This window comes from Pelophylax lessonae (genome assembly GCF_965119305.1).
Source record: "Pelophylax lessonae genome assembly, chromosome: 9".
Lineage (NCBI taxonomy): Eukaryota > Metazoa > Chordata > Amphibia > Anura > Ranidae > Pelophylax > Pelophylax lessonae.
The window spans coordinates 214,497,201-214,620,551 of record NC_138776.1 but is presented as its reverse complement, the minus strand read 5'-3'; the positions used below and the strand labels follow the sequence as shown (position 1 = coordinate 214,620,551).

Below are 123,351 nucleotides of genomic sequence, written 5' to 3'. Positions count from 1 at the left end.
GCAGAGTAATTCTTCCACAAAAGAAGCAAAATTTAAATATGTTTTTATACTCTTTATTCCTTTATATAGGACAATGGCCCTGATTCATAAGGATTTAATAGTACTTGAGGTGTGCTAAATTGTTTTTTTAATCAGTATTAATAAATCAAGCAATATTACCTGACTTGTCAATTCACATGACGTAAGTGCCAATGCAGCTTCATAAGGCTCTGTATTTCTATTCTTACTAATATTAAAGCCCATCTTCAACCAAAATATTTTTTTTAGTTTTGGCAAAAGTGTGGAACGGTTTAGAATCTTTGTCAAAGTTTAAGTGCTGTCTGTGTCTGAATTTGGGGAATTTTTTCACTTCTTGTGGCAAATTTTTATTACTTTTTGCTGCAAAATCTTTTCAGTTTGTGTCCACTGTCCAGATGTTGGGTGTCAGAGAGAAGAAAAAGTGAGGGGAAATTCAATCAATGGGCATATTTTCTAGTACAAAAACTGTTTCAAGGGGTTATCTCTTTTAAGCAGAACTTTACACACTTTCACTCCAGGGATGCAGAGCCCATGAGCTTCCTGCCAGCCACTAGCCACTAAGGCTGGTCTTCTTCAGGTTTTTGATCTTCAGTCATTTTGATTGGATGGGCTGAGATGACCAAACTTCCTGTTTGGTAAAATGTTGTCCCCAGGACAGAGAGTGAAGGGAAATATCTCTAACGAAGCCAGGGCTTCCAACCTTTCCAAATTCTGTATAAAAACACAAAAATAAATGTTTTGGGTAAACAGAAACTTTAAATAGGAACTGAAGTCCCCTTTTTGTGTGGATGTACCCCCTCAGGCACTGCCATTATGGCCCATGTGCAAATGTGTCGAAAGCCTTTGCCACGTGTCAGAGGCGTAACTAGAACCTTCAGGGCCCCGATGCAAGAAACCATGAAGGGCCCCCCAGACCCCTGGCCGGGGCCCTTCCCTTCAAGCCCGGGGCTCTTCCCACTAATCCTGGGGCTCTTTACTCTCATTGCATGGCCTTTTATTATGGTCCCGCATCAGGATCCTTTCACAAGTTCTGCAGTGGGCCCCCTTCCTGCAATCTTGGGGCCTCCCCACAGTGGTGAAATGCCAGGGCCCGGTCGCAAGTGTGACCTTTGAGATCCTAGAGGTTCACCCACTGTTTTGCTACCGGGCCCCCTGGAGCATGGGGCCCGGTAGCGATTGCAACCCCTGCAACCCCTGTAGTTACGCCCCTGCCACGTGTGCAAATATGGTGAAGTTTTGGGGCTTCCATAATAGCCTTTTTTTTTAAAAAAAAAAAAGCCCAACAATCTTTTAAATAAAAATAAATGTATATCAAATTGTGAGAGAGGGAGGAGGAGGAGGCAGGGCAATATAAGAGTTAGTTTAGGGTCAAGGCCTGCTATAACATAATTTGTAATAGTATCTGCAATTGATCCATTACTCATACAGCAATTAAACTATAAAATTGATATTATTACTGTCATATACTGTATTATGTATAAAATAAATATAATGAAATGCTTGTTGCATATTGATCCATTACTTAGATCAAGCTATGCTGAGCAAACAAAGTGAGAAAATCAAAATTTTCTCTTTTATTTTAGATATCGGGAACTAGTTTAAAATATAGGCTATTGAGAAAGAGGAATTTGATAAAGATTTTGACCTTTAGTCATGGTAGCAACTTCACGTCCACAAAATACAGTCCAATACTGCTGCTCTTTATTTTAATTAGTCATACTTAGATTCCAACAATCATTAGCTTTTCATTAGCTTAAGTCTTTTTACATTGTCCTTGAGAAATGTTTGCATGTGGTTGAATTGCACTTAAATTTTACCTTGTAATCTACAAAAAGGCTGACTTAGTGCTTGTAGCCACCTGGATAAAGACACATTATTTATTATACATACCGGTGCTATGCATCACTTCCTACTTACATGTATCTCTGACTGTATACTACTCTGTGTGTGTTGTTTGTTTTACCTAAAACCTATTAAGTTTGCTGTTTATTCAGACTAGTATATTTTTCTATAACACCTTAGAGTAAAATAAAATGATTCTATATCCCAACTGAAGAGATTCAGAGTGGTCACACAATGTGACTGAACTGTCCAAGAATAAAATGCTAATTTTTAAGAATGGGCTTTGGTCCTTCAGTATATGACTTAATAAAATGATACCTGCAATTTTAAGAACTTTGTGTGCTTATTCTCCTAATAAAACAGTATTAAACCCTTGGCACTTTTTTGGTCTAAACTATTGAGCACAAAAAATAAACATCCCTAGTAAACTATTTGTTAAAATTCTTACCCCAGCATTTGAAGTTTACAAATTTCAATGCTGTAGACTCCCTGAACATTTGGCCTTCACAGGAAAGAGTTAATAGTGGAGAGCAACAGTTTGGAGAAGGGTGCAAAGGAAGGGAGTAACAGGGGAGTGCACTGCCCTCCTAGGCTACATGGCTGTATGCTTCTATTGAGGCAACCATTTAGGAAGACACAACTCTAGTCCCTGCAAACTTCGCTCCATAGGACTCTGCAACAGAAAGGAGCCACCTGAAACAGCAAACTGGGGCACCAGCTTATACTGAAGCATAGGAAAGAATTCAAAGATGAAAAAGTGTTAATAAAGAGTAGCATTTACTGTGTGTGTGTGTGTATATATATATATATATATATATATATATATATTGTGAGGGATTAGCTCGGTGGCGGGTATGGATGACCCCTTGGGGGGGGGGGGGGGGGGGGTTTGTTACACAGGTAGATAGCCGAGAAGTGGTTGCAAACAACAGTTTGGTTTATTCTTGCAATTAACTTCACACAAGTGCAAGCGTCAAAAACATCCAAAATAAAAATAAAACACAAAATAAATCCTTGCCACTGTGGGCGGCTACCTTCTCACATACAGGAACCTACCTACAGAGTCTGTCTCCAACCTACTGTTGGGCAGACTTTGCTGATCCTACAGCAGACACTCAATAGTCCATGTTTTTCTCTTCACACAACCAATGTCCATTGAACATGTCCCTTTTCTCTTCACATAGAACACATTCCTTTGTTTGTCTCTTCACATAGCAACCATTCCTTTGCTTGTCTCTTCACATAGCAACCATTCCTTTGCTTGTCTCTTCACATAGCAAACAGTTCATTTATTTCTTTCCACATAGAAACAATCCAAGACCTCACCTTGAGTAGTCTTCACACTTTTTACCCTCCTCAGCGCACATCACTTCAGCAGTCCTTCTCCCATGCCCACACAGCATCGGGAGGCACACATCTGACTGTCCTCCTCTCCCCAGCTCACACAGCGTCAGGAGGCAGCAATCCTTAGACTTCCTTTGGACAAATTATAGAGGCCTTAACTTCCTCATTCCGAACAGCTGAAGGCCTTTCAACTTCCTTAAGCCATCCTGACTACCTTTTCAGCCGACACCCTATAGTAATTGGTGAATTTTCTAAACTAGGTGGAAATGTCTCTCCTGTCTGTGACTACATCCACATATTTTCCTGACTTCCTGTCACAATATATATATGCAACTTTACAACAAACAGGTAGAGGAAGACATTACAGTTGAGAACCCGATGTCTAAGACGAGAGGCCACAGCAACTAAGAAACCATATCAAACACACTGCCCTGTAGTAGTTTACATTCTTCTTATGGAGTTATGTGGAACTGTTATGCACACTCAGGAAACAGCATGGCTTTTTGGCATGAGGTCAAGAAGGTGGGAGAACTATTAAACTTAGGGTAAACTCTGGCCTTAATTTCTTGGGTCTAGAATGATGCTCACACAGATTAAGGATGCAAATACAAATATTTTAAAGGTACGGGTACACAGCTATGATCATTTGAGATTGTATTTTAGCATCCTTGCACTATCCAAATTGTAGCTGGTTCTCTTTAAATAAATGTGCCAATCTTGACTTTAGAATCCCAAATAATGTGCTATGTTTGGGTTTTTCTTGATTCTAATGGAGTATATCTAATTCCTAAAATAAGATTCTAATTACAAATAGGGGGTGAGAGAGGGGATAAGGTGGGTAGTACAAAGATGGAAGAGGGGGTCTACTCTATGCTATCACACCATGATTCTCCCTTACACTCACACACATACACCAGTTCCTCTATTCAGCCTTGAAGCACTCCCATTAGGCAGGTCCCAGGAAATTGCATCCATGCTTGTGGAATTACTGAGGATTTATCCAACAGGACATGTAAAGCTGGGCATTGTTCTTTACACAGCCAAGATCTCCAAATGTGCTAAAAACAGGCTGAACTAGGACTCCCAGTCAGCTGGCTCCACCAACCGATGCATCTTCACCAATACCCCTGGTGGGCAAACTGTCCAGTGGGCTAATGTTTGTCAGACATTCATCTGTTATTCAGAATCATTGCTAGCGGACCCCTTAGTTGGTTGCCCTAATACAATGCCTTTATTTGTTTTCCAAGAGGTGCATTTGAATATATATTAAAGTTGCATAGATACTAATTTCATCAGTTCCAACAAATACATGCAAGCCAACACAGACTTCAATTAAAAATCAAACAATCAATTTTATGAAAATTCCATGATCAAAAAGATAAAGGATATCCAACATATTGCGCTATTTGTGTCCTAAAAGTACCTGTAGAAAAATGACCAAATTTATAAAAAAAATATATAAAAAGCAAAACCTTTCCAATGAGAATATAAGGGACCACTGAACCCGTATCCTACTGCAATAATGCTTGTACAGTGCTCTGTTTCACATGAAGACCAATACCAGGAGCCAGCTCCCACTTACGCAGAGACTGACACAGGTATGTGAGAAAAGAGGTGTTTCTGAATGCTGGCTACAGCCTTTATCAAGTTGGAAGATTAGGCTGTTGAGATATCATAACAAAAAGTGTGCACAGCCTATTGCATTTGGGTGTGCACCTCAAAGTTTAAACCCACATGCAGGTGTGCATGTGTATATAGAGGATGGTGTCAGCAGAACAGTGGACTTTGTCAGTAGGGCAGAGGACAGTGTAGAAAATTGTGAAGGGAACCAGTAGGCAAAGGGTTATAGAACCAACATCCCCATAAATAAAGAAGATGAAAAGAAACAACTCTAGAACTTTAAAGGTGCTTTGGAGTGTTAAAGTATATCCATACATATGACAAAAAAAGTTTATACAATACAAAAATGTATTGATTCAACAATAAAAACACATCAATACATAAAAAAGAGTTTTTACATCAAGAAGTAAATATTGCATAAACTTCCATCTGCGCTTTATGCTGACCGGTTTCGCTGGGGTGTGGCTTCTTCAGAGACAGCGCCAGAGTCGTTGCTACTAATACCCAAGTCAAAATCAATATACAAAATACATAATACATAAGAGAGAAAACATACTATAAAATGATTATGCCTGTGTCCAAAAGTAATGTGCACCAAAAGAGGGACAATTCATGCCTGCGGCATGACGCCAAAACTGTAAATTGAGGTTGTATGAGCCTAAATCAAGGAGCCAAGAACATGCGTCGGGGGGTTCAACTCCCACTACCTAATGGTCACCTGCAGAGAGGGGGGTAGAAGGAATTGGAATACCAAAAAATACGAATCTATATTAACAGTTAAATAGTTAAAAGAAATAAAGTAAGTGGGGAGAAAACTCCTCCAATATATATATGTATAATTGACAAAACTGGTTAAAGGGTTTACTTACACAATCTGTATATGCTGTTTAAAAAACGGTAACACTCAAAAGAGATGGTTTTTGCAACTGGTCTACAGTGGATTGCTCAAAGAAAAGAGTATGAAACGTTTGCATAGAGCAGAAAGCCAAAATATAGTGGATATAGTCTGTAAAGAATCGCAGTGTGACCACCCTCCAAAAGGTCATGGAGGCCATCTATAAACAGGCTTGATGTCAGCTGGACAACCTAAGGGGATACAACCATATAAATCCCTATTAGGGCACATTGCCTTCAAAAAGAGAAAAAAAGATGGAAAAACATAAATCCCACAAAGTCTGCTTATCATAAAGATAGCATTCATTCTATAGCCTGAGTATCTACCTTTGCACTGAAAGACCAAGTCCTGGAGGGGATGCAGTATACAAGTTTCCCTCCACATTATGCTCCCTTAAATACCCCCCTCCATCCGGCTGACATAGGAAAGTACAGACCGGATGCGGACATCATGGCCCGGAAGCGGAAATGACGTTGTCAGGTAACCAAGATGCAGCTCAGGCACTCCGCAATACATCTCACTACTGCCAAACCACACACATACAGGCGTGCCAGCATAGAAAGTGATGTTAAAAAATATCGCAGAATGCCCAGGCCAAAGTCAGGTCCCAAACTAGAAGTCACACCGCCCCCAGTGGAGCGGCGCCAAGGTACACCATGAACTAGTCATGGGAACCCGGACGCCTCGGGCATCTGTACAGGGACCCAAAAAGTGGCACTTAAAGGGAAAACCACTGCAAACAAATGGTCCGCTCACCTGCTCAGGCTCAAATGGAAAAAGGGGATGCCTGTGGGCATGAACTATAAACTTATAAGGAAGGGACTGACATTAACTCTGCACATTAGAGGGACAAGGTAACCTGATATAGTACACTTGACATAAACATCAACAAATTCAGAGAAAATATTATTGAAGATATCCAATGGACATAAATATTAACAATATTTAGCCACCAAGGCCAAGAACAATATAATCGGTACAGCATTAAAATCTTGATATACAAACTATAATGAATTTAAGAAAAAGAAAAAAACAAAAAGAAAAACACAAAAAAGAGGGTTAAAAATTGGTGCACCAGGCGCACCGCTGGAACATCCTATGGCAGCATAGTCCCTAGCACAAAGCCATTCAAGCATAGTGCTAGAGAATCCCATAAGGGGCACAACCCCTTACAAAAGGGGATTACTTAAATTATTAAAGAAAAGGTTTATAACTTATACCCTCATTGAGTCCTGGGTATCTTGTGGCACCTAACGAGTAAATCCATCTGGTTTCAATCTGTAACAATATTTTGTCAATATCTCCACTCCTTTCATGAGCTGGTACATGTTCCAATGCAAAAAAGCCAAACAACCTCAAGTCGAATTGATGATACAAACCAACATGCCGACTGATTGGTGTTTCCATTTTTTTACTTTTAATGAGTGAGACATGATCCCTTATTCTTTTAAAAAAGGGGCGTTCGTCTTGCCTATATAAAAGGCACCACATTTGCACTTAAAGATATAGACAACACCCACCGTTTTTTGTGTCTGGGCTTCCATGTCGAGGTGTTTGGGAGTGCAATTTCCTTGACCCTAATAATAAAGGAACAGTAATTGCAACTTCCACAAGGAAATGAGCTCACTAGTCCTGATTTATCAGGAATTTTGGTAGAGTGATGACTCTTCAACAAGCTATCCTTAAGTGACTTTGAACGTTTGTATGTTATCTCTGGATATGGTTTAATATACTTGTTGATCTTACAGTCAGATGTTAACAGATACCAATATTTCTGATAAATAGCCTTCATCTTATTGTGTTGTCTATTGTAAGTAGTTATTATCCTGGTCGTTTTTGATTCATTACCTTTTTTAGGTTTGTAAATAAGTGAGGCTTTATCCTGTATTTTCACTCGATTATAGGCTTTTTTTAGGCTAGTTCTAGTGTAGCCTCTGTCCAGAAGGCAATCACGCAGGGCATTGGCCTCTCTATAGAAGTCTGCATCCATTGTGCAGTTTTTTCTAAGCCTTAAAAATTGACTATAAGGGATGCTACGAATGAGGGGTGATGGATGTGAACTGGTTGCATGTAACACCGTATTACCGGCTGATGGTTTTCTATACAATGTAGAGCACAATTGCCCTGTATCATCAATAAAGATTTCAACATCTAAGAAGGCTGATGAGAGCCATAGGTAAACTTGAGGTTGTATGTGTTACTGTTTAAACTAATCAAAAAGGTATCAAGGTCCTGCCTGGATCCTGCCCAAATCATAAATACATCATCAATGTAACGATTCCAAGACATTATATTATCCAAAAGGTCCATATGTCCATCATCAGCAAAGAGATCCCGCTCCCACCCCCCCAGGTACAGGTTCATGTCGGAGGGAGCACATTTGGCTCCCATAGCGACCCCCTGTACCTGGAGGTAGTGGGACCGTTTGTACATGAATACATTGTGAGTGAGCACAAATTCCAAAGTCCTAGAGTTGTTTCTTTTCATCTGTCAGTAGAGTAGTGGGCAGTGTCAGTGGGGCAGTGTTTCCTGTTAGTAGGGCAGTGAACAGTGTCAGTAGTTTTTAATTTTTATTATTTTTTTAATTATGTTTTATAATATTATCTTTAATATTATTTTACAGTTTTTTTTTAGGAGCCCCGTTGGGGGGCTTTGGTGAAATATCATGGAACTAAACAGACTCCTGATATCTCATTTTTGAGACAGAGAAAAAGGGACTAAGGACAGAAATGATTCAGTCCCTTTCTATGCAGCCTCACAGGCACTGGAAAGTGAATTAATGGGAAGTGCTGGGTTCCTGTTCGTTCCCCGTTTTGATACTGATCACTCACTATATTCATTCAAAAAAGGAAGGATCTAGTAAATTACATATTTACCAGACCCCTTACCCTGCTTTCCATCCTGCAACATCCCCCGCAGCAGCTGGTGGGAGAGGAGAGGGGGAAGCCTGCAGTGCTGAGGTAGGGGACACGGGTAAGGAGCGATGCAGCAGGGGGAATGTGTACCACACAGGGTTATTAGGGTGTTCCCAGGCACACCTGGCACACTCTGTGTGTATGCCTATGAAATAAAGGGAATACAAACTTCATCTTGTCAGGAGGAGCATTACCTCTAGACCTTGGTGATCGTTATAAAACTGAAATGTTTATGAAAGGATAAAAAGAGCCAATGCATTTTGGGGATCTGCTCCCTTTCTTCAGAGCAAGTAAGATATCAGTCAATAGTAACAAACCACATATTATATTATGCACATTCTTTAGTGACGTCAGCTACTCAGACACGCTACTTTTTGTGTACTATTGTCACTATTGTGACTAAAGTCACTAAGGCTTGACTCTTTTCAAACAGTTTGATACATGTAAGGTCCCTCACCGCATGTGCATACACCAGCGTCCAGTCATCCTGGCATATAGCCAGAATATAAACCTAGCCATTCATGCACTTAACGTCACTGCCTGTCCCAAAGATGCAGCAGAAAGTTAGAGGAAATCTCCTTAAAGTGGTTGTAAAGTCACATGTTTAAATTACTTGTATCCTCTCTGTTTAAGGAAGATATATTGTACGGTGTTTTTTTTTTAAAATTGTAATGCTAGATACCTTCTTTGCCCAGCACTGCTGTGTGGTCACGTGTCCTCCCTCCACTCTTCTTCCCAATCTAAGGGAATATGGTAGGAGAGGCTGAGATTCCCATCTGATATACGCAAGCTAGCAGAGGGAGGACACATGACCCACACAGCAGACCTGGGCAAAGAAGGTATTTAGCTTTATAATTTAGAAAAACTCACAAAATGTACTTTACATGTTAATTCAACAGAGGGGATACAAATAATTAATATATGTTACTTTATAGCCACAAGGGAATAGATGCAGGAGGGGAGGAGCAGAGAGGAGAGGAGATCTGCTCAGAGCACACGCTACAGAAATGACAGGCAGGGAGAGAGGGGAACAGGGGGAGATGCAGAGATACTGAGGAGAGAGCAGGATGATGGAAGCATGTAATCTGACCACGCTATCATGAATCAGCAGCCATGATATGCATGGTCAGATTACAGAGGGGAACACGGGAATAGGCAGGAACAACCAGGTATTGTACAACATGTAGAAAAAGGTGTTGAATGACTGTATCAACCAGGAGGGTTGTGGCCCCTACGAGGAGCCTACAGTCAGAGAACCCCCAAAAAATGGGACTTTGAAGGCAGTGATTTGTCTGGCAGAAAACAGATAATCAAAACCAATACAGTTAAAAGAATACAAATTTTATTACATATCAAATTGATCAAACATTAAGTCATAGATGCAGGAAAGGCATCAGCTAATAAAATGGTGTACATAAATTACACATAATAATACTCTGAAGCGAGAGATACAATGACAGGGTCACCAGGGTCCACACCCGCTCCCTGGTGACCCTGTCATTGTATCTCTCGCTTCAGAGTATTATTATGTGTAATTTATGTACACCATTTTATTAGCTGATGCCTTTCCTGCATCTATGACTTAATGTTTGATCAATTTGATATGTAATAAAATTTGTATTCTTTTAACTGTATTGGTTTTGATTATCTGTTTTCTGCCAGACAAATCACTGCCTTCAAAGTCACATTTTTTGGGGGTTCTCTGACTGTAGGCTCCTCGTAGGGGCCACAACCCTCCTGGTTGATACAGTCATTCAACACCTTTTTCTATTAGTATTGCATTAGGGATGTGGCAGTGATTATTGGCTGAAGGTGAACCAGTGTCGGTCTTTCAAATTATTCTATGCCTATTGTACAACATGTATTGGGACAAATGGCACTGCAAAAGCACTGTGTTGTACTGTATATCGTGTTTTAAAGGACAAGGACAATTTTTTTCCTTTTTTTTGGGTTTCAACCACTTTATGCTAGCAGAATTCCCATCTTAGGTTGGGTATACATGTATCGAAATCCAGAATCGTCCAAATCTCAGTATGTGTGTAACCCTGTCTGTTTAACAGACGCTGCTCTTCTTTTGAATGGTACTGCTGGAAAGCTAGCATTCGATCAGCAGCTGCAGTCAATGGCTGCAGCGCTTATCTGTGTATTCTGATGGGGGGAGGGCCCGCTGTCAGAATACAACACAGCAGGGGAGATTTCTGTGTAGATGTGGGAATCTGTCAGTTTTATTTTCATTCAACCTGCTGGTTAAACAAAAAAAACAACCCTGTGTGTATACCCAACTTTAGACAGATGTCCCCAGGACAGGTATCCCCGCTGGAGTTTATCTACTCATCTTTTGTTCTGGGGAAAAATTTTAGATTTACTCTCACCGTCTTTCTCCCTGTCCCTGACAATGGTCGCCAGTACAAATGGAGGTGTCTGATGGGGGCAAAGACTGCAATAAAAGTTCCAAAATGTTACATTTCTCCTCACCTTATTTTTGTTTTTGTTGAGAAAATTGACCAGCTATCTGGTGAAATACTTGTTTACTGCTTGTTAGAAGAATGTATTGCTTATTTTATTAGTCCGTAGTTTTAGGACACAATCTTTGTTGAAAAAGAGTGTTTTCTTATGTTGAAAACAATGGTTCCTTATTGGCAAACATATGCTTTCATAGGCACACCCCAGCAGCCATGCACACTTAAGGTGTATTTCCACTTTTGCGGGAAACTTAGGATAACGCCTACTTTATGTTTGTTACATTTTCTAATTCACATAGCATTACTTTGAAATAAATATTTCATATTGCATTTTATCTTTTTAGATAATCAGAAGGACCAATAGAATAATTTGTAGCCAGGATTGCCTCAACCGACTAATTTGCTGTTTCCCTGGTGCCAGGTTTTGGCATGTGGTGGACCGGGATGAAAAATGACTGGCAGGAGCTGGGCACCACCCAGCTGTCTTTGTCCATGTTGAAACCAATGACAGAATATATGGAAGGTGGGGGTTCCTTAAGAATTTGAAGAACTAGGCTGCAAGTTGAAGGGCAACTATGTAGAAAATGAGGTTTAAAATTGATAAATGTAGTTATGCACTTGGGTCTAAGAATATGCATGCATCATACATACTAGGAAAACAGCTGGGGGAGTCAATAGTGGAGAAGGATCTGGGTGTTTTGGTAGATCATAGGCTTAATAATAGCATGAAATGGCAAGCTACAGTTTCCAAAGTGAGCAAAATCCTTTCTTGTATTGAGAGAGGCATGGACTACAGACAGAGAGAAACATATTTTTGCCCCTGTACTAATCAATAGTAAAACCTCATCTGGAATATGCAGTTCAGTTTTGGACACCAGTTCATAAAAGGATATCGGGGAACTGGAGAAAGTGCATAGAGGGGCAACCAAACTGATAAGAAGCATGGAGGAGCTCACCTATGAGGAACTATTAGCTGAATTTATATTTTCTTGATAAGAGGAGATTAGGGGGGATATGATCAACATGTAAAAATACATAAGTGGTCCATATAGTGAACTTGGTGTTGAGTTATTCACTTTGAGGTCATCACGGAGGACAAAGGGGCACTCTTTATCTCATTGTTCTAAGAAAGGCCTGGATTCTTTCCTAGATCCATATAACTGGATACTAATATTCATAGGTAAAGTTGATCCAGAAAACATTGGATTGCCTCTTTGGGGATCAGTAAATAATTTTTCCCCTGCTGGAACAAATCGGACCATGCTTTATTCTTTTTTTTTTTTTTGCCTTCCTTTGGATCAACTGTGGGTATAGGATTGTATAATTTTTTAAAAAAATTTTTTTCCTTCTATTTTTTGAACTGGATGGATTTGTGTCTTTACCAGACTAATTATGTAACAATGTAAGATGCTCTGTTCTGGATCCTCCAGCAAGGAAAAAATCCCAGGTAGCTCTCTTTGTTTTTGAGGGGGTTTGGCAGCGGTGTTTGCCATAAATATTCATGTCTGTACTGTGCAAACAGATCTTCATCATCAATTGTAACTAGATTTCAACACTGTCTACCCTAACAAGGGGTTAAAAGCTGGGCTTCAGGCATTGTATGTTAATGAGAACAGACCTGGGTCAGGCTCACTCTAACAGTATTCAAAAAAAACTTGCAGTCAGCCAACACTGTGTTCTAAGAAACATCTAAAATCAACATTGACTATTTTTAATCCTTATGCTGCTAGCATTAGTAATTAGATAGGAAAGGGTATCCTGTCTTAGAGAATCTACATTCACTCCTCCACTCTATCTATGGAGGAGCAGCCTAGTCATCATTGGACAGCAGTATTGTTAAAGCGGAGTTCCGGCCTATTTTCCAACTTTAGTGATTCCTGGAGTGCTCGTTATGCTGATCAACAATTGGGCATTTTTGATTTTTTTCGGGGGTCCCTTACCTTATTTTCAGGGCATTTCGATTGTACTTCCTCCTTCTCCCCCCTCTGTGGCCACGGCCACCGACATCACTTCCGCCTTTGCATTGCATCCTGGGAGCTGTTTGTCATCACTCCCAGGAGGCTGGAATCAGGAAGAACTCCCAGAACACTCCCTGGAATAAGGAAGAAGGAAACAGCAGATTACACTGCGGCTTCAGATGCCCACATCCAAGATGGCCTCGCTCAGACAGCGTTTTTAAAAGTAAGATTTTGACTAAAACTCAATACTATACACCTTGTAAGTATAAGAATAGCGGTTCTGTAAAGGGCGATGGATTAGTAGTACAGGGGTATTTTTAGTTAAAAAAGGTATTTGAGGCCGAAACTCCGCTTTAACTTGTGGTATTAGAGTTAGATAAAATAGCAGATTCCGTCCGTTCACATTTGTGCGATGCGGGAACGCTGCGAATATGCAGCGTGATCCCGCATTGCACCCGCACCCCTGGCAGTTCACACTGCCATATGCGATACGCAGAGGGCGTCAATTAAAAGTTTACGACACCCCAGTTGCGACCGGATATCGCAGTGCGATCTGCAAGTTCCCACAGAATCAGATGGATCGCACTAGTGTGAACCACTATGCGATCCGATTCTGCTGCAGATAAAAAAAAAGGGTCAGGTGCGCATTTAGTGCGGATGCGGTGCGAATTCAGCCATACAAAGTGTATGGCTGAAATTTGCACCGCACATGAGATTGCATGTAATTTAGGAGCAGTGCGCTCCGAATTACATGCGATCTCCGTGATCGCACTAATGTGAACCGGGGCTCAGATGGACTTAACATAAGAGCCCAACAAATTAAAGCCTATCTTCAGCCATTTTTACACAGTTACAGAAACGTTTTATTTTTTAAAACCTTTAGGATAAAGATGTTTACCTAAATGAATGCTTGAGGTGATTGTAGCTGTATTAGCACACTAAAACACAACACCTTAATGAATTAAAGCTGAATATTGTAAGCACATGTGTATGGTAAATGGTTTGTCTCAACCCTCCAACTGAACTTTGCTGGACAGCTTGGTCTGTTAAAGGAGTTTGCCATTGTTTGATCTGCTCAGGATTCCTAGGCTGTTTTGACTTGCTTCCCCCTGCCTCTGGAAGAAGCTTCAAATGATCAACTGAATATTTATAATGTGCTGGCCAATCCCTGAAATGGAGCATCCAGAAAGTGGCTGGGGAGGTGATAAATGAGCAGAAGTCCTGAGCAAAGGGTTCTTTCCTTGTTAGGCTTCATGTACACATAGCCTACTTTGACTGCTGGCCACAGGAAAATGCAAAACTCTGCAAAATATTGCTGCAATTTTACAGCGCTTTTACCGCGTTTTGCAGCCGGCGGTTAAAATGTTCCCATCCTGAACGTGATTCTTCCGAGTTCAGGAGAGGGCAGTTTAGAGAGGTTGAAGCTCCCATAACTGCAGCATTTCCTAAACTCATTAACACATAGGCTTTTATGGAGTTGAGTTTAGGAGCTTTGCCAAAAAAATGCCAAAAGCTCCCAAACTCAAGTTTAGGATCTTTAGTGTACATAAAGCCTTAGGAAGAATTCCAGTACTCTTCAGGCAGCGGTCCCTAGGAGAAGGATCACTAAGACAAAAAACATTGTTTGGGCCTCAGCATTTGCTGTGCTAAGGAGCCAAGGAGAACAGCTAAAAAGGAGATACCTGCTGAAGGACACTGTTTCAGAGCCCAGGTCTGGAAGAGATCTTTGTCATCTCCTTTTTTGAGGATCCACCTGAGGAGGCTGGATGGCAGACAGCTCTTAGGACACTGCGAGTAAGGTTCTATTTGGAGACTGACCATTGTATAGAGGAGAGAGAGAGAGATAACCAGTTGCTGGTGACTGTCCTGTGATCAACAGCTAAGAGGCCTTAGATATTCTGGCATCCCCAGCTATCTCCAGAGGCACTAAGGTTGAAAGCCTTGAGAGAAACTAGGTAATTTGTTATCACTGCTGATCAATTGGAGTATCCCGTGACCCTAAACCCCTCTCCTGTTATATTTCTTGAGCAAATAATCCTGAAAAGGCTTTAACCAGAACTTGGTGTGGTTACACGTGGTCTGCGGTTGTAATGACGTTTGGATGTACTGCCCAATTTTCTAAAATGCCTTTGGAGACGGCTTATGGTAGAGACATGAACATTCAATTCATGGGCAACGGCTCTGGTGGACATTTCTTCAGTCAGCATGCCAATTGCACGCTGTTCCAAAACTTGCGACATCTGTGGCATTGTATAAAAAATAGGGAAGGGGGATAAGAGAGACTTGAGACTCCCCAGTTGAAGAGGTACTCAATGGGACAGGGGAGTGGGAATTGGGGAATTTGTTCTGGATTTAGGATACCAAGGTATATTAGTTACAAATCAACATCAAATATAAGTAAAATAGTTTTTATTCCATAAAAAAGTTAGTCACATAGACATAACATTATGCACAAGACAAACAAATAAAGTCAATATACGGACAGATTAACTGAGATGCATTTGACATAGTTGAAACTGTGGAGTGTAGTTGGCATATTTCCACAGTAGATTCTCTACATGTTTCGCGGACTATGCCGCTTCTTCAGGAGAAACAATGAAGGATAAAAACCGATTCTATAAAAATAGAACAAGCATTGAATGAGTCATAATGAAGACAACAAAAATGATGATTATTGAGACAGTGGGTGTATAGATACCCATGATACAGTGGGGAGTGTAGACTTTACCTGCAGTCACCATGGGGCGGAAATGACCAATGGGGGCGGCAGGATCACAAACAATGTCTCACCGGCGGACATGGGAGACCTTAACATGTGTATGAAAAAATATACAAAAAATGGATAAGTATAATAAAACTCTGAGTGGGGGGGGCCCGGGAAGGAGACAATGTACAAGGGAAAGGAAGGGGAGGGGAGGGGGAGGGGAGGACAACAGGAAGTGGAGGGGAAGAGACCAACAAACAAAGGGTGAGAGAGATAGGGAGGGAAGTACATAAACCACTCATGTTAAAAAGAGATAATCACCTTTCAAAAACATTCATGTAGATATAACCATGCGGAGAGAGTGTGAGGATGCAGCATCAAAAAGTATCATAAGAATTGGTTGCAAATTCACTGGTGGTCTAGTCAGGAGAGTAACCGAGGAGAAGGAAGAGAAGGGGGGACACCCCTTGGAAAAAACCAGGCCGGGGATGAACCCTGTATCTGCTCTAGACCAAGGCACTCTTTATATCCATATTCCATCGGTGTATAGTAATAATAAGCCAGAAAAATCATACAAGGAAAGGAAAAAATCCTAAGAAAGGAAGATATGACCGCAGTGTAAATAAAAAGTCCAACCAAGATAGGAATAAATATGATATAGACTAGGTCTATTGACTGTTACCTGGAATGCTGCCTCAAAAGCCTCCTCTCCGCATGGTGCATAAGAAGCCGACGCCGCCATCAGGCCGTGCGGGCTTCTTATGTGTCTCCGAGCGTGTATGACGTCACCACGCCGTGAGCAGCGTCAGACGTCACACGCCCAGTCCCTCCAAGGTGTGCGTGAGCGTGCGCAAACACACCCCGCCGGACATCCGGCGAAACCAGCGGAGGACCGCTGGCAAGGAGATACACATATCCGCCGGAAAGACCGGACCCCGCCACTAATCCCCAAAGTCCCGCCTCCAGGTGTCAGCAGAGAATATGGAAAAGCAAAAAACAATTTATTAGCATATATAAGCCCACATTAAACAAAGTCAAAGAGGTAAACACATAATAGCTACAGAAATAGCCTACATGTATACTTAGATTCTTCCCAATACCGAGATAACGATATTGGGCATTGTACCTCAATACATATTGCATACAGATGTATAAATAGACCCATTGAATCGGTCCGATTAGGACCTATTTTAGACATCCATCCGGAGAGGGGAGAGGAAGGGATAAGGGTGGGAGAGGAATGGGAAGGGAAACAAGGGGAGAAGGGAAAGAAAGAGGGGAAGGAAAAGGGGCAAAGGTGAAGGGGGTGGAGGAAGGACTGGGGAAGGGGAATAAGAAGGGAACATGGAACAGTAGGAGGACCATAAAGATCCCCAGGGAAGAGGGAAAGGGGGGGACCACATGGGGACCACATGTGCGCCGTCATATGCAAATCTCTACCTGGGGGGTTGGGAGAGGTATATTTTTTCTAATGAGAACTTTGCAGAGTACTTACCGTTTGTGCCTTTTTGGTACAGATATATTGACGATCTGCTCCTGGCCTGGACAGGTCCCATAGAGATACTCCACTCGTTTCTGGAAGACCTCAATAGAAATGACTGGAATCTACGCTTTACATATACTTACCATGAGTCCCAGATTACTTTTCTGGATCTCACCATTTTGAAATCTGAGGATGGTACTATATTTACGGATGGATGGATTATCTCGGCAAAGGAGAAGTGCTCACTAACACAGATTTAGACAGATATGTGAAGAATATTTGGGAGAAATAGGCCTTTTGTGTACATAGAAAAAGTCTTAGATCTTTGAGTTCAGCTCATGAAAAATGGGGGCAAAAATAAAAGTGTTGCGTTTTATAATTTTGTTCAGTGTAATTTTTCATTTTATTTCATTGGCCATACATGCTTCGATAAATAGAGACCATACACACCGCTCCAGGTAGAAATGCCTTCAAAAATCCTCACAGTAACAGCACAGGTGCAGGGTGCAGGCTCAATGTGCAAGCCATATAGAACAAAACGTATATCTGGATAGCCACACTCCAATGCAAATATTTATTGAAAAGAGGATAAAAATACCACAGCATACAGAGGTACGGATCAAAGACAGCTGACGCGTTTCCCACTACTAACAGTGCTTAATCATATCTATGATTAGCATTGAAGTGTGGCTGTCAAGATGTCAAGACATACTTTTTGTTCTATATGCTTTGACAAATGATTTTTTTATGATCTATAGTGGACAAACCTTTTTATCTATATGCCACACACAGAAAAGTGGATTTCGACCAACAGTTAAGATGCTATGATAACTTTTGATCGCACGTTACTGATTACACCTCTGTTTCCACCATGCAATCTAATAACCTGTTTGATTGAAATACGATCCTATTTATGATCAAAGAGATAAGTTACGATCAGTGAGTCATAATCTATTAGAAGGGAAGTTGTGGCGATTTGATTGTTTGTGGGTTCAGTTGTTTTGATCGCATAGCACATTGATTGGATAATAAAATTTAAGTGTGTTTGGCCACCATACTATAAAAAGCTAAAAAACACATAATAGGAAGGTGAGCACTGTATGTTAAGAAATTTTAATGGATGGTCACTTGACTTTGGCCATACTCTGTATATATGTACACACAATATTTATAAGGGTCACATCAGAACAAAGTGCTCCTGGAAATGAGTATGCTGCCACATCTTTTCTACATTGCACCTTGGCATAATTTTACAGGATCCAGGGTAAAGGCAGGGACAGTGCAGACCTCTAGTGTAGCAAAAACTCCTTGGTTTTAATGAAAGCAATATTAACATACTAACAAAAGTAATGGTAAAAACATGTGTAGTCAAAGGGGAGCAAGCGCAGTACATCACACAACAGTCCCGTGGAGGAAGGATGGATGAGCAGCCACAGCATCCACACCACCGTGTAGCCAGCTGACAGGTGAAGACCTGCACAGGCTGCCTGGCGGCTCCGCTCTCTGTTGGCTTCCTCACTCCCTATTACACCACTTGGTGGAATGTGTGGGGTCGCAGGATGCATTTTGAAGACTCCTCTTCTCCTAAGTGAGGAAGCCAAGCAGGAGCAGAGGCGCCAGGCAGCCTGTACAGCTCTTCACCTGTCAGCCGGCTACACAGCGGTGCGGATGCTGTGGCTGCTCATCCATCCACCCTTCACAGGGGTTTTGTGTAGCATAGTGGGTTTGCTCCCCTTTGACTGGACATGATTTTATCATTACTTTTGTGAGTATTTTTATATTGTTTTCAATAAAACAAAGTCATTTTTTACTACATTAGAGGCAGGGCCGTCTTTTCCAATGGGCATGCCCGGCGGTTGCCCGGGGGCCCCACTTGCCAAGGGGCCCCACACACATGGTGGCAATTACTGTCAACAGGCCTGAGGCCAGAATCCAGATTACCTGGTGGTCTAGGTGGTCTAGGGCCCCCCCGTTGTCCGCCGGGACTCGCCGCCCCCCCCCCCCCGTTGTTGTCAGCCGGTGGCTCGAGTCTGCACTGCACACTGGTTGCTAAGGCCAGGCCGATTGGCATCTAGCAACCAGTGACGTTGGCAGAGCAGAGCCATGATGCACAGCGGAGTAGGATCCTCCTCGTCGGCTCGTCCTCCTCTACGCGCCTAGAAGACTGGCTTCGCCTCCTCCCAACTTCTCTTATCATGTGCAGCCGTTGTGAAAGGTAAGGCAGCCAGCCCAGCTGCCAGGCTGCTTGATTTTCTTTTTTTTTTTCACACTCTCTCTCTCTTCATCGACACAAGAGACAACTACTACCTGGAGGATATACCTTACTATATATTGGTCCCTGTAATATGTATATAGTAAGGTATATACTCCAGGTAGTTGTACTCTCTTGTAGTATATATTGGTCCCTGTAATATGTATATAGTAAGGCATATACTCCAGGTAGTTGTACTCTCTTGTAGTATATAGTGTTCCCTGTAATATGTATATAGTAAGGCATATACTCCAGGTAGTTGTACTCTCTTGTAGTATATATTGGTCCCTGTAATATGTATATAGTAAGGTATATACTCCAGGTAGTTGTACTCTCTTGTAGTATATATTGGTCCCTGTAATATGTATATAGTAAGGTATATACTCCAGGTAGTTGTACTCTCTTGTAGTATATAGTGTTCCCTGTAATATGTATATAGTAAGATATATACTCCAGGTAGTTGTACTCTCTTGTAGTATATATTGGTCCCTGTAATATGTATATAGTAAGGTATATACTCCAGGTAGTTGTACTCTCTTGTAGTATATATTGGTCCCTGTAATATGTATATAGTAAAATATATACTCCAGGTAGTTGTACTCTCTTGTAGTATATATTGGTCCCTGTAATATGTATATAGTAAATAATATGACAGCTTAAATGCCCAACGAAAACCAAATAAAGGTATAAGCTATCCCAAGCGCTTCAAATGAGGACCACTCACCAATAAATAAATTGGCTATGCAGCTACTTAACTAAAACATATGGAGAAAGATATATAATAGATAGATACTCAGCAATATCCCTATATATATATAGTAGCGCAAACTTGTCAAGAAGCAAGTACCAAAAAAATACTGTGCCCACTGCACAAAAGTCCGAAATGCAATAGATGTCACATAGGCAGCAGGAAAAAGTTCAGAAATGACTCAAACAGTCCATAATCCTTCACTCTATCTCCTGGGATGATAATGTACAAAGACGTGTTTCTCAAAAGGATCAACACCACCACCGTGCTCCAAGGGGGGAGGAGAATTGCCCACTCACCAGATGCTGTGGCCCAACCCACTTTCGTGTTTGAGCATTCAGGCTTATAATGATGGTCACTGGTCCAGAGTATCCACAACAGGAATCGCACCAGCGCAGTCAAAAAAAGCTCAGCAGCATATGGGGAGGAGAGAACATAATCCCAATAGCGTGATACCGTTTGAAAGGGTTTTATTAAATAAAATAAAACATAAGGTAACACACTCACATGTCTTGTATGTCATCCAACGCAAAAAAACAGTCACGAATAGGGGAGGGATGCCCTTCGGGAGATGATGTCCAGGCTCCACGCCGTGGACGCCGCGCCTTCTGGGTAATCCGAACTCCTCTTACACAGCCTGGTTACATCGCCTGGTCACGCCCCGACGCGTTTCGTGATTTCCACTTCTTCCCCGGGAGCGTGACCACGGCGGCTTGGCGGTAACCTTAAATACCCATGCCCATCAACCCACAGGGCGGGGCCAGGGTTGACATCATCGGCCATTGGTGGTTGCTCAGGTGTGTCGACCAATCACAGACTAGATTTACAGGATCACTTCCTCTCAATTCACTAATCTCTATGGTACATTACCCTATAACCCGGAAGTAGGGTGGTGCCGAGGTTCACACCATCGGTTATTGGTGGATGCCTGTAGAATACTGGCCAATAGCAGGCTAAGACAGCACAGTAACCCTCCATCTCGCCACTATTCACTACAATGGGCCGTCCTACGACCCGGAAGTATAGCACACAGGAAGTTAATTGCACCCTTATGCTGAAAGCAAAAAGACACCAACCACTCAACCACCAATAGACCGATAGTATCCATACAAAATCGCTAGTGTATATACATATGTAGCGGGGTTAAACATGCCTAAAGACACTGTTTGATATGTGGGAAGGAACTAGGCTCCCTCTAGTGGTAGCTGCATGGAATTTCCCGGGCTGTGACTTCCTTTTCACAAGATGAAGAAACTACATCTCCCAGGCTGCTTTGCAAGATCCAGGAACTAGGCTCCCTCTAGTGGTAGCTGCATGGAATTTCCCGGGCTGTGACTTCCTTTTCACAAGATGAAGAAACTACATCTCCCAGGCTGCTTTGCAAGATCCAGGGTGCACGGCTGCACCGCACGGCACTATGGGGGAGGTTATTTAAAGGAGAGAGAAGCGCGCGAAGGGGGGGCCTTTCTGCGCTGGACTCTGAGGAACCAGCGAGCGAGAGTGAAGGACTGACACTGGATATTGGGCCAGAGCCTTTTAGCCTGGAGGGACGACGTGGAACCGTCCCATCTCAAGCACGAGGCACATTCCTGGAGGTCATACTGCTGTTTGCCGAGACCGGAAGTCATCCGCCAGAAGGACCCCGCGCGGCTGGCATATAGCCAAAGGACTGAGACCGCAGTGGAAGCGCGCGAAGGAGAAACTTCTGTTGGTGAGAGGGCACATGCCCAATAACTGACTTTATCTGCTGAAGAGACAGTTTTATCTACAGATAGCGGTAGCGCAGCAGGAGGTGATAAAACCCCGGGGTTTATCACCATACTCTCTCAGGAGACTCATAGACAAACAATAAGGTCTGTAAAGGAGTCGCCAGAGGCTTATCTCTCTCGCAGAAGTTATTGCTCAGTTACGCAGACACCCTGCGGTGACAACTAACAGCTCGTTGTTTTCTCTCTCTTGATCTTTATTCCTAATCTGGATTACAAATGAGCTCTATTCAATAACCTTGCTAGCGAAGATCAACAAGAAAGAAGAGAACTCTGGGGGAGGGACTCAGATAGGCCCACCTACCTGGTACTGTGTCTAGCCTTAATGCAGGAGGAGTGTGGGGGTATTCTTTTACCTTTTTAAAGCTGTTTTAAATAACCTTTTATGGACTTGTATTGTATTGTATTGTATCTCCCCTATTCAATTTGATATATAGTAAACTAAGTTTGGTTAATTACAATCTTGTGCGTTGTTCCATTGTGTCACCCAGAAGGACTACTATTCAAGAAGGTAACAAGGTATTGTTGCATAGTGAAGTATTGTATTCCAACCTGTGTATCTATTTGATAGTCCAGTCCTATTCTGGGTCAGTTGTGCCTGAGGAGGGATCGAGCCAATTTGATTGGGTTGTTAGGCAGGGTGTAGACCCAATAATATAATCAGCAGCTCCTGCGGGGGTGGTGCTACACGTGGGGGCTCGTCCGGGATTTCTACAGTCCTGCAACACAACCCTCTCAGCCCCAGAATCCCCTCCCACGCAGAAATGGATCCTGTCGCTGCTGCTGAGTGGTGCAAGGAAGAGAATGTCATAGTGGAAAATGGCCTGGTGGTTGAAATCAAGGGAGAAGCCTGGACTGAAGAAAAGCTCCTCCCTGTTTTAAGGGCACTATCCACAGACAGGAAATTCTGGGTGATTGACATAAAAACTGACACCACTGCCCCACACACGTATGCACTGTGTGAGTGGAGGAAAGGGGTCCCTGATTATTTCAATGGAAACAGTGTAAAAACTATTGACCAAACAGAACTTTTCCTGATACATCCAGGAGTTCCTACTGCGGGTCCCTCATCCACCACCCCTGGGGTATCCAGCCAAGAAAAAGGTGTCCAAGAAGGGCATCCTGAGTCATCATCTTTGTCGACTTTTAGCTCAGAACTGTGTGCTGTTCTTGGGGAGATTGTGGCAAAATGTAGCAGGGACTCCTCGAGCTATCTGATGACTGGATATAGGAAGCTCCGGACATTCTCTGGGAAACAGCCTGTGCCTTCAGCAGAAGATGGGTTCGAAGAGTGGCTAGATACCGCCACTCAGGCTTTGGAGGAATGGGAGGTACCAGAACAGCACAAGAAGCAGAGGATCACAGAGAGTTTAAGGGGACCTGCATTAGAGGCTGTACGTAATCTAAAGCTTAGCAAGAAGAACTGCACTGCACAGGATTATTTGGACATTCTGCAAGATGTGTTTGGTCGGACGGAGAACGCGGCTGAACTTCTCTACCAGTTGGACCACTGTTATCAAGAAGAGCGGGAGAAGTTGTCCGAATTCATTAAACGTCTGGATAGGATTATCCACCAGATTCTGTTAAAGAAAGGAATAGACCCCCGGAAAATAGATGAGACTCGTGCACGACAGGTTCTGAAAGGGGCTCAACCTTTAGATCCCATTGCCATACTGTTACGAACTCGTCGAGATGGCGGCATTCTAGAATACCCCGATCTGATTCGAATGGTCAGAGAGGAAGAGGTCATGTTGGACAACAAGAAGAAAAGTCGGCAGTTTGACTCAACTGCCCGGGTTGGAGTGATAAGTGTGGAAGAGGGTGACTCTCAAGTTGAACTCCTAAAGACCCAAGTGTCTCAGTTGATAGAAATGGTGTCCATCCTGACTGGTCAGGTATCCACTCTACCCAAGGGGAGTATATCGGAGAGGCCAGATGAACCTGTTAGTCTCAGCACAGATCCAGAGCCACGGCCTGCAAGATTGTTAACTTGTTTCAACTGCGGGGGAGTTGGGCATGTTAGAAGGGTATGTCCCAGCTCAGGAAATGCTGCCGCGAAACTTCGCGAGCCAGCGGGAAACTTCAGAGGACACCGGTGAAGGAGTCAACCGGGTGTCCGCCAGTCTTAAGGGACTCCAGAAGTGGTGCAGGATCAGGGAAACTGAGTCAGGGGGTCAGACCCAAATATAACACCCCCAGTTCTAGACTCCGGGTTACTGAGGGAAGGAAAGTCAATGCACACCGGATTCGGCGGGGGCCTAGATCAAGGAAGAAAAAGGAGAAGAGGGCCAGGGTACAGAGAACTGAATCAGATAACAAGGCTACATCAAGAGAATTCCCAACTAACTTGGTCGGGCCCTCCCCAGTGGTCTCGGTTCAGGTGGAAGGAATTTACACAAGAGCCCTCCTTGACACAGGGGCCCAGGTGACTCTTTTGTATAGAGACTTCTATGATAAATATCTTACCCATCTACCTTTGCAGAAGTTGGAAGATCTGGAGATATGGGGTATTGGGACCCAAAGTTTTCCCTATGACGGGTATCTGCCAATCAAGTTGACCTTTGATCCATCAGTGGCTGGTGAAGCGGAAACCTTCGACACCTTAGCGGTGGTCTGTCCTCGTCCACCAGGGGCCAACAAAAGCTCTCTCATCGTAGGAACAAACACTGACCTGGTAAGGCGCCTTCTGATACAACTGGTCCAGGGACAAGATGCTCAGGCGCCAAGGATCCATCCCATGCTACGGCAGGCCTACCAACGATTAGTGTTGGAGCAAGAGACCCCCGCAGAAGGAGTTGGACGACTCTGGAAGCTGGATAGAGCAGAAAAGGTCTTACAGCCAGGAGAGGTGGCCTGTTTTAAGGCTTCTGTTAAACTCACATGGCAACAGCCGGGTCCCTTCATTATCTTTGAATCAGGTCAAAAGGAGAGACAGAGAGGGATAGAAGTGATCCCTGAGGTGATCCCTTTGAAGGTGTTACAGGAAAACCGTGGAAGGGTTTTAGTGAGTGTCAGAAACACCTCTATTACACCAGTGAAGGTACCGGCCAGGGTGCTCCTGGGCCAAGTCAACCCGGCTACCCCAGTTGCCCCCATTGATTTCAAAGAAAAGGAACAGGGTGAAGCGGTTATAGAGGAGCTTTGCTCTGGAAACGCTGCCCTCCCGCCGGAATGGGTGAAGAGGGCCAAGGCACAACTTGCTCGATGGAGGGAAATATTCTCTAAGGACGAGTTTGACGTGGGATGTGCCAGGAGCGCCACTCATAAGATCCGCCTGAGTGAGGACAAGCCTTTCAGGGAGAGAGTCCGGCGAGTCCCCTTAGGTGACTTAGAAGATCTACGTCAACAGCTGGCAGAGCTCAAAAAGATCGGGATTATCCGAGAATCCAGGAGCCCGTATGCTTCCCCGATAGTGGTAGTCCGGAAGAAAAATGGATCTTTGAGGCTTTGTATCGACTACCGAACGCTGAACAGAAGAACCATCCCAGACCAGTATACCACTCCTCGAATCGAAGATGCCCTACAGAGTCTGTCAGGGGCGAAGTGGTTCAGTGTGATGGACTTAAAGAGTGGGTATTATCAGATCCCCATGCACCCTGAAGATCGGGAGAAAACAGCCTTCATCACCCCTGTGGGGTTCTTTGAGTTCAATCGCATGCCTCAGGGGTTGTCCGGGGCCCCTGCTACCTTCCAAAGGCTGATGGAGAGGACCGTTGGAGATATGAATTTGATAGAGGTACTGGTATACTTGGATGATGTTATCGTGTTTGGCAGAACTTTAGAAGAACATGAGGAGAGGTTGGAAAAGGTCTTGAAGAGGCTACATGAAGAAGGTCTGAAACTTTCTCCTGAGAAGTGCCAATTCTATCAGTCCTCGGTCCATTACCTGGGCCATATCGTGTCTGAAGAAGGGGTGGCCACTGACCCGGACAAGCTGGATGCTGTTGCTTCCTGGCCGAGACCCACAAATGTGACCGAACTCCGGTCATTCTTGGGCTTTTGCTCCTATTACAGGAGGTTTGTGGAGGGGTTCGCCCAGATTGCCCGACCCCTAAATGAGCTCCTGAAGAATGAAGAAGATGATGTCCCTGAGTTGGTAAAGCCGGCGAAGTCCACCATAGGCCCCCGGAAGGCTAAGGAATCCATCCAGGATCAGTGGACCCCGGAATGCGAAGGGGCCTTTGTCCAGCTGAAGGAAACCCTAACCACTGCCCCTGTGTTGGCCTATGCGGACCCCACAAAACCATATGAACTGCATGTTGATGCCAGCCGAGATGGGCTGGGGGGGGTACTTTATCAGGAGCATGAGGGTCATCTGCGACCTGTTGCCTATGTGAGCAGAAGCCTACTGCCTGCTGAAAGGAATTATCCTACTCACAAACTTGAATTCTTGGCCTTGAAGTGGGCAGTGGTTGACAAATTGAAAGACTACCTGTACGGAGCTGAATTCATTGTCAAGACAGATAATAATCCCCTCACCTATCTGTTGACTACGGCCAAGCTGGATGCAACAGGACATCGATGGTTGGCTGCCCTCTCTAGCTTCAATTTTAGCCTGAAGTATCGGCCAGGAATCGGAAATAGGGATGCAGATGCCCTATCCAGAAGGTTGCATGTTCCACAGGAACCTGCGGAAGAATGGACTCATTTGGCTCCAGAAGGGGTGCGTGCCCTATATCAGGGAACTGAATTTCGATCCCGAGGAGGGTCAAGAGCAGAAGAGATTGGGGTTTCGGCTATCGGGGTACCCAAATGCTACTGCCAGGTGACCCAAGTTGAAGGGGAGGGTTTGCCCCGGCTGTCCAAAAGGGACTTGCGGAAGGAGCAGTTGGAAGACCCTTTGGGAAAACTTCTCTTGGAAGCCCTGGAGATCCAGAGCCCTGAGTTGCTTCTAACTGACTCCCCTCAGGGGGCCCGTCTGTTGCATAGAGAGTGGACCCGGTTACAGATCAGAGAAGGAGTGGCCTACCGGAGAGGTCCATCTGAAGATCTGGAGGAGAAGTGGCAACTGTTCTTACCAGCTAAATACAGAGAGGGAGTTCTGGCCGCTCTTCATGATAATCATGGCCATCTGGGGCCCGAAAGAACCTTTCAGCTTGTCAGGGACAGGTTCTACTGGCCTTGTATGAGGGCCGAAGTTGAAGGATACTGTCATTCTTGTGTCCGGTGTATACAGAGGAAGACTCTGCCACGTCAAGCAGCCCCAATGGGCCATCTACAAAGTCAGGGACCCATGGAGCTGGTGTGCATTGATTTCCTTTGCTTAGAGCCTGATCTGAGTGGCCAGGGGAATGTCCTTGTGGTAACAGACCATTTTACCAGATATGCTCAAGCATTCCCAACAGGGGATCAGAAGGCCTCAACGGTTGCCAAAGTTCTTGTAGAGAAGTTCTTTGTACATTATGGGTTACCACAGCGCCTCCATTCTGATCAGGGAAGGGACTTTGAAAGCAGACTGATCAAGAGACTGTTAGATATGTTAGGCATTCAAAAGACTAGAACCACTCCCTACCATCCACAGGGGGATGCCCAGCCTGAACGATTTAACAGGACTCTTTTGGATATGTTGGGGACTTTGAGCTCAGAGAAGAAACAGCATTGGGGCAGGCACGTAGCTGCCATTGTGCATGCCTACAACAGCACTGTCAGTGATGCTACTGGATATTCCCCTTATCGGCTGATGTTTGGAAGGGAGGCTCGGTTGCCAGTGGATTTGGCCTTTGGCATTTCGCCTGATCATACCTCTTCAGCATCGCATAGAGGATATGTGGACCGACTGCGGAAGAGTCTGAAAGCGGCCTATGACAAGGCTCAGGCCACATCTGATCAACGTGGACTGCGGAATAAAAAAAATTTCGACCTAAAAGTTCGGATCCATGACCTGCAACCAGGGGACAGGGTTTTGTTGAGAAACTTGGGTGTCCCGGGAAAACACAAGTTGGCAGACCGCTGGAAGTCCCAACCTTATGTTATCTGTAAGCAACTGCCAAACCTTCCTGTGTACCAAATTCGGCCTGAGGGAAGTGTGGGTCCATTGAAGGCTTGGCATCGGAACCATTTGCTGCCTCTCTCTGAAGCGGTTCGTATGCCCCCTGTGGAAGACCTGTCAGCGGCCCCTTCGACTTCTCGCCGGTCCAGACCAGTTACCAGATCTCAGACGATGCTCCCAGATGAGGGAGAGGGAAGTTCTCCATCTGAAGATTTGGAAGATGAAGAGGAGGTACCCGACTGGTTGTGGTCATCTCAGTTGCCAGAACCCACACCTGCCTCCCTGTCTTCGTCTGACTTGGCTGATAGAGGAGCCCTTCGGGCAGAAGCCCCTGAATTCATACCCTTTCATATGCTTCCAGAAGAAGCAGCTGAGGATGAAGATCCTGAGGAGGAGGTTGCACCCTTCTCTGAAGAAGAACTGACCTCTCTTGAACCATCAGGTGCCTCTGTGTTGGAACATGAGGAGGGGGACATGGAAGAATCCTCAGAAGTGCCTGATCCTAGTACCTCTGAGAGCATGCCTCCACGGGAACAGAGGGAAAGGAGAGTCATTCACCCACCTAAGAGACTGACCTATGATCAATTGGGTGAATGTTCGGAAGAAGCTGTTTTTATCTCCAAAAGGTCTCCTGACCAGCCTAGTTCCTCCACTGTAGATTTGGTGGGGGACAACCCTAGCTCACCCCCAGGCACAACTGTACAAGCCACCCAAGTTTTGGGGGGTCTGTGAGAGATCATGAGAACAAAGTATTGAAGTAGAAAACGTTTGCATTTAAGTTTGTACATAAGGATATTGGGTTTGGCCATTATAATAAGCACAGTTTTTGATGTTCACAATTTGGTTTACTTTGTGAGTTAATGTTTGCGCACATTTTGTTGCTCTGACCTCACTATATGTTTTTTTCTCTTTCTCACCTTTTGATGTTTTTTTTTCAACACAAACTTTAAGATGTAAGTGTTTAAGAAATTGCAAAGGCACATGTGCTTTTTAAAGGAGCACTATATAAAAGCACTAGAAATCAGCACTATATTAACACTGTAGAAATCACTTATTTGCTTATTAATTGCACTTTATCGTTTTACTGTTGCACTGCTATTAGAATACAAAATTGGATGTATTCAGATTGACTTATTTCAGCAAAATGTTAATGTTTTTGTTGTATAATGCCAACCTATGCACTAGGGTACATACTGTTGACCTCTTTGGGGACCAAAGTTTCTCAAGTGAGGGGAGTGTGTAGCGGGGTTAAACATGCCTAAAGACACTGTTTGATATGTGGGAAGGAACTAGGCTCCCTCTAGTGGTAGCTGCATGGAATTTCCCGGGCTGTGACTTCCTTTTCACAAGATGAAGAAACTACATCTCCCAGGCTGCTTTGCAAGATCCAGGAACTAGTCTCCCTCTAGTGGTAGCTGCATGGAATTTCCCGGGCTGTGACTTCCTTTTCACAAGATGAAGAAACTACATCTCCCAGGCTGCTTTGCAAGATCCAGGGTGCACGGCTGCACCGCACGGCACTATGGGGGAGGTTATTTAAAGGAGAGAGAAGCGCGCGAAGGGGGGGCCTTTCTGCGCTGGACTCTGAGGAACCAGCGAGCGAGAGTGAAGGACTGACACTGGATATTGGGCCAGAGCCTTTTAGCCTGGAGGGACGACGTGGAACCGTCCCATCTCAAGCACGAGGCACATTCCTGGAGGTCATACTGCTGTTTGCCGAGACCGGAAGTCATCCGCCAGAAGGACCCCGCGCGGCTGGCATATAGCCAAAGGACTGAGACCGCAGTGGAAGCGCGCGAAGGAGAAACTTCTGTTGGTGAGAGGGCACATGCCCAATAACTGACTTTATCTGCTGAAGAGACAGTTTTATCTACAGATAGCGGTAGCGCAGCAGGAGGTGATAAAACCCCGGGGTTTATCACCATACTCTCTCAGGAGACTCATAGACAAACAATAAGGTCTGTAAAGGAGTCGCCAGAGGCTTATCTCTCTCGCAGAAGTTATTGCTCAGTTACGCAGACACCCTGCGGTGACAACTAACAGCTCGTTGTTTTCTCTCTCTTGATCTTTATTCCTAATCTGGATTACAAATGAGCTCTATTCAATAACCTTGCTAGCGAAGATCAACAAGAAAGAAGAGAACTCTGGGGGAGGGACTCAGATAGGCCCACCTACCTGGTACTGTGTCTAGCCTTAATGCAGGAGGAGTGTGGGGGTATTCTTTTACCTTTTTAAAGCTGTTTTAAATAACCTTTTATGGACTTGTATTGTATTGTATTGTATCTCCCCTATTCAATTTGATATATAGTAAACTAAGTTTGGTTAATTACAATCTTGTGCGTTGTTCCATTGTGTCACCCAGAAGGACTACTATTCAAGAAGGTAACAAGGTATTGTTGCATAGTGAAGTATTGTATTCCAACCTGTGTATCTATTTGATAGTCCAGTCCTATTCTGGGTCAGTTGTGCCTGAGGAGGGATCGAGCCAATTTGATTGGGTTGTTAGGCAGGGTGTAGACCCAATAATATAATCAGCAGCTCCTGCGGGGGTGGTGCTACACATACTTAAAACGCTGTAAATTACATCACTTTCCATTGGTAGTGACGATCGTGTTCTGACCAATCATAGTGATTCAGCTTTACGCCCAATCAGCTAAAACTTCCTCCTTAATTAACATATGACCCGGAACAATAATAGCACGGATTCCCGGCCGGATGTAAGGTCTCCATGACCCGGAAGAATAATAACATAGAGTCCCGGCCGGATGTATGGGCTCCACCCACCAGGAAGACCAAGAAGTTATTTATGTGTACTCAGTACACTATGCACAACAGCAGCTCCAGCATTCCAGGTGGCTCAGCAAGTAGAGTCATTGGCAAACACACTGGAGGTCACAGGTTCAAGTCTGGGTCCTGACATTGTGAAAATACACCTGTTAATTATATGCACATTTAAAGAGACTATGCACAACAGTGCCATCTACCAATGGAAGTGTAACAATGTAAGGAAAATTTGTATGGAAGTATAATCCATATACCAAAAATATCATAATAATAAACAAAAACATGTCACACCAGAAAAAAGAACACGAATCTATTTGAAACTAATAGGCAAAACTAAATATAAATAAGTAAAATCATTAAAATATTTAAAATAACCCTAAGCCCATAACCAACGCTAGACAGCATGAGTCACAAGCCTAGGGACATTTGTGTGTGCGGACACTTTGGGGGATCACGGTCCTCCCAACGCACATCATCCAAAGATGAAAGATCAAAAAACAAAAAAGATCAAGTATAAAATAATATAATATAGAGTTGGAAACTAAAATCAATGATCACTAATAAAACAATTTAAATCCAACTCTATATTTAATCCTACAGGGCTCAAAGATTGGGTCTGGAATATCCATTTTGTTTCGCACTTTGATAATTCCCTAACCCAATTGGCACCCCTCCACGGGGGTGTCACCCGCTCGACACCCCAGAATTGTAAACAACTGGGGTCCCGTTGGTGATGTGAACGGAAATGGGCTGGGACACTGTGCTCTGTTTTGCCCTTAATAATATTGCTGATGTGCTCCCCAACTCTAATTGTCAAAGTGCGTTTAGTTCGTCCTATATAAATGATTTTGCAGGGACACATTAAAGCATACACCACATGCGTGGTATCACATGTGATGAAATGCCTAATGTCGAAACTCTTGTCAATTGCTGCAACATAAAAGGACTCACGTCTCCTCTGATTTTGGGGGGTATACGAACATGACTTACATCTCCCACATTTGTGAAACCCTCGTCTACCCGGAAAGAAGGAAGTATCCGGGGGATTAAGGATCTTCTTCACCACCCTGTCCCCAAAGCTCGGGGCCCTACGGTAAATGAAGGATGGAACATCGGGCAACACAGGTCCCAATACTGCATCCATCTGCAAGATGTTCCAATGGGTTTTGAAGATGGCTTCTACTTTTTTGTGGTCCTCACAGTAATCAGACAAAAAACTCCATTGTTTATCATCAGATCCATTTGTGGGTCTCGTCACGTTCTGCAAGCATGCAGCTCGAGGGATATCCAGAATATTTTCAATCTCTTTCTCAAGACATTGTTCGTCATATCCCTTTTGGATAAACCTCTCCTTAAGAACATTGGTTTGGGCGATATAGTCTTCTTCAAATGTACAGTTCCGTCGTACTCGCATGAACTGGCCACGCGGTATATTACGCAGCCAGTTCGGGTGATGTCCACTTTGAATAGACAGGTAACTGTTTCTATCTGTAGACTTGAAGAAGACAGACGTAGTTAGTCTGCCCGAACCCTTCTTTATATTTACGTCCAAGAAGTGGATATCCGTTAAACTCCAATTGAACTCGAGTTTGATGTTATTTGTATTAGTATTCAAATAACTCATGAAGTTCAATAATGAGGACTCTGTGTCGTTCCATACAAAAATAATATCGTCTATGAATCGACGATAGAAAAGGAGTTCTGGTCTCTCCCTACAAAATACATGTTTGTCCTCCCACTCTGCCATAAAAAGGTTGTACATTATCATCCCAGGAGATAGAGTGAAGGATTATGGACTGTTTGAGTCATTTCTGAACTTTTTCCTGCTGCCTATGTGACATCTATTGCATTTCGGACTTTTGTGCAGTGGGCACAGTATTTTTTTGGCACTTGCTTCTTGACAAGTTTGCGCTACTATATATATATAGGGATATTGCTGAGTATCTATCTATTATATATCTTTCTCCATGTATATAGTAAGGTATATACTCCAGGTAGTTGTACTCTCTTGTAGTATATATTGGTCCCTGTAATATGTATATAGTAAGATATATACTCCAGGTAGTTGTACTCTCTTGTAGTATATATTGGTCCCTGTAATATGTATATAGTAAGATATATACTCCAGGTAGTTGTACTCTCTTGTAGTATATATTGGTCCCTGTAATATGTATATAGTAAGGTATATACTCCAGGTAGTTGTACTCTCTTGTAGTATATATTGGTCCCTGTAATATGTATATAGTAAGGTATATCCTCCAGGTAGTTGTGCTCTCTTGTAGTATATATTGGTCCCTGTAATATGTATATAGTAAGATATATACTCCAGGTAGTTGTACTCTCTTGTAGTATATATTGGTCCCTGTAATATGTATATAGTAAGGCATATACTCCAGGTAGTTGTACTCTCTTGTAGTATATATTGGTCCCTGTAATATGTATATAGTAAGGTATATACTCCAGGTAGTTGTACTCTCTTGTAGTATATATTGGTCCCTGTAATATGTATATAGTAAGGTATATACTCCAGGTAGTTGTGCTCTTTTGCCATGTTGAATGCATGTCCTCGCTCACCTCCTCCGGACTCCTCTCCGCCCCGCCCTCTTCCTCCAGGCGCCCCTCCCATATGCCGCCGGGCTATCGCTGCTCCGCAGGGGGCCCCAGTGCACTGCATTGCCCAGGGGCCTATAAGGCTCTTAAGATGGCACTGATTAGAGGACTGCGTTGTCTTTCCTTGGCCCTGGTTTCTGTTTTAATATGTGGAGTTCCCTCTCTGTGATGTCAGCGGCATTCCTTTTAATGATTCATTTTTCTCTGTCTAGTACTTCTTAGGCTACCATTTTAGTATTTGATTTAGTTTTTAGGTGGACAATATTGTTTCATGTCACATGTATTATACACATACAGATAGGGGGAGATTTACTAATACTGGCGTATTCAGAATCTGCTGGAGCTGTGAGTGGTAATAAAACCTGGAAGCTGATTGGTTTCCATGCAGAACTGCACCAGATTCTGCATGCCCAAGTTTTAGTAAATCTCTTTCAAATTGTTAAATTGGCATTGCTGATTACTCCAGGGAGAGTTTAGCACTGTGAGCCAAGCACCTACCTGAAGCAAGGCATTGGTTAGTTTGGCACATGGCCTCAGGGTCTAGCCTAGCCTCAGGAGTTGAGTGTAAGGTCCTACCCCTTGGGAGGGGTGGATAAAAAGCACACCCTTAGGCCTGGTTCACACTGGTGCAACATGAAAGTTGCACGACTTTCGATCCGACTTTGCCCTGCGACTTCAGTCCAACTTCCATGCGACTTTAATGAAATGAAGGATCCAATTTTGACCCAACTTTGAGAAAAATGTGACTTGTCCTTTGAGCAATCAAAACAATTCCTTTGGTTCTGGTATGGATGGAACCTCAGGCCAAACTTCTAAAAAAATTACGTGGGCCTCCCCCCAATCCATGCCAGGCCCTTCGGGCCGTTCTGTCAGTCCTGGTGTCTGACAGTTTTTATATAACTTTGGGGTGTAGCCATCTGATGACGTCATCCAGAGACCCCGCCCCTTGTGACATCATGGACCTATCATGCCTGGGGCGGTATCTCCGGTTGAAGTCACCTGATGACCACGCCCCATAGTTATATAAGAACTGTTGGACACCAGAGCTGACAGAATGGAGGAAGCCAGTGTCGGAGGAGGAGCTTTTTTTTTTTTTTTCAGTGGGTCGGTGGCGGAAGACATCATGATTGACGCTGGAGCTACCACGGGGGACAGTAATCATTTTTAATAAAGGACTTATCAAAAACCGTCTCATGTTTATATTACACTACACTGTTTTTTTTTTTTTCTTTGGTGAATGGGTAGGTACCCCATACTCATTCACGTGGGCAGGGGGCCGGGATCTGGGGCTTCTAGATTCCGATAAGCCCCCGTCTGCAGACCCCCACAGCCCAGGGTTATGGGGAAGAGGCCCTTGTCCTCATAAACATAGGAACAGGGTGCTTTGGGGTGAGGAGCAGAGCCCCGTCTGCTTCAAAGCATCCACCCTGCCCCCCATGTTGAGGGCCTGTGGCCTGGTATGGTTTAGGAGGGGGAGGGGGCTTTCCTGACCTGCCAGGCTGCATGCTCAAGGTCTGGTATTAATTTTGCGGGGGCCATGCCGTTCTTTTATTTTTTTTTTGTTTTTTAATTTCAGCGTGGGGTTATCCCTCAAAATCCATACTATGCCCGAAGGGCCTTCTATAGATCGGGGGCTCCCACGCAATTTATTTTTTTTTCAGCATTGCTAACATTGCTTCAGAGCACAAGTCGCATGTCACAAATCAGATCAGTTAAGATGCTGATCTGACTTTGTCTGCGACTTCAGTTAAATTCAATGGGTTGAAATTGGGCCCAAGTCAGACCAAAGTAGTGCAGGAACCTCCTGGACACAAGTCGGACCAAATTAGTGCTGGAACCTCCTGGACACAAGTTGGACCAAAGTAGTGCAGGAACCTCCTGGACACACGTCAGACCAAAGTAGTGCAGGAACCTCCTGGACACAAGTCGGACCAAAGTAGTGCAGGAACCTCCTGGACACAAGTCAGACCAAAGTAGTGCAGGAACCTCCTGGACACAAGATAGGACCAAAGTAGTGCAGAAGCCTCCTGGACACAAGTCGGACCAAAGTAGTGCAGGAACCTCCTGGACACAAGATAGGACCAAAGTAGTGCAGGAACCTCCTGGAGACAAGTCGGACCAAAGTAGTGCAGGAACCTCCTGGACACAAGTCGGACAAAAGTAGTGCAGGAACCTCCTGGACACAAGATAGGACCAAAGTAGTGCAGGAACCTCCTGGACACAAGTCGGACCAAAGTAGTGCAGGAACCTCCTGGACACAAGTCAGACCAAAGTAGTGCAGGAACCTCCTGGACACAAGTCAGACCAAAGTAGTGCAGGAACCTCCTGGACACAAGATAGGACCAAAGTAGTGCAGAAGCCTCCTGGACACAAGTAGGACCAAAGTAGTGCAGTAACCTCCTGGCAGAGGCGGCTCTAGACTTTATGAGGCCTTAGGCGAAATTAAAATATGAGGCCCCCCTTGCGCGATAAAACCCCAGGCGCCAGGTCGCTAATTCTAGTCGCCAATGCGCCAATGTCGAGCCCTGTGTTAATATTAATATATTAACAATATATGAATATATATTATAATAATTATTAATATAATAAAAATAATATATCCACCATCCTAAAGTCTGTTTCTGATTGTTTAGTCAGATATTCACATCAGTGGCCTGCTGGAGGACATTTTGTAGGGCTCTGGCAGGGCTCATCCTGTTTCTCCTTGCATAAAGGAGCAGATACCGGTCCTGCTGAAGGGTTAAGGACCTTCTATGGCTCTGTCCAGCTTTTCTAAAATAACCACCTTTCTCCTGGTATCTCCTCCATGCTCTTCTGGCAATGGCACGTATTGATGTTCCATTCTGGAGGAGTTGGACTGCCTGTGTAACCTCTATAGGGTCCAGGTATGGCCTCATGCTACCAGTAGTGACACTGACCCTAGCCAAATGCAAAACTAGTGAAAAACAATCAGAAAAGAGGAGTAGGGGGAAAAAATTCAGTGTCCTCCACCTGTAAAACCATTCCTGTTTTGGAGGTCAACTGTTGCCCATCTAGTGCACCTGTTGTTAATTTCATGAACACCAAAGCAGCTGAAACTGATAAACAACCCCCTCTGCCATTTTACTGACCATTAAGTATTGATTGCTATACTCATTAAAAAAGTGTTCCTTTAATTTTTTTGAATAGTGCATAGTTTGTAGACGTGATAACTTTCACACAAACCAATCAATCTACACTTATTGGGATTTTTTTTATTATCAAAAACATGTAGCAGAATACATTTTGGCCCAATTTAATGAAGACATTCTATTTTTTTCCATTGGATAGGTTTTACAGCAGAAAGTAACACATATTTTTAACACCAAAAGAAAAGCTCTATTAGTGTGATAAACTGTATTTGAGTATAGTGCTGCAACTGCAAGAGCTGCAATAACCAGTTAAAGTAATGCAGTGCCGAAATAGCAAAAATGGCCTAGTCATAAAGGGGGTAACATGTTCTGGAGCTGAAGTGGTTAAAAGAGTCAGTGCCGGTTCACATATGTGCGGCTGCGGCGATCGCATGTAATGTCGGAGCGCACTGCTCCTTCATTACATGCGATCGGATGTGCGGTGCGAGTTTAGCCATACACTTTGTATGGTTGAAATTCGCACTGCACCCGCAGCAAAGACGCACATGACCCTTTTTTTCAGCCCCATCAGGATCGGATCGCACAGTGGTTCACACTTGTGCGATCCGATCCTGTGCGAACTGTCAGATCGCACTGCGATATGCGATCAAACTGGGGGTGTCGTTAACATTTAATTGACACCTCCTGCGTATCGCATATGGCAGTGTGAACTGCCAGGGGTGCGTTTGCAATGCGGGAACAGGCTGCGAATTCGCAGCCTTCCTGCATTACACAAGTGTGACCCGGGACTTAGTGAATTGTTAATTGTTTATATTTGTAAAAAACAATAAAAAAAGGCTGCAGACATTAATCCAGTTTGGTGTGTCCAGTATTCTTTGTATATTTGGAGTATATGCCACCTACCGTCCCCTGTTACATCACTTCTGCTATGAACACAAAACATGTCGTCACTTTGACACCTGCGATTCATGAAGTGTATCCATATTTTTGACCAAACTCTGTGTGTGTGTAAATATATATATAAAAATAAAGTATATCAGACGGGGTTTCTCTTTTCCCCCCTATCTTTTACCACTTGCTGACCAGCCACCAAAACATATACTGCAGGTTGGCAGATTCCCACAAAATGATGTGCCCATATGTCGCTTTGCAGGAGCGCACGCACCCATTTGCTAGAGCAGAGGGGAAGCTGATCTTTGAATAAAATAACTGGAAGGTACCTCACTATGGAGATCTCCTTTTTTATACCCATGGGGGGAGCTATGTAAGAGGCACCGTGACCCAAGGACTTGCAGAACTTCTGCTGAAGATAAGACCGTGGCATAAACATGGCTCTCAGTCAAGTCCTTGGGTCACGGTGCCTCTTACATAGCTCCCCCCATGGGTATAAAAAAGGAGATCTCCATAGTGAGGTACCTTCCAGTTATTTTATTCAAAGATCAGCTTCCCCTCTACCCTAGCAAATGGGTGCGTGCGCTCCTGCAAAGCGACATATGGGCACATCATTTTGTGGGAATCTGCCAACCTGCAGTATATGTTTTGGTGGCTGGTCAGCAAGTGGTAAAAGATAGGGGGGAAAAGAGAAACCCCGTCTGATATACTTTATTTTTATATATATATTTACACACACACAGAGTTTGGTCAAAAATATGGATACACTTCATGAATCGCAGGTGTCAAAGTGACGACATGTTTTGTGTTCAAAGCAGAAGTGATGTAACAGGGGACGGTAGGTGGCATATACTCCAAATATACAAAGAATACTGGACACACCAAACTGGATTAATAACATCTCTGCAGCCTTTTTTTATTGGTTTTTAAAAAAATTAACAATTCGCTAACTCTTTTAACCACTTCAGCTCCAGAACATGTTACCCCCTTTATAAGTGCAGGCAGTCTACACACCATTCATCTGGGATCTGGCACCTTATTGAGCCCCGGTTCACACTCATGCGAGTGCCGGGTTCGCATGTAATGTCGGAGCGCACTGCTCCTTCATTACATGCGATTGGCTGTGCGGTGCGAGTTTAGCCATACAAAGTGTATGGCTAAATTCGCACCGCACCCGCAGCAAACTCGCACAGGATCCTTTTTTGGAGCCGCATCAGGATCGGATCGCACAGCGGTTCACACTTGTGCGATCCGATCCTGAGCAAACTGCAAGATCGCACTGCGATATGCGATCAAACTGGGGGTGTTGTTAACATTTAAATGACACCCCCAGCGTATCGCATATGGCAGTGTGAACTGCCGGGGGTGCGTGTGCGATGCGGGAACAGGCTGCGAGTTTGCAGCCTTCCCGCATCGCATCAGTGTGAACCGAGGCTAATGCTGTGACACTGTGACAGGCGTTTTTCCCTTAAGGCCCGGTTCACACTTGTGCGATGCGGGAAGGCTGCGAATCCGCAGCCTGTTCCCGCATCGCACACGCACCCCCCGCAGTTCACACTGCCATATGCGATACGCTGGGGGTGTCAATGTAATGTTAACGACACCCCCAGTTTGATTGCATATCGCAGTGCGATCTTGCAGTTCGCACAGGATCGGATCGCACAAGTGTGAACCGCTGTGCGATCCGATCCTGATGCGGCTGCAAAAATGCCTCCTCTGCGTGTTTGCTGCGGCTGCGGTGCGAATTTAGCCATACAAAGTGTATGGCTAAACTCGCACCGCACAGCCGATCGCATGTAATGTCGGAGCAGTGCGCTCCGACATTACATGCGATCGCCGCAGCCGCATCAGTATGAACCGGCTCTGAATTGTACAGTGAGAACTTGGGGGGGATTGAGAGGGGAGCACTGAGTGGATGCACTGGATAAAAAATAAATTGTTAGGAATCTATCTGACTTAGCAGCACAGAGCACTTATATAAAGAAAGAAAAAAACCGTACCATTTGGTTGTCATAAGAGAAGAACTAGTGACATGATACATGAAGCAGAAGCACTGAGACTGAGCACTTTATTATTATTTTTTTTCTTCATCTCATTTTTTTCAGTTGCATAGCGTTTCGTTTCCCATATAGCCTTTTAAATTCAAGCCAGCCTGGATGGTAAGGTATTATTTAATTTATTAATTCAGATTCAGAATAAGGATGACAGGAGTCAGGACTGACAGTAGGACACAGTACTAGTCACTGCAGGGCCGGCGGCGGGCTGGCTGCCTCTTGGACAGGACACTACAGGCCTTGTTTTTGCAGTCAGTCACACAGCTCCAGATTCCAGTACTTACCTTTCGTCTTCTTCTTCTCGTCTGCTGTTCTCTGCAAGGAGTCCTCATGGTACCGAAGCCGGGAGAATGCAGGGGTGGGGTTACGTGACATCACGTTGTGACGTCATCGCAATCCCCGACCATGATTGGTTGAATGAAGGAGCAAGAGGCGGAGACAGTGCAGCCAGCAGCCCAGCCAGCCAGGAGAAACCGATGTGAGTGCGTGCGGGGCCGGGCCTGGCTGGAGTGAATGATGCAGACAGCCTAGACAGAGTAGAGACACTGACAGTCTACTACGCTAGCGCGTAGCGCCGCTGCGCCGCAATGTGTGGAATGTGGATTGCGGATGCGGCTCCCGGCGACCTGGCGTGTCGCATGGTGAAGGTCGGGACAGGTCTAAAAAAAAAAAAAGTTTGGGAAGGATGCGAGGCCCCTTTCAGTGCGAGGCCTTCGGCGGCCGCCTTACCGGCCTAATTAGAGAGCCGCCTCTGCCTCCTGGACACAAGATAGGACCAAAGTAGTGCAGGAACCTCCTGGACACAAGTCGGACCAAAGTAGTGCAGGAACCTCCTGGACACAAGTCGGACCAAAGTAGTGCAGGAACCTCCTGGACACAAGTCGGACCAAAGTAGTGCAGGAACCTCCTTGACACAAGATAGGACCAAAGTAGTGCAGGAACCTCCTGGACGCAAGTCGGACCAAAGTAGTGCAGGAACCTCCTGGACACAAGTCGGACCAAAGTAGTGCAGGAACCTCCTGGACACAAGTCGGACCAAAGTAGTGCAGGAACCTCCTGGACACAAGTCGGAAAAAAGTAGTGCAGGAACCTCCTGGACACAAGTCAGACCAAAGTAGTGCAGGAACCTCCTGGACACAAGTCGGACCAAAGTAGTGCAGGTGTTCCGTGAGAATTACCTACCCGTGAGAAAAACCTACCCCCGTCACTTCCGGTTCACGGCAGTCTGTGTAACGCGAGCAGTTACATTAAAACAGCTGTGCTGCACTATGAGTCATCTCCGCTCCTGTCCCGGTCACTTCCCTGCTCTCGGCTACTAAATATAAAAGCGGCGGCGGCTGTATGAAAAGATAAATCACGGAGCCGCCAGCCGCTTTTATATTTACTAGCCAAGATCAGGGAAGTGACCGGGACAGGAGCGGAGATGACTCCTAGTGCAGCACAGCTATTTTATGTCACCGCCGCGTCGGTAGGTTTTTTTAACGGACACCGAGATCGTTTCAGACTAGTGCGCATGCGCACTAGTCTGATCCTCAGCTCTTCCATTAGGTATCCGGGGCTGTGAGCATGCGCACTGCTGCGCTGCTCAGATGTTCCTGGCCGGAAGTGACGAGGGGTAGGTTTTTCTCATGGGGTAGGTAATTCTCACGTTACACAGGAACCTCCTGGACACAAGTCGGACCAAAGTAGTGCAGGAACCTCCTGGACACAAGTCAGACCAAAGTAGTGCAGGAACTTCCTGGACACAAGATAGGACCAAAGTAGTGCAGAAGCCTCCTGGACACAAGTAGGACCAAAGTAGTGCAGGAACCTCCTGGACACAAGATAGGACCAAAGTAGTGCAGGAACCTCCTGGACACAAGTCGGACCAAAGTAGTGCAGGAACCTCCTGGACACAAGTTGGACCAAAGTAGTGCAGGAACCTCCTGGACACAAGATAGGACCAAAGTAGTGCAGGAACCTCCTGGACGCAAGTCGGACCAAAGTAGTGCAGGAACCTCCTGGACACAAGTCGGACCAAAGTAGTGCAGGAACCTCCTGGACACAAGTCGGACCAAAGTAGTGCAGGAACCTCCTGGACACAAGTAGGACCAAAGTAGTGCAGGAACCTCCTGGACACAAGTCGGACCAAAGTAGTGCAGGAACCTCCTGGAGACAAGTCGGACCAAAGTAGTGCAGGAACCTCCTGGACACAAGTTGGACCAAAGTAGTGCAGGAACCTCCTAGACACAAGTCGGACCAAAGTAGTGCAGGAACCTCCTGGACACAAGTCGGACCAAAGTAGTGCAGGAACCTCCTGGACACAAGTCAGACCAAAGTAGTGCAGAAACCTCCTGGACACAAGATAGGACCAAAGTAGTGCAGAAGCCTCCTGGACACAAGTCAGACCAAAGTAGTGCAGGAACCTCCTGGACACAAGATAGGACCAAAGTAGTGCAGGAACCTCCTGGAGACAAGTCGGACAAAAGTAGTGCAGGAACCTCCTGGACACAAGTCGGACAAAAGTAGTGCAGGAACCTCCTGGACACAAGATAGGACCAAAGTAGTGCAGGAACCTCCTGGACACAAGTCGGACCAAAGTAGTGCAGGAACCTCCTGGACACAAGTCGGACCAAAGTAGTGCAGGAACCTCCTGGACACAAGTCAGACCAAAGTAGTGCAGGAACCTCCTGGACACAAGATAGGACCAAAGTAGTGCAGAAGCCTCCTGGACACAAGTAGGACCAAAGTAGTGCAGGAACCTCCTGGACACAAGATAGGACCAAAGTAGTGCAGGAACCTCCTGGACACAAGTCGGACCAAAGTAGTGCAGGAACCTCCTGGACACAAGTTGGACCAAAGTAGTGCAGGAACCTCCTGGACACAAGATAGGACCAAAGTAGTGCAGGAACCTCCTGGACGCAAGTCGGACCAAAGTAGTGCAGGAACCTCCTGGACACAAGTCGGACAAAAGTAGTGCAGGATCCTCCTGGACACAAGATAGGACCAAAGTAGTGCAGGAACCTCCTGGACGCAAGTCGGACCAAAGTAGTGCAGGTACCTCCTGGACACAAGTCGGACCAAAGTAGTGCAGGAACCTCCTGGACACAAGTCGGACCAAAGTAGTGCAGGAACCTCCTGGACACAAGTCAGACCAAAGTAGTGCAGGAACCTCCTGGACGCAAGTCGGACCAAAGTAGTGCAGGAACCTCCTGGACACAAGTCAGACCAAAGTAGTGCAGGAACCTCCTGGACACAAGATAGGACCAAAGTAGTGCAGAAGCCTCCTGGACACAAGATAGGACCAAAGTAGTGCAGGAACCTCCTGGACACAAGTCGGACCAAAGTAGTGCAGGAACCTCCTGGACACAAGTCGGACCAAAGTAGTGCAGGAACCTCCTGGACACAAGTCAGACCAAAGTAGTGCAGGAACCTCCTGGACACAAGATAGGACCAAAGTAGTGCAGAAGCCTCCTGGACACAAGTAGGACCAAAGTAGTGCAGGAACCTCCTGGACACAAGATAGGACCAAAGTAGTGCAGGAACCTCCTGGACACAAGTCGGACCAAAGTAGTGCAGGAACCTCCTGGACACAAGTTGGACCAAAGTAGTGCAGGAACCTCCTGGACACAAGATAGGACCAAAGTAGTGCAGGAACCTCCTGGACGCAAGTCGGACCAAAGTAGTGCAGGAACCTCCTGGACACAAGTCGGACCAAAGTAGTGCAGGAACCTCCTGGACACAAGTCGGACAAAAGTAGTGCAGGAACCTCCTGGACACAAGTAGGACCAAAGTAGTGCAGGAACCTCCTGGACACAAGTCGGACCAAAGTAGTGCAGGAACCTCCTGGACACAAGTCGGACAAAAGTAGTGCAGGAACCTCCTGGACACAAGATAGGACCAAAGTAGTGCAGGAACCTCCTGGACGCAAGTCGGACCAAAGTAGTGCAGGTACCTCCTGGACACAAGTCGGACCAAAGTAGTGCAGGAACCTCCTGGACACAAGTTGGACCAAAGTAGTGCAGGAACCTCCTGGACACACGTCGGACCAAAGTAGTGCAGGAACCTCCTGGACACAAGTCGGACCAAAGTAGTGCAGGAACCTCCTGGACACAAGTCAGACCAAAGTAGTGCAGGAACCTCCTGGACACAAGATAGGACCAAAGTAGTGCAGAAGCCTCCTGGACACAAGTCGGACCAAAGTAGTGCAGGAACCTCCTGGACACAAGATAGGACCAAAGTAGTGCAGGAACCTCCTGGAGACAAGTCGGACCAAAGTAGTGCAGGAACCTCCTGGACACAAGATAGGACCAAAGTAGTGCAGGAACCTCCTGGACACAAGTCAGACCAAAGTAGTGCAGGAACCTCCTGGACACAAGATAGGACCAAAGTAGTGCAGAAGCCTCCTGGACACAAGTAGGACCAAAGTAGTGCAGGAACCTCCTGGACACAAGATAGGACCAAAGTAGTGCAGGAACCTCCTGGACACAAGTCGGACCAAAGTAGAGCAGGAACCTCCTGGACACAAGTTGGACCAAAGTAGTGCAGGAACCTCCTGGACACAAGATAGGACCAAAGTAGTGCAGGAACCTCCTGGACGCAAGTCGGACCAAAGTAGTGCAGGAACCTCCTGGACACAAGTCGGACCAAAGTAGTGCAGGAACCTCCTGGACACAAGTCGGACCAAAGTAGTGCAGGAACCTTCTGGACACAAGTAGGACCAAAGTAGTGCAGGAACCTCCTGGACACAAGTCGGACCAAAGTAGTGCAGGAACCTCCTGGAGACAAGTCGGACCAAAGTAGTGCAGGAACCTCCTGGACACAAGTTGGACCAAAGTAGTGCAGGAACCTCCTGGACACACGTCGGACCAAAGTAGTGCAGGAACCTCCTGGACACAAGTCGGACCAAAGTAGTGCAGGAACCTCCTGGACACAAGTCAGACCAAAGTAGTGCAGAAACCTCCTGGACACAAGATAGGACCAAAGTAGTGCAGAAGCCTCCTGGACACAAGTCAGACCAAAGTAGTGCAGGAACCTCCTGGACACAAGATAGGACCAAAGTAGTGCAGGAACCTCCTGGAGACAAGTCGGACAAAAGTAGTGCAGGAACCTCCTGGACACAAGTCGGACAAAAGTAGTGCAGGAACCTCCTGGACACAAGATAGGACCAAAGTAGTGCAGGAACCTCCTGGACACAAGTCGGACCAAAGTAGTGCAGGAACCTCCTGGACACAAGTCGGACCAAAGTAGTGCAGGAACCTCCTGGACACAAGTCAGACCAAAGTAGTGCAGGAACCTCCTGGACACAAGATAGGACCAAAGTAGTGCAGAAGCCTCCTGGACACAAGTAGGACCAAAGTAGTGCAGGAACCTCCTGGACACAAGATAGGACCAAAGTAGTGCAGGAACCTCCTGGACACAAGTCGGACCAAAGTAGTGCAGGAACCTCCTGGACACAAGTTGGACCAAAGTAGTGCAGGAACCTCCTGGACACAAGATAGGACCAAAGTAGTGCAGGAACCTCCTGGACGCAAGTCGGACCAAAGTAGTGCAGGAACCTCCTGGACACAAGTCGGACAAAAGTAGTGCAGGATCCTCCTGGACACAAGATAGGACCAAAGTAGTGCAGGAACCTCCTGGACACAAGTCGGACCAAAGTAGTGCAGGAACCTCCTGGACACAAGTCAGACCAAAGTAGTGCAGGAACCTCCTGGACACAAGTCGGACCAAAGTAGTGCAGGAACCTCCTGGACACAAGTCAGACCAAAGTAGTGCAGGAACCTCCTGGACGCAAGTCGGACCAAAGTAGTGCAGGAACCTCCTGGACACAAGTCAGACCAAAGTAGTGCAGGAACCTCCTGGACACAAGATAGGACCAAAGTAGTGCAGAAGCCTCCTGGACACAAGATAGGACCAAAGTAGTGCAGGAACCTCCTGGACACAAGTCGGACCAAAGTAGTGCAGGAACCTCCTGGACACAAGTCGGACCAAAGTAGTGCAGGAACCTCCTGGACACAAGTCAGACCAAAGTAGTGCAGGAACCTCCTGGACACAAGATAGGACCAAAGTAGTGCAGAAGCCTCCTGGACACAAGTAGGACCAAAGTAGTGCAGGAACCTCCTGGACACAAGATAGGACCAAAGTAGTGCAGGAACCTCCTGGACACAAGTCGGACCAAAGTAGTGCAGGAACCTCCTGGACACAAGTTGGACCAAAGTAGTGCAGGAACCTCCTGGACACAAGATAGGACCAAAGTAGTGCAGGAACCTCCTGGACGCAAGTCGGACCAAAGTAGTGCAGGAACCTCCTGGACACAAGTCGGACCAAAGTAGTGCAGGAACCTCCTGGACACAAGTCGGACAAAAGTAGTGCAGGAACCTCCTGGACACAAGTAGGACCAAAGTAGTGCAGGAACCTCCTGGACACAAGTCGGACCAAAGTAGTGCAGGAACCTCCTGGACACAAGTCGGACAAAAGTAGTGCAGGAACCTCCTGGACACAAGATAGGACCAAAGTAGTGCAGGAACCTCCTGGACGCAAGTCGGACCAAAGTAGTGCAGGTACCTCCTGGACACAAGTCGGACCAAAGTAGTGCAGGAACCTCCTGGACACAAGTCGGACCAAAGTAGTGCAGGAACCTCCTGGACACAAGTCAGACCAAAGTAGTGCAGGAACCTCCTGGACGCAAGTCGGACCAAAGTAGTGCAGGAACCTCCTGGACACAAGTCAGACCAAAGTAGTGCAGGAACCTCCTGGACACAAGACAGGACCAAAGTAGTGCAGGAACCTCCTGGACACAAGATAGGACCAAAGTAGTGCAGAAGCCTCCTGGACACAAGTCGGACCAAAGTAGTGCAGGAACCTCCTGGACACAAGTCGGACCAAAGTAGTGCAGGAACCTCCTGGACACAAGTCAGACCAAAGTAGTGCAGGAACCTCCTGGACACAAGTCAGACCAAAGTAGTGCAGGAACCTCCTGGACACAAGATAGGACCAAAGTAGTGCAGGAACCTCCTGGACACAAGATAGGACCAAAGTAGTGCAGGAACCTCCTGGACACAAGTCAGACCAAAGTAGTGCAGGAACCTCCTGGACACAAGATAGGACCAAAGTAGTGCAGGAACCTCCTGGACACAAGATAGGACCAAAGTAGTGCAGAAGCCTCCTGGACACAAGTAGGACCAAAGTAGTGCAGGAACCTCCTGGACACAAGATAGGACCAAAGTAGTGCAGGAACCTCCTGGACACAAGTCGGACCAAAGTAGTGCAGGAACCTCCTGGACACAAGTTGGACCAAAGTAGTGCAGGAACCTCCTGGACACAAGATAGGACCAAAGTAGTGCAGGAACCTCCTGGACGCAAGTCGGACCAAAGTAGTGCAGGAACCTCCTGGACACAAGTCGGACCAAAGTAGTGCAGGAACCTCCTGGACACAAGTCGGACAAAAGTAGTGCAGGAACCTCCTGGACACAAGTAGGACCAAAGTAGTGCAGGAACCTCCTGGACACAAGTCGGACCAAAGTAGTGCAGGAACCTCCTGGACACAAGTCGGACAAAAGTAGTGCAGGAACCTCCTGGACACAAGATAGGACCAAAGTAGTGCAGGAACCTCCTGGACGCAAGTCGGACCAAAGTAGTGCAGGTACCTCCTGGACACAAGTCGGACCAAAGTAGTGCAGGAACCTCCTGGACACAAGTCGGATCAAAGTAGTGCAGGAACCTCCTGGACACAAGTCAGACCAAAGTAGTGCAGGAACCTCCTGGACGCAAGTCGGACCAAAGTAGTGCAGGAACCTCCTGGACACAAGTCAGACCAAAGTAGTGCAGGAACCTCCTGGACACAAGACAGGACCAAAGTAGTGCAGGAACCTCCTGGACACAAGATAGGACCAAAGTAGTGCAGAAGCCTCCTGGACACAAGTCGGACCAAAGTAGTGCAGGAACCTCCTGGACACAAGTCGGACCAAAGTAGTGCAGGAACCTCCTGGACACAAGTCAGACCAAAGTAGTGCAGGAACCTCCTGGACACAAGTCAGACCAAAGTAGTGCAGGAACCTCCTGGACACAAGATAGGACCAAAGTAGTGCAGGAACCTCCTGGACACAAGATAGGACCAAAGTAGTGCAGGAACCTCCTGGACACAAGTCAGACCAAAGTAGTGCAGGAACCTCCTGGACACAAGTCAGACCAAAGTAGTGCAGGAACCTCCTGGACACAAGATAGGACCAAAGTAGTGCAGGAACCTCCTGGACACAAGTAGGACCAGTTAGGACAGCTCTCATAGGGAAACATTGATTTTACATAAAAACTAAAATATGCAAATAAAAATGTGTATATGATTAATTAACTGTGAATGCACAATAATGCAGATGTGTGATGAAACCAAAGTGTCATAAAGTGAACGGATAATTGAATCAATCGTGTTTGTGTATGATGAATCAATGGTGCCACAAAAATATGTCATCCGTGTTTATATTCATCACATTTGAATTTGGACACTTGGTGGAAGTTGTTTTTTGCACAGAGGAGTGCATGTTGTTTTTTCAGCGGTTCATCTTATTGGAATTATTTGGACATTTGCGTTGTTACACCATTATATATATTTTCATTGTGCTATTTTACATTGTTGGATTTATTGATTGCACATTAGTTTTATCTGGATCCATCACTCATTGTTATTTTCACTGTTGTGGCACCATTGATTCATCATACACGAACACGATTGATTCAATTATCCATTTACTTTATGACACTTTGGTTTCATCACACATCTGCATTATTGTGCATTCACAGTTGATTCATCATATACACATTTTTATTTGCATATTTTAGTCTTTATGAAATAGCGGCGATCCTGCTCTATTTTCTTTCAATACTATTCACGGTGGGGACACCGATTCAAATTGGCAGCTTTTTCACCTTATTGATTTAGACATTTTTTCTCATATCATCAGACCCCTCAGGTAGCACATTGGTCCTCGTCTCTTTCTATTGATTTTACATGTCATGCTCTCAAAGTTAGAGCGATTATCGCACCAGTGTGAACGAAGTCTGAAGTGCACTTTTTTGTTTTATTCTTTTTGAGTTTTTGCGCACCACAACAGTAATAAAATAAATAACTTTAATGGGTGCAAAATTAACAAAAAAATGATCGGCTTTACTTTGTAGGAAGCACTTGTATGAGCAATTGTATTTGGATAAAACTAGCATTTGATGGAAACCTCTGGCAGCGGTGACTAAAAAGAAGCACAACTGCAGGTCCTCACACCAGCACACCACCTCCAACCACCAGATGGCGATAACTCATTTCTGAGTAATCTCGGCTAGTCACAGACGATAGCAAGTGTCTTGTCTCGCGAGAGTTCAGCTGTCCCTTTTGTGGGTGTCTGCGCAGCTTTGTGCTGGGTGAAGGCTGGCTCTCTGCCTCCGGAGAGTATTGCTCGGTCACCGGGACCTCAGTGCTTCACGGAAACAAAGTGGTGAGTCTCTGCTAATACATGGAGTCACTGTGCTGGGGTTGTCACGGCGCTATCATTGTATGAAGGGTCACACGTCGCTCTTCCTGTTCTCCTACTTTGTGCGCATGTGCGGCATCAGCTGTAAGGAGCCGGCCGGTGTGTGATGGGGAAGCTGGGCTCACCCGGGGTGATGGAGGAAGGAGATGGGAGGACAATCCCATTGTCTCAGTAAAGAGGAGCCGGGTTGAAGTTCAGGAGCTCACTTCCCACGTCTGTATAGTTACAGCCTGGACATACACTGTACAATCTCCAGATTTATCTGAACTATGTAATGTGAGGACAGGCCTGAACAATGCATTCTCTATACACCCAATCACAAGGCCAGGCTCTACATAGCTGCTGCTAGATCTGATCTACATTGTTGCAGTGAGGACTCTTAGAACTAGAGATCGACCGATTTTTGGCAAAGCCGATGTATTGAGGGCCGATATGCACTTTCCCCGATATATATCAGTATCGGCCTTTTGATTTACCGATATTGCCAATATTTCAGGAAAGTGCATGTACTGGGGAGATACCTGCAGCTAGAGGCATCACCCCGGTACCGGTGTCCATAGCCAACGGTCAGCTGTCTTGTAATGATAACCGACCGCTCTGCTGTCATTCCAAGGAGCGGGAGGGGATGTCCCCTCCCCCCCCCTCCCGCTGCCATCTGCGGCTCGCCCGGGTCTCCTGTCCCACCGGGAGACACAGGCATCCTACCTTTTACCGCCGCCGTCTGACCGGGTCTCCATTTCTTTGAATTTGGCGCTGCCGAGTACCCAGAAGTGATGACATGACATCACTTTCGGGTACTGGCGATGCCAAATTTAAAACCACACAGCATTCAAAACAGCCAAACTTGGCATTTTTAATGCTTTTAAGTGCAGAGGAGGTGTTTGGGGTCTTTTAGACCCCCAGATCTCTCCACCACAGTACCTGTAGACCTTAAAAAAAAAAAAAAATATAGGCCGATACCGATATCCAGTGACCATAAAATCGGCATCGGCGGTAAAAAAAAATGATATCGATCCATCACTACTTAGAAACCACAAACATTATATATTTTGTAAGCAGAGACCCTGGAGAATAAAATGGTTGTTGTTGCTGCAATCTTTTATGTCACACAATATTTGCACAACAGGTTTACCAAACGCAAATTTTCAGGAAAAAAAGACCCTTCTAGTGAGTTTTAGCTCACACAAAGCACAATGTTACCCAATTTTTTGGGGTAAAATATAAAATGGGCCATTCAGGTGCTGGTTCATACTAGAGTCACAAAGAATCGCAGGTGTGGGGCTATCATTTATCCAATGATGCCCCTTCTCATCAGTGCAACTCAGCAAGATCAACTGCGGGTATAAGATTGTGTATATGGGATTGTATGGTTGGGTTTTCTTTACTGTTTGTTTTTTTAATGGTTTGAGCCAGATGGACTTGTGTCTATTTTCAACCTGACTATGTAAGGTGCGTCTTTGGGAAAGATTCCTGTGCTACTTTGATGCAATTTACAGTGCAGTTTTGGCCTCATAGAATATACAAGGTCACACTGAAAAATCACATCAAAAGCGCATCGCAGCAGTGTGACCTGCATCCAAAGGCCCCCCCCCCCCCCCCCGCAACAACAAATCAAAATATTGATTTGATCTTGAAAGAAAACAACAATAAGCCTGGGTTCACACTAGTAATGCATGTGGAGCCGCACCGCATTCCTGTGCACATCACATGCAGTGTCTATGCGGTGCGGTTTGAGCCATATATTTTTGTATGGCTCAAATCGCTTCGCATTGGTGAAGCGTCCTTTTTGTTTCCCGCACCTGAATCACAAAGCATACAGTGAATGTAAAACGTCTACACACCCCTGTTAAAATGTCCGGTTTCTTTGATGTAAAAAAGAAATTGGACAAAGATAAACAATTTCAGAATTTTTTCCACCTTAAGCCCCGGTTCACACTACTGCGTGTGCGGGGTTCGCATGTCATGTCGGAGCGCACTGCTCCGACATGACATGGGATCAGCTGTGCGGTGCGAGTTTAGCCATACAGTTTGTATGGCTAAATTCGCATCGCTCCCGCAGCAAACACGCACAGGAGGCATTTTTGCTGCCGCATCAGGATCGGATCGCACATCGGTTCACACCCTTGCGATCCGATCCTGTGCGAACTGCACGATCGCACTGCGATATGCGATCAAACTGGGGGTGTCGTTAAGATTACATTGACACCCCCAGCGGATTGCATATGGCAGTGTGAACTGCCGGGGGTGCGTGTGCGGGAACAGGCTGCGAATTCGCAGCCTTCCCGCATCGCATCAGTGTGAACCGAGCCTTAATGTGACTTATAAACTGTACAACTCAGTTGAACAACAAACTGGAATCTTTTAGGTGGAGGGAAGTAATAATAAACTAAGATGGTTGCATAAGTGTGAACACCCTTAATTACTTTGTTGAAGCAACTTTTGATTTTATTACAGCACTCAGTCTTTTTGGGTATGAGTCAGCATGGCACATCTTTACTTGGCAAAATTTGCCCACTTTTCTTTGCAAAAACACTCCAAATCTGTCAGATTGTGAGGGCATCTCCTGGGCACACTCCCCCTTCAGATCACCCCAAAGATTTTCGGATTCAGGTCTGGGCTCTGGCTGCGCCATTCCAGAACATTAATCTTCTTCTGGGGAAGCCATTCCTTTGTGGACTTGGATGAATGCTTTGGGTGGTTGTCATGCTGAAAGATGAAGTTCCTCTTCATGTTCAGCTTTTCAGGCAGAAGCCTGAAGGTTTTGTGCCAATATTGACTGGTATTTGGAACTGTTTATAATTCCCTCCCGAGTAAATAGATCCCTAATATGCCACTCTTAAAAATTGAGTATGCCTGTGGAATGGCGCCAAACCAGGGTACCTAAAACTTTCCATAGGCAATGGTTTCAAAGCCTTTACATGTTATTAGTTTATATATAAATAGGAGGCCTGGCACTAGAATTATTCCTCTCACTCATGGTGATATTTCACCACGTGTGGTGCTTTTGCCAATAATAACATATGCGCATGGGACTGATGCGTGCATTTGCCCTTGTGAGGGGGGTGAACAGGGGCTCTTAACATTTTTTTTATTTTTTTTAATTTACAATTTTTTTTAACACTTTACCTGTTTATAAAAAGTTTGCCTCTCAGCCAATCAGAGGAAGCCTAGTATTCAGAAAAAACAAAGCTCCGTGTAAATGGCTGGCTGAGATGATTTTGTTCTAGCGGAATGTGCAGTCCCCATCCCACAGCCGGAACACAGCGCTGTATACTGTAGCTGCAGCCTCCTACAGTTCATGCAGCCACTGCAGGTGTTAGTGGAGGGAATAATTATTGTGGACCAACTTGGCCCAACCAACTATTTAACTTTCACTAAAATGTTTAGTTAGGCTTTAAATGAGTAATATTAGACAGTGGTACCACTTTTTTGTATTGGTTCTGCACAAAATAGCTTAATGAAGCATCTGGGAAAAAAAAGTCCTAGGGAGATTACTGATGCGTTGATGCTGCTGCTAAGTGATGTTGTGATACCCACTGAGACCCATGCTGTGCTAACATTATATGGCCTCAAGCACACTGGATGTTTTTACAGCTGCTTCTAGGGGCGTCTGGCGTTCTTGTTTTTTTTTTTTTTCCATTAAACGCCCCCCATGTTAGCCTATGTGCCAATGCACACACAGGCTTTTATCAGTGTGTAGAGGCAGGGAAAAAACCCACTGCAAGTGTGTCCAGGAGCAGCAGAGTTTGGGCAGAAAAAACACTTAATGCTGCTAAAAACTAGTGCTTGAACATTCATTTATTTCAATAGCCAGAATAAATTATTTATTCTTCCCAATTTAATGAATTAATGGCAAAGAGCTTGACATTTATAAAAGCTTGTAAAAGCTTTAGACACTTTTAAAAGTGCCATTAATTTTTCCTTTATCGTCTTTCAGGACAGCCACCTTGGCTCCTCCCTTCTCAGGAAACACCGCCTTAACCATGAAGATTTAAACCCTCTGTCAGCCGGTGCCCCTCAGTTCTGGTGTTTTCTCCGTTGAGAAGACACTGCCAGGAAACAGTGGCTGGACAGCCAGGGAGGCTGAGGCCGGTTTTCCTGTTAGGGGCTAAAGTCTCTCAGCTAGGGTCTGGGTGGGGAGCCCAGAGTACCTCTAAGGCTGGTCAGCGCCACCCCAGCTTCTTCTCAGGGGGTGGGTTGAGGCTTCGGGGGTCCCACTTTTTGCCACCCGGGGGGGTGCTGCGGAGGTGCGTCTTGTCCTCCCGCATCTTGCAGCCAGCATTGGAGCCTGTGGCAGGTGACGTCACTTCCGTTGGAGGTGGGCACTTTCGCCGGACCCATGGGTCCCGGCCGTGAGTATTTTAGAAAGTGGACCTGGCGTAGGGCTAGCATGGGCCATAATGCTGTGGGGATGGCTGGAAGGCTCATAGGCTTGGGACCATTCTGGGAGATGACTGAAGCAGAGGCTACGTGGACTGCTCCTGGCAAAGCAAGCACCAGCCATTCAAAGAAAAGGAGAACCCTCGAGTGGTGTTCCCTTACCCTTATCCCGCTAGCTCCATGGTGTAGTCCCCCCCCCTCGGTGGTGGGGGGGGGACTTATGGTAGTGGTTCTGGGACCCTGGTGGTGGTTGGTCCTGGGTACACTCCTGGTGTCATGCTGTGATTTCCTTTCTGGCTGGGGGGGGGGGGGGTCCTGGTGCAGTTTCTCATGGCCTTCTCTGTTTTGTGTTCGAGTTAAGCCTCGGATAAGTCCAAGTCTCTACATAGTTCCAAGAGGAGGTGCTCGCCATGCAAAGCTGCTATGGGGGAATCTTAGGCCAAAGCACTTTGTAAAGAGTGTATTGAGAGTCTGATGAGGGAGCATTCCTCGGAGCAGTGCATTGACCTGGCTACATCTGTTCAAAAGCTTTCCAGCACCTCTCAATTTTTCAAAGCAATGTTTTCCAATTTGCAGATTCCACAGCCCCTGACTCCCCCCCCCCCCCCCCCCCCTTAGCCAGTGCAGCAGAAGATTGCACCAGCCCTACCGACAGTGCCCTCCACCAGTGTAGGGGCATCGGGTGGCCCTGAAAAGGAGGAAACTGAGGAGCTTGATAGTGTAGCTTCAGGCTCCCAGGTGGAATCTGAGGGAGATGGGGTAAATGGCGAATCCACCAGGGCTTCTCGGTACAAGTTAACCCTGGAAGAAGTGGAGGATCTCTTGGTGGCTATCCATAACACCCTAGGAATCCAGGAGGAGAAGCTGTCAAAAAGAAATGGCAGGACCCTGAATATAAGCATTTCTTTTTGATGGCCCTGAAACGTAGATTTCCCTTCTGAAAAAGATGCATCCGTCTGGAAAAAGTCCCCTAGACTGGACGTGGCCTTTTCTCCGGTCTCTAGGCAGACAGACCTGCCCTTTGAGGATATGGGCACTCTCTCTGATCCCATGAATAAACGGATGGATTCATTTCTAAAAAAGACCTTGGATTCTTCGCTGGAAAATCTTAAACCTGCCATTGCGATGACAGTGGTTGCCCCTAATCTGGAGTATTGGCTCACCCAGATTAAAGGACACTTAGAAGGAAACAATTCTGTCTTACTATCCTACGCTCCTGCAGGGGGTGGCATATATTGCGGGCACGCCAACCTAATCTCTGCGTATGTCCGCTAGATCGAAAGCCTTGGCCAATTAAGCAAGGAGGGCGCTCTGGCTTAAAACCTCGCAGGGAGATAGTGCATCCAAGGTTAAGCTTTGCCGGATTCCTCTTGTTTCGCCCAGGGCTGGAGGCCATCCTGGATCGGACAGCTGACAGGAAAAAATCCTTTCCGGTCAAGTGTGGGTAGGGTAAACAGACAGAGAGGAAGTTTCACCCTCAGAAAAAAAATTCTGCTCCAAGGACGGAGGGGCAGAAAAAAATCTTGGGGCCAGAAGGGGGGAGCAGGGGGGGAGCAATGTTTTTTTTCTTTTGCCCAGAAAGACTCAATAACAAGTTAACCACGGTGGGAGGAAGATTAGGGGCTTTCCTCCCACAGTGGGAAGCGGTCAGCTCCAATGATTTTGTTTTGGGGGGTAGTATGGAGGGGGTTATCATCTGGAGTTCTCAAGCCCCCCCCCCCCCTCACAGGGTGTTAAGGTGCATAGAAAAGGCATAAGCCTTAATTTCCTCCCTGAAAGATCTGGAAGAGCAGGGGGTCGTGATGAAGGTACCATCGGGGGAGATAGGGATAGTATGGAAGGGGTTATCATCTGGAGTTCTCAAGCCCCCCCTCACAGGGTGTTCATCACTGTATTACTAAGGTACATAGAAAAGGCATCAGCCTTACTTTCCTCCCTGAAAGATCTGGAAGAGCAGGGGGTCGTGATGAAGGTACGATCGGGGGAGATAGGAACCTTTGTGGAAGTTTGCCATGTGTCGACCTGTTTGCCTCGCAGGAGGATGTGAAAATGCGGCTCTTCTCCCTGAACAGGTGGGATGGGGTGCTTCAAGTAGATGCCCTCGCTCAGAGCTGCTGTTTCTCCAGGTGTTATGCCTTTCCCCCGCTGTACTACTACCAGTGGTCCTGAGGAAGTTTCAGAACAAGGGCACTACCCTTCTCCTCATTGCACCGCACTGGCCCAGGTGACTGCGGTTTTCGATCCTGAAGGTTCTGGCCGTGGAGCCACCCCTGGATTCTGCCAATTCGGGAAGACCTTCTTTTCCGAGGTACAATTTGCTTAGCTCAGGTGGAGTCTCACAGCCTGGCTTCTGAGGAGGAGTTGCTGAAAAGCAAGGTGTTTTTCGACCGGTTGGTGGCGACTGCTTAGTTGCAGGAAGAAGGAAACTCACGCCATTTACCTGAAAATTTGGAGGCGTAACTATCAACAGCTGGTGTGCAGAAAGTTCCTTGGATGTATGTAGCCCAGTGGCAGTTTTGGAATTTCTGCAGAGTGGGGCAGATAAAGGTCTAGCCGTCAGTACTCAGAAAAGCCAGATTTCGGCACTATACGTCTTTTTAGGACCCCTAGCTAAAAAACCCTTGGGTGGCTACTGGCTAGATTCTTTAAAGCTTTAAGCAGGCAGAGGCAAGTTTGCAACCCCCATTTTCCAATGTGGGATTTATGCTTAGTACTCTTAGGCAGGACTTTTGAACTCTTTAAGACTTGTGCGGTGAATTTTTGTACCCTAAAGACTGTTGTGTTTTTTTTTTTTTTTTTTTTTTTTTTGTGATCACTACTGCCAGGAGGGTTAGTGGAAGCCCTCTCAATTAGAGCTCCCTTTCTACAAACTTTTCTGGATCGTATTGTTTTTTAGGACAGATCCGGCCTTTTTGCCTAAAGTGGCCTTAAGGTTTCACACAGAGACCAAAAAATAATTTTACCAGAAGGTGGCTTTTCTGAAAAACAATAAGGGAAAATCAGAGTTCCTCTTACCGGTAACGTCTTTTCCAGGAATCTTTCAGGACAGCGCTGTTATCCACCTAAAAAAAAAAGTTCTGGACATAAGACTGTCAAAATTGAGGTTAGTATGTGTTTTTTGTGTCTCCCCAGCTAGCCTAAGGTACTCTTGCAGGGTTCGTACGGTCATGAAAATCCTGGAGAAGTCATGGGATTTTGACATGACACTTTCCAGGCCTGGAAAAGTCCTGGAAAATGAGTAAACCCACTAAGTTTTGGAAAAGTCATGGAATTTTGTTGTGCAACTATTTATATTAGAAAATATGTCTCCGGGCCCCCTGTATTCCGTGGGAGCGGGGGACAGTAAGTGGACTATTTTCTCTGTTTCGGGTTTAGGCGGATTAATCAGCCGCAGCGCTGCACAGCTGAAGCCTGATCACTGGCGTCTTCAATATGAATAGACCGTGACAAGCTAGGAACTCTGCGACGGATTCATCTGCTGAAACCTGAAACTGAGAAATAGTGCACTTACTGTCCCGCTCTCAGGGGCATACCAGCGGGGGGGCGCGTGCACTGGGGGGTGTCCGCCGGGCCCCCGCATCTCCGCATCTATATGCAGCTGCCCCTTCCCCCCCCCCCCCCCTTAATGCTGTTAACCCCCCCTGTGCTCTTAGTCTGGCTCTCCCAGTGATCTCCACCCCCCTGTGCTCCCTGGCTCCCCCCCAGACAGTGCTCTCCAGTTCCCCCCCCCCCCCAGACAGTGCTCTCCAGTTCCCCCCCCCCCAGACAGTGCTCTCCAGTTCCCCCCCCCCTCCCCTTGTGCTCTCCATCCCCCTGGTTTTCCCTGCCTGCCCCCCCCCCCCCCCAGTGCTCTCCACCCCCCTGCGCCTTCCAACCCCCCTGCAATGCTTTCCAAACCCCCCCCCCCCCTTAATTCTCTCTATTCCCCCCCCATGCCCTTTAGCTCCTCCAGTGCTCTCTGCTTCCCCTGTGCTCTCCGGCCCCCCCTAGTGCTCTTCTATCATGTCCGCAGTCTCTGACCTTCTCTTGTATCATGTCCGCAGTCTCTGACCTTCTCTTGTATCATGTCCGCAGTCCCTGACCTTCTCTTGTATCATGTCCGCAGTCCCTGACCTTCTCTTGTATCATGTCCGCAGTCCCTGACCTTCTCTTGTATCATGTCCGCAGTCCCTGACCTTCTTTTGTATCATGTCCGCAGTCCCTGACCTTCTTTTGTATCATGTCCGCAGTCTCTGACCTTCTCTTGTATCATGTCCGCAGTCTCTGACCTTCTCTTGTATCATGTCCGCAGTCTCTGACCTTCTCTTGTATCATGTCCGCAGTCTCTGACCTTCTCTTGTATCATGTCCGCAGTCTCTGACCTTCTCTTGTATCATGTCCGCAGTCTCTGACCTTCTCTTGTATCATGTCCGCAGTCTCTGACCTTCTCTTGTATCATGTCCGCAGTCTCTGACCTTCTCTTGTATCATGTCCGCAGTCTCTGACCTTCTCTTGTATCATGTCCGCAGTCTCTGACCTTCTCTTGTATCATGTCCGCAGTCTCTGACCTTCTCTTGTATCATGTCCGCAGTCTCTGACCTTCTCTTGTATCATGTCCGCAGTCTCTGACCTTCTCTTGTATCATGTCCGCAGTCTCTGACCTTCTCTTGTATCATGTCCGCAGTCTCTGACCTTCTCTTGTATCATGTCCGCAGTCTCTGACCTTCTCTTGTATCATGTCCGCAGTCTCTGACCTTCTCTTGTATCATGTCCGCAGTCTCTGACCTTCTCTTGTATCATGTCCGCAGTCTCTGACCTTCTCTTGTATCATGTCCGCAGTCTCTGACCTTCTCTTGTATCATGTCCGCAGTCTCTGACCTTCTCTTGTATCATGTCCGCAGTCTCTGACCTTCTCTTGTATCATGTCCGCAGTCTCTGACCTTCTCTTGTATCATGTCCGCAGTCTCTGACCTTCTCTTGTATCATGTCCGCAGTCTCTGACCTTCTCTTGTATCATGTCCGCAGTCTCTGACCTTCTCTTGTATCATGTCCGCAGTCTCTGACCTTCTCTTGTATCATGTCCGCAGTCTCTGACCTTCTCTTGTATCATGTCCGCAGTCTCTGACCTTCTCTTGTATCATGTCCGCAGTCTCTGACCTTCTCTTGTATCATGTCCGCAGTCTCTGACCTTCTCTTCTATCATGTCCGCAGTCTCTGACCTTCTCTTCTATCATGTCCGCAGTCTCTGACCTTCTCTTGTCTTTTATCATGTCTGCAGACTCTCAGGGGGTCTGGAGAGGAGTCAAAAGTGGGAGGTGCTGTCGGGATGGGGATCACAGGAGAAGTCAGACATGTGTGGACTGGGGAGAGGAGACTACAGGATAAAACTAGAGCATGGTGCACCTAAGAGGAGGTCAGTGACAGTGCTGCCTGGCCAGTCTGAGGGGGGGTCACTGATGTAAGGGGGCACTGTTATAAAGGTTCCTCCTTATATCAGGACCCCCCCTCCCTTCCTTAGTGCATTTACTCTGTGGAAAGTGGTCTCTGGTCACCAGAGTCCCCCCTACATCAGAGTTATTTTCACCCGTGCGCCTGAAGTGACATCAGCTCCCAGCTGCGGCAGCGGTGCTTCCATCTCATCCACTGTAAAACAAGAGACCATTTTGAGTCGCGCTGTATCCAGAAACGAAACCCTAACTGCAGAAGTACTGTACACTACAAAGATTGTCATTTATTTTAGTAAAAATATGCTGGGTGTGACATGGATTTTCTTCTTATTTAACATGTATACATAGACATTTCATGAAACTTTAGGTCATGAATATTTACGTGAAGTCATGGAAAAGTCATGGAATTTTATTGGTAAAAATGTGTATGAACCCTGCTCTTGGAGAACTGAGGGGCCCCGGCTAACAGAGGGTTTAAATCTCCAGTTCCTGTAAATTCTTGGGCTGTCTTGCATGAACTGCATGTTTGAGATCTCCCCAGAGTGGCTCAAAGATATTGAGGTCAGGAGACTGAGATGACCACTCCAGAACCTTCACTTTATTCTGCTGTAGCCAATGACAGGTCGACCTTTTGGGTGTTTAGGATCATTGTCATGTTGGAATGTCTAAGTACGTCCCATGCACAGCTTCCGGGCTGATGAATGCAAATTTTCCTCCAGTATTTTTTGATAACTGCATTCATCTTGCAATCAATTCTGACCAAATTTCATGTGCCTTTGTAGCTCAGACATCCCCAAACATCAGCGATCCGCCTCCGTGTTTCACAGTAGGAATGGAGTACCTTTCATTATAGGCCTTGTTGACTCCTCTCCAAATGCAGTATGTTTGGTTGTGGCCAAAAAGCTCAGTTTTGGTCTAATCACTCTAAATGACTTTGTGCCAGAAGGTTTGAGGCTTGTTTGGCGTATTATAAGCGGGATACTTTGTGGCATTTGCGTAGTAATGGTTTTCTTCTGGCGACTCGACCATGCAGCTCATCTTTCTTCAAGTGCCTCCTTATTATGCATCTTGAAACAGCCACACCACATGTTTTCAGAGAGTCCTGTGTTTCAAAAGTTATTTGTGGGTTTTTCTTTGCATCCCAAACAATTTTCCTGGCAGTTGTGCCTGAAATTTTAGTTGGTCCACCTGACCATGGTTTGGTTTTAACAGAGCCCCTCATTCTCCACTTCTTGATTAGAGTTTGAACACTGCTGATTGCCATTCTCAATTCTTTGGATATCTTTTTAATATCCCTTTCCTGTTTCATACAGTTCAGCTACCTTTTCCCACAGATCCTTTGACAATTATTTTGCTTTCCCCATGACCCAGAATCCAGAAACGTCAGTGCAGCACTGGATGGAAGGGTCTGTCAGGAGTCAAAGAACTCAATGACATATATATATATATATATATATATATATATATATATATATATATATATATATATATATATATATATATATATATATATATATATATTACATTACAAGCAAACCGATTACAGATGGGGAGGGTTACCTTTAATAGCCATTCAAACCCCGTTGTGTCAACTTGTGTGCATGTTATTAGGCCAAAATGACCAGGGTGTGTAAACTTTTGATCAGGGTAATTTGATTCCTTTTTTTTTTTATTTTTTTTATTTTTTTTTCCTGCTTTGACCTGACTTCCTGTTGGAAAGTAGCTACGTTCATTGTATTTGTTCCCACTGTTTGTAGGAGTGCAGCCACCCTCTTTTAATCACCAAGATGGACTAGGGCCATTGGGATTTGTATTGTGCTTGGAGCAGTGCACATGACTACAACTGACATGCACGGCTTGTTCCACACAGAAATGAGGGGGGAAAGGAGAGGCTTGGGAGCTCACATAGGACATTAAAAGGAGGCAGAGAAGCACGTTAAGAAACCATTTCACAGAAAATAGATTACAGGGCCATTAAGTAGTGGATGTGTATTTTCTGGAGAAAGAAAAAAAAAATTCTAGTTTAGCATCACTTTAACTACTGCATAAAAGAAAGGGGGGAAAAAGGAAAGGACACCCAGCGGTTCACCTGCTGCTATGCCATTGGCTGAGAGCGCTGATCGGGAGTCTGTTGGCTACTGGTTTTACAGCATGCTCGCCCGACAGAAGCCGGCTTCAGTTGAACTGGCTGCCATACACATGGGCCGAATGTCAGACTTTTTTTTTTTTCCTGAAGCGGCCGATATTGCCTGGCATTCAGACCGTGTGTGCGGGGCTTTAGGGCCAATTCACACCAGAACACGGTGCAGAAAACCCACGTTCAGTGCACGTTTCCTGCACCATGTTCAGAACGCACTTCAATAATAATAACACTTTAAAGGCAGGTTGTAAACGGTGTGTTTGCCCTCACCGGATCGCATGGAAAAGGAGTGCCATGCGATCTGGTTGCAGTGAGTTTGCAACATAGTGCATGCACTGCTTTTTGGTGCAGTGCAAATTCAACCCTTTCAAAATGAATGGGCTGAAATCACACCACACAGAATTGCATGTGATTTGCACAGGAAGGCACAGCGCTTTCCCTGTGTGATTCCTGATTTGAACCTGCCCTTACAGACTGATCTTCCTCAAGTGCTGTGTTAGCATGTGAAAAAATGTAAAAAAAAAAACAACAAAAAACAGTGTGCTAGATATCGTATAACATGCAGTTGTAGCCTTATTGGCTCCCACAGCAGCAGGAGCCAAAGAGAAACCTTATTTTAAAAATTCCAACAAAAGCCCCTTTAGAAATCCATCTCCCATGACTGCCTAGAAATCTTCCTGAAACTCTGGGTCTGTCGCCTGGAACACAGCAAGCAGGGGACAAAGGATTTGTCACCTGTATTGCCTGTGGTCTCCCTCCAGCTGATCTTTTTCCTTATTACGGACTTGCCAAGCCTTCTAATGTGCTGTTCCTCTGTGTGGAGGTAGAAGGAAAAGGACTTTGCTGAGCTCTCCTTTGAAAAATACAGTGGGTATAGACAAGACAAGAATGGCCCCCTTTTAAAATAATCAAATTGAGTTTGCAGTCTGAAATGAAGATTGTTTTGGATTTTGACTGGTTCAGCATGAAAAGAACTTTCCTGGAGTGTTTCAGTCCTGGTAGTGCAACTGAACCAAACCAACTATGGGTATCAAGGCACTGTCGGAAGATTACTGGGATAAAGTTGTGGCCAGTTACGGAGAGGAGTCAGGAGATGGATTAAAATATTTCTCAAAAGCAGTGTAGTCTTAAGAAGTGGAAGGTATTTGGTACAACACAGACCCTCCCTGGATCAGGATGTCACTCCAAACTGGATGCAGGAGCCAGGAGGAAACTGGTCAGGGAGGCTAGCAAGAGGCATACAGCAACTCTGAAGCAGTTGCAGAAATGTATAACAAAGAGTGGTCATTGTGTGCATGTGACAATTTCACATCACAAATTCTCCACAAATGTGACTTGTATGGGAGGGCTGGAAGAAAAAAGCCACTCAAAGGCCACATACAGTCACTACTGACCTTTGCCAAAATGCACCTTAAAGATTCTGATGCCACATAGAAAGAAGTGTTAAGGTCAGATTAGACTAAAATATAATAATTTGGCGTCCACACCGAACGATAAGTCTGGTGGGAATCCAATACAGCTCACCATCCAAAAACCGATATTCCTACCGTAAAGCATGATGTTGGTAATATCCTGTTTTGGGGGTGTTTTCTCTGCAGTCAGGATAGAAGGAAAAATTGATGGGGCAAAATTTCCTCAAATTCTTGAGGAAACTCTGCTGCCCTCTGCCAGGAAGTTGTCAGTGGGAAGAAGGTTTACCTTCCAACATGACAGTGACCCAAAGCACACTGCAAAAATGACCACACAGTGTTTGAAGGAGAACAATATGAATGTCCTTGCATGGCCTAGTCAGAGCCAAGATATAAACCCCATTGAAAATCTGTGGAATGACTTCAAGACTGAACCATCAAATTTACCTGAACTTCAACGTCTAGATGTTCAAAGTTTGTAGAGACATATCCCAACAGACTAACGGTTTTTGGAACGGAAGAGAACACTATTTTTTTTCCATTAAAAAACGGAACGGACGCAAAAACGGATGTCAGCGGTGTCATCCGCAATCCCATTGACATACAGTCAGGTCCATAAATATTGGGATTTTGGGACATCGACACAATTCTAATATTTTTGGCTCTATACACCACCACAATAGATTTGAAATGAAACAAACAATATGTTCTTTAACTGCAGACTTTCGGCTTTAATTTGAGGGTATTTACATCCAAATCAGGTGAAAGGTGTAGGAATTACAACAGTTTGTATATGTGCCTCCCACTTTTTAGGGACCAAAAGCAATGGGACAATTGGCTGCTCAGCTGTTCCATGGCCAGGTGTGTGTGATTCCCTCATTATCCCATTTACAAGGAGCAGATAAAAGGTCCAGAGTTCATTTCAAGTGTGCTATTTGCATTTGGAATCAGTTGCTGTAAACTCTCAATATGAGATCCAAAGAGCTGTCACTATCAGTGAAGCAAGCCATCATTAGGCTGAAAAAACAAAACAAACCCATCAGAGAGATAGCAAAAACATTAGGTGTGGCCAAATCAACTGTTTGGAACATCCTTAAAAAGAAAGAATGCACCGGTGAGCTCAGCAACAGCAAAAGACCCAGAAGACCACGGAAAACAACTGTGGTGGATGACCGAAGAATTCTTTCCCTGGTGAAGAAAACACCCTTAACAACAGTTGGCCAGATCAAGAACACTCTCCAGGAGGTAGGTGTATGTGTGTCAAAGTCAACATTCAAGAGAAGACTTCAACAGAGTGAATACAGAGGGTTCACCACAAAATGTAAACCATTGGTGAGCCTCAAAAACAGGAAGGCCAGATTAGAATTTGCCAAATAACATCTAAAAAAGCCTTCACAGTTCTGGAACAACCTCCTATGGACAAATGAGACCAAGATCAACTTGTACCAGAGTGATGGAAAGAGAAGAGTATGGAGAAGGAAAAGAACTGCTCATGATCCAAAGCATACCATCTCATCAGTGAAGCATGGTGGTGGTAGTGTCACGGCGTGGGCATGTATGGCTGCCAATGGAACTGGTTCTCTTGTATTTATTGATGTGACTGCTAACAAGCAGCAGGATGAATTCTGAAGTGTTTCAGGCAATATTATCTGCTCATATTCAGCCAAATGCTTCAGAACTCATTGGACGGCGCTTCACAGTGCAGATGGACAATGACCCGAAGCATACTGCGAAAGCAACCAAAGAGTTTAAGGGAAAGAATTGGAATGTTATGCAATGGCCAAGCAGTGCTGTGGAGTCGGAATCGGAGGAAATTTTGGGTACCTGGAGTCGGAGTCGGCAATCACCTGACCTGAATCCGATTGAGCATGCATTTCACTTGCTGAAGACAAAACTGAAGGGAAAATGCCCCAAGAACAAGCAGGAACTGAAGACAGTTGCAGTAGAGGCCTGGCAGAGCATCACCAGGGATGAAACCCAGTGTCTGGTGATGTCTATGCATTCCAGACTTCAGGCTGTAAATGACTGCAAAGGATTTGCAACCAAGTATTAAAAAGTGAAAGTTTGATTTAGGATTGTTAATCTGTCCCATTACTTTTGGTCCCTTAAATGTGGGCATCACATATACAAACTGTTGTAATTCCTACACCGTTCACCTGATTTGGATGTAAATGCCTTTAAATTAAAGCTGAAAGTCTGCCGTTGAAGCACATCGTGTTTGTTTCATTTCAAATCCATTGCGGTGGTGTATAGAGCCAAAAAGATTAGAATTGTGTCCATGTCCCAATATTTATGGACCTGACTGTACATTATCTCCATTTATCATCCGCAAAGGGATAGGATGATAAACAGACATACGGACCGGATGACACAAGTGTAATCCGTGTCCGTAATAAAAAAAAAAAAAAAAAGTGCCGGAGAGGATCAAAAAACGGTCTGCCCCGTGTGAAAGGATGATTTTGTTTTTGTTTTTTTTATTTATTTATTTTTATTATTTCTGACCTGTTGGTGTTCTATCTTTCAAAATTGTATTCAAAAGTCATGCCGCGCTCCCAAATGCTAATGTGCTAGTATCCCTTTAAATCTGTTAGCATAGCAGTTTTCAAACTCCGCATATCATATCAAACCATATATAACATAAACAAAACAAGCAATGCATCAGTCTATAAAGTGTCGTTTGGTTTGAATTGGCTTGCATATGCTCAATCATTCATTAACCACTTAAGCCCCAGGCCCATTTCTGACACTTTTTTTGTTTACAAGTTAAAATCAGTATTTTTTCCTAGAAAACTACTTAGAACCCCCAAACATTATATATATATATATATATATATATATAATATCATTTTTTTTTTTTTTTAGCAAAGACTCTGGACAATAAAATGGTGGTCATTGCAATATTTTTTGTCACACGGTATTTGCGCAGCGGTCTTTAAAATGCCATTTTTTGGGAAAAATTAGGAAAAATTTCACTGCATTTTAAAAAAACTAAACAGTAAAGTTAGCCCATGTTTTTTATATATTGTGAAAGATGATGTCACGCCAAGTAAATAGATACCCAACATGTTACGGTTTAAAATTGCGCACACCCGTGGAATGGCGACAAACTACGGTCAATAGAAATCTCAATAGGCGACGCTTTAAATTTTAACGGTTACCAGTTTAGAGTTAGAGTGTAGCTCTTTTTTAAATTTATTGCTCTCACTCTGGCGATCGCGGCGATACCTCATATGTGTGGTTTGAACAGTGATTTCATTCGCGGCTCGACTTCCGTATACGTTTTTCTTTTGTGCGCGAGCTAACAGGGGCGGCTAAAAAAAAAATCTTCCCTATTTATTTTATTTATTTATTTTTACCTTTATCACAGGTTAAAAAAAAAAAATCTGATCACTTTTTTTATTGCTGTCACAAGCAATGTAAACATCCCTTGTGACACAAATATGCAGTGACAGGTACTCTTTATGGAGGGATCGAGGGTCTAAAAGACCATAGACCCCCCTCCACTACACTTTCATGTATGCAAAACACCGAAAGTTGTTTTTTAAATCCCCTGCCTTTTGCTGCAGAGTAACCCGGACGTGACGTCATGGACGCCGCCTCCGGGTTACGCCATCGGAGACCCGATTGAAGCCGCTTCCGACTTAGATCGGGACTCCATCCAGCCGGCTGGTTGCTCGCGTCTCCCGGTGGTACGGGAGACCCGGGCAGATCGGCAGCGGAAGGGGGGGGGGACGTCCCCTCCCGCTCACCCGCGTAACGATCGAGCGGCTCCCGAGCTGCATCGGTCGTTACCAACAGAAAGCCGACCGCTGGCTCTAAACCACGGTACCGGGATGGTGCCTCTAGCTAGAGGCATCACCCCGGTATAACACCGCAAAGTCAGCCGACGTACTCCTACGTCACTTTGCGGTTAGTGGTTAAAAAAATATATATAATAATTGTTCTCTTTAACTTGGATGCTATAAGTTGCACTGATTAAATATAGCTGGATAAAACAAAAACTCTGTCTTCATGTCAGGCTGCAAAGCAACAAAATGTGATTATTCAAAGGGATGACTCTTTTCTATACCCACTGTATTGTTTTAATGCACGGCCTTCAATCTTTTCTGATTCACTGGCTTTTTATAGGATAGTAGCCTTCATATTGTTCTCAGTACAGGTAGTACCTAAAATGTTTGTGTGCATCATGACATTGGCATAGTGGTTTGGATAGCTTCTAAAGCCCTGGACATCACAAGAAAAAAATACCTGTGTCAAGGGAAGTTATGAAATCCTGTTTAACTAGCTGTCCAAATAACCCTTAGAAGCCAAAATAAAGCAGCAGCCGTTTGTAGAATTGGTGTTTTGAAAGAATGCATATTGGAATTTTGTTTTTAAGGTAATTAGCTTTGGTTTAGGGCTATGCATGTAGGAGGTTATTTATATAAAATGTTCATTCCAGAAAAGGTTTAAACTTTGCATTATTCATGTGAAAACCCGTCCTGACTTTCCTTTTGTTTTGTTTTCTTATGTTCAGTAATTGCCTCTCCAGATTCACTGCGGAGCCTACACATAGGATAACTTTAAACTCCAAAAACAAACAGGAATTAAAATGATTGCGGGCATGTGCTGTTTTGTACTTTTTAAAAGAACAAGATGGAAAAAAACATCCATAGTCCAATTAGAGGGTATATTGTCTTTAAAGGAGTTGTAAAGGCAGAAGGTTTTTTTATCTTAACCGCTTCCCGACCACCCGCCGCCTTTTTACTGCGGCAGGGTGGCTCTCCTGTGCAAACCGACGTAGACCTACGTCGGTCGCGCGGGAAGCTAGGGGGTGGGGAAGCCGATGCACAGGTCAGGCGGCTCTGATTGCCGCCGCCTGACACCCGCGATCGCTCCCTGCTGAGAGAGAACAACGGTCAGCTGTTGTAAATACAGCTGACCGTTCTTCTCCCTGGAAAGATCATAGAGCGCCTGTGATCCTTCTATAGAGGATCACAGTTCTCTACGGTCATTTCAGAAGCCACACCCCCCCCCCCCCCACAGTTAGAATAACTCCCCTAGGCTCACATTTAACCCCTTTATCACCCACAGGGTTAACCCCTTCCCTGCCAGTGTCATTATTACAGTAGCAGTGCATATTTTTAGCACTGATTACTGCAGTAATGTCACTGGTACCCCCAAAAATGTCAGTCAGGGGTTTGATCTGTCCGCCGCAATGTTGCAGTCCCGCAAAAAATCGCAGATCGCCGCTATTACTAGTAAAAAAAATAAGACATCTTTCCCGTAGTTAGTAGACGCAATAACTTTTGCGCAAACCAATCAAAACAGGCCTATTGCGTTTTTGTTTTTTTTTACCAAAAATATGTAGCAGAAAACAAATTGGCCTACAATGTTAAATTTAGATTTTTACATTTATTTATTTATTTTTTTTTGATAATGTCATCAGAATGTGAAAGATATATTTTTTTTTTTTTTCAAACTTGTCGCTTTTTTTGTTTATAGCGCAAAAAATAAAAATCGCACAGGTGATCAAATACCACCAAAAGAAAGCTCTATTGTAGAAAAAAAGACATCAATTTTCTTTGGGTACAGCGTTGCACGACCGCGCAATGGTCTGTTAAAGTAACGCAGTGCCGAATCGCAAAATAGGGCCGTGTCATGAAGGGGGCAAATCCTTCCGGTCTTAAAGTGGTTAATATATTCTATGCATTTTCTGTGCAGCAGCCCCCTTAACTCTTACCTGAGGTCCATCTAGATCCAGCAATGCTACACGACAGACTTTGCTGTCCGGGACTCTCCCCCTCATTGGCTGGGACAGCAGCGTGGCGCCATTGGCTTCCGCTGCTGTCAAAGTCAGTGAGCCAATAAGGAGACCAAGAAGGCGGGGCTGGGCCATGGCTCTGTGTCTGAATGGACACAGAGAGCTGTGACTCGGGTGCCCCCATAGTAAGCTGCTTGCTGTGGGGACACTCAACAGGAGGGAGTGGCAAGAAGCACCAAAGAGGGACCCGATAAAGGAGGATCTAGACAGCTGCCCTGTGCAGTGGTTTTCAACAGAGCAAAGTATGACATGCAGAGTGGATTTGATTTAAATCAGTAGAAAAAAGGCTTGATTTAAATTTAAAAGATTTATGATTTAAATTGAGTTAAAGAGCAACCATCATCTCTGTCCAGCAATGGCTCCTCCTCTGACCTGCTGTTGACTCACCGATAGTCCCATTCACTTTAATGGGACAGCTGGTGATGCGGCAGTGACCCAACAATGGGAGGGACGTGGTGGCAGCAGTGGATGCCCGCTAACAGGCGCTGCCATTATGGATCTGAAATGACAGGTAGTCTTTAAATGTAGGGACTTATTGCTGGTAATTAGAACCTTTTAATATTTGCAAACAAAATGAAGGTTTCCTATTTAGGATAATAAGCTGTCAGGTTAGGAAAACAGCGATATCAGAACCCATTCAATCATACAGTTGGCAGTGTACGTAGATTTGCAAAACAATAGGATAAAGGAAAATTCTTGAACTTTGTTTTATCTCATGGTTACTGTGAAATTGTTTGAACGCATCAATGCAGTGAATGTTATCTTCGCTTGCAGAGCTTGGATTCATTGAATGAGTTTACCAAAAATGTAAATATTGCAGAATATACAGCCTCATGCTGCATAACTAAGCTCCATTTCATGCTGAATAAACTAAATTATTCGTGTATCTTAAATAGAAAACTATATTTAGATAGATCTTGACTCTGAAAGCATTTTGATAAAAAATATATATTTTTTAAATCCATTGATTCTTTTCTTTAATCTTGCACACCGATGACATGTTTATTATTTTTAAGGGGGGGGGGGGAGACTTTAGCATCATTTTAAAATATAACTGAAATCATAACCTGACAGATTTATTTTTACTCTTGTTGTTCAAGAGCTACTTTATTTGTCCTGTTTACTGTTATTACCGAGAGTGAAAGTGAATGAAAATTCCAAATTTTGAGTGGTCTTAAAACAGGGGTAGAAGGGAATCTTCCAATGGGGACACAAATTCTGGTGACTACAATTTCCCTCGCTCAGCAGAGAGCGGACTGACTTCACAGATGTTGGACCAGGCATTGCGTCATCACGACCACAGAGTCAGGATCCACCATGTGCCTGGACTGATACCTGGCTCAGCCTCTCGGCGAGCTGCTGAAAGCCTGAGCTGGACACTTCCCGCCCCTCCACAGCTCAGCGCTCCTATGAGCGAGGAGGAGGGAGCAGAGCAGAGAGCTGCTGAGAGCCTGAGCTGGACACTTTCCTGCCCCTCCACAGCTCAGCGCTCCTATGAGCGAGGAGGAGGGAGCAGAGAGCTGCTGAGAGCCTGAGCTGGCCGCTTCCTGCCCCTCCACAGCTCAGCGCTCCTATGAGCGAGGAGGAGGTAGCAGAGCAGAGAGCTGCTGAGAGCCTGAGCTGGCCGCTTCCTGCCCCTCTACAGCTCAGCGCTCCTATGAGCGAGGAGGAGGGAGCAGAGCACTGACAGTCAGCAGCTCCCTGCTCAAGGAGCTGTCGGAACCAAGCGATCGGACCGATGCTACATCCAGCTAGGTAAGTATAATTCTGAAAAACAACAAAACCATACTTCTCTTTTAAGTACTGATACAAATACTGTAGCTGCTGACTTTTAATATCTGGACACCAACCGGTCTAGGAATCCAGCGGGTGGCTTCACCTGAGCTGATTTTTTTTAAATCGATTGTTGAGTGCTGCCACCACCATCTCCACTAAGGGAAACCTGCAATAAAGCCGAATGGCCTTCGCATGTGATGTGCAAAGCTTACTGCACTCTCGTGTTGGGCCGTAGGTAGGGATGCACCAATCCGATATTCGGATCGGATATCGGCCCCGATACGGGCAAAATAGCTGGATCGGAGATCGGTAAAATTAAGAGATCCACGGGCCGATCCGGTTTTGCTCTTTACATAGCATGTGAGGGAGCAGAGAACAGCTGTCAGAGAAAAAAAAAGAGCCTCCTGCAAATACCTTTCAACTCTCCCAGTTAAGTAAACACAATGATTACAATGTATCTTTTCGTTCTGTCTGTCTGCAGGAGGAGGGAAGTTTTAACCTCTTAAAGACTAAACCCATGACATTTCAGATTTTGAATGCACAATTGTTATAATATAAGGTATCTGCCGATACCGATCCGGAAGTATTATTTTGTTATAAGCTCACAAAACAGTACTTCCGGATCGGACTCAGGATCGGCAATTTCAGAAAGCAAAAGATCGGGACCAAAAAAGTCGGATCGGTGCATCCCTAGCCAGAGGAGGGCTAAACTTCGGCTGAGTTGGCTGCGGCGAACTGGAATTGGGAACTGGTACTTCTCAAAACCAGAGGAGCTTCTCCTTTTGGGTAGAGCTCCGCTTTAAGTTCTACTTTGAGAGCCCATTAACCCCATGTCCCTTGATTTGCACTAATCAACACAGGCTCAATACAAAGACACAAAAAAACAATCATGCTATGTTGAGATTCGTTGCATAAAAATGCAGCAAGTCTACATTTCTATGCAAAGCACTTCACTGCATATTCAAGCACTTGAAGTGCGCTAAGGTGGAAAGCGTGTAGGTAAAAAAAAAAAATGGGAGATGTGTTAACATGTTGCACCACCTCAACAAGCCGTAAATCACTTGCTGTAATAATGAAATGTATATATTTAACATTTTATTTACTCAATGTACTAGGGCTGCCACGACGCGTCGACTACAAAAAATCGTCGACGTGCGTGAAAAGTGTCAACGCGTGACGTCACACGCCCCCTGGCCTGCCGCCGCGCCGCTTGAAGCATTGCCGGCCGGGTGAAATTCCCCCGCCCGGGCTCCGTCCACACCGATGTCGGAGACAAGAGGTGAGCGCTGACCGTCTCCAGCACCCCTGTACTGCCTGTACTGCCACAGCTTCTGCCGCACATTCGCCATCCTCCCCGATCACCCAGCTACTTGGAGATTTCACATGTGCGGCGCTACACCGGCTTGTAATGGCCTGTACTAGATGGGAGGGCTTACTGGGGGGTCTGTACTGGGAGGGGGGGCTTACTAAGTGGTCTGTACAGTACAGACCACTTAGTAAGCCCCCCTCCCAGTACAGACCCCTCAGTAAGCCCTCCCACCTAGTACAGACCCCTAAGTAAGCCCCCCCTTCCAGTGCAGACCCCTCAGTAAGCCCTCCCACCTAGTACAGTCTTTACTAGGTGGGAGGGCTTACTGAGGGTTCTGCACTGGGAGGGGGGGCTTACTAAGGGGTTTGTACTAGGTTGGAGGGCTTACTGAGGGGTCTGTACTAGTGTACTGGGAGGGGGGCTTACTAAGTGGTCTGTACAGTACAGACCACTTAGTAAGCCCCCCTTCCAGTACAGACTCCTCAGTAAGCCCTCCCACCTAGTACATACCACTTAGTAAGCCCCCCTCCCAGTACAGACCCCTCAGTAAGCCCTCCCACCTAGTACATACTGTACTAGGTGGGAGGGCTTACTGAGGGGTCTGTACTGGGAGGGGGGCTTAGTAAGTGGTCTGTACTAGGTGGGAGGGCGTACTGGGGGGGGGGGGGGGCTTACTAAGTGGTATGTACTAGGTGAGAGGGCTTACTGAGGGGTCTGTACTGGGAGGGGGGGGGCTTAGTAAGTGGTCTGTACTAGGTGGGAGGGCTTACTGAGGGGTCTGTACTGGGAGGGGGGGGCTTAGTAAGTGGTCTGTACTAGGTGGGAGGGCTTACTGTGGGGTCTGTACTGGGGAGGGGCTTACTGAGGGGTCTATATTAATTACAGGATTAATTAGCTAATCAAAAAAACACTAAGCAAAAAAAATAAAATAAAAATAATCGTTAGATTAGTCGACTAATCGTAAAAATAATCGATAGATTAGTCGACAGACAAATTAATCGTTAGTTGCAGCCCTACAATGTACAGTTGTGCTCAAAAGCCTGCATCCCCTTGGTTCTTAATACTGTGTATTGCCCCCTTTAGCATCAATGACAGTGTGCAATCTTTTGTAATAGTTGTCTATAAGGCCTGAAAATCTTGCAGGTGGTAAAGCTGCCCATTTGTCTTTGCAAAATGCCTCCAGGTCATGCAAAGTGTTTGGCAGTCTTTCATGAGTTGCATGTTTGGGATCTCCCCAGAGTGGCTCGATGATATTAAGGTCAGGAGACTGTTATGGCCACTCCAGAACCTTCACCTTTTTTTGCTATAAACACGGAAGGGTCAACTTGGCCTTGTCCTTATGGTCATTGTCATGCTGAAAAGTCCAATAGCGTCCCATGCACAGATTTTCTACAGAAATTGTCTGCCAGTATTTTCTGGTAACATTCTGCATTCATCTTGCCATCAATTTTCACAAGACTCCCCACACCTTGAGAGCTCACACACCCCCCAAAACTAGGGCTTGACAAATCCCAAGTTGCCACGGCGACCAGAAACTGTGTCCTGGCTCCTGGACCCCCACCAGCCCACACTGCTTTGCACTCTCCCATTCCCCACTCCATGGCCTTGGCTGTCTCCTACCCAATAGCATGGAGCTCACGCCAGTGTCCTGGGACCTCTGGAGTCACTGTGTACAGAATGCATGCAGAGCCCTCAAGTGCACACTTATCCTGGGCAAAGATCCCCCCCCCCCAAACCCCCCACACAGCCCTATTAGAGCTTGCTCCCTAGAGGACACTGCAGTCTAGTCTCCCAAAACACAGCGATCCCTCCTGGAGAGCCAATGGAGCAGAGTATGCGGCCTCCCGCCTTGATCACCCTGTTCATACTACTGCCAGAGAGTGGCGGGCTGCAGCACTGTATGCCGGAGTTTGTCAATGCCACCTTCAGCATGACGGTGATGGCTACCAATACATCCAGCTCCCCCCTAGAGGAGTACAGTGTGCAGTCCAGGGTCCCTAAGTCCTGCCACCTGTGTGACAGTGGACAGCCCCACCTCAAACACGGCACCGGGCGGGCATGATGTAGTGGCAGAGCCAGATAATGCTGGCTGGGATCCAGTACCTGCACTCTTATCAACCTCACCCTGCACCTCAGTGGGTGACACCACCCAATACCAGTACACAGGATCCCCATCCCAGCATACCTAATCTACCCCCATACACCCACCTAGAGATTGGGACCCCTATTACCATACAATGGTGGCCAGGATCAAGTACCCGCACTCCATAAACCTCAACCTGCACTCATCCCATTGCCCCTATCTCCACTATACCACAGCCCCATACCCCCCTGTACAACACCACATCCCTCCCTCCTGACACACTGCTCCCACCCCGCCCAGTGTCTGTACGTTATGGGGGGAAAAAAAATGCCGTCGTTTACCTTATTTCAAAGTGCCACTCGGTGCTCACGTGACTGCCCACCTCTCTCCTCGCCTTCTCTTCTCCCGACTGACATCAGTGGGGGATTCTCGGCCCCTCCCGCTGTAGCTGTCAGATCGAGAGAGGGGAGAGGCGGCCGGTCATGAGAGCTCAGAGAGGCACTCTGACACTGGGGCACATAAGGCTGGCCATGCATTATACAATTTTATATACAATTTTCTTTAGATTTACCTTCAACTATGTAGTGCAAGGGCTTGCCTAATTGGATACAATTGAAAGTGTTGTTTAGTTTTGACCTCCTATTATATGGTTTTTGGTAAATCTAAAGGAAAATTGTACAAGGGTATTGAACATGTATGGCCAACCTAACATTATCAAACAGAGGATTGCATGAAGACAACACAGTGGCTTAATAACCACTTTAGGGTGTCAGCATACCAAGACATTTTGGACAATTCCATGCTCCCAACTTTGTGGGAACAGTTTAGGGATGGCCCCTTCCAGTTCCAACATGACTGCCCACCAGTGCACAAAGCAAGGTCCATAAAGACATGAATGAGCGAGTTTGAGGTGTAGGAACTTGACTGGTGGAGTCCTGACCTCAACCCGATGGAACACCTTTGGAATGAATTAGAGCGGAGACTGCGAGCCAGGCCTTCTCATCCACATCAGTGCCTGACCTCACAGATGCGCTTCTAGAAGAATGGTCAAACATTCCCATAGACACACTCCTAATCCTTGTGGACAGCCTTCCCAGAAGAGTTGCAGCTGTTAAAACTGCAAAGGATGGGCAAACTCAATATTGAACCCTACGGACTAAGGCTAGGATGGCATTAACCACTTGCCAACCGCCAGCGGTACGTATACTGTTGGTAGGCTCTGTCCCACAAAACGATGTACCTGTACGTCGCTTTGAGGGACCACTAGCCGGGGCGCACGCACAATCGCCACAGGGGAAGGCAATTTGCGGGTCCGGCGCCACCGGCACCTGCGGCCACTCCTCATGGAGACAGAATGGCGGTCTGCTGTTGTAAACACGGCAGACCGCTGTTCTGTTAGTTATGAACACAGGGATCCTGTGTTCCTCTTATTTAGGAACACATGTCTCTATGTTCATGCAGCAAGTCCATCCCCCACAGTTAGAAAGCACCCCCCTAGCAACACATTTAACCCTTAGATCGCCCCTGGTGTTAACCCCTTCCCTGCCAGTGTCAGTACAGTTAACAGTGCATATTTTTAGCACTGATTACTGTAGTAATGTCACTGACCCCCAAAAATGTCAGTTGTCAGATTTTGTCCGCCGTAATGTCGCAGTCCCACTAAAAATCGCTGATCGCCGCCATTAATAGTAAAGAAAAAGACATCTTTCCCCTAGTTTGTAGACACAAACCAATCAATATACACTTATTGGGATTTTTTTATTGTGAATGTTCTATAGCAGAAAGTAAAAAACCATATATTTTTTTCCCAGAATTGTTGCTATTTTTTTTGTTTATAGCGCAAAAAATAAAAATCGCACAGGTGATCAAATACCACCAAAAGAAAGCTGGGTGGAGGGGCATCAATTTTATTAGGGTACATCATTGCACAATAGTCATTTAAAGTGATGCAGTGTCGTATCGCAAAAAATGGCCTGGTCATAAAAGGGGGTAAATCCTTCCTCAGGTCCAGAAGTGGTTAAAGTTCAATGTGTGTAAAGGCAGGCGTCCCAATACTTTTGGTAATATAGTGTGGGGAGATTTTATATATAATATATATATATATATATATATATATATATATATATATATATAATCTCTATATCTCTATATCTCTATATCTCTATATCTCCATCTATCCATCCCCTCCCTTACAGCAGATACCTTTTATAAAGATGATGGTTCCAATCTTTTATGTCACGCATTGTTAAAATAAAAAGAAATACACACAATATTTTTGCACACCAAAGTAATATATTACAACATTTTTTGTAAAATGTAGATTAGATTACGCTGAATAAATACTGTACATACCCAACATACCAAGCCTTAAACTTCAGTATCCAAGATTTCTACATAAGTGGCGCTTAAAGCGCCAATAAATAATGGGCCCTATAATTATTACTCTCTCCCGTGTGCTCAACAGTATGTACTGTGTAGCACAATACATTTTTGTACATTGATGCCCTTCAAGCACATGTTTACATACAGATGAATGTAGCAGTGGGGGGTAAGTGATTGGGTGCACCTTGTTTTTAATTTTTGTTTTCACTCAGGGCTCTTTCACACAAGCGATCGGATCACATCCACCTGTCAGTTTTTTTTTTTTTTTTAGGCGGATCTGATCGGATCCCCCATGCATCCCTATGGGGCAGTGGATGTCAGGGGTGACCTGTCCGCTGACATCCGCTGCCCTCCGCATCCAATCCTGTCGGTGAAATCCGGATGGATGGAAACCCTATTTTCCATCCGTCCAGGGGATCGGATGAGAATGGACAGGTGGTCGTCCGCTCTCATCCGATTCCCCATAGAGAGCAGCGGGGCTCTGACACCTCCCTCTCTCCGCACACAGAGCAGAGAGGGGAGCTGTCACCCGCCTGCTCAGTGGGGATCGGTCTATCAATTCCCCCCCTGAGCAGCACGGAGGCGGACCGTGTGAAAAGAGCCTAAAATCCCCCCTGTGTATCGGCAATGTTGCAATTGCTTCCACCTGAATCCCAACAGTTGGCTTATCAGATATACACGACACATGATGGTGGTAGTAAAAGGGTTAAAGTAATACAGAACTTCCAGTAAAACGTAACTAAAACCTCTGACCTTTTACAGCCAAGTTTCTATTTGATGTGCCGTTACCATAATGCTACTCATGTGATCGGTTATCACACCAGTTACAGTCAGGTTGAAAAAAGACACAAGTCTGTCTGGCTCAACCAATAAATAGTTATTTGATAGCTTGACAGTTCAGGCTACCTGGGAGCACAAGCAACTGTAATTATTCATGGCAAGACTTGAATGTAACTGGTTTTGGGATACAAATTGAAAGTTTTAGTTCTGCTTTAAAGTCTATATTTAACATATTATCTTAACAGCTGAAGGGTGCTTTAAAGGCTTAAAAATGCTCAAAGCTTGTTGATTACTCTGCTTCTATACACTTTGAAGCCCATGTGAACGAGGCCTTGCAGTGATGCTTGGAGTATCACTTCCAAAACTACAACTTTATACTCTGGGCAGTGAAGACAAATCTAGTAAAGTGCCCCCAATGCTCCTCAACTATGTGCACTACATGTGGTTGCAGCACATTTGTTGGCAAAATGAGGGTAAAACAGTCCAAAAAGAAGCATCACATCACCTCCTCACTGCCAGTGTCTGTGCCCACTATAGGGCGACTGTAAGACTGAAACCTCTGATAAAAGGGGCAAAGCAGAGATAGAAGCACAAAATCCTATCTGCAGTTTGTGTAACAGACGTGGTTGGGAAGGTGGCAGAATGCACTTTCAGAAATAGATTGACTTTAATGTGCTGTGACCAGCATTCTTTATGTGTCTGCATGGACTACGTGTATAAAACTCTAATGCTGGCCATATGCACATTTCTTCCAAAGACGCCCAAAAAATGCCCGATAAATGCCAGCAAAAAAAACGCCCAGGTGGAGAGGAGCCACTACCCTGCTCTATTAATAATTATGGTTCTCGACATGCTACAGAGCTGAAACTTCACAGGTACACTTTTTAGACCCCACAGACATTAAATCCAAAGAAATCTTTTTTTTGTTTTTTTTTTCAGTAATTTTTTCAATAATTGGCTCTCTATCAAAAACAATTTTTAAGAACTTTTTTTTGTGTGATTGAGCATGACCCAGAACCATCATATTCTAAATGGGCCAAATACAAAGTCGTCTATCATACAAGTCGTGCTGAATACACGCTAACAAGCCGCCCCTTATGAGGCAACTAGAGGTTGCGGCAATGTGAACCAGCTCTAAATTGTCAGCTGCAGTTATAAAATTACAAATGCTACTATATATATATATATATATATATATATATATATATAATATGAAGTCCATTAGTGTACCCGAAAAGTGACCGTGATAATTCCCCTGTGATTTCATAATCCACACCTCTGTGACAATATCCACCACTGACAAATCTGCTCACTCACCAGATCTCCTCCAATATAGGGTGTTGTGATCCACTCTATTACTCCAATGTATCCTTAATGTCATCCAGGACTAGTATATACTATATTCCTTTCCACTCCTCATGAAAACTCATACAATAAAGTTGCTATCATTGCACAACATGTTTATTCCATAAAAATTACAGTTAAGTGTTAAAATGCCAACTCACATTTACTAGTGCCCTCCGGCCAGCACTAAGTCTATCCAGCAAACCAAATCTGAATGTTGTCTCCGTTTATTGAAGCCGATGTGGGTTCCAATTCTCATGTGTATATTGCGTCACTATCCTCGACCCCGTGGTGTGTGATAAACACTCAAATTAACACCCGGTGCAAAAAAAAAAAATAGCGCGCACACACTAAATTGGGTGCACAGGGTGTAGACATGGTCCTCCGAAAGAGGAAAGACCCTTATCCTGATCGCCCCCCCCCCCCCCCCCCCAGGGCACACGGCTTCTGACAGGGATTGAGGTACTCACTGGCCCACCTAGCTGAAAACCAGACAGACCCCGTTCTCTGGGAGGTCTGCTAAAACAGACCAACCCTAAGTATTAGGTGGGGCTCCCCCAAAGGGAGACGCCATGAGCGAGGGCGAACCAGGCCAGAAGGCCATGTCCACCCCCTCCCAAGACTTTTAGGGAAGGCCAGAGGACCAACACCATACTAATCACTGTGAGTAAAGTGCGCACTGCAAGTGGGGAAAGGGAAGTGCTTAGTGCAATACCAATCATCAGGTCTGCTCTTACAGCAGGTGACAGGAGCCATCCTATCATGTTTACTCTGACAGCCTGTGGGAGGAGCTGAATGGGCTGCTGTGCCTGCGCAAACACACCGGCATGGACCCGCTACAATGTGAACCTAGCCTCATACAGTCCATCCCCACAGCAGGCGTCTGATGTTCATACATGGGTACCCCGTGTGCATGTAAAGCCTAGTGCACACTATTTGGGGGGGGGTTCCCTGATGGGCCGGCTGCCATACACATGGGCAGAATGTCAGCCAGTTTATATTGAAGTGGCTGATGCTGCCCAATGTTTGGCCCGTGTGTACAGCGATTTAGCCCTGTTCACACCTGTGCAATGTGCTTATATGTGTTTGTCATGAGACACCTTGGGGGGGCCATTCACATGGACCTTCACTTGTAGCTCCTCACTGGGCATTCTGCATGCATGTTTCTGCACATTTTCAGTGTACATTGTTTTTCTCTAATAGTTGTTTCACTTCAATTTGTGTTCTTTAATAATGTTTGTATGTGTTTACATGGGTTTATGTGCCTTTTGGTGCAGAAAAATTCAGCACGCTGACATGAAAGCAGTGCAATGGTGTACACCAGGCTGATTAGAATCCATTGTGTGTATAATATATATATATATATATAATATATATACTGCCTTCATAAACCCTCCTGACTGCAAGTGCTGTATGAGTCCTGATGAGAACATACATTGGCGTTTTCAGGAGGAGAGGTAGCTGCAGCCTCGCTGCTTTCTTTCCCTTTGTCCTCTGAACCCCCCAATGATGTCACTGTACGTAGAATAATCCTATCACTACATGGAATAATGGAATCTGTGGAAAGAATGGGCAGGAAAACATTCAACACTGCGTTAGCTGTCCTTTGCATGAAGGTGGCGCTCTCCGCTCTCTGCGCTCCGCTTTGAGCTGTGTACGTGATCCGTCGCTCCCTTCTAGTGGCGTCCAGTGAGCACTGAGGCCCGCCCACATTCCCGTGACGTCAGCTGGGGAGCTTTATACTGGAGCGGCCTCGGTTCTCGTTCTTCCGTCGGTGCCGGTACCGGGCATGCGTGTGTCACAGGAGCCAGGTATATATGTAGTCCGTGTGATTGTATGTGATCATAGATCGGTGTATGCAGCAGGATTGTTTGTACAGATCTGTGTGCGATGTGTCACCCCCTCCTCCCCCGGGGTCAGTGTGAGAGGTCAGCTGAAATGTCTGTTCTGTTATGTCCCCCGGGGGCCAAACTGGATACCATAGAGGAGATCTGTGTGCTGGTGACATTGACTGTGTGTGGGGGGAGGGGGGGACAGGCCCGGGCCTTCTGTGTGTGTGTGTCATACACTCGCTGATCTGACAGCTGCCTGATATTGGGCTCATCCTCCTCCCATTTCTATCGGTTAGTCAGTGGAGGATAGATGAAGAAGATGTAATAACAATGATGATGATATGTACCCCCTCACTAACTCATAGGAATGAGAGGAGGATAGATGACAAAGATGTAATAATGATGATGTGTACCCACTTCTCTCATTCCTATGGGTTAGGGAGGGGGTACACATCATCATCATCATCATCATCATCATCATCATTATTGCATCTTCTTCATCTATCCTCCTCATTCCTATGGGTTAGTCAGTGAGGTGGGTACACATCATCATTATTATTATTACATCTTATTCATCTGTCCTCCTCTCATTGCTATGGGTTAGTGAGGGGGTACACATCATCATCATCATTATTATTACATCTTATTCATCTATCCTCCTCATTCCTATGGGTTAGTGAGAGGGTACACATCATCATCATCATCATCATCATTATAACATCTTCTTCATCTATCCTCCTCATTCCTATGGGTTAGTGAGGGGGTACACATCATCATCCTCATTATTATTACATCTTATTCATCTATCCTCCTCATTCCTATGGGTTAGTGAGGGGGTACACATCATCATCATCATCATCATTATTACATCTTATTCAACTATCCTCCTCATTGCTATGGGTTAGTGAGGGGGTACACATCATCATCATCATTATTACATCTTATTCATCTATCCTCCTCATTCCTATGGGTTAGTGAGGGGGTACACATCATCATCATCATTATTATTACATCTTATTCATCTATCCTCCTCATTCCTATGGGTTAGTGAGAGGGTACACATCATCATCATCATCATCATCATTATCACATCTTCTTCATCTATCCTCCTCATTCCTATGGGTTAGTGAGGGGGTACACATCATCATCATCATTATTATTACATCTTATTCATCTATCCTCCTCATTCCTATGGGTTAGTGAGGGGGTACACATCATCATCATCATCATCATCATCATTATTACATCTTATTCAACTATCCTCCTCATTGCTATGGGTTAGTGAGGGGTACACATCATCATCATCATTATTACATCTTATTCATCTATCCTCCTCATTCCTATGGGTTAGTGAGGGGGTACACATCATCATCATCATTATTACATCTTATTCATCTATCCTCCTCATTCCTATGGGTTAGTGAGGGGGTACACATCATCATCATCATTATTATTACATCTTATTCATCTATCCTCCTCATTCCTATGGGTTAGTGAGGGAGTACACATCATCATCATCATTATTACATCTTATTCATCTATCCTCCTCATTCCTATGGGTTAGTGAGGGGGTACACATCATCATCATCATCATCATCATCATCATCATCATCATTATTACATCTTATTCATCTATCCTCCTCATTCCTATGGGTTAGTGAGGGGGTACACATCATCATCATCATTATTATTACATCTTATTCATCTATCCTCCTCATTCCTATGGGTTAGTGAGGGGGTACACATCATCATCATCATCATCATCATCATTATTACATCTTATTCAACTATCCTCCTCATTGCTATGGGTTAGTGAGGGGTACACATCATCATCATCATTATTACATCTTATTCATCTATCCTCCTCATTCCTATGGGTTAGTGAGGGGGTACACATCATCATCATCATTATTACATCTTATTCATCTATCCTCCTCATTCCTATGGGTTAGTGAGGGGGTACACATCATCATCATCATTATTATTACATCTTATTCATCTATCCTCCTCATTCCTATGGGTTAGTGAGGGAGTACACATCATCATCATCATTATTACATCTTATTCATCTATCCTCCTCATTCCTATGGGTTAGTGAGGGGGTACACATCATCATCATCATCATCATCATCATCATCATCATTATTACATCTTATTCATCTATCCTCCTCATTCCTATGGGTTAGTGAGGGGGTACACATCATCATCATCATTATTATTACATCTTATTCATCTATCCTCCTCATTCCTATGGGTTAGTCAGTGAGGTGGGTACACATCATCATCATTACATCTTCTTCATCTGACAGAAAAGTAAAAGGTCTGACCAGTTCCCCCCAGCACATCTGCTTTTCATGCATAGTCTGTGTGTTTGCAGCACATTTTCACTTGTTTTCAGTCCCATTTTTGATGTGTTTTTGCAGTGTTCCCCCAAGTGTTGAGGTCTCCTCCTCATACAAAAACACACCACAAAGTGCATGAAAAGCACCCCCAGGTGTGAGCCAGGCTGAAGTTTTCTTCACACTCATGTATGTGCTTTTTATGCATTTTTGGTGTGGTTTTGCAGCCCATTTTCAGTCTAATTTTTGATGCAGCTTCATGTTTTATTTGTTTGTAGGAGGAGACTGATTGTTAATCACATAACCCTATCAAAAACACGCATACATGTGGTTTTTTTTATTGAGATCTCTAGACCCAAAAACGCAGCTTCCCGCACATATAAATGTCCCTTCACCTCTTGCAGGAAACGGAACATTTGAACAGGTCCCATATAAAACCATGTTACATCAATTTTGTTTTGTGTTCCTTGGCTTTCTACAATTCCCTGAAAAACGCACACAGATGTGTATTGCTAAACCATGCATTCATGTTTATACAGCTTATGTGCATGAATGTTTATGCCTGTGTGAGGAGGATGGAGGTGCGGCCATAATCGCTATACCCTGCTTATCATAGACGAACAGCTGATGGATGGATAGTGAACCCATAGATCTGAGATCCCAGCCCTATTCTATGACTGCCATCACAGCAGTATGAGCAGCAAACAAGTGGCCTTTCTGTAACTTAGAAAACAGACCCCAAGATTGCCTAAAAACTATTGTCATTTGGAACTATGTACTTTTAGGCAACTTTGGTTTCTAATTTGATGTGTAATACTGATCATTGCAGCTTCTGTCTTGTAAACTGTCAATAATAAACATACTTTAATAGAAATGTACCTTGTTTTATATATGTGGAGCTAAAGGGCATTTCAGGTTCACCAAAAAATCTCTCCAATTCTTCCTGCCTGGGCCACTCACTCCATCCCCCCAGGTGCTTTGCCCACAACGTATACAGGCTTCTACAGAATGTTTGTTCTGCATAGGCCTAAATGTGTCCCCACCTGTACTGTTGGAGGTTATGTGCAGTGTGGTGTGGGCAGTGCTGGACACGATTTTGGGGTGAAGGCTGTAAAACACCAGAAGAGGAGTCCCACCTCCTTCTAGAAGAGGGAAGTATGCACCTAGGTGGGGGAAGTTTTAGGCTAGGGAGAGCAGCTGGAAACTTGGACTTGTCTTCTCCCTGAGAGGTGCTATGAAAACAGCCTGGAATGTGTTCCTTGTTTAGGCCCCAATCTGCACGGCTGCCTATAGATCATGTAGCCATGTACTGTTTGTTGCTGGAACCATGTTGTGATAAAAAATGTCAGTTGCCCTTTTTTACTAGTGCGGGTTCAATTCTTTTTGAAGTTTTTAGAACCAACTTTGATATTTCTATTTCCTGATGCAGTGTTAACATTTCTGTATTGCTGTGGTAGTTCAGTTTATAGCTTGCTAATTCTAGATTTTTTTTGGGTGTCTCCAAAAGCTGTTTTTGCATGATATGGTGGTGTGCAGTGTCTGAGATGTTTTCTAAGAGATATACACGGTTACAGTTTTATCTCTTAGTTACAGTTCTTAGAAACTGCTGCGTGAGGAACATGCAATTCTGCTGACCTTGCAGACAGTGGAATGCTTGTGAAGTCAGGGGACGTGTTTATTCATTTTTTCTCCTCCTTTTTTTTTTTTTTTCTCTAGAAGTGCCAAAAAAAATGGACTTGAACCAAGATCATTCCAGTGGCCAAGATCCACTTTCTAAATGTCTTCAAGCTAGAAAGGAATTGGAAACTGCAATTCAAGCACTACTTAAAACGGAACAACAAGTGAAGGAAAATGGCAGAGAGGTACCGTGTTTTACTTTTACCAATACTAATCATATTCATTCAAACGAATGCTTTTGTTCTTTTAGTAATTGTGTATCTACACTAATCTAATATGGCTAATCATTTCTAAGGTGTAGGTTTTTTTCCTGTTCAATGCTAGCATTGTGTTAATTCTGCTAATACCATTACATAATTTTAATCACACAATGGAATGTAAATGAGAGCTTTGCTCATTTTATAAGGGTTACTATGTCTCGCTGTGTGGCAGGTTATAAAATGCAGTCTTGATTATTTAAAATCAATTGCATATGACTGCTTTAGATATTCCTAGGGACTACATGTTGGGTTTTTTTGGGCCTGGTAATACTACACTGACATCTTGCATATGGGTAGAAAAAAAAGTTTATTTTTTTGTTTTGTTTGTTGTTTTTTTTTTTTTGTTTTTTTTAAGCCCATGGATGCAGCTTCGTGCAGTTGTGTGCATATGTGCATGCGGCATTCTGGGGAATAGCAAAAAGCCTCAGGTCCGGGTCACACTTATGCAATCCGGGAAGGCTGCGAATTTGCAGCCTGTTCCCGCATCGCGAACGCACCCCTGGCAGTTCACACTGCCATATGCGATACGCTGGGGGGTGTCAATGAAATGTTAATGACACCCCCAGTTTGATCGCATATCGCAGTGCGATCTGACAGTTCGCACAGGATCGGATCACACAAGTGTGAACCGCTGTGCGATCCAATCCTGATGTGGCTGAAAAAAAAGGTCCTGTGCGTCTTTGCTGCGGGTGCGGTGCAAATTTCAGCCATACAAAGTGTATGGCTGAATTCGCACCGCACATCCGATCGCATGTAATGAAGGAGCAGTGCGCTCCGACATTACATGCAAACGCCGCAGCCGCAAGAATGTGAACCGGCACTCAAAGCTGCTTTTTGAGAGGCATGTATGAGCAAAATTTACATGCATATGTGGGTAAATTTATTCTAGTGACTAGAATAAGGGAACATTCTAGCCAATAGAATAAGTTTACATTCATATGCTGATAAATGCATGCCAATACGTTAGAGATAAAACACCATATACCATACTTAGCGTAGCGCAATTATACTAAACATAACTCTATAATCAATATTCTACACAACTCAAAAAAATGCAGTGCATATAATCCACCATTGTGTATCTTAAAGTGACAATTGAAAACCAATAGGAAAATCCAGAGACATCGGTGATCACCACCCTCAGCTGAAATGCCTGCTCACCTCCCAGATCACTACAGGATCACCCTCGTCTGTTATGATATCCCAGGGAGCCTCAGGGGTAGACCTCCACAGGGTATCTGCGAATTGGCCTTCTCAACCTTTGATCTGCCGCATCTGGAGAATGACCCCACTACAGAGTCACTATCACTATCACTCCTGAAGATGTATCCAAGGTTGCCACAGCGATGTTATCCACAGGGAAACTCAAAGTTGAGGACCTCCTTAGGGTCTCAATTGTACATATATAACCCTAAAAAATAAAAGCAAACCATAGTGCTCTCTGCTTCTATTATTTATCAGTACCTATCACGGGGATTAAAAATACTCGCAGCCATATACAAAAAATCTTGCACATCATAGCTCATGACGCTAGTACACACAATCAAGCATCCAGAGTAACGGCTCATCCCACCTATATGCGTTAACGTCCCCTCATGGGCTTCTAATTCAATTACGAATTAGCCTAGGATAAGGCTATCATTAATTTTGTAGTTACTTTACACAATTTTTTAAGGCACATCATTTTTCTTTTTGTATTGCGCTGATTATATATATAGTTTCACAATATGTTAGTTAAAGCGTTTGTTACCGCTAAACTTTATATTCCTGATATGTGCCTGCTGTACCATGAACTTGTATGAGAAAGTATCCTGTTCTTTGTATTGCTTCCTTTGTGTGAATTCCCTGATGTTCAGTCCCTCTGCTTTCCTAATAAAAACTGACCACACTAAGCAGGAGAGCACATTGTGATCTGTTGTCTAGCTATTCTGGGAACTCAGCCTGCTTTCTTCCAATGATCAGACTTGTCTTGACATGCCTCCGCTGCACAGCCATTCACTGGGAAGCTCGGTGTCCCCTGCTTCTTCTCCCCCCATCTCTTTTGCAGCTGAGAACAGAATATGATCACTTGGAAAAAAGGTATTTATAATGTTGTGGGGATTTTAATACAAAAATGTTTTGCCTTTCATTTCTATTTTAAACTGAATGGGTTGTTTCACAAGGTGATTGTTTACAATCACTTTAAGAGGCTTTTTTTTTTTTTCTGCCAACTTTTGGCAGCATATTTGGTGCATACCCGTGTGTATGAGGCCTAAAAGTGCTAATGGGGGATAGTGATTTGAGTGTGCAGGCTGCAATCTATTATCTGCCACTTGTATGTCCCAGAAAGACAAAATACTGGGACCTGCAGCTCTCCTCTTCATAATGCCTTATCAGCATTTTAAGTTTGTATCTTACTAGCATAGAGCATAGGGAAATGTGGCAGCAAGAGCAGTGCAAAGAACCTATATGTGTGGTTTTAAATGACAAAGCCTTCCATGTGCAAGTATTTGGAAATTCACGCCATCATGTTTAGTTTCTACTACCAATTAAAAAAAAATCCATGTGAAAAGCTGAATTTTGGTGTAAAGGCTGGGCATTGGTAGGCTCTGAGGCTTCATTTGCATTGGCATTTACACATGCTTAAAATCCCAGCGGCAAGACGCTGCATATTACTGCACCAAGGATTTGGAGATGTTTGCAGATAGGTGTGGCTGCTGAGCAGTGTTGCCAACCTACCAGAATATTTACTGACACAACACCCAAAATTTACCGGCACAGCCAAGTTTTTACTGTCATTTCCAAAAGTTACAAAATTTAAGAGCCAATTTAAGTATTTGGCTACAAACCAGTACAATATGCAATTATCAACGTGATTTAAAGCGGAGTTCCACCCAAAAGTGGAACTTCCGCTTTAGGGAGTCCTGACCCCCTGACATGCCACATTTGGCATGTCATTTTTTTGGGGGGGGGAGCGGGTACCTAGTTTTGACAGGTACCCGCTCCCACTTCCGCTCGGAGCGCCGCGGCGCCCTGAACGGAAGTTCTCCTCTCTCCCTCCCTCCCTGCAATCTTCTGGGACACGTCAGAGGTCCCAGAAGATTGCCGGCCAATCACGGCGCGCAGCGCGACTCGCGCATGCGCAGTGGGTACCCGGCTGTGAAGCCGCAAACTGTAACAGCCGGGTGCCCACAGCAGTGATGCCGGCGCCGAGGGAGAGGATCGAGGCTTCGGGTGGCCGCATCGCTGGTCCGTTGGACAGGTGAGTGAATGGCTGGAACTCCGCTTTAAGGTAGATTTTAAGGCAAAAAACCTACTGCTTATTTAATTTTCCATATAGTAAGTACAGGACAGCTCAGACAAGACTCATGAGAGTAGGATATTAGAATGAGCAGACACACATTAAATTAACTCTCAGTGACACTGACAGCACTGTGAAGCATCACAGATGACATCTCACCTCCTGAGTCAGTGACAGTCTCTCTCCGCGCCAGGCGGTCCCGCTACTCCAAACAGCACTAACAGTCCCACTTCCGACTTACCTTCCTTCTGCTCCGAAGCCCCACACATGAGATTCCAACTGCTCCACTCAGCTCCCTTACACCATGACATCACACGGCACGCTCGGGCATCGGCGCCTCCAGACCCCCGCACTGCCGAATACACTGTAGCAGGCACTCGGATGGTTTCGGCTGGCTCAAGACTGAACTGCACATGCGCAGTTCTGAGCCAAGTGTCACAGCCATATTTTCTGCTACTGGCAGGAGAAACGTGTCCCTTTTTTACTGGCTACTAGTAAAAATATGGACAGTTGGCAACGCTGCTGCTGGTGGTCCTCAGTTTTTTTGTGACTGTTTGCACAGCCAGCCATTACCTGCATGCTTTTTGCAGCCAGCGATGATCCTCACAGGAAATGGCTGGCTGTGCAAACAGTCACAAATTGGATGCAAGAGGAGGATTGGCAGGGATGAATGTGCTGCCCTGCATATGGGGGTGAAGGAAGAAAAAAAGCAATTTAGGACGTTATGGTGGCTCTGAGGGGACATAAAAGCCTGGGGTTCTTGGGATTAATGCAGGGTCACTGTTAGAAAGAGGGAACCTGTGGGGCAGCAATAGTATCCACCCAGTGCAGAGGCGGCATGCTGTATACTGACAGCTGAGTATAGGGATCATGTCAAGATACACACTGGTCTACTCTGGTCACAAGCCTAGGTGGCCACTGTTTGAATTTTGCATTACTTCCTCTTGACCCCCTGTACTCTATTTCTTCCTTCTGACCATTTGCGTATGCATTTAAAAAACATTATAAACACCTTTTCCCCCTTTTTTTTTTATATAAGTGATCATGTTCTAACCTACATAAGGGGCTCATTGCTGGGAGAGGAGAAACAGCAGCACACTGATCTTCCCAGTGAATTGCTATACAGAGGGGGGGGGAGGGGGCATGTGAGCATAAGCCTTCTCATTGAATTGGCTCTCATCACAGCTAGAGAACTGACCACGCTGTGCTCTCATGCCTAGTGTGGTCAGTTTTTGATAGGAAAGCGGGGGGACTGGCTTCACGCAAAGAAAACAGGATACCTTTTTTTCAAAGAAGTACATGGTACAGCAGGTATATGTTAGGAATGCTGGGTTTGTATACTCTTTAAGGAAATATATTCCCATTTTTCTCCACTGAGCCAATACATGTATTGCAGGCTTCCACATGAATGTGCTATTGTGTTCTACATACTGTAACCATCCCTTTCTTTCATTGTGATTAATGTCTGATATTGATCTTTGAAATAATTGTATGAAGATCATGTTTATAATTGCCATTGCAGGTTAAAGCTCAGATTCAGTCTTGTATTAGTCGTCACCTGGAGTGTCTGCGTAGCCGTGAAATCTGGCTCTTGGAGCAGGCTGACCTCATTCAGCAGCTGAAGGAAGAGGCCTTACAACAGCAGGCTCAGCAGCTGTATTGGGTAAGTGTACTATTACTTCACCTGGACACTTTCCTTCACTGATGGCTGTGTAATGATAGAATTTGGACAGTTTTTTTTTCACTTCTCTATATTTTTATATAACGAGCAAGCAGATGAGAGCTACATTTGTAGGAGTAGTAATTATGACCTGGTAATACTTGTCATTTTGCAGCAAGGATAAGTCAGATGTGTCACAGGGGTGGTCTGTTGTTTGTTTTCAGTGCAGAGTTCCAGTGTGAACCTTGTAGCGCCCTTTAAAGTGGTTAAGGCCCCTTTCACACGGGTGCAACGCCTGACGGAGTCCTTTCTGCTCAGCAGACGATCGATCCACCGATCCCTGCTGAGCAGGCGGATGACAGCTGAGTCTCCGCTCTGTGTGCAGAGACGGAGCTGTCGGGTCCCCGCTCTCCTCTATGGGGAGATTGGATGAGAACGGATCGCCTGTCCGTTCTCATCCGATCCACCTGAAAAACTGACCGGTGGATCGGATCGCCCGTGTGAAAGGGGCCTAAGTCTGCATAATACTCATCGCCTTTTTAGTAATGCACAACCATTGGATCTTTTGCCAATGGCTGATATGCTTTTCTTGCGCCTCTTCCATGTTTTGGCCTTAATTCGTTGCCAAGGACGAAGTGACCTTGTGCATGTTCACCACAGTCACTGATCCTGGCACCATGAAAGAGTATATGCTAAGCTGCACATGTGGAGCTCAGTGTACATTCAGTCCAAGATGGGCAACAGCCAGCTAAGTTTGTTTTCTAGCAGAAGCATGTTTCTTCTGTGACAAGCTGCCTGGTCACAATTTATTGTTTTACTGAAGGTTTAGTTCTGCTTTAACTCTCGATAGAGAGGGAGCTGAGTACCTGATAAAAATCCTCTCCTGACCTGTACCCTTAACACCCAACCCCCGAAATGGGTCTTTAAAGCTTAACAATAAATGTAACAAAACCTGAACTGAATGCCTTGACTCATATTCCCTGACTCTTACCTAATCTAACCCCTTAAATGTTACTAAACCCACAACAGTATATGCAGTAAAGCATGCTTGTTATACTCGCTTCAGAACCTAAGGAGTTTTTTCTCTGCATTGTATAAAAAGGCTGTTTGATCCTGTATTCTTGGATCCTCCCCTTTTACTGGCCCCAATCCATCTCCTGACAGTACAGAGCCTTGGGAGCACTCTGCCCATGCTCAGTTTGGTGTGGATTGCTAGAGACTTTTTTTTTTTCCTTTTTCTTGGTGCATGTGATCGGCACAGGGCCAATCGGCACTGTCCACACATAGGGTCAGGGGTCATGCAGCCTCATAGAACAGTCAGAGGAGAAAGAAAACTCCTCCTACAAACTTTAACCAGACTCAAGACTGCTATATACTGCTGATGAGAAAAGGTATTTAGCAGTTTATATTTACTAAAATGATTGCATTTCCATGTTCTGTGGGGACCAGATATAGTGAATGCAGGCTCCTGGGTTTAGTAACCCTTTAATCCCTAATGCTGAACTTTGTGTTACATATTTTGCACTGGGAGCAGTTGTGCTTCATCCTACAACTTGTGCTGACCATTCTATGCTAAATGTAGGGGCAAACTGTAGAAAAAAAGCATTAAAGAACAAAGCTTTGCAGTCCCACACAATGTCTGTCTATTGGTTGGTTTGCTAAACTGAACTAGAACAGGCAGATCTCTTCACAGCCTTTATCATCAGTGAGAAATTTTAGAAGTTCTCTCTATCTAATGCATTATTTTTTTTTTTTTAGTTGTTGGGACAGTTCAATTGCCTGATTCACCAGCTAGAGACCCCCCACAGTAATGACCTGGCCAATCAGATCACCGTTTGTTTGGAAAGGTAAGTGACGTAGCATAAATAGCTAAAATCATTAAAGTACATGCTCTTTATTATACCTATTTTTTGGTAAAGTTGGTTTTCTAACCCTGCAGAAAATGTGAAAGCTTCAGAAGTCCTTTTCACAAAATATTTTGTACCATCATCCTTTTAAAGTGTTGAAACCACGTGGGAACTGTATTTTTTCTATGAACCTTCCATAGTAAACTGTGGTCAGAGACCAACTAATTTGAACGTTTCCTGGAAGACATGATGTGTATTTAAAAAAATGTAATTGAATAGTACTACAAAGCTTGTTTCATTTGTAGTATATGTGCTTTTTTCATTTTAATAACACAAATACCCAGATATATCAATCTTATATTCTTTATGGGTTTCGTTTTTACAAATTTTCATACTCCTGGGGTTAAAGTATTTGCTAAGTGTCCTTAACTTCCATATCATTTTGGGGCAATTATTTCTACCACAATGGTAGAAAGTTTGACACCCAGCAATTAGCATTAAAGCGGAGTTCCGGCCTCAGGGGTCAAATTTAGATAAAAATACCCCTGGGACAGTCAGGGCTAGTACATTCCACAATGGATAGCCTCTGAACTGTCCCGGGTCACAGTTACCTGTAAGAAGAAATGCTTACCTTGAAAAGTTCTTCTCCAGTGCTGCCATCTCAGGTGTGGGCAGCTGAAGCCAGCACGTCCTCTTCTGCAGCCCCTTCGGTGACGTCGGAGTCCCACAATGCACTGCATCGGTCCCGCTCGTCACTTCCGGTGCATGTGCGGCATCCCTGCACAGCTTCTGGGCATGCCCAGAAGCTGTTTAGCAGTGAATGCCGCACTTGCACCGGAAGTGACGAGCGGGGCCGGGGGAGACGCATTGACTCCTGGGAGCGATGACGTTCAGCTCCCAGGAGTCATCGCAAGCTGGAAGTGACGGCGCGGGTCGCGGCCGCCGAGGGAGGAAGTGGATGGAAGGTGAGTATATTTTCTTCAATATTAAGGTAAGTGACCAAGAAAAAAAAAATGGGAGCATCCATTTCTTTTTCAGGTGGCCCTCAGCAATCGGATGGCCCAAATCGATTTTTTTTTATTTTGAGGCCGGAACTCCGCTTTTAACACTGAAGTCTGCATCTGCACCACGATGGCAAAGCAATTTCTCAAAGTATATTCAAGCAAAGTGTGTCCATTGTACATACAGGTTTTCACTAATATAGTGTCTGCTAGATCTTCTCCCAGTCTGTACAGCAGACATTTCACTCATTTTTACTAGCCTTCCTCATCTGTGCAATTCTCTGCTCCTATTTTATCCATTTAATTTCAAACAGGTTAACCAGGTCTGCTAGGAAATGCCTAAAATAGCAGACAGAATGGAAGGAAATGTGGGTGGGTGAGCAAAATTGGCAACAACAGAGTAGAGAATTTTGTTAATGCCCTTCCCCTACATCCTTTCCTCAGCTGCTTGTCCCCTCTCCACCCCTTTCACAGTTTGCTGGTTGATATGAAAATCCTATTTGTAATCCTTTTATAATATTGAATATCTTTCAGGTTGGGCAGTCTTGCTCTGAACCCTGAAGAAACACCCGCTCTCAGTTTTGAAGCTGATGTCACATCTCTTCGGAAAGCTATTACTACATTTGGATCTATTAGAACTGTGGTAAGAGCATCATGTTAACTTATGCAATGCTTGCATAACACCCTTTTTCTGTTTCCGGGTTTGTTTTGCACATCCATATTTATGGCAGCTTGCACAACCACAGGAGCATGAATTGAAGTTTGCATATAACAAATCTATAGTGCACATGCCATGAAAAATTTGTTAAAACATTGAAGAGGCTGAGAGCAGAACACACAGCCACCAAGCTTGTGTCGCTTTTAAGTGATCACCCAACATGGCTGTATTGCATAAACCCTGCTCTGACATTAAAAAAATGTCTCCCTGCACCTTACTGTGAAATCCTTAGTGATTTTAGGAGTAGGAGCCACTCTAAAACAAGAAAAGTAGGCCAGTGGTCATCGCACCAGCTTAAATTGGAATGTAAACAAGCAGTAAGATTTAGACAGCTACTTAAAACGAAGGATTATCATTAGACTGCTGCATTGTAAAAACACTAAAAATGCAAAAGCATTTTTGCTGCGTTTCCTGTGTATTTTTCACCTGTGCAAAAAAGGCGTGTGACTTAAAAACTGCACCGAAAACACAACAGTGGGTGCATTTTTGATGCGTATTTGCTGTGGTTTTTAAGCTTTTTCCATTAATTTCAATAAGTGTGTGGTGTTTTTTTTTTTTTTTTTCTCACCAAAAATGCAGCTATCCAGACTTTGAAAAATGCAGCAAGGTCGCAACTGACCAGTGTGAAGCGTTCCATAGGATTTAATGGTCATTTGTTTTTGCTCTACTTTTTTTTTAATGCAAAAAAAGAAGAAAAACTAATCGGTGTGTAAGCAGCCTAAGAGGCAGTGATGGACAGATCATTACGGACCATTGCAAAGTGCCGAATCTCCTTTTTAGTCATACTAAAGACACACTATTTAAGCTGGTCATAGAATTTCTAATGCAAATTTCTAGGAAAAGACTATTCATTGTTCTAATCATTAATGGGATCAAATCAACATTCGTTTTCAACTGCAGTGATGTTACAATTTGAGTGCATGTGGTTATGGTTTACTAAAAACCATTCATTCAAAAAAAGTAAACAAAATCTTTTGAGCAACATTTGAATGTTCTGAAATTTTTCGTACAAATTGTCCTAGGACTCTTTTTATACATTTTTGTTCGGAATTCTATCCATCTTTTGGTCAGCTTAAATAAGAAACCAAGAAAACAAATCTGTCTATAGATCTAACTGTTCACTTCAGTCTATCAGAAATGTATGTATGCTAATAAAAATTCCACCTTTTCTCATGGTTTTATTTTCTTTCTGTATTTCAAGAACTGTGAAGCAAGTCCAGTAATTGCCAGCCCTGCACCATGCAGTTTTATTTCCCAGAATCCCTGGCTTCTCAACAAATGTTATGTTCCTCCAAATGATCAGGTACATCAACTCTGCAATTCTTGATATGTCTAAATAGCTGTACTTGAAATAGAATAATTTGTTGGGTGATGGAGCAGATAGAGCACACTCATTGTTTTCAGTTGCAACAAGACAGGAATGTTAAGCTGGCCATAGACTGTTTAAGCCCTGTATGGGCAGGCTGATTTGTACCCATGTTGATCCATCAATCTACTTTGGTACAAAACCCGCATGTTGGAAAAACTAGATTATACCAAAGCTATGTAATGCTCTGAAAGAGTTGCTATAATAGCAATAATTGTGAACAGGGAACGTTTTTTAAATTGGAAACCTTTTTCTTTTCAGCAACCTTATTCTGGGGCTTTGAACACATCTCTTTCTGAATGGCTTTTGGAGGGCAAAGTTACCAACAATTCTCCATGTACTGCTTTGTACATTCCAAGCTCTTCTCCACAGGATTGGCTGCTAAAATCAGACATCACTGGACATATTGCGGTATGTTCTGTATAGACTATACTCTGTACTGAAATTGTAATCATGTCTTCATAATAAATATAGCTTGTCCACGAAAATACAGAAATTGTCATTGCTGTCTAGCTTTTAATCTTTTTGGTGCCACCGATGTTGGGCAGGTACAAGTCGGCAGCATGCTGGTCACTATAGTACAAGAGAGTCTGTTCAGATTTTTGTAGCCGTCTGTCAGCTTTTTAACCACCTGATCATTTTCAAATAAATGTGTGCACCCCCTTGTGATGGCAAAAAATAAAATTCAGTTGTGTCAAATAAATTAAAAATCCCAAACTACTTTTAAAAAGTCACCTGCCCCATGTACGCTCTATTAAATGCAAAGGCATGTGTTAGGTGTGCCTGTTTACAAAAATGGCAATTTGCACCACACATTCTGCATTGTTGCTTTTGTTGGAGAGAGGGCAACAATGCTATTCAGTATCTCTAAATTGATTACTTGTAAAGGCTTTTAAAGCCGAGGCCTAGGGACAATTTTTGCATTTGTAGTTTTTCACCTTCCCAGACATGCATCGGTTTAATGCTTGATATTTACTTGATGCAACCTCATGTTTTTATTTTTTTACCAAAAAAATGTAGTAATCTATCTCCCGTATATATTTGCACTTAAATTATATGATAATAAATGTTTCTGTATATGTACCACTTTACAGTATTTTGTTCTGAAAAATACCAGAAAAGAAATAGAAGGTTTTGGGGTTTAGATAATCTTCAGGCCTAAGATTTGCTTTTTAACACATGCAAAAAAAGGCTGCAAAGTGATCTGGGTGAAAGAGTTAACAGCAAATGGTCATCCTTGAGCTTGCTCAATAACTTGGGTACTGAGCTTGACAGTATGATATCTAAGAGATCAGCATTCAATTGATACTGTAGCAGGATTAGGGTTGTGGCTCAGAAAATGTAAGTGACCCTCTGGCCACCTAGTAGTGAAAAATGAGCCGCTTTGAGGGAAAGCTGGTACTAGTAGTGCCTAATTATTACCCAGCACCTTCTTGCCATCTATATCTTTTCCTGTCTCTGTAATCATCAAGCTTCTGCTGCCTCCTATAGCTCCTTGTTGGTTTATTACTATGATGTGCAGCTTAATAGGCAGGTAATCAGGAAGGGTCATCTGTCAACCTTAGGAGCTAGAGCTGTAAAACATAGCGCTCAAAGTCTTGAGACATTGTACTTATGGGAGCATGCCTGCCTTCTGTGACTGCTGATCATTTTAATACTTTTAATCACTTTTGGACCGGGCCTTTTTCTGACACCTGTTTACAAGTTAAAATCATTTTCGAGACCCTAAAGAATAAAATGGAGATCTTTGCAATATTTTTTTTTTTTATCAAACTGTAATTGCGCAGCGGTCTTACAAACGCAATTTTTTGGAAAAAAAATCAATTTTTTTCAATTTAAAAATAAGAAAACAACAAAGTTAGCCCAATTTTTTTTCTAGAATGTGAAAGATAATGTTAACCTGAGTAAATAGATACCCACCCGTGCCGTTCCTTCAGATCCCAGTGCCGTGAACTGCGGCTCCTGTGCGTATGCGCGGGAGTGATTTAATCGTGCCCCCGGCCAATCAGATGGCCGGAGGACGAGATCCAGGAAGCAGGACGGCCGGACATGTCAGCCGTCCTGTCATCACTGTGGGGGGCTTCGTTTTTAGGTAAGTACTTCATAATGAGCTAGTAAGCGATGCGTACTAGCTCATTATGCCTTTGTCTTTTACAGGTTTTTTTTATTTTTTTCCCCACATTTTTTAAACGGGTTCACTTCCTCTTTAATAATTCATTATACCAATCCATAAGTGATATTAAAAATAAAAGTCCAAAATAGTGAAATAATTTTAAGGTGAGAGTTTTCTTGTCAGTGCATCAGCATCACCACCATCGGCCACCTGGAATGTGTAATCGTTTGAAGCACCACCTCCAATACAGACAGAATATTTGCTTACCAGCTCGCACAGACCTCCTATTACGTCAGGTCAGTGACACTTGTGGCTACACACCCAACCAGGGCCTTTTGGTGCCGTCTGAGGATCCTCTCAAAGTATTGATGCAAACCGTCCAGATAGTATTTTCATAAGTCATCCCCCAAAACATAAAAAGCTCCACATAGTGTAGAATCCTTCAAACTTTATTAGCAAAGCCAAAATTGCACTTACATTAAGAAAGGTTTAAAATTGACCTTAATATTAATCTCGCCCGCCGGCGATACAGCAGCAACCCGTTCTTTAGAGACTCAAGGAACGCGTTGACGTCAGCACGCTGCTCTTACCTACGCGTTTTGTCATATGATGCTGTGTCTTTGGAGGTCTGTGCGAGCTGGTAAGCAAAAATTCTGTCTGTATTGATGGTGGTGCTTCAAACTATTACACATTTAAGTTGGCGATGCTGATGCACTGACAAGAATACTCTCACCTTGAAAATTATTTCACTATTTTGGACTTTTTAATTTTCAATATCACTTATGGTTTGGTATATATGGTTAATCGTTCATTCAGCGCAACTCTATAAATGCTTTTGATTTTTAGATGCTTAAGCCTCATGAGCTATTAAACTTACAGTAAAGCATATGAGCAGCAGGGACAATTTTTACCTGGACCTCTATCTTGTGCGTTGGGACCAGGCAAGGTCCAGAAGCCATAATCTGAAACTGTCAAGGTGAATGATGCATGTACATCTCCCCTCCTGTGGCAGCAGTGAGATATTTGTGCAAAATACTGTTGAATGGCCAAGTTGGAAGACCGGCATGTGCTGTCACCATGAGTTTTCTGAAAATTAACTGCGCTGCTCAGTTCCACTGCCAAAGTACTTCATATTCATTTTACATTTTCTCTATTTTACAGGGTTCAGAAATTCCTGCACCACCCGCATTTGATATTGAGAAAGTTTGGGGTAAACTAGGAGAATTACATAATTGGTTGCTAGAGTCCCAAAACAAGGAATCTTGTCCTGAAAATACTGGAGTACGCACACGTGACAATTCAGAGTCCAGCTCTTTCTCCTTTGAAAAAGTTGATGATGTAGACTTCGATTTGGAGGATCAGGAAGATATGGATCTTTCAGAGTGGCTTATTTCCTCAACCACTACAGAAGAATCGACCAGTGAAGTGGAAAAATGGAAACTCCTCTTTCATCCATTTGTTCAGGACTACAGCATTAACGATTGGCTCCACAAAGTAGAGTCCTGCAGTAACTGCTGTGGTGGAAATACTGCTTCCTTAGAAATAGAAAATCTTGGGAACCTCCGATGCCTAAATGAGCAGCTTGGGGGGAAGAAGGCATCTGTGTCTGGCAATGAGATGTGGCTGTTGAATGAATCTCAGGCCATCTTTAAGATGGAAGAAATCTGCAAAGCTAATGAGCCTTGCTCTACTCTCTCAGATTGTGTTTGTGATGAAAGCTGTGAGAAAGATGCTCTAAGGAAGTGGCTTTTGAAAAAGGAAGGGAAAGACAAAAATGGCATTCCTCTGAATCCAGAACACATGGCCAAAGACCAGGAGCCTGAAAAATCAAAACCTTCCATAAATATGTGGCTGCATCCATGCAAAAGAAATTCTGGGGAGCAGACTTGCACCAAGAAGACAGAAGAATGTGATCCCTTAATTAGGCATTTCAGAGCATTGCTTGAAACCCCTTTAGCCAATTGGGTTGTGGAGTCCACTACAGCAGAGAAAGCAGAAAATGAAACTTCAAACAGTAAATGGAAGCTGAACCCATCAGAGAATCTTTCTCCATTTAATTTGCCTCTAGACACTGGTTGCTGGGTGGTGTCTTCAAAGAACATAGATAACGTAGAAAAGTCAGAACAGACTGCACTGGAGGATAAATGGCTCTTACGTAAAAAAGCACATGTAAGTATATAGATAAGACATTTAACTAAAGCTTATATGCTTCTTGCTAGAGACATTAGCCGACATTTTTATTTTAATAATAAATTTATATCTATTTCCACCTAAAGTCGTTTTTTTTTTTTATTTTAATTGTGGGTGACAGAGTGTAACAATTTATCCAAATATGCCTGTGTGATGAGACTTTTTTTTTTTTTTTGGTTAGGAATTTTATGGCTTTCCCAGTGTCTGTGACCTCTTTGCCCGCATGAAGCTAGCAGCAGACAAAGACCAATGGCTGTACCGCACTCCCTTACAGGTATGCACACATTTTAATTTAAGAGAACGTTGTGATGTTATTTTGTAATAGAACAGGGCAAATAGATTTGCACGGTATTGGCTTTTTATATTTACTTGCTTTAGGGTCCAAAATATTTGAGATTTGGGTGGGCACCGTTTTTGCTTCCCCTGCAGACGATTTATTTTCCTTTTTTACAAAAGTTTTTATTGTATAGCAAAATAGTATACACAATAAATCCACACAAATGAATACAGCGAAATGGAACATATGAACAAAAAGCCCAGCTGAAACAAATAAGAAAATATAACAAGACATGTTCTTCAATGAGTAGGTGTTCTATTATAAAGGAAAACCTAGGGTGGAGGTAGATAGTCTCCCACTCCCAGGTAACATGGATGCGCACAATACTATCTATGAACTAAAAAAAATAAGTAAGCTCCATTGAGAGAATACAGTAGTTAGGCATATTCATTCGATGAAGAACACAAAGCGTGTCGTCACAGGTGGGGCATGAGGAAGAAGAAAGGAGGAGAAAAAAGGAAGAAAGAATAGAGGAAAGCGTAGAAAAAAAGGAACAAGAAAAGGAGTAGGTCCTGCGGTGCGAACATCAAGTAATCATCTAAATTTGAAAGCCGTGTAGCATTGAATCTGGATGGTGTGACATAACTATGTCTGTGGGTGCCACACTATAAGAAATGTATCATGAGAATCAGTAGCTATAGCTGTCAATTTTTCATTCGTCATATCATTCATACGATTTTGTACTGCTTCGAAGCTAAGCAATGGGGTTTTCCAAGCTTTAGCAATAGTCAGTTTTGTAGCAATGAACAGATGCTGAGCCAGTTGGTGCTGCCGACGGGACAATTCAGTTATTGGCTTACATAAAAAGGCTTCATAGGGGTCCCTCTTCAGGTTAAAGTGAAAGATAGTGCGAAGCAGGGCGTAAACCCTAGTCCATAGTCTGTACACCTTGAGACATGTCCACAAAATATGGGCCATAGTCCCCTCCTGGGAACATCCTCTGAATCATAATGGAGAGTATGTTGGTATAAACCTGGCCAACCTAGCCGGGGGTGTAATACCATCTATAGAACACCTTATGCCCCGTTTCCACTGAGCTTTCTGGTTCGGTACGGTACGCTATTTATGCCGTTTCCATTATGAATGGTACCCTAATTCCGAACCGTACCGTACCACTTTTTTGGTACCCTTTCGTTGGGGTACCAAGCACATTAGTACCGTACCAACTGGGTGGAGCTCCACTCTGCAGAACTTTGATTGGTTGACAGAGAATTCTTTTTTACATAGTTACATAGTAGGTGAGGTTGAATAAAGACAATAGTCCATCCAGTTCAACCTGTGTAGATGTGTGTGACTGTAATCATTTAACATAGCCCTTTATCTCCTGATCCTTGAGATGTAAGTCTAAGAGTCTTTTGAAAGTCACCATACTACCCGCAGAAACCACCTCTTGTGGTAGACAATTCCACAATCTTGTAGCCCTAACAGTAAAGAACCCCCCACGTTGCCTGAGGTTAAAACGCTTCTCCTCTAATCGCATTGTATGTCCTCAAGTCCTCATGCAATTCCTTCGAATGAACAGCTTTTTTTCTAAGCTGAGATCCCCATTAAGATATTTATAAATTGCTATCCTGTCCCCTCTCAGACGTCTCTTCTCCAGGGAAAATAAATCGAGCGATTGCAGCCGCTCTTCATAGGTAAGGTCCTCCAATCCCCTAATTAGTTTAGTTGCCCTTCTCTGGACTCTCTCCAGCTCCAACACATCCCTCCTGAGGACTGGCGACCAGAACTGGACAGAATACTCCAGATGCGGTCGGACCAGAGTTTTATAAAGTGGAAGGTAAAGTGATGTTCCTGGAGTGAAACGCCAAATGGAAAAGGATTTAGGAAAACTAGAAGAATGGTCAGAACTCTGGCAACTGAAATTTAATGTGGATAAGTGCAAGATAATGCACCTGGGGCGTAAAAACCCAAGGGCAGAATATAGAATATTTGACACAGTCCTGACCTCAGTATCTGAGGAAAGGGATTTAGGAGTAATTATTTCAGAAGACTTAAAGGTGGGAAGACAATGTAATAGAGCAGCACGAAATGCCAGCAGAATGCTTGGATGTATAGGGAGAGGTATAAGCAGTAGAAAGAGAGAAGTGCTTATGCCGCTGTACAGAACACTGGTGAGACCTCACTTGGAGTATTGTGCGCAGTACTGGAGGCCATATCTCCAGAAGGATATAGATACTCTAGAGAGAGTTCAGAGAAGAGCTACTAAACTAGTACATGGATTGCAGGAAAAAACTTACCAGGAAAGGATAAAGGACCTTAACATGTATAGCTTGGAAGAAAGAAGAGACAGAGGGGATATGATAGAAACATTTAAATACATAAAGGGAATCAACTCGGTAAAGGAGGAGAGCATATTTAAAAGAAGAAAAACTACCACAAGAGGACACAGTTTTAAATTAGAGGGGCAAAGGTTTAAAAGTAATATGAGGAAGTATTACTTTACTGAGAGAGTAGTGGATGCATGGAATAACCTTCCTGCAGAAGTGGTAGCTGCAAATACAGTGAAGGAGTTTAAGCATGCATGGGATAGGCATAAGGCTATCCTTCATACAAGATAGGGCCAGGGACTATTCATAGGATTCAGATATATTGGGCAGACTAGATGGGCCAAATGGTTCTTATCTGCCGACACATTCTATGTTTCTATGTTTCTATAAGGATTATAGTCTTATCTCTGGAATACATCCCTTTCTTTATGCATGCTAATATTCTGTTGGCTTTGGAAGCTGCCGCTTGGCATTGCATGCTGTTGCCTAATCTATCTTCAACCAAGACTCCCAGATCTTTCTCCATTTTTGAGTCCCCCAAGGGTTCCCCTCCTAACATGTATTGTGTTTTTATGTTTTTGGTCCCCAAGTGCAAAACCTTACACTTCTCCACATTAAACCTCATTTGCCATGTCGTTGCCCACTCCGTAATTTTGTCCAGGTCATTCTGTAGGATATCTGCTTCATGCTGTGCAGTTATTGCCCTGGCCAATTTTGTGTCATCTGCAAAAATTGATAACGAACTACTGATCCCGTCCTCAATGCTGTTTATGAATAAATTGAACAAGGTTGGTCCCAGGACTGAGCCCTGGGGCACCCCGCTTACTACCTCAGCCCAGTCTGAGTATGCGCTGTTTATTACCACCCTTTGGACACGGCCTTTTAGCCAGTTCCGTATCCAAGAGCAAACCCTGCTGTCGATACCTGCAGACCTTATTTTATAAATTAAGCGCTTGTGGGAAACTGTATCAAACGCCTTAGCGAAATCCAAGTACACCACATCCACTGGTCTGCCCCTATCTAGCTCACAGCTCACTTCCTCGTAGAATGCTAAGAGATTGGTTTGACAAGAACGCCCATTTGTAAACCCGTGTTGGTTACTACTGATGATGTTGTTGTCTTTAGCATACTCTACGATATAGTCCCTTATCATCCCCTCCAGAAGTTTACATACTATTGATGTCAAACTGACAGGCCTATAATTTCCCGGGATATGTCTCTGGCCCTTTTTGAATATCGGAATCACGTTAGCCTTCCTCCAATCCCCTGGTACATCTCCTGTCCTAATACTGTCAGCAAAGATTAGGAACAGTGGTCTAGATATAACCATACTGAGTTCCTTGAGCACTCTCGGATGTACGCCATCCGGGCCTGGTGATTTGTTTGTGTTAAGTTTATTCAGTCTTTCCCTGATTCTCTATCACAGCTTTCCTGCTACACCACGCCTATCATGAAAGGGTACTATTGGCAGTGGAAACTCAATATGTACCGTACTGTACTGAACCGTACCGTACCATTCAGTGGAAACGAGGCATTATATGCATTCTCCAATATCAGGACATTTCGAGAGAGCAGTTGTCATGTGTTGCCAGTCCTTTCTAGCCAACCACCTCCCCGGATCCTTTTCCCACTGTGAATGATAAGTCAGAAGCGGAGGTTTATTGTGGGAGATAATAGAGGCATAAAGAAGCGATACGAGTCCCGGTGAATGAGGTCTTGCCCTGCAAAGGCTCTCGAAGGGTGTTAATGTGTAATGTAAAGGCTGACGTTTTATCTTCCAACACCTCAGGTGAAATTTTCGTAAAAATGGACCGGACTGCCCCCCTTGCTCCATACTCCATCATCATGAGGGTATTCCTTTCAGCAGGGGACAGGGCAGGCAACATTGTGGCGTGAATATCTCCCCACTGAGAGATATAGGCAGCAAAGTGGCTAGAACTTCTACTTTGCAGCGCTGTGGTCCTTGGTTCCCCATCAGAACAGGGGACATGATAGCGATTTACAAATACCTCCACAGTAATCTGAGCATAGAAAGAAAACTATTCAGTCGCAGGGAATGCATGAGGACACGAGGCCATACAATGTCTTTAGAGGAGAAGAGATTTAACCTCAGGCTATGCAGGGGGTTCTTTACAGTAAGGGCTACAAGACTGTGCAATTCTCTGCCACAAATGGTAGTAACTGCGGAAGTATGGATACTTTTAAAAGACTCTTGGACATGCATCTCAAGGATAAAAACATTCAGGGGTATGAGAAATGATCACACCTACACAGGTTGAACTGGATGGACTATTGTCTTTCTTCAACCTCAACTACTATGTAACACTATCTGCATCTATCCCTGCACTCCAAAGACATAGGGGGTAGATTAATGGGCAAATTGGCCCTTGAGGACAGAAACGGATGTGAGGCACTTTGTGTAAAGCACTGCATAAATTGTCATCAATTTATTAATACCTAATCAAAATGGTATTAAATAATTCAAAATTCCATTAGACATTCAAAACTGAAAATGTTTTGTATGGCACTAACCTCTAAGATGTCTTCCCACGCAAGCTCCAGTGAAAGTGTTTTTGTAATTTCAGTACATAAAGAATATTCTGTTAACATTGCACAGTTTTCTGTATATTTATCTAATGTAATCAGCGCTGTTATACCAGCATGTGACAGTCAGTTGGAAGTTCTCCCTAACGTCATTGTTTACAGAAAAGTTGGAGAAATATTGCTGTAGAGACTCTTGAGCAAGCCTTTTGATCTAGGTCCAGCAGCTACCACGTGCGCAGAGGGAATGCAGTAATTATAGCTAAAAAGGTTGTAGTGAGTATGATGGGAGAACTGCTCTATTAAGAGTTTACTTGTTGTCCCTTTTGGGGACACAGGAAGTCTTGAACTGTCTGAATATACTGCTGCATACAGTTGGATTGGACACTAGCAAACAATAACGTTTTTGGCCCACCCAAGATATCCTCTCCTCTCCAGCATGCCTCTGTTTTTTTGCTGCACCTTAAACTACTTATTTGCGACCACAATCACAGGAACATCAAGCTGCTTGAAGATGGTTTTATAGCCCTTACTTTTGATGTGCTGTTCTATAGTTTTTCTTTCTGATCTTCTCAGCCAATTGTCAATGTTGCTTTCTCTGGTCCATGTTCAGTGTGGTACACACTGATACCAGTGATCAAATGGTTCCAGGGATTCTACACCAACATGTTCACAGTTCCCAAACCAAAAGAGGGCATCCATACCATTTTAGATCTTATGGTCCTAAATGTTTTAATTTTCGGTGCAGAAAATCCACATGAAATCGGTCAAGTCGGTGATGGCCTCCCTCTGGTCTCTGTTGACCTCAAGAATGCATATCTGCATGTGTTCCTGCGTTATCCACTAATCATGCTCTTGGTAATGCTTTCCTACAAACCTGAGACATGCTAGGACTAGGAGCAGGATGGGTTATCCCAGGCTGGCCCACATTTTTATTTTTTGTCTGTGTCCAATCCTCCCATAGGCATCCGTACAACCCGACGATTCAAGTCTTGTGTCCTTCCATGGACTGACTCCCAAGAAAAGGATTTTATAGCAAGTAAAAAAACCGTAATAAAGTGCAGATGAAAGTGAAATTCTAAGAGCCCCTGTCCCTAGCTTATAAAATTACAGAAAAATTATTTGAAATGCCTTGCAATGTTTTTTTTTTTTTTTTTTTTTTTTTTTTTTGATAAATCCTTATTATTCACTTGCTTGGGGTGTCAGTTCCCTAGCACAGCAACTTGGAGCAATATGCTCTTCTGGAAGAGTCTAATTTATAACCTTTTATGTAGCAGCTGGGACAGGAGCGAAAGGGTAAAACTTTGTGCTAACATCACATCCAAGATAAAGCTACCAGGCAGCAGTCTCAGGGTTTTGTATGTCTACATGAGTGAAACCTTTACCTGTAAATAACATGAGATATATATATATATATATATATATATATATATATACAGTATATTAGGTTCACACAAGAATAACACTGCCCTGTTGTAATCCTTCCCATGTCCATGACATTTAAAATGTGTGCATGTTTACCTAGGCAAGAATGAGGTGTCGCCTTCCTTCTGCAGCCTCTAGGGATACCCTCTCAACATATCCCAGTAGGCATAAGAAGGTGCATCTGGTGTTGCATAATCAAAGGGGGCTGCAAGAACCAGGAAGAGTTGGCGTCCAATAAGACAGAAAACAAAGATGGCGGCGCAGGATGCGCTGGGCTTGTATGTTTACCCAAAAAAAAAGTGGCACATGGGAAATTATTTTGATGGGCACGGGTGAAGTTCCTCTTTTTAATGTACGTGTAATCTGGGAAAGTTGTTGCTGAAATAAATGGATTGCCAGGGTCTCTTAATGCTCACCATACATTAGATGGTGCTGTGGACATTTTTTTTATCTTTCAATCACAGAGTTCCGTGGATCCATGTAATCTACCTCCCAACAGATTTGTTTATTTTATGGTTTCAATAAAAATTGTTGGTGGTAGAGCGCTTATATGATTGAAAGGTGGTTGACATGAAATTGCCCAAGTGTACAGTCAGTGTTGGGCTGACCTGTGTTTTCTAAGCAGGAGAAATATGCAAGCACAAGGGTTCTGTACCAGTATTGTGCTAATATTGTGATATTATTTAGTGCATAATGTATGATTAAGAAATGTCCTGTGAATATACTGGTGGGATTATACAAGGCAATGAGTTATCGATTGAAAATTTTGTTTAGCTAGTCAATATTGAAAAGTCTTAGACAGGGTTTTTTTCAGCTGGAACTTGGTGGAACTCAGTTCCACCACCTTTGGCTCAGGCCCTCTGCTCCCTGCTCATCACTATCACTTATAAACACAGGGTCGTGGTTGAGTTCCTGCACCTTTTTTTTGAGAAAAAAAAGCCCTGGTCTTAGATATGCTTACTACATACCTTTTTTTTTTTTTTTTAAATGGTGACAAAATGGTTCAATAAGAAATTGTCTGTTGTAGAACCTTATTGTGAAATGTGCTAAAATGAGGAGTATAATAGTAATTATGGAAATATTTCATTGCAGATGTGAAGCCACTTATGATCTCCAAACTTTGGTCAACCACGCACACCGAAATCTTAATGGAAAAGACTTCCTAGCTGTTTGCCTGCTGCCTTTTCCTCGGGATTGTTTTCTTGCTCATACCATGTAAAGAAATGTAATCTAACGAAATCGCTAAATTGAAACTATTTAGGTTACAATGTAATCTGTTTCTTGAAAATTCCCTTTAATTCCCAGTGACAGGGACAGTATTTTCGTGATGTGGTGCTGTAATATTGGAGTCTTCGACATTTTCTGTGTCTTAGATCTGTTTTTTTTTTTTTTTTTTTTTTGTTTAAAAAAAAAAAATAGGGCGCATTATTGCTTAAAACATCATTTTGTTGTTCATTCATAGTTTTAAAGTGAAGCTGTGTTAATTTTAACATGACTAAGGCATACACATTGGTAAGTAGGCCTGCACGATATTGGAAAAAAAATATATTGCGATATTGAGGGACCCGTCAATCCAGCCTTTCTGACCATACAGGGTTAATGTATGTTACTATAGGGAATGGGATTCAGTGCACACTGCAGCCTTGTACCATAGGGTTAATGTTACTGACACTGTAGGGAATGGAAATCATGAAGCATGCAGGCAGCCTTGTACATTTTAATTGCAGATACAGGGCACTGGGCAGGGCAGGTCAGGGTTAATATGGTAAAATCAATCAGTGACAGTGTGGGCTGTGGAATCGATCAGACTATTCAGTGACACAGTCTTTCTCATAGTGGTGGTGGTAGGAGGCTGGAGCGGTGGACTAGGAGCCGGGAAAGGATTACAGCACAGCCGCATACACTGACTCACTCGTGCACTGCAGCCCGCCCCACACGTTCAGTGAGTCTCACTCTCCGCCCTAGTTTTCTCAATGGCACATTCAGGGAGCCAATCACGCCGTGAGTAGCGGCACAGCGGAACCAATCAGGTGTGCAGGCACGCGTGATTGGTTAGCTGTGCAGCTAATCACGGCGTGATTGGCTCCCTGAATGTGCCATTGAGAAAATTAGGGCGGAGAGTGAGACTCGCTGAACGTGTGGTGCGGGCTGCAGTGCACGAGTGAGTAAGTGTATGCTCACCGCTGAAGTGTCCTGACTTCTCCCTGCCTAACACGAAGTCTGTGAGTCCTCCTCCGAGTCCCTTCCCCCTGCCTATGCAAATATCGTGACCTCGGCGATATGAATATCGCCTACGGCCGCAGAACGATAGTCGATATCATATCGACTATCGTTCAGCCCTATTGGTTAGTACCCAAAGATGCCTGCATGTGATTCCTCCCAGTAACTCTGGGGAAACTCTAAAATGCAGCTTCAGTTCTGTCCCTTCCACCTGTTATGCTCAGTGAAGCAGTTCATTACAATGTTGGACTAATAGGCAAGCAGGAGGGAGCATAAAAAAAAACACAGATTTAGGAACTAATCTCACTATTTGCATACTACAGATCCCTAGCCTTTGGGAGCTTTACATGGCTTGAGGACATGCAAACACGTTCTGAACACGTTTGCCTGCAATTTAAAACATTTAAAGTGATCATATGTTGACCTAAAGGCTGGGGCTGCTCTAGTTATTCTCTTTGCTACTGATAGATTTAACTACTTGTTGGTAGACATCTCTTTAGTACCACATTGGTTTCAGTAGCAGACTGGTTTAATATCCTGATGCTGAAGTACCAGTTTTATTCATTGTTTTAAATTCACGTTTTTTTGCACATAGGAGTGGACTGAAAGATATTTAAACACTTGAGGTCTGTTTTTTGGTGCCGTTATAATCTACTGCAAGATAAAACATCATCTTGTCCATAAACAATCAAGGATATAAACACCTAAAGGTGCATGTGGCTATCAGTGCTCATCATTTAAACTGTTCATTCGGAGTTAAAATACACCTGTTTACTATCTTTAAAGGGCAGTCACACTCTTCATCAAATGTTAAAATAAAAGTACCATAGAGTATAATGGCTGTGTTCAGTGCATGCAATGAGATCACTGGAGGACACGGTGGTTCTACTCAAACTGTAGTATTTGTTTTAGGTTATTGAAGAGCGAAGGTAGAATCACATTTTTGTTGTCTTGTCATCTTGTTAATGGCTCCAGTGGAGTGGCAATACAGGGAATAGCAATGATTCCCAATATAGGAATACTGCATCCTTTATGCTTAAAGAAGATTTATCATTTTTTATACAATATTTAGATCCTGATAGTATGAAGTACTGTATGTAGCCTGACACTGCAGCCAGCAAGGGGACAGCTGCTTTGCCAACAGGTCTCCAGCTCCTGACTCTTGCCCGAGGTAAGCACTGGCAAGAGGAATGAAGAAAGATGGAAGGCTGATGTGTCTTGCCTTTCTCTGTGTTCCTCTTGCCAGTGCTTACCCCTGGCAAGTGCTGGGAGGTAGAGATGGGCATTCGCCAGCAAAGCAGCCGTCTCAAGAGGGGGGCATGCCCTGTCCAACATCACAGCTAGCTTCACAGGGAACCTAGTACTACATGTACTTCCTAGTACTACGTGTTTCTCATCAGGACCTAAATAGTGTTTAATATATATATATTCTTTTAGCATGTGCATTGCAACATGTCATTCTCTGTAGCAATGAATGGTGGTCCCTGTGAGACACTCAATCTCACCATTGGCATTCTCCCTGTGGACCAACAGGTGAAATATTCATGTGTTTGTCACCAACTGCTCATTTTAGGTGGTGTAGTAAAGTAATTAAAAAGAGAATTGAACATTTTGATGATGTAAAATAAGTAGTTCCTACTGAATTGAGTAAGCCAAAAATGTACTTGAGAGGTTTTCTTTTAGAGGGGTACACCTTTTTAAGTTACGTTTCCTAAACCTGAATGAGCAGGAAACTTTCTTTTTAATCTTTTTCATTTTAGCATTTTGCACAGAGTGATGGGAAAAGGCAATCTATTTTAAAAAAAAAAATTGTCTTTTAACTCTTTATATATATTAAAAGGTCTTTGTTTCTGTTGCTTCCATCATTTCTTGAATTAACAAAGTAACCTATATATTTTTATTGATAACCTACTTGGAAGCGGATATTTTAGTTAGATATTTTATGTTTAAATGTGCTTATCATATTGTTACCTATTTGCCATCAGAAAAACCATGAATGAAATGGAAATGTATTAGAGTTTGATGCCACTGGCTCTTCAGTTGGTGACTCTCATATTCCCAGATTATGGAGCTATTCAACTGAATTGCCCCAGTGTGTCATCCCTGATCTAATGTACTTTATGTGATTGTGCCATCATACATGTAGATCTTTAAAGTTACATGTCTTTAATCATTATGGGTAACCTATTCATTCTAAAATTACTTTCTTTGTTATGGTCCATTAAAGAATTGGAGCAATAATTATGACTCTGTGTAGTATCTGTTATTTTTATACTTTATCTCTTATACTATTCTTTCTAAATTAAGTCATGCTTGAGGTTACAACACTTGGACACCCGAAAGAAAAAGAAAAGAAAAACCTAAACCGGTAGCAATGGCTGTAATAAAAAAAAAAAACAAACTTTCCTCTGCAGGTCAATGGCATATTGTGGTAGTAAAACACAGCCCTCCAACCGCACGCTGTCACCGCTGATATGGCTTCTAATGGCGCTTTTCCACTGCATGGAACCGAACGGTTCAGCTCGCTTTTGTGCTTTTCCACTGCTGGTACCGCATGGTATGGTGTCGGAACGGTTCGGTACGGCGGCGCTTTTCCACTGCATGGAACCGAACGTTACGTTACGTCTCTGAAAAAACAGTACCTACTCGATTGTGGTTCCAACAGGTACCAAACTGGTACCATATCCCACAATCCTTTGCATGCAGTCACTACTAGCCACTGATTGGTCAGAGAATCCCACCCACCCCGTTGTTATCCCACCCACTTAACTTTAGTACTACTTTAGTGGAAAAGAAAACCTGTACTGTACCGAACTGTTCCAACACCGTACCATGCGGTACCAGCAGTGGAAAAGCAAACCGGGCCAAGCAGGGCCGAGTAAAGCCGAGCCGGTACTTGCAGTGGAAAAGTGCCATATCTATCTTCCTTCCAGGTTCACAGGCACCGGCCATTTGAATTGATGACGGATGCTCACATGAGCCACTATCAGGGCACAGCACTCTAAATGGATGGCATACTTTGTTTGCCATCCCTTCAGAGTGCAGTGCGCAAGCACCAATGACATCACTGGCTGCAGAAATAGTGAATATCTCCTAAATGGTGCAAATTTATGAGAGATTCTTTGTTACCTACAGGTAAGCTTTATTATAAGCTTACCTTTAGGGACAAGTCACCAAGCTCTGTTTACTACTACTTTAAGCATGAAGGTTAGTATACAGTAGCTAATAAGATGGATGAGTTGGAAATGTTAGTACATGAGGAAGACATAGACCTTGTGGGAATAGCGGAGACTTGGTTCGACCCCTCACATGACTGGCTGGCCAATATCCAAGGGTATTCGGTGTACCGGAAGGACAGGGTTGGTAAAAGAGGGGGAGGGGTATGTCTCTATGTCAAGAACAATATAAAGGTGCTAGAAAGGAGTGACATTACGGATGGGATGAGCATGGATTTAGAATCTGTGTGGGTTGAACTCGATAGGGAAGAAGATAAGGGAAAAGTAGTTGTGGGGGTTTGCTATAGGCCACCTAACCAAGGGGAGGAGGTAGAGCTGGAATTTTTAGCACTAATAGGTAAAGCGGCAAAACTAGGATCAGTCATCATATTGGGGGACTTCAATTATCCCGACATTGACTGGGAAGAGGGGACTGCACACTCGCATAAGGCCCGGCTATTCACGGAAACCTTACAGGATAACTACATGTCGCAGTTGGTGGATTCCCCTACTAGAGAGAATGCTATCCTGGATCTATTGATCACTAATGACCCAGACATAATCTCGGAGGTAGGAGTCCAGGACAACCTGGGCTCTAGCGATCACAGGATGATCACATTTAGTATAAATAACAATATAAAAAGGCAAGTGGGGAACATAAGAACCCTAAACTTCAGAAGGGCAGACTTTCCAAAATTGTACTCATTGATGGAAAGGGTAAACTGGGACCAAACCCTGGGATCACTGACCACAGAGGAAAAATGGGAATGCTTTAGAACAATATTAAGCAAAGGCATCTTGCAGTGCATTCCTATGGGGAATAAATTTAGAAGAGACAAAGCCAAACCTGGCTGGCTAAACCGTAGCGTTAAAAAACTTATTAGGGGAAAAAAATTGGCCTTCAAGAAATATAAATCAGAGGGCACAGTATCGGCCTTCCAGCAATACAAGGAGGAAAATAAGAAGTGTAAACACGAAATCAAGATGGCTAAAATCAACTTTGAGAGACAAATAGCGGAGGATAGTAAAAAAAACCCAAAGAAATTCTTTAAATATATCAACAGCAAAAAAACTAGGGCAGTGCATATTGCACACATAATTAACGATGATGGGAGGATGGTTACAGAGGACACTGAAAAAGCAACCGTGCTGAATTCTTTTTTCTCGTCAGTTTTTACGCAGGAAAAGGAAGGGTACACTGACCATGACTGTATGGTTAGTAGTAATACACAGGACTTGCCACTATGGCTAACAGAGGGGGAAATCAGGGAAAGACTGGATAAACTTAACACAAACAAATCACCAGGCCCGGATGGCGTACATCCGAGAGTGCTCAAGGAACTCAGTATGGTTATATCTAGACCACTGTTCCTGATCTTTGCTGACAGTATTAGGACAGGAGATGTACCAGGGGATTGGAGGAAGGCTAACGTGATTCCGATATTCAAAAAGGGCCAGAGACATATCCCGGGAAATTATAGGCCTGTCAGTCTGACATCAATAATATGTAAACTTTTGGAGGGGATGATAAGGGACTATATCGTAGAGTATGCTAAAGACAACAACATCATCAGTAGTAACCAGCACGGGTTTACAAATGGGCGTTCTTGTCAAACCAATCTCTTAGCATTCTACGAGGAAGTGAGCTGTGAGCTAGATAGGGGGAGACCAGTGGATGTGGTGTACTTGGATTTCGCTAAGGCGTTTGATACAGTTCCCCACAAGCGCTTAATTTATAAAATAAGGTCTGCAGGTATCGACAGCAGGGTTTGCTCTTGGATACGGAATTGGCTAAAAGGCCGTGTCCAAAGGGTAGTAATAAACAGCGCATACTCAGACTGGTCTGAGGTAGTAAGCGGGGTGCCCCAGGGCTCAGTCCTGGGACCAACCTTGTTCAATTTATTCATAAACAGCATTGAGGAAGGGATCAGTAGTTCGTTATCAGTTTTTGCAGATGACACAAAATTGGCCAGGGCAATAACTGCACAGCATGAAGCAGATATCCTACAGAATGACCTGGACAAAATTACGGAGTGGGCAACGACATGGCAAATGAGGTTTAATGTGGAGAAGTGTAAGGTTTTGCACTTGGGGACCAAAAACATAAAAACACAATACACGTTAGGAGGGGAACCCTTGGGGGAATCAAAAATGGAGAAAGATTTGGGAGTCTTAGTTGATGATAGATTAGGCAACAGCATGCAATGCCAAGCGGCAGCTTCCAAAGCCAACAGAATATTAGCATGCATAAAGAAAGGGATGTATTCCAGAGATAAGACTATAATCCTTCCACTTTATAAAACTCTGGTCCGACCGCATCTGGAGTATTCTGTCCAGTTCTGGTCGCCAGTCCTCAGGAGGGATGTGTTGGAGCTGGAGAAAGTCCAGAGAAGGGCAACTAAACTGATTAGGGGGTTGGAGGACCTTACCTATGAAGAGCGGCTGCAATCGCTCGATTTATTTTCCCTGGAGAAAAGACGTCTGAGAGGGGACATGATAGCAATTTATAAATATCTTAATGGGGATCTCAGCTTAGAAGAAAAGCTGTTCATTCGAAGGAATTGCATGATGACTCGAGGACATACAATGCGATTAGAGGAGAAGCGTTTTAACCTCAGGCAACGTGGGGGGTTCTTTACTGTTAGGGCTACAAGATTGTGGAATTGTCTACCACAAGAGGTGGTTTCTGCGGGTAGTATGGTGACTTTCAAAAGACTCTTAGACTTACATCTCAAGGATCAGGAGATTGAGGGCTATGTGAGATGATTACAGTCACACACACCTACACAGGTTGAACTGGATGGACTATTGTCTTTATTCAACCTCGCCTACTATGTAACTATGTAACTATGTATTTACACAGCTGAAACAGACTAAGGGATGGTCTGTCCACACAACATTTTATGGAAACATCAGAAAAGTAGATTTTTACTAATCATTGCTCAGCTCCTTCTGGAGATGCTTACGACCCTGTAAAACAGCATGGACACAGTGATGTCAGAACTTCATATTTGTTTTGCAGAGGTTACCAAGCCCCCCAAAAAAGTACAACTTCATATATTGCAGACAAACCTTTTCAGGTGTGCAAAACCTTAATTTTAATTTGGCAAAACTGAATAAGACATTTTCAGGAGGTATAAACCAGGATGAATTGTGAGTGTGTGTGTGAAGTTAAATCCTGAAAGACAAGTTTCAGTCGCTGTATGCTAATCTTCAGTGTGACATTCTCTGCAGTCCATAGTATGTTCCATAAACGTTATACATTTTAATGTGATGTCCATGTAATTTGAAGCTCTGCTGTCTACTAAACTGTGCTAATGCTCCTGTCCTCACTACTTTGTAATGTCTCTCTTGGACCCTCTTACTATGGGTTCCGCTTGCTAGCTTTTACTTTCTCTTTGCTAGACATATCTGACAACATGACAAATGTAATCCATATCAAAGGGTGCCTGTAGATATTTGAGGATAGCCTACTAAGACCGACAGGCCCTAGCAGACCCCACTAACCAGTATTTGTTGGAGAATGGGATTTTTCAATGTACCCTTTTAATCTTTAAGAGCACGGATATTGAGGATATATCTATAGCAATACAGATTTGAGAGCAATTTTTCCTATGACTTAATCCTTGTCCCTGGAGAGCTGGCTCATTTTATAACTTGCAAAATAATAGGGTTTCCATTTTGTATATGATTCATACAGAAGGGAAACCAGCAATGCTGCTGGTGTATCTGGTATATATTACCATTCTCTACTCCCCTGTCACCACATACACACAGCAAAACATCTTGCTGAAAGTGAGAGTAGGTAGGAATCCAGGGCATAGTTTGCCCAGCAATTTTGATATTTATGCTAAATGTACTATAAAATAGTTTCCGGACCACAGACTGTTCCCATGTGAATGTGTGCAGCCCAGTTCCTAATAGGCCATGGACCAGTACCAGAGATCTGCTGGAGCCTTTTACAGCTCTGGCAGCTGTCTATTCACTGCTGCGGTAGGGGCAGTGTGGTGTGTGATTGAACACATCACAAGGTTCTTTCTTTTTTTTTCCTCAATGTACACTACATTAATGGCAATGCACTGCGATTAAAATGCAGCATGTCACACACATGTTGCAGTGTGAATGGGACACATCGGAATCAATTCCTGTGTGCCCTTGTAACAGACTGTTAGCAATGAGTGACTGTATCTGGTGGTAGGCTAGATCACCTCTCCATCCCTTCCTTCTCAGCCCACAGCAACAACCTCCTACCTTCCAGATCAAGTCCACAACATACCTAGAGACTGGAATTTGTAGAGTTGCGGGGGGAAAAACCTATGTAAGCCTAAAGTAACATAGGCCACCCTGCAAATTCCTACTGCCATTTAGGGTTTACAAACCCTCTGATGTCACTGGGGGGGGGGGGGGGGATATCTACCTAATTAAAACGGGTAAGAAAAAAAAGATATTTCTGCTCTGCTGGGAGGAATGAGAAACATTATTTTTCCTGGAGCTTTACGCCTCATGCACACTGGACATTAAAAAAAAACAATGTTAGCGGTAGAATGAGTTTTACAGCGTTTTTATTTAGCAAAACTATGCTCCCACAAAAGCTGATGGCTCATCAATTTTTTTTTTTTTTTTTTTTTAGAATTAGAATGTTTTTACAGCTGAAAAACCCCTCTTTAAATCTACTAGTTCTGACAAAAAACACTGATAAAAGCCTGTGTGCGCAAGGACACACAGTATTACATGCTGGGTAGTTTACCGGCTGCAAAAAAAAAAAAACACCTGAAGCTAAAAGCAGCTGTAAAAATGTCCAGTGTGCATGAGGCCTTAGGCCCCTTTCACACATGCTGTCCGTTTGTCCGTTTTTCATCCATCCGTTGACGGATGAAAAACGGACATCAATGCATCTCTATGTAAAAACGGATGAAAGTGATAACTGACGAAAAACGGATAACTGACGTAGTGTGAAAGGGGCCTTAAGGTGCGTGATTTGGGGCCATCACCCTGAACCTAGTTTCATATCTAATAAATTGCTGACCTGGAACATGCATAAAGCAAATATCAGCAACCTATCTAGGCGTTCAAAGTGCATTGGGGCTTCTTTCTGAGCTAACAGGCTCTCCAGTGACACATATTTGTGTGTTTAGGGGTCGCATTTCTTTGCTAATCTTAGAAACTTCCAAAGCAGGCTCGGGCAACCTTATCCTTCAGTCAGTGTGTGGCAAATTGGTTGTGTATAATATACCACAGTAGGCATTCTTGCCGCTATCATTTTGTCAAGGCCCATTTTCATTCCACAGGCGCTTTCTTCATAGCATCCGTTTTACCAATAAGCTGCTTTGCAGAAAATGTTTCTCCAATACACTATACAAAGAATATTGTAAGCAAAATAAACAGTAAAGATGATCAATGAATACAATTTTTTTTTATCTGAAACCAAATCGTAATAGCGTAGCATATACCACCCATAAACCACAATTGTGTATCAAAACTAAACATTAACATTCCTGTAAATCAATTGTCCAATACACTATACAAAGATTTTTTGTAAGCAGAATAAAAAGTACAGATGAGCAATGAATAAAATTGTATGTAAATGTATATCCACAAGCAAATAGTAATAGCACAGCATATATACCACCCATAAACCACAATTTTATATCAAAAAATAAACATTAACCTTCCTGTAAAGCAATAGTCTCCAAACTGCAGACCTTTGCCCAGCCCTTGGGGCACTATTCCTCTCCCTGACACCAACAATGGGGCCCTAATCCTCCCACTGACACAAATGATGGGGCACTACTCTTCCACTAACACCAACAATGGGGCACTATTCTTCCCAATTACACCAATGACGGGGCACTATTTCTTCCACTGAAACCAAGGATGGGGCTTTAATAATTCCCTAACAAATATGGGACATTCTCTAATCCCACTTGCCACGATCTGGCCCCCCTAAAGTCTGAAGCACTGTAAACTAGCTGTAAATAAAAAAAAAAAAACATCATAAAGTGGCATTAAACACAAAACCAAAAATGTAATAAATTGCAGCTTACCAGTCATTAGATGTGATGGCTGCATCTATTTTTTTTTCCTTTTAGCTTTTTCCCCTGGTGATCTGGCCAGTAACACGCCTTGAGCAAGCACTTTATAATAAGTTGCAGCAGTTTTTTTTTTCCTATTGGGATAAAGGTTTTACATAAATAAAGCTGTTTATTCTAACTACCTCTGCCAGTGTTAAATGGTTTGTCTCATCCATGTAAACAGACACATTCTACTGGGGAGCTTGAGCTTTTAAAAAACAACAGAATTACTGGCTGGATCACTAGATGAAAATAGAAAGCTTAAAAAAATGGATGTAGCCACCGCATATAATAATTGGTAAAGTGTAATATAATGTTTGTTTTTGGGTGTAATACTGCTTTTAAAATGGCTTCCACAGAACTCCTAAAAAGATTGATATACATAGCACTCTCTACACGCACATAATGCGAGACTGTATGTGTGCATATATACCCACAGAAGCCAGCTATCCCAGATCTCCCACTAAATCTTTCTAGGCCCAAGAGTACCAATTTGAAGGCCGACTTGCTATCTTTTTATATAAATAACTAAACAAAGCCACACTTGACAGGAATGTCTCTTCGCTACACACATAAGCATCCTATTTTAGCAATAAAAAAAAAAAGACTTGCGCCAAATGGTAACCAATTGAAAAAAGTCTATAAACAAAGCTAAAATGTGACAGTCTGAAAGTAGGCTGGACATTCCAGCTTCATAATATCCAGTTATAAAAGATTCCATAGCTCAATCCAAAAATCCCTCCACCGTGTGTTCACTGCCACCAAATAGGGATGTGCTCTTACCAGAGAGCCAGGATCCTCTATTACGGAAGGTAATACTGGCTATAATGAATCCTCCAGCACTGATCTCAGATAGGAGACAGGGGGGCTGTTCTTTTGTCTTCAAGCCGTCCACTTTGTGGTAATGCACCCAGTAGATAAATACAATACCGCTGATAGTGTAAAACCCTCTCATGAGTAGCGTTTATTGAAATGTATTGCACTTACATAATTCCAGATAAAAGGCAAGGATAAAAAGCAGATATCACAGTGATGGTGGCCATAAAAAAAAAAAAAAAATTGCGATAGAATGTGTAGCTCAGCCCGACCGTTTTAGTTCACCAAAGCACTCATGGGGCACGAGCATCACATCCGGAAATTGTTATAAGTAAAGGAAAGAGTCGCCCAAGCCTTGTTTTCAGGGCAGAAGTAAAACCAAGCCTCACTCTCAGGGCGGAAGACGAGGACCAAGCCTTATCTTCATAACGGATGTGCTGTACAATAGATCTAAGCTCTCACAGCTCTGCATATATCAGGAGGGGAAATTCAGAAGTCCCCCTATATCAAAACAGGAGCACTTCTGGTTCATCTCCTAGCTGAAGGGCAACAAAAATAATTAGGGGAATGGAGGACATCAGCTATGAGGAAAGACTACAAGCACTGAATCTATTCTCTCTGGAGAAGAGACGATTGAGGGGGGATATATCAATGTACAAATACTGTACTGGAGCCGAGCATAAGGAACAAACTATTCAGAGAAAGGGAATACAATAAGACACGTGGCCACTCACTAAAACTAGAGGAAAGGCGGTTTAACCTTAAAGTGCGTAAGGGGTTCTTCACTGTAAGAGCGGTAAGGATGTGGAATTCTCTTCCACAAGCAGTCGTATCAGCAGGGAGCATTGATAGTTTAGATGGACACCTTAAAGACCACAACATACAGGGGTATACAATGTACGGTTAAAAGCGGACACACACACACACATCATAGGTTGAACTGGATGGACTGATGTCTTTTTTTTCAACCTCACTAACTATGTAACTATGTAGCTGATCAGCATGACAAAAAGTAAACATATTAAAAAAAAAATGAACTCAAACTTAACTTCATAAAAAATGGGCTTCAGTAATGATTCCCTCCAAACAGATCTTTTAGATCTTAATATTAAGGTTGTCGTGGAAATTAATAGGGCTTGGAGCATAGAAACCCACTTAATGTGTGGAAGATGAATACGCACCAAACATTATTAATAGCTTGTACTGAAAAGTACAATTGTACCACTCTTTTGCATAAGGATTTTCCAAGCACTTGGCGACAAAAAAGGAACAGACAAGCTGGGTCATTTCGATGCCATCTGCCAGGTCACTCTCTTGGTGTGTGTGTGTGTAAGAGCAAGTGTTTGTGTGTGAGAGTTTCTGTGTGTCTGGATGGATGTATGGCTGTGTAAACTTGTGTGTGTGTGAGCCTTCCTGTGTCTTCTGTGTGTCTCCGGGCAGGGCTTGGTTTATTTACAGCAAGTGAACAAAAGGGAGTTACAGGGAGTGGCTTCAAGACCACCAATCACAGACACGCATACATTCAAAAAATACAATAGAAACTGTGGAGTACATGCCCATGAATGGACACGAGCGAACAAAGGGCTGAACTGCCACAAGGGGCACATGGCTTTTGATTGTTCATTCATGTCAATCCATAAACATGTACTCATACTTATAAGTGGGTCCAATCATACATGATTCATATATAAACCAAATATGACAGTGACCATTCTAACTGTTCCAGTTGATAAGGTTTTATCTGCATAAGATAATAGCAGCAGCCCCCCGGTCACACCGATCGAATGTGACTTAGAGGAGCCATCTATTAATCTTGGTACAATGCTAAGAATTTCCATATCACAAACATATCTCAGCAGTACAGGGCCCCGAACTGCAGACATAGATCCGTGCGATGGACTCTCTTTGCTACTAGTATTGTGCCATCTCATCCGATGGAAGGTTTTCACTAACAAGTCTTTCCTGCAATGACAGTTAAAGCGATAATCACTGTAAATAGCGATTATCGGTAAAACTCGACACTGGGAGACATTATGACTATTTAAACTAAAGAAAATATCCACAACCAAAATTTCCACAACAAGGGGGAAGGAGGTGATCTCATCACTTCCACTTTCTTCAAGTCTACAGACTGTAATGCCTATTTATCGAAAGATAGCTGCCATCATCAACCATGGCTAAATGAAGTTCTTAAGGGACAATATCTCTTCTATCTATGTCTAATAGCATTAGACGTAATTGTACTAAGCTGGTGGATTTTGATACACAGTTACAGGTTTTAACCCAAAGATTTATAGAGAAGGGCTAGGTTTCCTCCTCTCTAGATACTACGTGAAGTTTAGTTAGAAATACATTGCTGACTGATAAACTTGAGGGCACTAAAGATCGTAACAACTTTGGTTTCTCTCTTGTTACTACTTTTTCCTCACAACATTGTTATAAAACAGATTATGCAGAAACACTGGCATATTCTGCAAAATGACAGGGTTTTGGGCCCCTTTACTTCCTTCTAGACCACAGGTCATATATAGGGGTGTCAAGTCCTTGAAGGATAGGGTTCCTGGGAGCATTTTGGACCCTCCCTCTAGACCTTCTTTCTTCCATGACTATACTGGATATTATAAATTTGGGAGGTGTCAGGTTTGTAGTCTCAACAAATGCAGAACAAGAAAAATGCTTGAATTCTTCTCTAATATAACCTCTATGACATTTACTGTGAGACCTTTCATCACCTGCAGTACTGCACATGTTGTGGTGTATTTGTTGCAATGCCCTTGTGGGTACATTATGTGGGCAAAACTACCTATGCTTTAAACGTGAGATTAAACGAATATATTTCAAACATCCCTAAAGGGTACAAAAATCACAGTGTCCCATGACTATGACCTTGTACATGGAAGGGAACCTTCTGGGGCTCTTTTTATGGGGATACACCACTTTGTTTCACATTGTAGGGGGAGTCTTAGAGTAAGAGAACTGTCAAAAATGGAAAGGGAAGTGGATTTATCTTCTTAAGAGTTACATTCCACACGGCCTAAATGTGGATTGGGATGTTAATTATTTCATAGATAATTCCTAAACCTGCTTCTTTTAATCATTTTTCAGCTCAACAATGGTTTATTTAACTATTAATGTAAATATATTGAATTTTAATTATGTTTCTATGTGTAAAGATCGAGTCCTTGGGGCTTATCCTCCATTTAGAGGAAATCATTCCTGAAGCCCATTTTCTATGAACTTAGTTAATTTTTTGGGGGTTTTTTTAATACTTTTTGTCATACTGATTGACTATGAGATTAACCGGAAGTGCTCCTGTTTTGATATAGGGGAACTTCTAAATTTCCCCTCCTGATATGGGCAGTGCTGTGAGAGCTGAGATCTATTGTACAGAACGTCTGTTATGAGTGTGAGGCTTGGTCCTTGTTCTCCGCCCTGAGAGCAAGGCTTGGTTTTACTTCCGTCCTGAAAACAAGGCTTGGTTTTACTTCCGTCCTGAAAACAAGGCTTGGTTTTACTTCCGTCCTGAAAACAAGGCTTGGTTTTACTTCCGTCCTGAAAACAAGGCTTGGATGCCATTTTGAACTACAGGGCTTCAGGAATGGAACCGAGGCTTGAGTGACTCTTTCCTCTACAGAAAAAAGCAAGATGTGATACTCTCATGCCCCAGAAGAAGTCCTTTGGCGAACGAACGAGGCTGAGATACACATTCTGACTATCGCAATTTTGGATGTTTTTATGGCCACCATTACCGTGATATCTGCTATTTATGCTGTCTCTTATCTGGAATTATGTAAGTGCAATACTTTTCATTAAACGCTACTCGTGAGAGGGTTTTACACTATCAGAGGTATTGTATTTATTTACGGGGTGCATTACCACTAAGTGGACGGCCTGAGGACAAAAGGATTGGAACAGCTCCCCAGTCTCCTATCTGAAATCAGTGCTGGAGGATTCATTATAGCCAGTATTACCTTCCGTAATAGAGGATCCTGGCTCTCTGGTAAGAGCACATCCTTAGTTGGTGGCGGTGAACACACGGTGGAGGGAGTTTTGGATTGAGATATGGAATCTTTTTTATTGGATATTATGATGCTGGAATGTCCAGCCCAATTTCAGACTGTCACATTTTGGTTTTCCTGTCTTCCTGACGCCATATCCGGGCGAAATGCATTGAGGGTCCAGTACACACAGTACGTCACTTCCGGTTTGCGGTAGCCTGGAGCGTGAAGCGGAACACGGATAGCGGTTCCTGCTTTTCTACACATTTTATATCTTTTTATACAAAATTTAATAAAACTTACTGCACCATGAGAATCTCTCCCTGCATTTTTTGACATACTGTGGATTGATGTCCCCTTGAGCCATACACATAGGAGATTTATTGGCTAGCGGTATTCCTGCACCTTCACCTAGGAAGAAGTGGTCGCTCTTAAAGGAAAAGGAGTTCTACGAGCACTACAGGATCCCAATGGGCTAAGCGCTTCTGGTAAGTGGCCACAACTCACTGGGTGGAGGATCAGTTACCCCACATCATCACTGAATCTCACCAAGTGAAGAAGCACAGCATAGGCACAAGATCTGTCATCACATCACGTGTTAATTTATGGACACTTTTCTTATTTTTGTGTCAATATCCACATAATATATATATATTCTGTTTGACACATTTTTGGTGGCTCTACTTGGAATTTGTATGTATTATTATATATATATATATATATATATATATATGTTTACATTGCACTGAGCACCACATATTTTGTATTTGTATATTTCAGTACTTCACCATTCACACTCATTCAATTCTCCACCGGATGTGTATTTCACATTTTGACATTATTGTTCCACGTTAACTTATGGTTTTGTAGTGCACTATGAACCACGTTTATAGCCGCCACTTGATTTTTTGGGAGCACTGTTACATTTTTTATTGTATTTTCTGTTTATATTCATTATAAGTGTATCCTTACACTGACTCACATCACAGTTGGCAGAGGCAGACTGGCAACTTTCAGCCCAGGGGGCAAGTAAAAACCAGAGGCCCATGGTGCAGTGACTCGGCCCCCTCCCACTTTTCCTCTTCCTGACCCCCATTCCAGGCTGAAGCCCTACTCCAGGTACTCTCTACTCACCGGCTAGATCTGGGTTCCCAATCTGGCCAGCAGGTGTGGTTGGGGGGGGAGCTGAGGAGAGTCACAAGTGGGCATGGAATCGGCCTCAGACATAGTTTAGACCATCCATGCTGGGCAGGGAGGCCTGTGCTCTATACTCATCTTCATCCGGCACTCAGTAAGTCAGTAGCAGATACTTTTTACTTCTCTTCACCAGGAATCCTTTAGGCATGTCGGTGGCAGAAGTGGTGCAGCCTTTTTACAGGACATCAGAGCAGCCCAGGGGGCAATTGCCCCCCTGGCCCAGTCCTCCCCTGACAGTTGGTGTAATTTACTATTGTTGTTGAACTTTAGTGCTGGTCTGTGATATTATATTTTGTTCGTACATTTATGCCTATGGTATAGTGGCAGCGCCACATACATATTCACTTTTGCTTATTTAAGTACATTTACTTAAATTGTAGGCAGCTCCACACCACATACCATATTTATAAGGGAGGAGCCATTACTCTTTAAACTATTTTATGACATTTTGGTTTTGCCTATGGACTTTTTTTCAATTAGTTATCATTTAGCCCAACACCTTTTTTTTAAATTATCATTTATTGTGTCAATATCTCATGTTGAGGTGAAACTTTATTTAAATTCTTTGAGTTACACGAGCGCAATATTTATTTATTTTTATGATCCTATTTTAGCATACTGCTGAGGTATGGGGCAGCTTTCAGATGTGTGGTTGTGATAAAAGCTACAGCTGAGCCACCAGTAAGATTTCGCAGTACTGGTATGGAAAATCTTATCTGTCCAAAAAAAAAAATACTTTAAGGGTGTGATACATAAGTAAATGACTGGATGAGTCTGCTATCTGCAGACAGCAGATAGGGAGTGAAGCAAGCAGACTAAGCAGTAGGCATCAAAATTAAGATTTCTTAGTCCTACAGTACAGGAGACTAGCATTTGATCTTTAACCATGGTATGCAGCCACCTTCAGGTGATCGGACACTAGCAAAAAAAGAAAGTTGCAGGGAGATCTCCTACATAACCCCCCTACTGCCAACTAGCCTTAGTTTTTGCTAGTGTTTTTGGGTGATGGACCTGTTGTCTCCATTTAGAAATGTATCTCTTTCCTGTGGATTGTTTTCTCTCTAAATCACTCAAGATTCCTGGCTGTACCATAGTCACTGCATCTCTCTCTGCAGCTGTCAGGATAGATTCCTTCAGGGACTATACCCGGACCCCACCTGGATGAAGACGCATGACCAATCTGTAATGCCGCTTCAGGCACTGGGTCC

At 44.0% G+C, this 123,351-nt stretch overlaps 1 protein-coding gene across 2 annotated transcripts; it reads left to right on the top strand.

Moving 5' to 3' along the window:
* Positions 1-48,792: 48,792 nt before the first annotated feature.
* NCOA4 (nuclear receptor coactivator 4) lies at positions 48,793-105,955 on the top strand. Of its 2 annotated transcripts, none has more exons than XM_082266800.1 (10): positions 48,793-48,902; positions 83,658-83,803; positions 88,681-88,821; positions 90,577-90,665; positions 92,201-92,309; positions 93,586-93,687; positions 94,012-94,161; positions 97,025-98,032; positions 98,235-98,327; positions 105,719-105,955. In XM_082266800.1, exons 2-10 carry the CDS (start codon positions 83,672-83,674, stop codon positions 105,722-105,724), a joined length of 1,830 nt encoding a protein of 609 aa, XP_082122926.1. In that variant the 5' UTR covers positions 48,793-48,902; positions 83,658-83,671; the 3' UTR covers positions 105,725-105,955. The 2 variants fall into 2 exon arrangements, with proteins under 2 accessions (XP_082122926.1, XP_082122927.1); XM_082266801.1 differs by lacking the exon at positions 48,793-48,902 and adding an exon at positions 79,573-79,581.
* Positions 105,956-123,351: the final 17,396 nt, after the last annotated feature.

Bases quoted from the DNA above. Each gene is read 5' to 3' on its own strand.
- NCOA4 (XM_082266800.1), top strand. From the start codon at position 83,672: ATGGACTTGAACCAAGATCATTCCAGTGGCCAAGATCCACTTTCTAAA. The intron at 90,666-92,200 runs GTAAGTGACGTA...AATATCTTTCAG, and splicing joins ATCACCGTTTGTTTGGAAAG to GTTGGGCAGTCTTGCTCTGA. The intron at 94,162-97,024 runs GTATGTTCTGTA...TCTATTTTACAG, and splicing joins ACATCACTGGACATATTGCG to GGTTCAGAAATTCCTGCACC.